General features: G+C 41.1%; 5 protein-coding genes across 7 annotated transcripts; 3 read left to right on the top strand and 2 right to left on the bottom strand.

Moving 5' to 3' along the window:
* Window positions 1-18,693: 18,693 nt before the first annotated feature.
* Window positions 18,694-25,678, bottom strand: ASMT (acetylserotonin O-methyltransferase). Its single transcript, XM_005151414.3, has 8 exons — window positions 25,567-25,678; window positions 24,159-24,333; window positions 22,776-22,905; window positions 21,890-21,958; window positions 21,260-21,378; window positions 20,892-21,032; window positions 19,520-19,642; window positions 18,694-18,905 (listed from the first exon to the last, which is right to left on the bottom strand). The coding sequence occupies exons 1-8, from the start codon at window positions 25,636-25,638 to the stop codon at window positions 18,694-18,696; spliced, it is 1,041 nt and encodes a 346-aa protein (XP_005151471.2). The 5' UTR covers window positions 25,639-25,678.
* A 6,659-nt stretch (window positions 25,679-32,337) lies between these two features.
* Window positions 32,338-40,985, bottom strand: AKAP17A (A-kinase anchoring protein 17A). Its single transcript, XM_005151413.3, has 5 exons — window positions 40,918-40,985; window positions 39,279-40,526; window positions 37,053-37,201; window positions 35,759-35,999; window positions 32,338-34,319 (listed from the first exon to the last, which is right to left on the bottom strand). The coding sequence occupies exons 2-5, from the start codon at window positions 40,038-40,040 to the stop codon at window positions 33,390-33,392; spliced, it is 2,082 nt and encodes a 693-aa protein (XP_005151470.2). The 5' UTR covers window positions 40,041-40,526; window positions 40,918-40,985; the 3' UTR covers window positions 32,338-33,389.
* A 27,759-nt stretch (window positions 40,986-68,744) lies between these two features.
* P2RY8 (P2Y receptor family member 8) lies at window positions 68,745-98,725 on the top strand. Of its 2 annotated transcripts, none has more exons than XR_004549402.1 (3): window positions 68,745-68,802; window positions 72,373-72,458; window positions 93,450-93,505. XR_004549402.1 is itself a non-coding variant. In XM_034059946.1 (3 exons), exon 3 carries the CDS (start codon window positions 97,253-97,255, stop codon window positions 98,324-98,326), a length of 1,074 nt encoding a protein of 357 aa, XP_033915837.1. In that variant the 5' UTR covers window positions 68,745-68,802; window positions 72,373-72,458; window positions 97,185-97,252; the 3' UTR covers window positions 98,327-98,725. The 2 variants fall into 2 exon arrangements, 1 of the variants encoding a protein (XP_033915837.1); XM_034059946.1 differs by lacking the exon at window positions 93,450-93,505 and adding an exon at window positions 97,185-98,725.
* An 11,502-nt stretch (window positions 98,726-110,227) lies between these two features.
* On the top strand, window positions 110,228-135,110 carry ASMTL (acetylserotonin O-methyltransferase like). 2 transcript variants are annotated; one of them, XM_005151409.4, is made up of 13 exons: window positions 110,228-110,373; window positions 112,162-112,293; window positions 114,558-114,605; window positions 115,235-115,299; window positions 116,339-116,400; window positions 118,065-118,173; window positions 122,995-123,421; window positions 126,127-126,289; window positions 128,029-128,213; window positions 129,083-129,212; window positions 129,799-129,942; window positions 130,509-130,631; window positions 134,689-135,110. In XM_005151409.4, exons 1-13 carry the CDS (start codon window positions 110,281-110,283, stop codon window positions 134,901-134,903), a joined length of 1,896 nt encoding a protein of 631 aa, XP_005151466.1. In that variant the 5' UTR covers window positions 110,228-110,280; the 3' UTR covers window positions 134,904-135,110. The 2 variants fall into 2 exon arrangements, with proteins under 2 accessions (XP_005151466.1, XP_012985083.2); XM_013129629.3 differs by lacking the exon at window positions 134,689-135,110 and adding an exon at window positions 131,750-132,332.
* Window positions 135,111-139,612: 4,502 nt separating this feature from the next.
* Window positions 139,613-143,321, top strand: SLC25A6 (solute carrier family 25 member 6). The gene is made up of 4 exons (XM_005151408.2): window positions 139,613-139,796; window positions 140,931-141,417; window positions 142,081-142,221; window positions 142,676-143,321. Exons 1-4 carry the CDS (start codon window positions 139,686-139,688, stop codon window positions 142,831-142,833), a joined length of 897 nt encoding a protein of 298 aa, XP_005151465.1. The 5' UTR covers window positions 139,613-139,685; the 3' UTR covers window positions 142,834-143,321.
* Window positions 143,322-144,179: the final 858 nt, after the last annotated feature.

Genomic DNA, 144,179 nt, shown 5'->3' with positions numbered 1-144,179 from the left:
CACAGCGCAGGGTCCAAATTGGAGTACTGCCATATAGCCACCACTCAAAACTCACAAAAGGTTTCAACACTAGGAGGAGGGGAAAAAACCTACAAAAGCCAATCTGCTTCTCCCATGTCACTGCTCGAGGAAGAACCCAGTCAGATGCCGAGAAAACCAAAATGACACAGAATGAATGGGCACCACTCATCGCTCAAATACACCAGCACATTTCATCAGCTTCATCTGGATAGACTCAGAGGGGCAGAAAAGCCTTTGCTAAAATCACGTGGATTTTTTTTTCCCTCTGAATGTCTAGCCTTTATCACTGCCTATGGAAATGGGACACCCTCACTGATACAAGGCATCCACTAAAGTCTGTCCTGCAGAGGACTTTTCTACACACAGCCAGCTATTTTTGTTCTGCTCTTCAGCTGTCATGGCTGGAAGTTCAACACAGTGAAGATTCACCATGTAGAAAACTAAAGGTCAAAGTTCAATGCTTATTAGCAAAAATGTTTTTAATGAGAATCTTGTAGATTTTAGTATCCAACCATGTGTAAGAGCCTCCCAGATCACATTTCTCAATCGAAGTACTGCTAAAAGTCGCTATGCCGATTACAATTTGCTCAAAGGATGGTTAGATGTTGCTGGGAAGGTTCCAGCATATCTATTGCTGGAATATATGCATGAAAGCATCCAATGACAAGCGAAAATCCTGCTGAAAGACCCCCAGTATAAAAAGGTGTCATCAGAAATCCTTATTGGAGCATGGAAACCATAGAGCAAACAGGGTTTTAATTTGCCTGCATACAGCAAAGCAATTGTTACACAGGAAGATCCCTGCAAAGGCATGTTTTGCCTTGAGATTTTTCTCCAGGGTTAGCAGAAACCTTGCCAAAAGTGGCTGTTCTTCACATAGCACTGTCCTCCTATGCAAAAGAAGCAAATTGGTTCCACTGAGAACATGTGTGTTCCTCATGTGGGGAAGGTCTTCTTTGCAGTGTCTGTCACTTATCAAGAAAATTAGGAAGAAGCTCTGGTGACACTGATGACACCTCTCTGCCTTTGTCTTCAATTCAGAGCAGTCGGGGATTACCCTGTCACTAACCTGGCAAGCACAGCTTGGCTTCAGGCTCCTTCAGATCCTCAATGCTGGAACTCATAGGGGAAAAAAAAAAAAAAAAGATATTTTTGAAGGGGAGGTGGTAAAGTTTTCATTTAAGCTCACCCATCCATGCTGATTCTTATCTTCCTACAGCAAAATTACTAATTCCTAAACAGCAAAATTACTTCAACATCCAAAAGAACAGAAAGGACTCTGAGCTCACCCCATAAAGGTTTTAATGCAGACATTGTAGTGCTAGGTCCATGTCATTGGCCTTTTCCTACTGTAATTCAGGGAAATACTACATTTAGGGAATTAGGTCTGACAAAATAAAATGTCCCATTTTTGCACATACTGAAGACAAGGGCAGATTTACCACTGAGTCAGGAATTCTCTGACTCATCAAGCTTAAACATCTGTTTATATATGCAGCTGTAGCATATTGACTGTGACTAGCCTATCTGCTGAGTCAGGGAACAAAGCAGCAACACGGCCAAATGGCAGTCCATGGACATGTCCTGGTTTTATCTCTTTGTCTGCCTTTAATTCCTTGCCCACCTCCAGGTTCATCTTAGAAAACAAAGGCACCTTGTTTCATTTCTTTGCAAGCCTTCCTATTTCCAGTGTAAGGGTCTTCAGGAGTTAAGACTGTGCCCTTTTGATTGACACCTGCCCAACATATTTGAGGAGCTAAGCCAGGATGCTGTGCCTATGTAGGGAATCACAGGATTTGGGGTGTACTGCATATGCCTTACCCACAAAAACTAGCCACATCCTGAGGCCAGACACTTTATCTTGAGTCACAGCAATCCATGGGCATACAGGGTGCTTTAAAAGTATATGAAGTGACAGCTCCATACCCAGAATATCTGACAGTTTATAGCAGGATTTACACAGCAGGGGTCTCAACAGACAGCTGGAAAGGGTATAAGAGGACAGAAATTACAAGCATGGAAAATACTGAGATGGGCTTGATGTTGTGTGTCCATTGGGGGAGTGTTTGGGAGAACTTGCAGGCAGACATGGACAAGTTGGTTTTTCTTTTTCCCCAGCATATAACATAGCCTGATTTTACAGTGCTCCTCATTCAAAGATAAATTTACATTTTCTTGGTAAAAAAATGTAGAAGGTTCATATTTAGCCACTTTATTCATTCACTTAAAAGGATAATTAATTCAAAGATACCACCACTTCCTTCAGGCTACTTTTTAGCATGAAACTAATATTGATGGTGCAGTCAAATAAGCAAAATAAATTTCTTTAACCATTTTATCTTTAAGGTGGTGGTGGGGAAATTTACAAAGACCTGAGTCTGCCCCACACATCTCTGCTGGCAGTTTGGTCACCCTCATTACTTGTGTTGGTGCCTAGCTGCTGCAGGATGTAACGCCTCACTTTGGAAAGCGAGCAAGCGTTCAGAACACATTACTCACAGGCTGCAGCTCCTGGCAAAGTCACCTTCGTGGCACATAACTTGCACAGTGGCTGCAGCTTAGGAGGGAACTCTCCAAAAGCACTTGCCCAACTCCTGTAATATCCTGTGGATATCGACAGGGCAAGATCCTACTTGAGCATAAGTGGCTCATGAACTGTGCCCTGTTGCTTTTGTTGCTTTGCAGGTGGTTGCTTTTAAAGAAGGACCATTACAGGCTTGTGGTTTGATTTTGTGTCTATCACAGAATGTGACAAATGGCCAACTTTCCCCTGCTTGCTTTAGCTACTTTCTCCCCATGCTCCTCCTGCAATCAAGGGAGAGGGATGCTCCTGTACATGGCTGTAAGTGAAGACTCCTCCTGTACATGTTTCATTCAGTGTTTTCCGATTATAACAAGACCCCAGTGAGATTAGCTCCACAAAGATAACAGCCTTTGCAAAGATTCTTTATGCATATTTTGATGCCTGTTACTGAGCTCAACAACTCATTGAGCTGAATATTCATTTCAGAAAGATATCTGTTCTGGAATTAAAGGCACTATGGAGAAGATCATCTGATGTATCTGTCTCAGCCACTCACCCTCACTTTACTTTCTATTCCCTGAAGGAAAATAGGACATGCAAAATCTTTTGGAAAAAAAAATGATACCCTGAATGATACCCTGAGGTGCCCAGAAACTAAAGGACCACTTCAGAGGTTCAGATGAGATGAGTCTGCCTCAAACATTGCTGACTATACCACTGCTTCTCTGCTTTCATTATCCCTTCAATTTCATTTTCTTTTTTACCTGGTAGAAGAGTTTTCTTGACAGCCAAGAACATCACAAGCAAGTAAAATCTCATCTTCCAGTAAGACAGAAACAGAAACTTATAGTCTGCGTATCTGTGCAGAGATGCTCATAAACATGAAAAACATGTCCTAGACACTCATTAATGTAAAAGCAAGTTTAAAATACCAATACACCTACAAAATAAATCTCATAACTTGCAGGCCTTCCTAATCTCTGAGCACTTAGGGTTGACAACACTGTAAATAACAGCTTCTGGCCCAAGATGAAAGTGGAATTTTATAACTTCAATGCAGAATGACACAAAAGATAAATAAAGACAATCTGAAACCTCTGTCAGAAAATTCATAAACAGGACATTCAGGAGAAAGATATCACATTCAAAATGTCTGCTTACACCATAAAACCGTCATATCAAGACTGCAAGGCACATTAGGAAAGAGTAGTAAGGCATTTCCACTTATCTGCCCTGGTGGAAGGAAAGGCGAATTATAAGACATGGTCAACACATCCAGAATCTATGTGAACCTTGAAGTCTGCACATCAGCTGAAAGGCAAGAATATAACTAAGTCAACAAGTCATTATGTAGACCAGAAACCTCTTGCAGTCAAGTTCTCATTCCCAGTGACAGCCAATTTTCAGCCCCACCTGGAGGTCCAGGCTTGCTTTCTCTCAACCCAAACCCTAATCCAAACCCTAAATGAACCACATAGACTGGCCTCTTTCAAACCGACACTTCCACTCCCTGTCTTTCATTCTTCCATATCTGTGCAGACAGGATGCATTACTTATGTGAAGGAGCTGGGAAAACAAACAGGAGCATATCAGGCTTGGCTCTGTATTTCAGTTGCCCCATGATAGTCACTTATCATATACCTGATATTGGCCTTCTCCCTGGTACTTACACTGTCATCTTCAGCAGATCTTGTGTGCCTCCTTCAGCAGTCTTTTTCCTGTGTGAGCTCACCCTACAAGGATGAAGCTCCAGGTGTATACGAGCAGTTCTAGAATGTCCCCATTATGCATCCAGGTGCTCAAAGAATTAAGTGCCTCAGCCAAGACTTTAAGAAAATGGGACTAGCTTAATATGCACTTACATAAATAGAAATATCTGACCCTGAGAACATAATTAATTAGACTCATCAAAAGTCTTGCTTTACATGAATAAACAGTTTTTTTCTCTTTTATTTAGCATCAGTTTGTCATTCATTAACATGCACTAGACTGTCTTCTCAGGACTTTTCCCTTGAATATGGGAATTAAAAGGTATTTTAAAATTAAGAAAAGTATTCTTAGACACACACATCACTCCTGGAGCCTGAGCTTTAACATGAGATCATATATTCAGAATAAAACTATAGCTTCCCAGTAAGTGCCTTCATCTACTACCCATGACGGTGGATCAGCAATGAAAGAAAGTAAAGAAGGCATTTCCTTCTCACATGCAAAGCACTGATCTTTCAGAAGTTTACTTCAATTTGCAATACCAAACCATGGCCTTGAATGTCAGTGGAATTTTCTTCTAAGTTGCTGCACTGGGTCTGTTTGGGGTGAGTAAATTTTGTTGATGGTAGCCTGTATGGTGCTGTATGTTGGTTTTGTGGCTAAAACAGTGCTGATACACAGCATTTTAGCTGTTTCTGAGCAGAGTTTGCACAGCCTTGAGGCGTTTTCCATTTCCCACTTTGCTTCCCCAGAGTGTATGCTGGATAGTTGACACAGAAACAAAGGGGTATTGCATGACACATAATGTGATGCTTAGCAATAAAAACTGAGGGGTGGGTTGTTTGGGAGAGCTAGTCATTGCTTAGAGACTGGCTGGGAATTGATCTACATGTGGGAGGCAGTGAGCGACTGCATGTGCATCACTCGTTTGTTTTTTAATTCCTCTTACCATAGCTTATTAAACTGTCTTTATGGCAACTCATGTGTTTTCTGACTTTTGCTCTTCATATTCTCTCCCTTATCCCACTGTGGGAGCAAGTGAGAGAGCAGCTGGGTGGTGCTTAGCTGCTGGCCAAGGTCAAACCACCACAGTTGGGATCAGTTTCAGTTGGGGAAAAAACATAGTTCCTTCACAGTCTCCACCCCCAATGATGCTTTTTGCCTTCAGAAGAAATCAGAAATTGTTTAAATGTAAAAAAAATCTTGTTTGTTTCTCTTAACATGCTCCTGTCCAATGCAGGATTGTGACCTCAACCACCATAGGAGACAAAGGCTAACACACAACGCGTGGATGTGTGCAGAACATGAATCCAAAACGACATGAACAAGTGGTGTGTACTGTCTTCTCATCACAGGCAAATGTGGGTATGCACAGTTGAAGAAATACCGGTAAAGGATTACAGCTGTATCACATGGGCTACTTTCTAAACTAAATGGGTTGATGCTAACTCTGATATAACAACATCCATGGAAAAACTGGTTGGCTATCATGGCCATAACATGAAAACAACATGTACTGGTTGAGTCCCTCTAGTGACTTGTGCACTGGAATGGTCTTGGTGGGGGTCAGTTCTACTCCTGGATTCATCCTGGACTTTGTGGAGAATCCAAGCAGATTGCACTACATTTGCAGGACACAGATGCAGATGGTGGACAGGGGTCATAGCCTCCATTGCACACTGTTTTGATGCCTTTACTGAAGTGCCCTGGGCATCAGTAACCCATCTAGGAACAATTCACTCAGAGTATTGTGTGCAGGTCTGGTGTCTTCAACATAAAAAGGACATGGAGCTGTTGGAAAACGTCCAGAGGAGGGCCACGAGGATGATCAGGGGACTGGAGCACCTCCCATATGAAGACAGGCTGGGAAAGTTGGGGCTGTTCAGCCTGGAGAAGTGAAGGCTGCGTGGAGACCTCATAGCAGCCTTCCAGTATCTGAAGGGGGCTATAGGGATGCTGGTGAGGGACTATTCATTAGGGACTATAGTGACAGGACAAGGGTTAATGAGTTAAAACATAAACAGGGGAAGTTTAGATTGGATATAAGGAAGAAGTTCTTTAATGTTAGGGTGGTGAGGCACTGGAATAGGTTGCCCATGGAGGTTGTGAATGCTCCATCCCTGGCAGTGTTCAAGGCCAGGTTGGACAAAGCCTTGGGTGGCATAGTTAAGTGTGAAGTGTCCCTGCCCATGGCAGGGGTGTTGGAACTAGATGATTTTAAGGTCCTTTCCAGCCCTAACTGTTCTGTGGTTCTATATGCATAACATAGCAGAGCTTTCTGTTGTATTCTGTTCAGTTCCATTCCACTCTCTTCTGTTCTATTCCATTTTATTGTGTTCTATTCCTGCACTCACAAGTTGTACAATGAGGAGATCCTTATTTACCTGAAATGCTAAGGGAACTTCAGCACCAAAAACACTTTCAAAGACACAAATCAGAAGGGTTACAGGTGGAAATAGCATTTTATTTATTTCTAAATAAAGTTATTTAATTTAGTTTAGCTTAGTTGATTTTAGTCTGGTTTAGTTTAGACCCTTCAGTTTAGCTGGAAAAAACCCCTCCCTTGCAGCCTGACCAAGGAGATGCGGGGCAGGAGCGGTGCCGAGCTGGTGGGAGAGCAGTGCAAGAAGCAGCCAGCCAGAAAGGGCCAGGGAAGACCTGACAAGGGATGGTGCTCAGTACTCCAGAGGACAGCAGCAAGTCCCGGGGCCACGCTGGGGCCACCCTGGGAGTCCAGAAGGCTGCCTCCCCCCGGATGCGGGGCACGAGGGCCACCTGCGTGGAGCGCGAGCCACTGCCTTTGGGAGACAATGAGCCAAAGGAGCCCCGTGAAGGGGCTGTGCTCGGCTGCAGAGGAAGGCAAAAAACCCCAGGGACGCTTGCTAGTCCAGCCTGGGGGCAAAAAAAGCCCTTCCCCCCAGAGCTGCAGGACACCAGGGGCCACCTTCGTGGAGCACCAGCACCAGGCCATAACACGGCCAGAATGGACCAGAGGAGCCCTGACAAGTGGTCATGCTCAGTGCTCAGAGGAAGGCAAAAAACCCCCGGGGACCGGTGCCAATCTGCCCCGGGGGAAAATTCCTTCCTGACCCCAGGGCTGGCGATCGGCTACTCCCTGAGCACGTCAGCAAGACCTGCTCCTGGTCCATACGCTGGTTATGCCTCTGAGGGGACAAGGGGACACTGGCACTGCCTTTTCTGCTTCCACTCGGAGGGAGCCATCTCAGGGGCTTCCAACAACAGCAAAATGCCATTGGCCTGATGAATCCTCGGAGCAAGAATCCTTCCTGTGCTTGGCAGTGGGAGTTCCAGAGCACAGAGCCACCCATGCATCCTTTTTCTTCTGGCTACTGCCACTCTCTGCCCAGGAGGTGAGGGCGGCGAGCTCCCTGACAACTAAAGCAGGATCCTTCGATGATGCTCTGAGCGTGGCCCCTGCAGGAGCTGGAACTGCAGCAGAGAAGCTCCTGCAGCTTTGCAGCTTCAGCTGTTCCCTCCCTCAGTTCCCCCCTCACCTAATTCCCTGGTACTCAGCAGATGAGGATGGCGAGCTCCCCAACAACTGAAACAGGATTTCCATCCATCCATCCATCCATGCAACAAGCTTTGAGTGTGGCCCCTCTAGGAGCTGGAATTGCAGCACAGAATCTCCCGCAGCTCCAAGTGCTCTCTCCTTCAGCCCACCCAGCAAGCAATTCCCCGGTAGCCAGCAGATGAGGACGGCCAGCTCCCCAACGACTGAAGCAGGATTTCCATTCACTCGATGAGCTCTGAGTGTGGCCCCTCCAGGAGCTGGAAGTGCAGCACAGAACCTCCTGCAGCTTCCTGCAGCTTCAAGTGTTCCCCCCAGCAACCCCCTCCCCCCTCCCAGTAATTGCCCCGCTGCCCCAAGGACTTCCTCTCGCATGCCCTCAGGCTGCCAGCCCTGTCCCGGTGGCAGCGCCGGCCACCCTGGCAGTGGGACACGGGAGGAAGCTGCCTTATACTGCCCCAGAGCATTGTGAGGCTGCGTTGCCGGGTGCCGGCACTAGGACACGGGGGTGACGGGGCCCCTGCAGCCCCGCCCACCGCAGCCCTGCTGCTGCTGCTGCCCCTTCACCCAGCATCCCTTGGAGAAAAGCCTTTGTGCTGCTGGCCCTGAGGCAGTGCCTGTGCCCAGAAGGCCCAGGGGGATGTTTCTGACCACGGCAACCACACACTGGGCACTGATGTGGAGTCTCCCTGTAAATCAATCTGCATGTTCAGACTGTATCCATAAAGGCTTTTATACCATGTACAGTCATTTGTGTGTGGCGATCCCAAAGGTGAAAGGAAGGGGGTTTGGGCTCCGTCTGCATGAACTTCGCAGAAACGTAGAGAGCATACAGGATTTCCTCACCATTCTGTATTTCCGAGCACCTCCCATATGAAGACAGGCTGAGAAAGTTGGGGCTGTTCAGCCTAGAGAAGAGAAGGCTGTGTGGAGACCTCATAGCAGCCTTCCAGTATCTGAAGGGGACCTATGGGGGTACTGGGGAGGGACTCTTCATTAAGGACCATAGTGACAGGACAAGGGGTAACGGCTTCAAACTTAAATAGGGGAAGTTTAGATTGGATCTAAGGAAGAAATTCTGTCCTGTAGGGGTGGTGAGGCACTGGAATGGGTTGCCCAGGGAGGTTCTGAATACTCCATCCCTGGTAGTGTTCAAGGCCAGGTTGGATGAAGCCTTGGGCGGCATGGTTTAGTGTGAGGTGTCCCTGCCCATGGCAGGCGGGTTGGAACTAGATGATCTTAAGGTCCTTTCCAACCCTAACTATTCTATGATTCTATGATTCTAATTATGGCAGATGATGAGACCCTGACTGGAGGTCTTTCTGGCTGAGCAGACCCTGGGAAACTGCCAGTTGCGGATGTGGTCACAGAGTGGCTGGTGAAGGAGACCAGAATCCACGGAGGAGACAGAGTGGCAGGGCCTGGCAAGGCAGCCCCTCAGAGAGGCCACCAGAAGACTGAGCTATTGGGAAATGGCGTTGAGGGGTGCCAGCCCCTGCAGAGAGGAGGAAAAGGCAAGTCCTTCATGGGGGAAACAGAGGCAAGAGCCAAGAGGGCAGCAAGGTCTGCACGTGGGGCACAATCAGGGTCTCATGGGTCACTACAGCCAGGGCTGGGCAGTGACCCACATAGGACAGGTGGTCACCCACATCAGGGCCAGCACCCACAGCCAGGGAGAGCAGTGACTGGGGTCTCTCCATGGCCAGTGTGGGGCACTGGGGAAACAGGCCCAGCACCCTGGGGTCCCCGTGCCTGCTCCCCTCCTGGCAGCGCTGGCAGAGAGGCACCAACCCCATGTTGTAATCTGGGTCTGCATTTTCAAGGATGCTGTTATTCTCCGAGTAACAAGAAGAAATGAAACGTAAGGCCCATGTACTACAATGTCAGTATTCTTGTGGCACCATAAAAGGGCTTTTAAAGCCGAGCTCTGCTGGACTGGCACAACCTTTTATGAAGAAGGGCCCTGCGCTCTGCTTCATGTTAAAGATGGTGAAGAAGATGGGGTTCATGTTGTGGCCTCATGGCCATGAAGATGCAAGGCTTGCTCCTTCCGCACATGGCTCCGGACTGAGCTGTGTGACAAAAATGGGTTTGCATTTAACAAGAGCTGTGCACAGAGACTTCTTAACGACATTCACTTGGACCTCCAACACCTAAGCTGTGTAATTTCATGGCGCTTCAGCTGAGCCGGTAAAGCAGTCTTTTCCTTAACCATGGCTGATGCCATATGAGCAGACAAGCGCAGCAACAGTGGCATCTAGTGGCAAGTGAGATGGTGGCAAGACCAGAGCAGAAACCAATTAGTAAGATATAAACCAGAAATAAATGTACAAGGATAGAAAGCAGCAACAAAAAACTTTTTATATAGTAACTCATATTTAATTTTTTTTCTCATGTTTATCTGCACATATAATATACAGCATATACATCTCAAATATAAGCTAGTCTTAACTCTTTGCTTCACATAGGATCATAGAATCACAGAGCAGTTAGGGTTGGAAAGGACCTTAAGACCATCAAGTTCCAACCCCCCTGCCATGGTCAGGGACACCTCACACTTAACCATGCCACCCAAGGCTTTGTACAGCCTGGCCCTGAACACTGCCAGGGATGGAGCATTCACTACCTCCATGGGCAACTCATTTCAGTACCTCACCACTCTAACAGTAAAGAATTTCTTCCTTATATCCAATCTAAACTTCTCCTGTTTAAGTTTAAACCCATTACCCCTTGTCCTATCACTACAGTCCATAATGAATAGTCCCTCCCCAGCATCCCTGTAGGCCCCCTTCAGATACTGGAAGGCTGCTATGAGGTCTCCACGCAGCCTTCAATTCTCCAGGCTGAAGAGCCCCAACTTTCCCAGCCTCTTTTCATATGGGAGGTGCTCCAGTCCTCTGATCATCCTCGTGGCCCTCCTCTGGACTTGTTTCAACAGTTCCATCTCTTTTTTATGTTGAGGACACCAGAACTGCACACAATACTCCAAGTGAGGTCTCACGAGAGCAGAGTAGAGGGGCAGGATCACCTCCTTCGACTTGCTGGTCACACTCCTTTTGATGCAGCCCAGGATACGGTTGGCTTTCTGGGCTGTGAGTGCACACTGAAGCTGCCTCATGTTCATTTTCTCATTGACCAACACCCCCAAGTTCTTCTCTGCAGGGCTGCTCTGAATCTCTTCTCTGCCCAACCTGTAGCTGTGCCTGGGATTGCTCTGACCCAGGTGCAGGACCTTGCACTTGGCATGGTTAAACTTCATGGGGTTGGCATCAGCCCACCTCACAAGTGTGTCAAGGTCCCTCTGGGTGGCATCCCTTCCCTCTAGCGTATCAACAGAACTACACAGCTTGGTGTCATCAGCAAACTTGCTGAGGGCACACTCAATTCCGTTGTCCATGTCAGCGACGAAGATATTAAACAAGACCGGTCCCAACACCGATCCCTGAGGGACACTACTCGTTACTGGTCTCCAGCTGGACATTGAGCCATTGACCACAACTCTTTGAGTGCGACCATCCAGCCAGTTCTTTATTCACCAAGTGGTCCACCTATCAAATTGATGTCTCTCCAGTTTAGAGACAACGATGTTGTGTGGGACAGTGTCAAACGCTTTGTACAAATCCAGGTAGATGACATCAACTGCTCCACCCCTGTCCATCAGATCTGTAGCCCCGTCATAGAAGGCCACCAAATTGGTCAGGCAGGATTTCCCCCTAGTAAAGCCATGCTGGCTGTCACCAAGCACCTTGTTGTTTTTCATGTGCCATAGCATGCCTTCCAGGAGAATCTGCTCCAAGATTTTGCCAGACACAGAGGTGAGACTGACTGCTCTGTAATTCCCTTGGTCATTAATTTTCCCCTTCTTGAAAATGGGGGTTATATTTCCCTTTTTCCAGTCATCAGGACCTTCACCTGACAGCCCTGATTTTTCAAATACGATGGACAGTGTCTTAACAACTTAATTCGCCAGCTCCTTCAGAACCCACAGATGGATTCCATCAGGTCCCATGGACTTGTGTACATTTAGGTTTTTAAGATGATCTCGAACCAGATCCTATCCTACAGTGGACCCAAGGTCTTCGTTCTCACAGGCCCTGTGTCTGCCTTCCAAGACTTGGGTGGTGCTGTCAGAGCCTTTTCCGGTGAAGACCAAGGCAAAGAAGTCATTAAGAACCTCAGCCTTCTCTAAATCCTGTGTAGCCAGTTCTCCCAATAGCTTCCAGAGGGGGCCTGCATCATCCTTAGTCTGTTTTTTTCAGCTACATACCTATAGAATCCCTTCCTGTTATCCTTAACATCCCTAGCTAAGTTTAATTCTAACTGGGCCTTAGGTTTCCTAACCTGGTCCATAGCTTCCCGGACAACATCCCTGTATTCTTCCGAGGCCGCCTGTCCTTGCTTCCACGTTTTATAGGCCTCTTTTTTCCTCTGAATTTTTCTCAGCAGCTCCTTATCCATCCAGTGGGGTCTCCTGGCCCTCCTGCTGCACTTCCTTCTAGCTGGGATGCAACACTCCTGAGCTTGTAGCAGGTGATCCTCGAATATCAACCAGCATGACTAACACTGTGTTATTACTTCAAACACCAACTGATTTAGTAACAATATGTTTGAGTCCTATTTAGCACTCTTAGATTTAAACATGCAGAAGCATAACTCCAGAATTTCAAGGGTAATTATATTATAGTTTTTTAGCTACTCAGGCTTTAAACATGAGAAATGTTAGATGGATAATAAGATATAGAATCATAGAATAGTTAGGGTTGGAAAGGACCCCAAGATTATCTAGTTCCAACCCCCCTGCCATGGGCAGGGACACCTCACACTAAACCATGGCACCCAAGGCTCCGTCCAGCCTGGCCTTGAACATTGCCAGGGATGGAGCATTCACAACTTCCTTGGGCAACCCATTCCAGTGCCTCACCACTCTTACAGTAAAGAACTTCTTCCTTATATCCAATCTAAACTTCCATGTTTTAGTTTGAACCCATCCCCCTTGTCCTGTCACTACAGTCCATGATGAAGAGTCCCTCCCAGCATCCTTATAGGCCCCCTTCAGATACTGGAAGGCTGCTATGAGGTCTCCATGTCTTGATAGACAGGGTCAACCCATCAGAACCGAGCATACTTTACTTCATACCCTGTTCTAAATATACTCTTTACATTGTGTCCAGAAATACCAAGTGTGATGTTTCTAAGCTAGAACTTGGAAAAAAAAATTAAGGATGGACTTTTCTTCACAAACAGGAGAATGTATCAATGTAAAACTTATGAGGCAGTGTCTGTCATAGATAGATATAGATGAATATGTGCAGTTAGAGACAGACATTCTAACACTTGCCTCCATAGTCAAACAAAATTAACAAGACTGCTGTTATCATACTACCTCCTGGAGGACTTGGATCTCTCTTGATCACCCCAAAATGTGCACTGTAGCAATGTTGCAAGGCTCATCTTCTGGTCTCTATACCTCATTTGCAGCTGCATATGGGCATATCATTCTAAATACAGTATCAGATAATGCACTATTCAACCAGACTTGAATGATGATTGAAATAAGAGCATCTGCATGTTCTATTCTGTCCAAAGACCATGAGCTTAATGGTGGCCAACACTTTGAGAGATGGTTTGAGGAATAGTCTATATAGCCTATATCTGGATAGTGTGATTCAACTATCTTTGCACTTTCAGCAGTTCAGGAGAGATGGGTCTATTTCTCCTGGACTGGAGCCCTAATCTTTCCAGCTTTTCCGGGGCAGTAATAAGGGTTCACAGCTTTACTAAAAAAATTTAGAGCTAAGCACTGGCAAAGGATAACTTTTTTTCAAATTAAGCTCCAGCTTGAACTGAAACAATGCATCAAAACACCCAAATCTCTGAAGGAAAGCTTGATGAATGTTAACATCACAGTGTCAAACACTCAGAAGTGTGGCACAACAAAATTAAGGTAATTTCTTCTTCCAGGACTTGGATACCATGCCTTGACAAGGAAAAAAAAATCCCTACTTCTTATACTAGTTGTATACTTCGTATACTCTGCTAAGAAACTAGACCAGTTCTTGCAGCCTCAGCTAGCATTCAAGCCAGTTGTACAGATACTCATTTCCCACCACCTCCTTCAAATGCTTCCTGCACCAGGCATCTGGGCTATTGTGAGCTGTACTTCACCAGCTGATTTAAAGAACTAGCAGATGGCCAGTGTCTTCCTCTTTCCCCAGTTAGAAAGACAGGAAATGAAAACCAGAGCCACTAAACCAGCTACTGGGAAGCAATGATGGAGCTCACAAGACAGCCTGGAGGCTCCCATGGCTCCTGACAATCTCATCAGCACTGGGACAGCTGTGTGACAGGCTGCAGATTATCTCTCAACCTAATGGCACTGATTGAAAGGGAGGAGGGAGAAAGTCTGGCACCAGAAGATTGTATTAAGCAGGGCATGAAAATTATCAAGCTTTGTATGTTCACAAGGGGATAAGCCACTACTCACACAAATGGGACTGTAGAGAAAAACACTGAGTCTCCTAATGGTCTCACCACTCTCAATTTTCCCTTTTTAACCCCACCAAGACAGTAAAACACTTCCCTTTATTGCTGACAAGATTCTGAGGTATGTCCTGCTTTCCATCACTTTTGTAAGTCAGGAGTGATTTTTCTTTTCAGAGCTTGTAAACAAAGACAGTTCAGAGCCTTGTTAAAGATCTACTGATGCTCAACTCCCAGGTCACAGATCTGCCTGAAAGGGGAAAGGTCAAATGCAGCAAGAACATTTCTACCACACTTTCCCCATTGAGTTTTGGTCAGCCATGAACTTCAGCATTTCTTTTCAGCATTTCACCAGTAGTTTAACTTGGATACTTTAATTTTTCAGTTCTTCTTATACTGAGGAGCACAAAACTGTACACATTACCAGAGGTGAAGCTGCATGAATGCTTAGAATCACTTTTCAGGTTAGGTATACTGTGCTTAACACACCCCATTGATACACTTAGCATTTTGGCTACGAGAGTAAATTGTTGACACATATTGAGGTTACCATCAAACAAAACCAACAGATCCCTTTCTTCATCTTATATCCCACCCTAGAAGAACATGCATGATCACACCACCCCAGGTGCAGAGTCTGGCATTTGTATTTCTTAAATTTCATATAGTTAGTGATTGCTCAGTGCTCTAGGCTATCAAGATCTCTCTGTAAGGCATCTTCACCCTCGAGAGTATCAATAGCTCTTCCTAATTTATTATTGTTGGCAACTGATTTGGTAACAACCTTAAGAGGGAAAACTCCTTTACCTTCAGCAAGAACATGGTTGAGATTACTCCTCAAAAACATGACAGGAATATTAATTTTGAAAGCTCTGTAGATTGTAAATGAGGAAAAATAAAACTGAAATTGAATAGAGGAATTTTATGCAAATGCACATACACATAGGAAAACAGCATCAGCAAACATTAAGGAAATTGCAGCTACTGTCTGTCTGCCTTAATGATGTGCTGTCTGGAAGAGGGTCATTATAACACACTCTGTATTCACAGCCCCTTCCATCTGAAGAGATATAATAGACAAGTGTTATCCAACTCAGTCTGCTGCGTGGTAAATCTGGGGAGGGAAGAAGATTGTTCTTTGAAAAATCTTGTACTTTGCACAGTTTAACAGGGAGGGGAAAAGGCAGTTCAAATCAGTCCTCTGTTTCTCAAACTCCAAAAATTAAACATAGGAAGAAATCCCATCACCAAAGGAACCTTCCACATTTGAGGCAGTCAAACAGCAATTCCTCAGCTATAAATGCCTGTGTCTTAAAACCTTCACTCAAATACAAGGCCTACATATACAAGATTACAAAGGTCAGAGGGGTCTCAGTAAAAGCTAGGTCCATCCTGAAGGGCCATATCTGCATTGAGGTTTTTTTTCCTTTTAGACTTCCATCATGCGTATTCCAAGTTTAAAGTCAGCATAGTGCTAGGATGCTCTATTATTAACTGTTTTCTTCTCAGAGACATTAAACAAGTCCCTTGAGCATATTAGTCTTTGTATCTATCCAAGACTGAGTTATATTTTCAGCTTTGAGACTAAAAATCCACTGCTGTATTGCAGGATTACTTGAGGGTAGTCAAAGGCATCTGTAGAACCCATGTTTCTTCTGGACTTTCACAGGCATGTGAGGCTATACCATGGCCCGGTACCATGGATTTTCTTAACTAAGGACAAAACGGTGCATTAAAATTCAAAAAAGCCTAAGGAGCACAATAACAGACCAAGTACAAAAAATAGAGGAACACTTCCTTTTAACAATAATAAACAATATTTATATGCCCAAGAATATAAGCACTGGAGGGATCCATTCTGTATAAGTTCTGAACAAGTGCAAGCAGTGAGTAGTCTGGGTTTATTGCTGTTGTATATTCTCCTTACAGACATCTCTGCAATGTGATCAAACATGGGCAGCTCTACAATCTGCTATATGAGTCTACAGATTTTCAAAGTCTGCTGTAAAATTGTTTCTACCCACCTTTTTGTCGTGGTTTAAACCAAGTCCCCCAACTCCTGGAGAGTTAGGAAGGAGAATCCAAGGAATGTAGCCCCCACGGATTGAGATAAGAACGGTTTAATAGCTAAGGCATAACACAATAATAATGATACAGCCAATAACAAACGAAAAGAATACAACACCCCACCAGCCACCGACCCATAACTCACTCCACCCTGCCCGGCCGAGCACCGTGTGCTCCCTCCTCCATTTTCCTCTAGAGCTCCCCTCCTCCAGCTCTCTCTCTCCCAATATGCATCCTGGGCATCACGTGCTATGGTATGGAATACCTCATTGGCTAGCCTGGGTCAGGTGTCCTGTCTCTCCTTCCTCCTGGACTCCCCTCCTCCCCGTCAGAACAGGTGCCTTGAACAAAAGGCACTTGAACAAAAACAAAGGCTTTGAACAAAAACACCCTCAAAACATGCTCACCACCAAGCAACTATTCCCAGCCCAGAAGTCAAAACACAGCACTGCACCAGCTACAAGAAGGAGAAAAATGATTGCCACAGCTGAACCCAGGACACTTTTTCAGTTGCATTTATCTGTAGCTGATGACCTGTGATTTCTGTTTATACCCCTGGGTCCTCTGGTATTGCCCTGTTCTTGTACTTCAGGGGCTGTTGACAAAATCAGAGGGGCATGGTTCAGCAGCACTCAGGATGTGATTTCCTGATAACTAACGTTTCATTAGCAAAATAACTCAGGCATTCACCTCTGTTCTACAGCTGTTGAATAGCTTGCACTCCAAAAATAATGGTCCCTTTGCACACAGATGGATGGACAGATGCAGTTAGAGTTTTGTTAACCACTTTTTAACAATATTGATTAATTGGGGCATTATGACTTGTACATCATCAAAATTGCTTTACTGCAGTGGTATGCAGATGGAAGACATCCACAAACCTCACATTTGAGGAGAAAAATTCAGCTGCGCTCCATCCAATGCTGCACAAACATGCGTGCCTAGCATCTGAGTGGATGTAAAATTTACTTGCTACCTATATTCCTTTTCTTATTCTGTCTTTTTAAACTAGCTATTCTATTAAGCCATTTGCTTTGGGCCTTCCAAACAAAGACTGTGTCAGCCGTGTTTCATTATTTGTGTTGGTGCCTAGCTGCTGCAGGATGTAACACCTCGCTTTGTCTGGAAAGCGAGCAAGCGTTCAGAACACATTACTCACAGGCTGCAGCTCCTGGCAAAGTCACCTTCGTGGCACAAAACTTGCACAGTGGCTGCAGCGTAGGAGGGAACTCTCCAAAAACACTTGCCCAACTCCTGCAATATCCTGTGGATATCGACAGGGCAAGATCCTACTCTCACATAAACCCGCTACCTGCACAGTGGCTCATGAACTGTGCTCCTTTGCTTTTAAGGATGAGAAAGGCCACTGCAGCCTTCTGATTTGATTTTGATATCACAAAATTATAACAAAAAAGACAGCTTTCCCCTACTGAGGCTGCTTTCTCCTTATGCTCCTCCTACAATCAAAGGAACAGGAGACTCTTGCAGGTGGGTACTGAAAAGGCTGTCTCAGGCCCTTCTAGCATCCAGCTCAATAGACAAATACAATTTGTATTCAAGCCACAGCTGCAAAGAGTCTTTCTGGTGCCTTTCTGCAAATGTTTCTCACTCCAGTAACCTGTAATTCCGCTTCCCAGAAAACTGGGTGGATTATGGCAGGTTGTGCTTGATCAAATGATTTAAAGAAATAGCAGGAGGAGTGCAATAAGGCCTTCCCCTGTGTATAACTGAATGATTTGGCTTCACCATTCTCCCTCTTAGGTGTCATCTCAGGGCCTGCCCTGTAAAGAGCATCACTGGGCTTCAGCTAGTCAAGCTACAAAATATTTTTCGTAACTTACATCAAAATCTAGGGGAAATAAATCATTTTTCACACCAAACTGCCCAAGGCTCAGACAGGATTTCTCCTGAAAAGACTAATCATATGGAGATGTCGCTTGCTCTGTTTATACTATAACAATTCCCCAGGAATAAAAATTCAGGTAACAGAGCTCAGTACAGGGATCAGTTTTATTTGATTACAAATTCAGCATTGCTTTTGTTAGCTACACTGCTGAAATTGGAAAGAATGAAAAGATCGAAAGCCAACACTGCATATTTTCTTTCTGCGTTTTTTCTTATGGAACAGGCATTGACTTCTTTCTCCCCCTTTCAGATCCAAAAGGAAGCCCTAGTCAGGCTGCAAGACTCATAATCCATGCACACTCAATATCCGTTATTACTGATTCTCCTGACAATGCATCAGGACAAGATACAAGAAAGTAGGCTGCTTTAAATAAAAGCTGAGTTGATGACTCCCCTTTGAGAATATCACATTTCTTGACTTACTCTATCTTGTAAATATATGAAAGAGGTGCTATTATTTCCTTCCTAAAACAGCATCATAAAGTTTTCCCGTCCTCTTGACTTGAATCTCTCCAAAGCCAGCTGCTTCAAGGAGCTTGCTGTACTCTGCTGCTGTTCGCTCTTTTCCTTCTGTCTGGACCAACATATTCATCGAATAGAGTTGAGTTTCTAAAGGCCCACTTTTATCCTCATTCAGCAGTGATTCAACCAGCAGCACTCCACCACCTAGTTGAATAAAGAGAAATAAAACACACACTGAACTCTGAGAAAGCAAGATATTTTTCAGCTGAGTTACAAGGTCAGATCCTAACCTTTAGTTTCAGGAAGAAGCAGCCTCTATATTCAGTCTTATTTCAGCATCACAGAAGACAATGAAAGAGCAAAAGCACTGAAGCATGCCTCTGCTTATATACTTCAGTACTCATGCACCAAGTCTGAAGGGGGTGTTACAGCTGAGATGGAAATTTCCCATTCCCCCAGGTGAAATCCGCAGAAGCTTACTGACTTTGCTGATAACCCAGCTGTGTAGGCAGTTTTCAAAGCTCTGAGGGTTCAGTGTGATGCTTAATGGGGTTTTTACTGTCATCTACACCTATTTAAACAATACCTAAAATCCCCAATCCTTATGCCTAAATACCTTGAAAGAGAAGACCCTGTAGAGGAGACTAAAGCTAGAAGCCCACATTCTATTTGGCTCAGGTGCACGTGGCTGGCCCAGGAAAGCAAAAGATTAAACTAAGGAAACCCCTGCACTGAAACCCAAACTGAGCATAGAGACTGGCATGCTTCTTGTTACTGATATCCCAGAGCCTCTCTGCTTTTCAAGAGCTCACACCTACCAGGCTTGCAAGCTTTGTAGACATTTGCCAGCAGCTGCTTGCATTTGTCATCATCCCAATCATGCAATATCTTGGATAAAATATACAGTTCAGCTTCTGGAATTGGATCATTAAAGAAGTCTCCTGTAAAGCAAGAATACATGTTTTACACAAAACCCCTAAACTACAGAGGGCTGAGTTAAACAAATATTTTCAGTTCTGTCCATTTCTGGAGACTCTGGACTTCCCATGTACATCACTCATATCTGTGGCATTACATATTTTTTCCTTCAGTATCAAGAAGGTCTAAAATGTTTAAAAGCAGCAGCTCTTCTTCAACCTTTGATGCATAGGAAAGCATTTGAGACTAAGTTTTATCCAGTGACAGCATTCAGATTAATAAAGCATTAAGAAGAGGAGATAGTTTCTCTCAGTTTCTATCATGGAGAAAAGGAAAAAAAATCCCCTTTTTTACGCAGATTTTCAAAGACCTTCAGTAACAACAGAAAAACACCATAAATCATTAAGGAAAAAATACACATCTCTCACCTCCTAGCACTACCTTCATCATCACACCTTTTCTTCAGCACCTGGTATATTACATTCAGATTTTTCTCTCTGCACCTTACTTTGTCATTTCTTCTCTCATTTCGTTGTACCACCATCACACATAACATTTCCTGTGATCCTCCAGCTTTGTTTTTATATACTCCCTCCCTTCATCAAGGCTTCTTTCTTCTCTCTGAGCTTTGAGCAGTATTGTCATTATAACACTTTGAAGACTTTTGTAAACATTTAAAGTTAGATCTCCCTACACTCATGTTCGTCATAGATGGTGCAAAAACCATTTCTAAGACAAAGACTATGAACTGGGCAAGTATAATACAGACTAGCTCACTTACATTCAAAGCCTGATATCTTTTAGGACTTTAGAGTAATTAATCATTCCCAGAGAAGGAAAACCCCTTGCTCAGAGCACGCCTGGCATCCCACACATCTGCCAGGAGGTCTGTGCAGGAGAAATGGGAGTGATAAAAAGATTTGTAACATGGTCTGGGAGTTTTTCAAAACTGCAGGACTTTTTTAATCCTAATTTTTGTGTTAAAATACCCTTGTTCTGAAGAAATGAAATAGTTCTGTTCAGGAGTAAAAACTTTCTGGATTGCTGAATAGCAGAGTTGTCTCTGATAGAAGGTAGCTGCAGATGCACAACTGGGACTGCCCTGTGGTAGCAATGAACTGCAAACCTGGGCTGGGGAGGCTGCAATATGGGACACTCTGCCCACATATGGGGCAACTGGAGACCTGAGCCTCCAGTGTGGTACCTCTGAGCAGAGACAAGGGGCTCAGGAGCAACAGCTGTGAACAACACTACACCACTGTCCACACCTACCTTCGTGGAAAGTGATACGATGCTCCTCAGGTGGAACAAATTGCTCTTTGGCCACTTGTATGACTTTTGGCAGGTCATAAATAGTGACAGTGGAATTTGGGTACAAAGAAACATACTCCCGGGCCAAAGCTCCTCCACCACCTTTGGAGAGAAAGCAAAAGAAGGTTGGTGCTGACACGAACCCAACTTGCTCAGCAGCTTCTCCATGAGGTGGTGCAGACAATAGCGCATTCAGTGCATTCAGCCTTATGGAAGCTGGCAAGATATATTTGCTCACCACATGTTGCCCAAAGGGAAGAGGGAGAACAGGAGAGGTCACTATCAGAAGACAGTTCAAAGGCTTTTAAAGACAATCTAACAACGCTCACCTCCCAGGTCATAGATCTGCTTGAAAAGGGAAAGATCAAATGCAACAAGTACATCCCTGCCATATATGCTCCATACTGAGTTCTGGCCAGCCATGAATTTCAGCATTTCTTCTTCTGATCTAGTAATGCAAACAGACGCAGCACAGGTAATTTACAATATCCTTGGAGATTCCTATCATAGAAATGTTATTAGAAGTTTTAGTTAGACACTAATCTCCGATATTTTGACACAAAAAAACCACTCTTTTGCCATATAAACTTACCTAGCAGAAGGGTACAGCTATGTATTCATGCATTTAAATATGGAATTAAGATTAGTGAAGTCCAACAGTATATTACGATGCTAATTCTCAGGCTTCCAAGGGATTTCCCTCCCACCCCCTTCAAATACAATTCTTTCTGTGCAAGAGAACTGTGATAGGTTTTTCAGAATAAGAAATTATATACTTCTAACCAAAATATTAGACAATGTCCCAGCAATGGATATTGTTGAGAAAGGAAAATGCTGTGTGATGAGTTCTGATGAGTGGGATTTTCACATAATCATATTTAATTGTCCTGAGCCATAATTAAAAACATTAATTTTATCTACAATAATAATAATAAAATTTCTATAAAGATACCGATTACCTGTACATTGCTCCAAAAGGGTCTTTAGATGAAATGTGAAAAACTCTTTCATACTGGTTTTTTCCTTCTCTAAAATAGCAACCAAAAAAAGCATATGAATGTAGATTTCTATTTGTTTTATCCCAAATACACACTGGGGCTACAGCTTCAGCTAGTTCATCGCTGTGAAAGGTGCTTAACTTTGTACAGAATATATGCCAGCCTGTTTGTAATGGCTGTAAAGACACCCTCATTTGCCACCCAAAAATATGCTGATGTATTTCTCAGCCTTTCGCATGAGTGACTGGTTCTTTTCAAGGCCAGGCTGGATGGGGCTTTGAGCAACCCGGTCTAGTGAAAGGTGTCTCTGCCCATGGCAGGGGGTTGGAACTGGATGATCCTTAAGGTCCCTTCCAACCCAAACCACTCTACGATTTATGGGAACACATCTCAGATAAAGGTGCAAGACTAGTGCAATCATCACCATGACAGACACCATATTTAATCATCAGTTGCACAGACTTGAACAAGGAGACTCCAGCCCCATATTAAACTACTCCTTTACACCTTTGCAGAAGCAACTTAGCCATTGTTACCCATCATTTAATGTGATTTATTAAGAGACACAGTAAAGTTCAAATGCTTTCCTGAAGGTCAAGCATATAAAATCTGATTCCTGGGTCAACTCTACCATCAGAAAGAAAAAGCAAACAAAAACACACAAATGGAAAACAAGAAACAGAATACGTATTGGCTGGAATACAAGATGAAATGATCTGCTGTTTTTTACTTCTGGGAGCAAACCAGCATCTTCATTGTGCCCTTCCCCAAAAACACACTACTCAGAGCAGCCACACAGATGCCACAAAGCAGTCTGCAACAGACAGTGCACAACATTCCTCCTTACCTCACAGCATCAGCCAGGTAGTGCCAACACAAGTAGACTGTATTGGAGTAATACATCATAATATGATACTGAGACTTGGGACTTGATTTTGTAAGGTAGATGTTGGAAATGTCTGTGTTTCTGTAGAGGGCTGATAGGTGAAATAAATATGTTTACTAACATGTATATACCACCTTGCCAAACCTACTGCACAACATGGTACTTGTCACCAAAAGATGCCCACATGACCAAAGACACAACTACATTGCTTCTACAATCTTTCCTCTACAATGAGCAGTGGTTGAGGGCTGCTGAAATGTATGTTTCCCATTCAATCTGAGTAAGCACTACCTATCTATACTTACTCTAGCACCAAACATTTCTTTCAAGAACAGCAAGAGGAATTCTTTATGAGTGTCATTATTTACTGATAGGCTCCTGCTACCAGCAGAAGCCTTTGGTGTGCTCTATTTAAACTAGAAGCCCTTGCAGACAAGCATCTTTGCCAGTAAACAAGGTCAGCAAGCGGGAGGCAAGTCCCCAAAATAGCATGCTAACTATACCTGCTCCCTTCTCAGTTCACCAGGTCAGGACCTTCTACAGAGAGACTGAATGCCTAAAGGACTCGCAGAAATCTCCCCTGCTTCATCCAACACATCTGCAGTAGCATCACTCACCCATGGGACTGTCACACAAAAGGAATGTAAAAGATCCTGCTCTCCTTAAACTCATTGAGCAACTACTGTAAGTCCTAAAACAGGGCCAGACAACAAATGTCATAGTAAGGGATACAACTTGCAAGACTCTGGCCAGTCCTGACCAGTGGTCTGATGGTCTGAAAGCCCTCCTGACCCCATGGACTCAACATTTCTGTTGCAAAGACAAACTTATATCACCTCTCAGTTCAAATCAGCAACCTAACTAAATACTTCACATGGTGGTAAAACCGCAAAGATAAATAAAATGTGTTTTTAAATAAATAAACATAAATAAAAATAAATAAAATGTGTTTTTAAATCATGCCATTGTCCATCTACCCTGGCATTTTGTTTTAAGGTTCAAAATCATGCCCACACCTCAGAGTTTTCTTGAGACCAACTATCAATTGGTCTAGTTGGTCTTGAGACCAACTAGATTATCTTCTCCAAGGTCCCTGAGGCTCTTCCACAGACATTTAGGGATATAGAGTCCTTCACCTGGGTTCTACTTTACACCTTTATTTAATCATGCTGGCATTTGCTGCTTCTCTTTCAGTTGAAGAGGGGGTGACATTCCCAAGTGATACTCTTCGCCTTCCACCAACTGTCCTAAGATTAGATATCACCTCCCCCAACCTTGCCTCACTTGCCAAACCATCAGAGATTTAACTCTTATAGTTTCTTGCCCTTCTTCTGCTTTTATTACCTCCTTCTTTTGTCAGCTCTACTGCCAAGAGCTTCAACCCCACACAGGCATCCAGCAGTCTTTCCATCCCTGTGGTGCTGGTACCCAAGCGTGCAGCAATGGCATCCATGGACAGAGGTTCCCCTGAGTCCAGCAAAAGATCAAACACCCCCAACTCACAAGCAGTGAACATAACCTGGGGGAAAGGAAAGGTGGAAGTGAGGTGAAAGTACAAAAGCCTACTGCATTTCTAAAGCTTTGTTGGAGAAAATATACACATAATAATATTTTTTCATATAAAAAACATATTTCATATAAACAAGACAAATGGTTAAACTGAAGTTTCTCTGAACACCATCAAGTGCTTGCAGCGCACTTTTTTTCCTGTTTGATTTCATTTTCTTGAAAAGCCAGACAATGGTTTTGGTTCACAGATGTTCACATTGAGAGACATGTTTTAGGTGTGAATGTTCCTGGCTCTTCCTTAGTTTCAGAGCACATATTCCCAAGACTTTCTTGCTTTTTGCCCCAAGAGCACAAGAGGTTTTTTCATGATTCATTTTTCCTCTCTTTACTATCAGCTCTGTCTTTCAGGAGCCATAGGATGCAGCAGTATTTACACAACCTGAAGAGTATTCTTTACCATGTTGGCCAGAGGTGCAGCAAGGGACAATAGGAAATGTAACTAAATAGTCATGAGGAAAAAATGTCCACTGCAGCGGATTTTATAATTATATGTCTGTATGCTCACCCACAGAAAGGCAAATGTCAGTAAACAATAAGGGAAGTAGAACTATTAGTACTACCTTTGTGCCTTAATCAAATGCTGTTTGGAAAAACAGTCATTATACTAGAGTCTATCTTTCACGTGAAAAGAGGCAAAACATAGAAGCTCTCAAGATCAGATGCCTGCATAATATGATGCCTCCATACAGAAAACCAGAGGAGAAGGAAGGAAATTCTTTGAGAAGGTATTTGAAAAATCTTGTTCTTTGCATGGTTAATAGGGAAGGAAAAAGGTAGTTTACATCAGCTCTCTGTTTCTCAAACTCCGGAAATGAAAAATGGGGAAAAAAATCCCACCACCAAAGGAACCTTCTACATCTGAGGCAATCAGACAGCAAGTCCTCAGCTATAAAACCCTGTGCTTTTTTACAGCCTCATGCAGAGAAGGTCTGCTCATCCAAGCCCCCAGAGGTCAGAGAGGTCTCAATAAATGTTATGTCTATCCTGAGGGGTCAGGTCACTTCCCAATCATTTTTCTTTCCAAATTTCCTTCCTGCTAAGAGAAGCAGAGAGGATACTTTCATATGAGCAAGTTCTCAGTTCTCATTCCAAAAACTTACATTCAGCACCTAAAGTAAGAACCTTGAATATTTCTGTCTGCATACTGTTAGACATCTATCAAAGACTGAGTTGTATTTCTTACCTTTGAGACTAAAAATCCACTGCTGTATTGTAAGACGTCTTGAGGATAGTCAAGTTTTTCTGTAGAACCCATCTTCTTTCTGGACTGAGGCACAAATTCTCTCGTCCTCTTAAATAAGCTTCTTTCTACTAGGCAGAGAGAACAGCAGCTGATCCACTTAATCTTCTCACTTCCAAGAAACACACTGGTTACAAAACAGATAGCTAAGTTATTGGTCTTCAGTGGGTCTTTCAACCAGGTCCATCTGTTTCTTTGGCTCTTCCATCATCAAGTACGAGGCTAAAGAATCAGAGTGGCTTAAAGCTTATGTTGTCAGTTCAGCAGTCAGTTAACATGCTGGTACATTAGAAGCATATGAAGGCTTGTAACAAACAAATCAGAAAACACTGCAGAACAGCATCAGGAACCTGAACTCGGTGCAATGCACCAGGAGCTCATCAACCAAAGCAAAGTCTTAACCAGGGTTTTTTAGAAGCAGCTCTACACTATCAGGATGGCTTTTTGATGCTGGAAGACTTCCCAAGAATAGAAATCCTTACATATGTCAATCAGCTTAATGGCATCACCCCAGAAGAAATATAAAAACTTGGCAACAAAATTCTTCACATGAAAAGTGAACATTCCCAGGGGTATAAGAGTGAAGGAATATCAGCTCTTTTCAAAGAAGTCAGGGCATATTCCTGGTCAAACCTGGCATCTCCCACAGCCCTCCTCACTCAAACATGTGGATAGCACTTACCTTCACCATACTGAAACAGAGACCTTTTCTGCCTCTGGTGCCAGGTCATGTACTCAGGGCCTCTGACCTTACCCACTCAAGGAAAACAGCTGGCATAACTACCACATAGCAGGCAATAGGAAACGATTTGAGATCAGAGGCCACACAAGGAGCTGAAGGAGAAGAAAGCATCCCATCAGAGTGTCGCTGCAATAATTTCCACCCATGTGTGGAAAACCTGGGTGTGTTTCCCTGGTCTGGTTTGCAAGCTGTGCCCACAGAATGGTTAAAGGAAACACAAGAGTGTAACCAGAAGGGAACTGAAACTTGCTGTGATGGGCATAGGTCCAGGTGTGCTTAGAGCTGGTGCTACAGTACACCTGTCCCCAAACAGAGAAGCAGCCAGTCTGAAAAGAAGCTGCAAGAGTTTGTTGTGCTTTGTCGCAGTGACTAGTTGTGAATGTCCCATCCCTGGCAGTGTTCAAGGCCAGCTGGACTCAGCCTTGAGCAACCTGGTCTAGTGTGTGAGGCATACCTGTCCATGGCAGGAGGGCTGGAACTATGTGATCTTCAGGTTTTTTCCAACCCTAACTATTCTACGATTCTATGATGATCACTGAGGTGAAGTCTACAAGGAATTAAATCTGCTCTTGTTGTTTTTCCATATTTTGCCAGTCTCTCACATAATGGTTTACAAAGCAGTGCCTGTTTGATAGCAGCACCACCATAGGGGTGTCCTACTTGTGCTTTGCCATGTTTTGCTAGAGCAGGGTGCTGAGGGATGACAAAATGTCCTATATTTTCCAGCTGGTTGTCACATTCTTCTTCCCCTTCTCTGCAAAACTATGCAGAGGCACGCAGAATGTCCTTGGGAAGAAACTATAACATGACTGACAAGTGCCAGATGCAACATGGATTTCAACTTCAAGCAGAATATACCTCATGGGTTTTCATCTGAAAATTTAAACTCTGGATTACTTTCCTGAAACCTCTCTGCCCCACTGTCCATTCCTTTGGCTTGTAAATGCCTGCCATGGTGCCCATCTTGCCTTTTTGGGCTGAAACTGCAACTCTTGGGTGAAAAAGGTGCTCTCCATCAAGTAAAGACTCACGGTTTTTATGCAACACATTTAGCAACCCTTCAACAACATTAAATGAGACATGACTTTAGTAATACACGGGTGGCAGAATGTTACAAACCAGCATTTTTTTTTCAGTGAAAGCTTTCTCCATGCTTCAGTGATTAAGTTAATGGGCAAAGCTTGAAGAATACAGTGATCAACACGCAGCTCAGTGTTTTGTGTACATTAGCTAGGTGTATGTTTGAAGGTGATTTGTTACAATTTTGTCCCAACACGACATTTTAGTATTCCCTTCCTTTCCTAGGAAATAGTGTTGCATTTGTACACTGCTGCTGCAGGTTACTTCTGTGCTTCTCTTCTGAAGCTGCCCCATCTTTGAAGAAACAGGGCAGTATAATGTTTTCCACATGTTCCTTCTGACCATTTTGTGTGTGCAGCGAAACTTTATCAGCTAAAAGCTTTCACTGCATAATCCTTCTGTGAAACAGTATTTTCCATTCAGATCCTTAAATTTTAGCCAGAAATGCAGTCCTGCATTTATTTAGCCAGAAGTGAAATAACTAAGTTAGTTGTTAAAGTCAGCTAAGAGGTTCCCAAAATCCCTCACCAGCTTACAGACCACTTTCCTCAAATGACTTGGCCACACATTAGCAGCCAGATATTACAGTGACATTTAGCACAGCTGCATTAAAGATTCATGAGTACAAAAATGGTCAACCCTTGATTCTTGTAGCTTTGACTAAATAACACAGTTATGTTTACAACTGTAGATTAGAATGTCCTAAGGTGCCATAAATTCACTTAAGGTAAAGCTACAGGGTACAAGAGGCTCTGTTAATAAAATGACCATAGGGTTAATTAAACCCACCTGAAGTACCTTTTCAGTTATGACTCTGCATTACATAGAAGTAATCATCTAATGGGATTACTACTGGTAGTGCAATGTAGGAGAGGGTTGCAGATAATCCACACCAGACTGGTGCAAAGCCACACACACTGTGTTGCTATTCCCAAGTAAATTATTAGTGAGGCTTAAAGTCTAAGCTCTTTTTAATCTACAAATGCATTCATGAAGATAAAATTGCAATGGGTTGCTTTCTCTAAAAACCTCATCAAGCTTTTTTGAGCAATCTTGCACTAAGGTTTCTCTAAAAATTATCATCACAGTGCTTAGACCATGTGCAGGTTAAAGCCGTTAGTTTACCTTCATGGTTCTATTTTGGTGATTAGTTTTTCTTTGCCTAAATGACTCACTACAGACAAATACTATACAAGAAACAATTACGTCATTTTTGTATAACACCTGAAAGCGAGAAATTCTCTATGAACAAAGCAGATTCAGTAAAATTAAAGTGTCTGCCAGTGAGACACTTTTTTCAGATATGCAATCTTCTTCATAAGCAACAAGTACAAACCTCAGGGATGTGACTGTGATAAGGAGTAATGCTAATATGGAAACAACTGTGCCTTGCTATCATTGCTAAGTCTCTAAATATTCCTGGAAGTTCAGTAGGATAATACAGTCTGTGCCACCATTCCCTTCTCTTTTTTAAGAACCCTAAAAAGCTGATATTCTTTATCACACTTTTCTTTGAAATGTAACATCCAGTTCTAAAACAAAAATGTTCATTTTCCTCTTTGTAACTTGTAATTTTTCTCACGTTTTACAACAGATGCCTTACCCTACTAACATGACGTGCTTCTGTCAATTTTTGACACCAATTTTATTTTTTCCCTGTTTACATCACATATGCTACTGACAAACATTTGGAGCAGGCAGGAAATCCTGTATATCCAGGTCAATCTTGAAGCAAGCCCTCCGCTCTCCTCAGTTTTTCTTATCATAAAAAACTGATTGAGAATGCCTTCATCCAAAATCTATCATAAGTAATCCAGCGTAATTCTTGGTTTAACTTCCTGGCCTGCAAGTAATTGCTCAACCAATAATTCAACCAAATATTCATTGAGGTCCCAGCAGAGAAGAGGCATGCACTCCCTGAGGACAGACAAGCTCACTACCTAAGAATGGCAGAGTCCAAAACTCTAGAGAGAAATGTGAAAAGAAAACCAAGATGGACAGCAGCTGAGGCAGGCTCTCATGTCAGAAATTACTTGCATTCTGTCAAGCATCATAAAGGCAGTCAGTGGACATGCAACTGACTTGCACAGACCATTTTACATTTGCTAATCTGATAATACACTCCTCTGTTTCTTCAAAGAGCTTCAAAAACAAGTGTTCTCATGGCTTGGCATGGGCAAGCATCCCTGAAGCCTTTACCTGGTGACTCACCTGAAACATTTTTATGCAGGCTTATGCCGTTTGCAGCTATGGTAGTTTCCACTGAGGTAATTTCCTTCATAGAAGCTGGCACAGGGCTATGTTTTGGATTTGTGCTGGAAACAGTGCTGATATCACAGGGATGTTTTTGTTACTGCTGAGCAGTGCCTACACAGTCCAAACCTCTTCTGCTCCTCACCCCACCAGTGTGTAGGCAGAGGCTGCACAAGGAGCTGGGAGGGGGCAGAGCTGGGACAGCTGATCCCAACTGACCCAAGGGATATTCCATAATATATGGCATTATGCTCAGCATGTACAGCTGGGGAAAGAAAGAAGGGGGGGGGGGAATGTTTGGAGTGATGGCATTTGTTGTCCCAAGTAACAGTTACACGTGATGGAGACCTGCTTTCCTGAGAATGACTGAACACTGACCTGCCCATGAGAAGCAGAATCAATTTCTTATTTTGCTTTGTTTGTGTGCAGCTTTTACTTTACCTGTTAAACTGCCTTTATCTCACTCCATGGGTTTTCCCACTTTTACTCTTCTGGTTCTCTCCCCCATTCCAGTGGGGAGGGAGGGAAACGGAGGCAGGAAATGAGAAGGTGGCTCTGGGGATCCCATTCAAGGCAGGTAGAAGAGCTTACTTTGCAGGTGCCACAGCGCACATGCAACTAGATTAAATATCAAATAGAAAACAATTCTGATCAGCTTTGACTTTTCAAAAGGTTCATAACCTGCTACTATGACAAAGCATTTGTTTGAGCTAATCTATGAGATTTTTTGTGAGGCAGGAGGCGATGTGTTCAGAGGATACAGCATGTGAGGGAGAAACAGACCAGATTTCTTTTCTGTGTTGTGATTGAAGAAAGGATGGTGGTGCGTACCACTTCAAAGAAGCCTCCAGAGCGCATTATAGGCAAAAAAACACCCCCAAAATAAACACCCAAAAAAAAAAAAACCAACAAAAAAACCCAACCCAAACAAAAAACCCCAGAGGTAGACTTCCCTTTAACAATAATAATACATGTGTAGGCATGTAAGACACTAGAGGAATCCATGCTGTACACCCCATTCTGAAGGATCTTCTGCAACTAGACTGCTGCTTTGTACAAACACTAGAGACAATTCTGCAAATTTTTTATGAGGCAGCAAAAGATACATCCTGCCAATACCATGCTCATTGGGCTGACGAAGGGCCAGAGCAACAGAATGCAACATATGCTTAATGAAATGGGATGTTGTATCCAAATTATAACCAAACCTGAAAGTCAGAATACCAGATCAAAACACAGGCAGTACATATATTACCTCTTAATTATAAGAAAATCCCACCCTTAACTTGCATAGCAATAGAAGACATCAGTGGTCAAGTTTGCTCACCCATTTATGACTTAAGGCATCTGCCAAATTAGTTGGCTTAACTGTTGTCTTATATAGACTCTACCAACGTATCTACCTCTGCTATCAAACACAAGCAGTGGTAATAGTCTGTTACACAATCCAATACATGTTTCAGAACTGCCCTAAAACTAACACTGATGTGGTCAGTGATCAAGTCTCACTTGTTTGCAGTTACAGTTTCACAGTCCCTGGTATAGCGCTGTGCTCACTGCAAAAAATCCCATTTTCACTAACAGCTTTCAAGATGATACTTCCAGATAACATCAAATGTTTTTATATGCATACCTAATTATGCATATGCCCTTTTCAACATCAAACAACAGCATCTATTGGATTTTTCTCATACAACTCCAACACTTTTTTGTGAATGCCATTGCTTTAACTGTTTCTACTCTTGGCAATGCCATTGCACTCATAGCTTGATGACTTCCCGAATGTAGCATCATAAAGTAGCATCTCCCCAGTTGCTTACATAATACACCATCAAGACCACCACCAGCCCCACTAATCCCAGTGGAAATCTAAATAGAAATATACTGCAGAAATTCTAGTAAAAATCTAATCAGGAGCTCAAAGATATTGGTGGCAACAGCCATTAGTTTAACTTCTTGTGTAACTGCAGACAGAATGCAGAATACACTTTTTGCTACCATGGGCAGTGTGTCAAAGTGCAGGCTAAGCAGAATTGCATGCATTTACAAACAGGCATCCCACCCACCTTACTTGCAACCAACATGAGACTGGATTTTAGCTAAATCATTACCATCAGGCAGATAGGCCTTATAATAGACATAGAAGAAAAATGAACTCTCTACAGAAAGCAACTACATAGAATTCAAGAAATTTGTTGAGATGATTAAGGTAAGTCAGTCTAGCCCTTGGCCCCCCAAGACATTGGTGGTACTCACAAGAGAAGTCACAAAAACTTGAGAAGTAATAGAATTAATCGGAGATGATTAAAGCCATGAATTACCAGGAAGACAAAATTCTTTCCACAGCTAGTAACAAGCTTTCAGCAGCATGGTCTAGTAAGAAACAACCCCCACATGAATCCACTGAAAGTAATGCAAAATCAGCCAGCCAGTGATCCAGCTGAGCTGCAGCCTCAAAGTGCTTCTCAGGCACTGCAGGAAAGGGATACACTTTGATTTGATGGATGATTGTGATGAAAATGGCATCTGAAGGCTGAAGATAAAGGGTACATATACTGATGAATTAACAGTTGACAGAGCTGCACATCATAGGACCATCGAGAAGTGTTTGAGCTTCATTATTCAAATGTGTTGAGTGATTTTTTTCAGCAAATGGGTTCTCACATGACACTTTTGCAGATTTTAATACACTGACATATGAAACCAGCAACTTCAGTTCACTGGAAACAGTTTCTTTTTAATTTTACCATAAAAAGGCAAAATAAACTCTTTCACTGTAATGTTATAGCTTTTAATATTCCTGAGCTGCATTTTAAGAAGCAGAAGTATTCTTAAATGGATTTAATAAGAGACACTGCAGCCTTACTTTCCAACACAAGTAAAAATAATTTAGCAAGAAGGCCCCTTTATCAAAAGACAATGGCTACCTCTGTATGTACCTGAAAAAATGCTTAAGTGGCCTTATAGCACCTGAAGCAGTACAAAGCCAAATATGTCAACAAAATACCAGAACAACTTTTCAACCATTGCTTCTTATTTCCTACATCAGTGCACCTCTCTTCCATGGAAAGTAGTATTACATCAACAATATTACATGCCAGAATAATTTGGGCACCAAAGCTTGGCACCCTACAGACATATGAAGGAAACACAGCAGTTTAAAAAAGATATCCTGTGTATCTCTATAGTTGGTTTTAAGAACTATGCAAAAGTCTTGCTATGCATCTCAATCAGCAAAAACTCTACTCTTAAAAGTGATTTAATTGAATGCACCACAAAACATTTTAAATCAAATCTGTGTGAAAAGGCTTGTCACATCTGGAGTTCCTCTAACTGGCACCCAGTACTTCTCAAGCCAAAGTAGGTGATAATAAAAACTAAATTGACTAAAATTAAGGTTTAGAAAACTGAAAACCAAGAAAACAGGTTGGCTTTTAGCACTGTAGGAACTTGAGCACAAGCACAGGTGGTTATACCTATACATTGTGGTAGAAACCTAGAAAGAGACAACAAAGCATGAAGGAACGTTAAAAAAAACAGGCATTTATCTTCTTGACTTCAGGGACTAGATGAAATTAACCACTGGCTGAAACAAATGTGTTTTCTACAGCAGTCACACCGATGAGGTCTTGCTTATAAACTTCTGGCCTTTTTGTCCAACCACAGCTTGTCCAAGAAGCCAAGGCCTCCGCTACCCACTCCAAGTACTCCTTTGCTTACTCAGTGATCGCCGGTGCCTTCGTCTCCTGCTCACACTTCTACGACTACGACTTCTTTCTCGTCTGTCTCGTTTACGTTCCCTACTGCGAGTTCTTCTGTAACGTGAACGTCTAGGGCTTACACTTCTTTGACGAGGACTATGGCTTCGTCGAGGACTGTAACTTCTGCTAGAGTGTCTATAATACCTCCTTTCTTTCCTGCGCTTTTCATCCTGGTAACTCTCATCTCTTCTGTGTCTGTTCCTCTCTCGTTTACCCTTACTTTCATCAGTGTTTACACTGCTACATGACCGGCTCTTTCTCCTTCTTGGCTCTGTGCTATGTTTGCGCTGCTCACAGTGCAAGTCCTTCCTGCAAGTATTCTGGTCAGAGCTAGAGAGGCTCTTTTGTTGCTGGTTATTCACAGGAAGACATGAAAGTACCCCTGAACTTCTTTTCTGAGAACACCTCTCAGAGTTTGTGGTATGAAATTTCTGACCTTCTTTGACATGAACTTTGTCATTAATATTGCCATTCAAGTACTTGCATTGAGCGTTTACACTCTCAGAGGTTGCTATGTCACCTTGAGAGCTGGAAGCCAGTTTGCTTGTAACAGCCTGTCCTGAGGTAGAAGTGATGCAGCTGGAAGACACAGTGTGTGGAACACCACTAGGGGTTTTTGGCACATCAGACTGAGATGCTTCAGTTTCTTCTTCACTTTGATTAATTGCATCCATTTTCTTGCTTAGAAGATTGTTCAGTAGTTTTTCCCTCAGTTCCTTCTCTTTTCTCTGCAACCCCAGTGCTCTTTCCTTTTCTTCTTCCACACGTTTCAGTTCAGCCTCCTGGAGCCTTCGTCTCTCCTCTAGCTGCTGAAGACAAATCCTTTCTTCATTCTGTTCTTGCTCCAAAAGCTTTACCGTCTGAAAGATAGTCAAAGGTAAGAGTAAGCAAAAAACATTTTTAAATCTTGTTCATGCTTTCAAGTTATACCATAACATAAAAGCAGCAATTTGGCAAGAAAATAAAATCTAACAAACAGAACCATCCTGCCAAAAACGACTGTTTCCTTCTTAAAGGGAAAGAAAACAGAAACAAAAAAAACACACTAACACAAAACTGCTGTTAGGTGTGACATCAACAGTCTCAAACTACTGATGTCCACAGACTCTTTTGAGTGTTAGTTTCTCCCATCTCTTTGACAAGGCAAAACCAAAGCCTGGTCTTTATGGCTCCTTGATATGATGAGAGTAAGATGTAAGCTAAAACAACAAGTGAAATTTGAAGTATTAAAATATATTTATCAGGGCTAGCACTTGAAGGCTTCAAATTTAAAACATTAATTTCTCTTAGATTATTGCAATCTGTGGTTCCTAGATGACCTCACAATGGGTCCATAAAGACCAAACGGGTCCAAATAATTAAACACATACGTTAAGTAGAAACTGATTCTCATTTTTTCAATCACTTTAGAAACTCATGGTACTAATAAAGAAGGTTCAAACTTTTTTCTTTTATTCTGACCCAGACAGGCTTAGTGTAGACTTCAAAATTCTAGGAGTGAAGGAAACACACTGCTCCATTTGATCAAGTGACCTTTCTGTTTCACAGCTGCTAAGTTACAAAGCCTGCAAGAAGCATTCCTCCCTTTTATTAACATGTAACTGACCACACAGCACTGTATGAAGTAAAAAAAAATCTCCTGAGGTGCATTGGCACCAAGGAAAAATACTATTCTTTGGCACACAGTTTTTTCATTTCTACCAAAAATACCTGACATACATTGCATTACACCCTGACATAACTTCATCCAAGTCTTAGGCAAATGACATCCTGCTTCAGTGAAAAATAAAAAATATTGTTAAATATACAGGGTCTAACATTCAAAACCTTAGCTGACAGCACTTTTCCTACAGAAAAATCATTCTGCACATTCTCAAACATCAATCAATGAAAGCTCATTCTCTGAAACAGCAAAGAACTGCTGAAAGCCAGACAGGAAACAGATTCAAATTAGAATGAGGAGCCCTGCATCTTTACCCTCCATGTTTAGTTAACTTTATCATGCTTATACACTCTTTTACTACACTTAAGAGCAATCATGCCAATTAGTTTACAGATAAGAAATGCTACTTAGGATTTCAGGTTTAAGTTCACTCTTCCATTAACCTATTTGTGTATATTTTACCAAGGGAGAAATACAGTTTCATTGCACTTTTCTGAATTTTTGATCTAAGAAACAGTATCTGAAGAAGTATTAAATCTGTTTAATGAACAGCACTCTCTATTCCCCTCCCAAGTCAGTAAAAGGCTTTATCCTGCTAGATTCTTCATTAGCTTCCCAAATAAATATTGAAGTTACCTTTGCCCTGCTTAGCAGTTCCGCAATTAGTCTAATAGATTGAAGATTTCTCTGAGCTAACAGGAGCTTTCTTTCTTCTAACTTTATCTTCTCTTGAAGTTTTTTCTGTTCTTCAGCTTGAAGCTTTTCAAGTTGCTTTTTGTTTCGTCGAACTTCACGATCTTTCTGTTTCTGTTCCCTCTTGCGCAACTTTTCTTCTCTTTTTCTCTCTCTCTCATATTCTTCAAGCTCTCTCTGCTTCCTAGAAAGGGATTAATATTTTTACCTTATCTAGGGCAGGTACAATTTTAGACTTCTACTCTATGTAAAAGTGTATTTTGTACTTTAAGTAAATTTGTTTCTAAGTAAAGCTTGTTGATTACTGGAAAACAGAAGCAGAAAACAGTGAAAATTTTCATCATGAGCTGTGGTAGCAAACAATCCTCAGCCTGCCAAATTTTAAAACAAGTTAGGATCCAACCATAAAATATGGCTACAACAAAAATATTATTTTTTAAACCAGTTTAACCAGAGGTAATAACACATCAGGCAACTGGGCAATGAATCATCATAGTGAGAAAACTACCAAGCCCATGAATGTGTTCAGGGGTTGGTGGGGTTTTTTTTCAGTCACAGGGAAAAAATGGGAAAGGCTGAGGGCTTCTAGATCAGGTGTCAAATGGCACAATTTTTAGGAAATTGAGTATTTTCACAATCCGTGGCTCCTACTAGATGACCTAGTGAGAATTTATACACATCAAGGCAAATGGACACCACACAACCTCTGAAACAATTTGCTCCTTTTTTGTTTATATTCTGAATAGTAAATGTCTTATGACATTTACACCCCTATATATTTGCTTAAAATGTCACTGTCACGGTTTGCCTGTATCTCATGCCTTTCCTGAAAAACACTGACGGATACAACAAATAAGCTTTATAGTATCAAAGTTTTCTAGTAGTAGAACTAGTGCATTATTTTCTATTCTTCAATTATAATGCACATTTTTCCATCACAGAATGACTACACACCATCTAAATTCCCAGCTCTTGGAATTAGTTAATGGGGAAAAAAAAAACAAAACAGGGTGTAAAACACTTTCTCCAAATATCATAATCCCTGAATCCTATTTCCTCAGAAGGAACACAACATTCTCACTCAGTTTAAAGTGTTTCACTTTAGCTACAGAAGTAGAAGTTGAAAGCCAACTTGTGTATAGTTATTTTCTATTTGCCAATGCTGATACGAAGGAGCAACTACAGTTTTGTTATTGCTCAGTTATATTTTTAACAATCAGGCATAAGTGATAAATACCTTTCTTCCTCTTTTTTTTTTTCTTCAGCTTCTTTCTCTTTACGTTTTTGTTCTTCTCTCTGTTTTTCAAGCTCTTGGAGCTTTTGCCTTTCAAGCTGACGCTTCTTAATTGATGCATCACTGAGGTGTTTTGTTGAGTCAAAAGAAACCTTTACAGGATACAATTGAAAACAGTTTTAGTAAGTAGAGAGGGGGAAAAAAACTAAAATAAATCCCTGACAACCTGCACAATCCCCAACAATTTTAATCTAGCACAAAACTATCCAAAATGCAATGGAAGTAAAATCAGAAATACAAAACCTTTTCCAAAACAAAGGGAACTTCTCTCTGTGCCCAGAGCAAGTACAGAGTACTATAACCAGATAATTGGGAACTAAATGCCTGCACACTTAAACAATCAGGTGCCAGTTTACACCTGTATACATGTCTGACATTAAAAAGTAAACCCTAGTGTGGTTTAGGCCCTGGCTGTCTAATGTTTTCAATCTGTCAGAACAGAAAAATATAGAATTCTTTCAACTCCTGTATGCTGTTAGGAGCTGTAAAGCACTAGGTAAAAATGAGCCTAAATAAAGGCTTCTCTTTCTGTCTAAAACTGTGATGTTTAAATTCAGCAGAAGAAACAGTTCTGCAACATTCAGCATTTGGTTCAAGCAAGTGCCTCCACACTGGTTCTAACACCAACATTCCCAAATTGAAGTACAATAACCTGAAGCAGGAAGTTGGTGACAGAACACAAAAGAAAAGGATGTTACACACATCTGAGACCTGGGAAAATGTTCACCGTATAGGACATATGAGCACACCTTGGCCATGTCTATCTGCATGTTGGAATAGGACACCAGGTCTGGTGTCCCAATCTCCCATTCTAGGCACCACCTGTGTGCAGGAAGGAGGATCTATAATACATTTTCACAGGCCCATGGTCATGAACCACGGTGCAGAGAACAAGTAGCACATACTCCACAGTTTAATTCACCCAGGCTCTACATAAAACAGGCTAAAAGGACAAGCAAGGTATGACCTTGTATGAAAGAGATCTATCCTGATTGCAGGATTGCAAAGGCAGCCCTCTCTCTTTCCTATCAACCCCCAGGACAGCTGCCAGGAAGGCACGCTTCCTTCTACACAGCCAAACTAAATCTGGGAACCCTGATCCCCTGCATGTAAGTGACACTGAATTTCACATCCCCTTGAAAGCCTTGAGGGTCAAGGTACAAACAGCTTCCAACCAACAACCTTTGACAACAAGATAAAAGATTACAGTATTTTACTTATACTGACTAAATATTTGCATGTTCCCACATTACACACAGGAATACTCAAGCTTTTTTCTGAAATCCACTTTCTGATTTGGTGAATGACTACTGAGCATACTGAAACGGATCTGCAAACATTTCACTCAGCCGACACATACATGCACAGACCACCTCCTAACATATTGGAGCAAATTTTCTTCAGGCCATGCTTTCATAGACACTACATCTGAACAGACTGTCTTGTTCTCTCCTGTCATCGCTGTCTTTTCTAAGACAATGAGGTTACAGAAAAAAAAATCTAGAAAACTCAGTAGGTAAATATTATACATGAAGTTTTCACAGCAAACTGTGCTTCAGATTAATGTTATCACTTAAATTTCTGTGGGGCCTTTCTGTATCCGAAGCACACTAATGATTAACTGTGCCTTCTCCAGGCTGTACCAGCTACATACTATTGAAATTTAGTTATGACACTTGTCTGGTAGGCCTCATTATGAGCGCAGGAAGCAAATACAGAGTGAAATTCTCTCCAAATGTTTCTATTTGTAGTGAACACAAGAGAAAACAATGTGCTTTAAAGTCAGCCTTCTGGTGAAGTATGCCTGAACTTGTTCAGAATTAGAATTATAAATGAAATAACAAAATATATAAATACGTATTGCTTTCTAAAAACTATTCAGCAGCTCATGTTTGTATATTTGGTCCTTCCATCAAGCAGTTCTTTCTAGAACTGTCTCATTAAAAAAGAAAAACAACATCACCCTCCCATTTTATTCACAGCTTAACAACACTTCTTTCTTGCATCACTTCCCTTTAAATATGGTATTATAGCTGCTCCATAAAACTATGCTTGTGCTATTAGAGTTATCTGTTGTCAACACTACAGTACATGGATGTAGGTTTTAAGCATTAGGGGCACAACAACTGCACTTGGTCTTTCACCAAAAAAAAGCCTGCAGTTTCTCACCTTTATATTGCATGCCACTGCTTTGCCATCATCACCTTTATACATGAGCTTCATCCCTCGCAGAGCATTCATGGCCTTAATGAAACCTGCATACTCTTGATACTGAACATAAGCTTCAAAATTTAAATGGCCTCCAAAACTGAAGGTGTGAAAATTCCTGCCTGTCATTTCTTCTCTGTAGGGGTCCAGCATGGGTATGTCCACATTACGTATTTCTCCAAAGTTCCTGAACACTTTTATGAGGATTTCTTCACTTGGCTTTTCAGAACCAGAGTCCTTTGCCGCAAACCACTTACAAGGTAAGCCCTCTAAGTGAATAGTATCTGGCCTTTCCCCAGGCAAAGTTTCATTCATATCTTTTGCATCGCGGAAAAACGAGTCCCAGTCATGCCTGGTTGGAAAGTCAATCTTGTATTCTGCGGCACGGACTTTCAAAATGTCAGAGAAGCCACTCAGCTTTATTGTTTTGCCATCAAGGCATGCCAGGAAAGATTTAACCAAACTCTTATTTTCAACCTCTCCTTCAAACCGGATGAAATCCATTGTGCTTTTAGAAATCCGCAGAGTGGAAAACTGATGAGTTTGCACCATCCCTTTCAATCTTTCCATCACTTCCCAGTTCGAAATGGATTTTCCTGGTTGTTTCAGCTGAGGAAGTGCCACACTGATGGTCATTTTTGTAATGGGTTTAAGGTATAACCCACAGGGAGCACAGAGCTCTACAGCTTCTGATGTATCATGAACTATTGTTGCAGCAGCCATAACACAGAAAAAGTATACGATAAAAGAAATAAAAAATGCGAGTTTGAGTCAGAGGCCAACACTAGTCAAATAAAATAGCCCTTATCCATAAATAATTGAATTCTTTGGCCATTTAACCAATCCCAAGTTAAAACAATGTCTCTTAATACAAGAGTCAATTACAGAGTTAAAACTGAGTAGTACAACCATCTTAAATTACTTTATGACTACTAAAGCCTGTAAGGAATAAAACCTCAGTAAGGCCTCCAGAAAAAAAAAAAAAAAACAACAAACAAACAAAAAAAAAAGTCAAGAAGCTGATGACAATCTTAGGGACATATGAAGCTGGTATGTGATGGCTCAGAAAGCAGCTACCCTTTTTCAGGAAGGAAGGGACTGGCAGAGCAATGTCACACCGCTTTGAAGTCTACAAAACAACCAGGAAACCCCAGCAGGCCGGTGCCGAGGCAGAGGCCATCTCCTCCAGCAGGATGACCTGGAAGGTGTCTGCAACGAGAGTAAAACACTCCTTTTACTCAAAGGCCTAAAGCCCCACCGCCCTCCCTCCCAGCAGCCGCAGCAGAAGGAAGCGGAAGAGCGCCGTGAGCCGCACCGGAGCCAGCGACCACCACCGGCTGCGGGGAATGCCGGCAGCCGCCCCTGATGGGAGGAGCCCAGGCGGCGGGGCGAGATCCCGGGAACACGGCGGCGAGAAAACCTCCACCACCATCCTCCCCCCCCCCGCGAGCGGGGCAGGCCGGGCAGCATTACCAGCACCCTTCTCCTTCTCCTCTTTCTCCTTCTCCTCCCGTACACGTCCCCGAACCACCAGAGCCCAGCCCCACGCACGGATCCCACCAGAGCCCAGCCCCACGCAAGAATCCCACCCGCGCCCGACCTCACTGGCAGCCGCAGCACGGGCTCCACCGTCTATGCCTACTCCTCCGCGCTCCGCCAGGCCTCTTCCGCTTCCGCATAGCGGAAGGTTCCCCAGCCGGAACGCTCTCTATGGTAACGATCTCTATGGCAGCGGCGCTCCAGCGCCGCCTGGCGACGGGGCGGGAGCGCGGTGGGGGCTCTCCGAACAGGTTGTCCAGAGAAGCTGTGGTTGCCCCATCCCTGAAAACATCCAGCTCCAGGCTGGATGGGACTTTGAGTGACCTGGTCTAGTGAAAGGTGGCCCTGCCCAATGGCAGTGGGGTTGGAACTGGATGAGCTTTAAGGTCCTTTCCAACCAGGTCCCACCACTTGAGAAACCAAGACTGCAGGAACCTTTGATGACAGGCTGGTGCTAGCCCCTTTGTGGAAATAATGACTATAAAACACCAGTGAAAATGACACAGGAGTTTACAATCAACCAACCCAGCAGCTGCAGCAAGACCACAGCTCTTGTGCAGAGGTGCTATTTCACATCGCAGATGCTGGTAACTGCTGCTTCTGCCCTTCTTTCTTCTATGGTTTATTAAAGTGATTGTGTAAAAGCAGAAACCAGTGCTACTGTACAACAGCATGAAATAGTTCGTGCTTTATAGTCTGAAAGTCCCTGCGTAGTACATCACACTTTCTCCTACAGACTTGCATTTGGGAGTGCACAAAGCAGATCTAGTTACATTCCAGAAATTTTCAATAGCAGCGCAGTGAGACACTGCGTATGGCAGAGATTTATAATCCTGTGCAGTATGATAGCCCCAGACTGTGCCAGAGATTAATATTCTGTATTTTAAAATAAAAGAGTAAATAAATGCTCTCAAAAGTTACAAAATGCCAGAACTGAGGTTACCCATGCCGTGACAGCAGCCACACCTGTGACAGCATTCATAGGCTGTTTTTCTGAGGAAAGAACTGTTTCAAGCATTACATTTAATAATATTGTAAAACACATGGGCAAGAAGAATTAGTGATAATGTACGATACTTTTGAAAGATGTAATTAATCATCAGCACTGCAGTGCAGCAAGGGCAAACAGTGTCTCTGCTCAAATGCATTCTGTGTTGGGCAGATGAGTTATTTTAATTATTATTTTTTCACTCTAGTGAGATACCTAAATGAAATGTCTCCCTTCAGGTTTCAGAGTCTGAAGTGTAAGTCACTAAAGCAGGGGTATCACATCTACTAGGGAGAGTAAGGATGGAGTAAACATCAGTGATGGACTGTATCTATGTGCAACAGCATATGTAAATCTGCTTTTTACTGTAAGACATTGTCTCTTGGTGACTCTAACAAATACATTGCACTGCCAACCTTTATAGCCATCTGGCAAGTCTGAAACTTTGTACTTTTTTTCTGACTTCAACAGATAGACTAATAGAAGGTATCACTTAGAATCATAGAACAGTTAGGGTTGGAAAGGACCTTAAGATCATCTAGTTCCAACCCCTCTGCCATGGGCTTGGACACCTCACCCTAAACCATGTCACCCAAGGCTCTGTCCAGCCTGGCCTTGAACAACTTCCCTGGGCAACCCATTCCAGTGCCTCACCACCCTAACAGTAAAGAATTTCTTCCTTATATCCAATCTAAACTTCCCCTGTTTACGTTTTAACCTGGTATCCCGTGTCCTATCACTAAAGTCCCTAATGAAGAGTCCCTCCCCAGCATCCTTATAGGTCCACTTCTGCCTATAAACTTCCTGATCTGTACTTTCGGTAGGTACAACACTGAATCCCACAAAAGTTCACTAGAGGGAGCGCTTGTTATTTACATATATATATATATATATAATAGATCTATTCATAAACACAATTAAAATAGGCTATAAACAGGAGATACTAGGTTTTGTATTCATGACAGAATGCAGATCACACATCTCTTCTTGGAAGAGGATATAACTCTCCTAACTACACATGGTCTTATCTGTGTGCTTCTCCTGGTCTTCCTGAAATGCCCCATTTTCTTGACCTTAATGGTCACTGTAGCAATGCATGCAAGATGTTATGTGGATGTTTAAATAATATAAAACAGCAGCCCAGTATAATACCTTCTCTTTTCTTTCCTTCCATCTTCCTCACCAAAACACACCAAAGAAGAAAAACTCTTTTTAGTTTAAAACATAGATGTACCTGTTGAAGAGTGATTCATCTCATCTAAATCTTTTCTACTATATGGTATCCAGCAATACTCCTAGCACATGTATTTTTAGAAACAGAGCACATGGCACCCTTTCTTTCCTTTCAATATGATTTCTGTTTGTTGTCACTGAACAGGGGACATCTCTTTATTCTCTTTGAGAGAAAACAAAATGATTCATTGTGCAGTTGAACAGTTTATGAATGGTACTTGGAGGTGGAGAAAGCAGCACAGAAGAATCTCTTGGATGTAGAGATTGTGTGACTGTTGAAGAGCCATTTCAGTGTTGTTTTCAGACTCTAAATAGCCACTCTTCACAAAGCAAAATTAATCACAGAAGTGGGTAGGAACAGAGAAATAAATCTGGAATATATTGTTTTCTTTCCCATAGTAAGAAATGGCTCCACAAATCATTCAATTTCTTTTCATTAGCTCTAATAATTTATTTTTTGTTTTTTAACCTAACTGAGTGCTGTGTGTCTGTGAAGTGTGGGGGTGTAACAGATTGTCTACCTTGGAGAGAATGCATAGCATTATAAGTAATATTGATGTTCTGATGCAGGGCAATTCCAATTAACTGGAATTAACCATTGCTTCCTGTGGCTGGTTCTCCACAGGCCTAATTGTTGTATTCTGTTTAAAGTGGAAGAATATGACAATAGAGATTTTTTTTCTTAGCAATTTATGGAGTGAAATGCAAGAGCTATTGGCCTATCTTTTCACCTATTTCTGAAGCAGAGAAGAGTAATGGGTTAATACCAGTAATCTTCCTCAATAGTATATTTCTCTTTTGACAAAAGGAAAAATTCCACAAGGTTCTGTACTAGTGTAACTGTTGACACACCAAATAATTTTTAAGAGGTGAAGCTGCATTGTTACATTTGTAGAACTATGAATTTCTGAAGACCTTTTAAGCAGACAAGATCCCCTCTGTAGGTTCAGCCTGCCCTCCCCACTTATATTTCACCTGTTCCAGAAAGACCACAGGTATTTTGATAGATCTGGCATAAGTGACTATGGCATCAATTTCCTGTTTCAACAGCTCTGCCTGTAACCCAGCCATGCTTCCCAGCACACACACATCAGGGAGGTCAGGGAAATCAATGACAGATGCTGTGCTGAGTTTTCATTATTATTGCTTTTTGCTCCTGACAATCCTTCCTCATTTTCCAGGGTCTGATTGTGAAACCTGAAAAGCTAAACAAAGAGAGAATGAACAGGTTAGATCACATTTGATTTCCTCATAACACTGCTGCTTTCATACTGACAGATACTGTCAGCATGTCTCACAATGTGCTGTCAACCTTTACATCTCAAACTGTTTAACATTTACATCTTAAAAAATGTCTTAGAGTAATTTGCCTTGACCAGATTTATACTAAAATGCAGATTGAAACAGCTGAAATAATCATCAGGTGGCCCAAATCACTGACAAGTTTGTTCAAAGTTTGTTTCTGTCCCATAAAATGTATATACTTCTATACTTATCTGCATACATCTATCTATATTTGCACCCACATGCGTGTATGTATGCAAACTATAATCAAAATTAAAAATAAAACACATAGCTAACATTTTCTAAAAAATACTGATCCCTGCAACAAATGAAGGCATTTCTGCAAGATTTGTGTGATAGAACATTAGAAATCATCCACTGCATGTCTAAGCAACAATTCTTGCAGCTGCCAATATTATATTGAAGCCTTTCGATCATTTATTTCTAACTATCTTTATCATGAGGTGGAACTATGAAGAAAGATATGAGTGCTGTAAAAACTAAGCTGAGTAAGAAATGGTGTGTTATCAGCAAGTAGCAGAAAATGTGAAAGTAAGGAGAAATAAGGCTAAGAACTCTATTCTAGTGACATCAGCTTCAGGTATAGTGTAGTTTTGTCTTGACCTGCGGGACATGAAAATCTGATACATCATCTCTGTAGAAGTAACTTATTCTGCCAGTGTCTAGATATTTACATAAATCCTGTGAATTTCCAATATTCTGGCTGCAAGCCCCACAGCATCACTGCAGATGAGCTATTTTTCCTGACTGGTGTTCTGCAATGACTGAATGGAATAAACTTTTCCCATTAGTCTTCTAGTTAACCTACATTTTCCTATTCTGTTTGCAGTACATGCAGTACATGTAGTATACGCATGCCAGGAAGAGGTGCCAGGAGGAGAAGAAAGATTACCTTATATTTCATAACTTTGGACAGTAATAATCTTTAATGTAATGACAGTCCCATTTGAAGGATGAAGTGACAGTTTTCTGCAAATGGGGAGATAATAAAATGGTCTGCATCAAATAATTTTAATTATAAACGAATAATGAATCCTAACTTAACAGTGTATTTTCATCTAAATATGCTACAGTCTAACTGTTGTCTCCTAATTTGGTATGAAATAACTACATGAATCAAGCTTTGCACCAAAGTGGCAAAGAATTTATTTAGGTTAGTGCAAGGGTACCTAATTATGAGTCACAGGGTATTATTTAGAAAAGGGAAAATGCAACAATAACAAAATCCTTTGACCTATAAAAAGGAAAGTCATGATAACAACCAGATTGTTTTGTTTATAAAAGATATTGTAGAAAATAAATCTGTCTGGGCCACGCTGCAAAGACTTTTTGTCTGTAATTTCAGTTGCTCACTTTACCTTTCACTGGTAAACATAGGTAGTGTAATAAATTGGTATCTCCACTAGATTTCAGTGATATTTCTCCAGCTTGCTAGCATTCCAGAGCACTGTTACCTCTTTGAGTAAGTCTTTGCTCATTGAGCTAAAGGCTGGACTTTTTTTATGTTTCTTTCCTTCTGATTATATGTTTAGATATTTTACATGTACATGTCTCATTGTATATCGTGGGTTATGGTATAGTAAGAGGAGTAGAAGAATTTAAATTTTACATAAGTGATTATCTGCAACTCTAATCATCCTTCCGTACAGAGCTGGGCTACCCCAATTTTCTTTACAAAGATGGATGTTCCTGTAATCTCAACCAGTTTACCAGGGACTATGACTCTTTTTAAGCAAGTTCTGCTGATCACAAACTTTCAGAAAAGTATAAAGCTTTAAGGTAATGTTTGCAGTTTGCCTTGATCCTCAGTTCAGCATTCCCTTTTTGTGCTCTGCTTGTCTTTCACTGAGATTCTCTTATATTCTTGCTAAAACACCAAGTTTAGAGATATATGCTCATCAGTTTAAAAGCAAAGCAGCATTCTTTTAAGAATAAACTCTTGAGGCCTGCAAAGTCAAAGTGCATGACAGCTGAAAGTAGCTCTCTGCAGTATGCAAAAGAAAGCAATTTGATTGTCGAGATGCTTATCCAAGAGACTGAAACTGAATTTCCCTCCATCAGTGTTTCTGCACAAATCCTTTCCAGATAAAGAATTTAAGCATGGTGATGCTCCAAATGGGCACAACTGCACACAGTGCAGAGAATCAGACATCTTAAGTGAGGTTCTAAAAAGCTAGTTTAAAGGAGCTTAAACTACTCAAAGCTGAAGTTGGGTATGGATTTCACCTCAGCTCTCTGCAGAAGGCAAGTGCTGAAGCTCTCTCTCCCAACGATCAAGTAGTTTACTTTTTATTTAGGATCCTTATGGTGAGAGGATTACGGGACCTTCATCATTCATAGGCTCCTTTAGGTGAGGTGGGAAGCTTAATTTCCTTTCCCATCCCAGCCCGAAAGGAAACAAGCCCATGACCAAAATCATCAGGGCACGTTTTTACAACATAGTTAAACCAGAATATTCTTAACACAAATGTATAAGCTTGTTATGAACCCAAGATGTTTGGTTTCTAGCAAGTTCTTTCAGCCCAGAAATGTGTTTACTACTATTCAAACTGATGAGTTTAAAAGATAACAGAAATTGGGTTTAGCACCTAAATTGCTCTGTACACAAAATCGGTTGTGAATGCTTTTCTCAAAGGTCTGTTGCTCAGATGGCAATAACTGATTGTGAGGCATGATGGTATTCTCAAGGGGATGATATTCCTCTTAAGAGGATGATATTCTACAGCCTGTGCAATACTCAGGTATCCACATGATGGTACTTCTAAGAAGTACTTGGGGAAATTTTAATTTGTATGCACAGAGTTTTTCAATTACTTTTACATTGGCTTAATCTCTTTTTCAGGTATTTTATTTTAGACAAGGTATAGGCATCCCCTACTGAATTCAGTGGTGCTGGTGAAACACAACCATGTCTGCTGATCTGACAGTGAAGCAGTTCCTATAAGAGCTTTCCCATGCAAGAAGGCAAATGCCAGCCACCCAGCTCCAGCCTAGTTAACCCAAATTATTTTATCTATGATAATGGGGAGGTTTGCCCCATGCCTTCTCCTTCCCCCAGCTGCTGGCTGGCTGTGGGCAGATGATAACTAATTCCCCAGCCAGGACCAGGCAGAAGTCACTGCCTCAGTTTAAGATATTATCAGCTGCACCTACCTGTTTGGCTCCTTTAGTGGAGATTAAATACCACAAGCAGAGGCAGGAAAAAATATATCTGTTTACACCTCTGCTGCCCTCTTGCACAGCCCCACTTACTGAACTATGCAGGAGCTGGGGCAAATGCTGTATTTAGTCTGCTGCAGCCCACACTGCAAGAGGTCATTTGTAACTCTTGACAAAAAAAGGGCAATAAAGTATATAAGGAGCAATTGAGGTCAATGCTTATGTATGTCACTTTAGGTTCTGCACTGCTGCCTGACTCAGAATCACTTTAATTAAATTGTGCACTAGTTTAAAGAGAGAAAGGCAAAACTTACCCAGTTCTTTTTCCACCTCCCTCTCACCACTTCTCTGTACACGAAACTGGCTGCAAATTTTGATGTTGCACCAAAGCAAAGAAAAATGCTTGTTTGGAGCAGTGTCTTTTAGGAAGGTTTCTGTACAAAGAGTGTGTTAATCTGTTTATTGACCTTCATTTATACCCTAAAAGACACATGAGTCCAAGCAGTGTGCCCCACAGTAACTAGGTTGTATCTGCGTTCAGATAACAAGTGAAGAACAATGAAATACAGGCAATACAGAAAAAAATCATAGATAGCAATAATATAAAATTTAGCTTATATAGATAATGACCAAGCAAGAAAACAAATATCAATATTCAAATCTGAAGTGTTACCTTGAAGATCACTAACAGGAGAACAGCCTAATAGAGGAAAAATTGAATGTAACTTAGACTGAGAGACTAAACTTCAAAGAGGATCTTGTGGAAGGGGCATCGGCACTGTAGCACAGACTAGCCCAGTGAAAGAGAGGGAGGCATATCTCCAAGCAAAGTGCCTCTTTTACTAAATTAGAATTGTGTTAGGTAGGGCAAGTTATTATTATTATTACCACCACTATTTTTTACCAAGCATTCCTGTTGTAGGGAGTAATATACCTAAAACTAACATGGAGATTTCTATTCTCTATAAAGAACTCTGAGTATCTACTGGTTTTAACCATCACACTTTCTGACTTCTACTGCTTGGAAAGCCCCAACTTCCTTCTCACCTCTGAATCTTCTTACCTCAGATACTTTCTAGTTGTTGTATTTCCTATTAGCATGAGTGAAGCGAAGCTGGACCTATGTAATTGTTTTCATCTTTACTAATGCTGTGAAAGCTGCTATGTATATTGCTACCCCAATCAATTTTGCTGCTATCCTTTACTGCTTAATATATACAGTTCTCTTAGAGGAGCTCCTGTTAAATGATTTATCTGCTAAGGAGCAAATGAATTGCTGGAGTAATAATTTCTTTCAGCATCCCAGCTAGATCTTGAAGGTGACATCCTGTTCCCAATCTCAGACAATTGCACCAGTCAAGAGTAATTCTTACCTGATGTGATTAACATGGGACACTACTGCAGACAAGTTCTCTGGTTTAATAAAAGAGGAAAACAAATGCAAAAGAAGAAGGCTTAGCATAGGAATAGATTTTTACAAGGACAACAGAGATTTGCTAGATGGTGTTGGCGTTACCTAATGTGATATTTGTGTCAGTTGTCTCTAAAGCAGTGTGTGCAACAAAATCCACTGGGGTGCAAGAAGAAAATATTTTACCATTAATAAATAAAATAAAAATATAAGTTTTTTAAATAGTGTTTATTTCGTCTTTGTGTTATGCTTTTCCAATATCAGTTTTCATAGGCTTTATAATATACACAACATATTAGTACAGCAGTACACATGCATAACTTACTTAAGAATAAACATGCATATACTGGGTGGGTGTGCTCAAAAATTTGTTACTGTTAGGGGTTCATGGTCAAATAAGTTTGTAGACCACTGCTCTGTATCATACTGGAATCCCCTTGCACTGGATATCTCTCTGATCAGTTGCACAGCATGAGTCTCAGTACAATTTAGGACATCCTTGTGTGGCCAATCTCAAATAAGTAGCACTATTGAAACAGGTTGCCTATTTTTTCCAGTTAGGAAAGTTAATCTTGTGGGTGAATAACAGAGACAGATCAGGCTGTTAACACGGAGACAAGTATATTGCTTCTCTCATACTTGTGTTCATCTTGTATTTGGATTGCACTTAGAATTTTAAGAAATTCTTTGCAGCTTTTCCTGCCTTAAAGAGAGGTGGATGTACATTATAATGTCAGTGTTCCAAAACCATATGTCCATTCTGGAAAAATACCTCTGATGGTGATGCAAGGTGAGGAAAACAGCCATACAGTGCTTTATGAGTAATGGGTGCATCTTCTAAAAATAGATTTTTGAACCGGGGAAAAAATATGTATCCTTTTAGCAAATATTCTAAAATAGCTTTGTCAGTGATTAAAAGAAAAGAGGAAGTAGGTGTTACAGAATAACACATGTTTTTATTGGCATCCTACAGCAGAAATGCATTCAGTGTGAAAAAACTGAAGGAATTCAACGTGTTTTTAAAATTAAGGTAAGAAAATAATTTATTTATTAAGAATGTACAAAGTCATTAGGAGCAGAAGTAACTCTTTTCTCAGTTTGTTTGACTGACAGAAGTGTTGCATTTGTGGTAGTATTTGTTCAGTCTTTGTAGTTTGAAGAGTCTGAGTTTGTCTAGCCTGGATAACAAGAGTATTTCGAGGGCTTATATAAGAAGGAGCTCATTCTCTGTGTGATTCTGCCACAGAAAAAATATATGAACAAATAAGGCCCCATCCAGCCCTATTTGTTTTGTGAAACCGTGATTGCTCTTTCTTATACTGTGAGTTATGAAAGGCTAAATCCAGGTTTTGGCCTACCTTTACTTTGTCTGTTAGTGAGACAAATTCCAGAAAAGTAAAACCCTCCAGACAAATATTTGATTTATAAATTCCACAAAGTCTCATGGATTATAAGTGATGTGTTTTTATTTTGCCCCATTAATTGTATAACTATGTAAAACTGTGTTGAACTGAGTACTATAGCAAACTATATTTTATTGAAAATGTCTGTATAGAATTCAGACTTTCCTATGGTTAAATAAAGGTGTGAAAAACTTCCCTGTTTAAGGCAACAGCTGTTTTCTGAAAACAGGGTTTCAATGTTACAACTACCGATCTTGTTAATTCATTTAGCTGACTATGTATTTAGCTTTTGCTTAGTTGTGTATTCCCACTTATGTTTTATGATGCCAAGTACTTTACATATATGCATCCACCTCAAGAAAAGGCTGAAGTTTTCTGCACTGCTTACACAGTTTAAGAGCCTAAGTTAGATTTTGCCTTCTAAAATCACTTAGGCTTCAAAAGAAACATTTTACTCAGCATCCCTTTCTAAAGACCTGCTAGTGTGAACTGCAGGCAAGGTGCCCGCAGCAGCAGAAATGAGTAGGATGGAGAACGCATAACAATGAAAACCAAAAGTCAGATAGCTCCTCAGTTTATTTTACTTCTGCTTCATGGATTTGCTGCAGGGAGAGGGACTGTTCTTGTTCCTCTCTGTGCACATGTGTTCAATAAGCTGCTGAGAGGGGAAGTGAAACTGGTGTGGTGAGAGTGAAGGAAGGTGGGTGAGATGTGGATGCTGGACGGACAATAGAGTGGAGGAAGGTGACCTGATGTCAGTGCACTGTGGCCAGCTGAAAAATGTGGGGAGAAAATAGACTCTTCTGTGGAAAGTTTTGACTGTCCTGGATGGACATCTGTGACTTTGGACACTGTGAAGAAGCGCCTGCATATTTGCGCAAAGCTGGTGAACCCGTTTATGAATCAATACTCATTGCATTCAGAGCTTATGAATACTCAGGTTGACAATTTACAGAGCTTTTCAAGTATTTTAGGTAAATCAATAATAGTTAAACAAAGGTTCTTGCTACAGAGAAAGGCTATTACAGAAGTGGGTTTTTTTTGGTGGGTACTTTTCCTGTGGAAAGTTCCCAAGAAAATGGGAGATGTAAAGATGTCCCAGTGGTAGTCACAGCAATTTCTGCCCTGGCAGCATGACTGCATGTTACCCAGCTGGGCAGCAGCGGAGACTGAGCAGGGGAAGCTCACCCTGAGGAGAGGGGTAGGGGCAAGGGTCTTGGAGAAGGGGAGCTCAGCAGCAGAGCTTGTGTGAGTGTTACTGGAAATGCTGTTGTTTTACCTCAGGTGGTTTCCTGGAAACAATTTACATCATCAACAAAGTTGCTGGGTCCCACCTGATGCTCTTAGGGTCCTGCAGTGTGGGGCCATGAGTGTGAAAGAGCTTTAGGCCATGGCCAAGGCCTGAGAAGCCCATGCTGGGAGCAGAGGCTTTAAAGCATTTGTGCAGCAGGCAGTGGGCATATTGAGTAACTCAATATAATGCTCAATAACCTTGAGCATTTGCTGTAGCAGATAAACACGAAACCTTCAGAAGCATCAGCCTCCTGGAACAGGGGCAGCACCCAAGGTGTGTTTCATCTGAGGAAACACCATAATTTCTTGGAATTTTTGGTTTGTGGGGAAAAGAAAAAAAATAAAGTCTATGTGTGTCTAGTTTTGTTCTGACTCAGACTAAACCCGAATCTCGAAAACGCCTGAACTTCCCAGAAACCTCAGCACTCTTTCTGATCATCTCTGGAAGGAGGCTCGCTCTGCCAATCACCATTTTGTTCCTTAGAAGCCAAAAAGCTTGATTTTGCACAAGTCTCTTTCAGGAAGCACATTGTTCTCTTGGCTGTGGCTGAACTTTTCAGAACAGATTTTCACAGTAGAGAAGAGAGTGGAGTCTGCAGCTGCAATGAGGTAGGATAGACTGGAACATGTAAAAGCAAAGTTGAGAACATGCATTTGCTTCATACAGACACAAAGATAATGACTTTTTGTAGTGTGGTATGGACTGACTGCTCTGAGGAGGGGATAAAAGCAGACAGTTTTGAAATACCTCTCTTTCTACAGGCAGTGATTAGACCACAACAGACATGCTAGTTGATAACAATGGGGCTTATTTGTATTTCAATAGGAAGCTTCAATGCTCTACTTGATACTTCAATGCACTAAAAATATTGCTGACAATATTACTCACATGAACATGCAAACGAGCTTCACATCACTTGTTTTAGAAATTAAAGTGCCTTTCCAGGCAGTGATGTAGCTCAAGTTAAACACAGGGTAAAAGGTCTAATCTGAACAATGTACACATTTTCCACTTCTTATAAGAGGAGCTTTTTTCCTTTTTATTTATTTATCACTACCTCGCCATTTACAGGCAAGAGCAGTAACATGTCTTGGACTGAATCTTCTGTGCAGTAAGAACTGCTTGGCAAAACCATCTCAATATAAAACTTGTAATGGAATTGAGGAAATTGTCTGTATAGTCTTGCTGACTCCCTTTAAGTGGTTTATACTTTTGGCAGTTCCACACAGGGAGATGGGTTTATCTTCATCTGGGCACAACAAAGTAAAAATTACCAGTGGTTTCTGGTGAGATCCCACAGGGAGAAAACAGAGCTTTGTTGACAGTGTAAGTGCAGTTTCATTTATGGGTTGAGAATATGAGCCAGCCATGCCACAAAATGAAAGCCAGTACGCTGGGCTTTCTATTGCTTCATGTATGTATGTGCAGCGGAAACTTCTTTTTCTGTAGATGTGGTAGGAAATAAATCCTGCCTTAAATAAACTGATTGAATGATGAGCTTGCCAAATGGTTATAGTCCTTGCTTGAAACAGCTTGAAACCAATCATGTGCCAGTGAAGGTGCTCAGAGATAAATATGGCTTGAAGTTTTTAACTGTTGGATGTTGAACTGACCTGGTAATAAATGAAGGCTCTAGCTGTAATTCACAGACAAGTCATGAGCTAGCTATGGAGGTCAAGGACAGCATTGCTAAAACACAAGGAAAGGAAAAGGAAAGCGATAAATAATTTGCAGTTCAGTGCTTCCTTTTTTCTGCCTTCTCATGCTGGTGATGGATACAAAGTCCATTTTTCAAAATCTGCTTGTGAAACAGCTGAAGAAATGCTCATGGCCCTTACTAGTGAGGAACATGTAATGAAAGGAAAAGTAAACACTGATTTTTGACTTGTTTTGTATTTGTGAGGTTAAAGTTCACCATAAACTCAGCATGAAGGCACAGCATTAATATGAAAAGACTTAGGGCACCTGGCCTGAGTCAGAGCAAAAAAGTCCCTTTCTTCAGGGACATTTCAGGTGCTTTATTACTGTAAAAAGACCAGTAATATGGGAATGAACTTTCAGTTACAACACTCTGTTTGGGGGTCAGAAACTTGCCATTTCAGTCATGCATCAAAGCATGGCATTAAACATGTTCATCCTGCCCTGTCTTGGCAGCAATTCCCTGGAAATGAACAATAGGGGTTTTCAGCAGGTGCCACTGCCTCAGCCTCAGGAATCCAGAAGTGATTCAGCAGCATCTCTCTTGCTATGATCTGCTCAACCTGAGGCAGATCTCCATCTAGCTGAGATGAGGGCACTTGTCTTTCTGTCCTCAAATCTCAGGCACCTGCATCCAAAGATGTCCTCTGACACAAAGCCAAGCCACCTGCCTGAGTCCCAGCCTTGGAGCATGTCCCAGGATCTCTGAGGCAGGTACAGGTGTTTTGCTTACAACATCTCAAAACACTTGTTATCTTTCAGTCAGACATTTTAAGATCCTACATTGGAATGTCTATACTTATGTTATCCCAATGTTTTGCATGAAGACTAGCTCCTTGTAATGTTTGCAAACAAGTCTGGCTCACTTTGAAGTTGTTTATTGGACAGCACTGAATTCTGATGGCTGTATTGTGGGCCATTGCTTCTTGGGCTTTAAGACTTTTTTTATTACTATTTTTTTTACAGCTTTTTGAATTATTCTTCAGGGCTATCTGGATGAAGCTATCAGGACTCAGAAATTTTTTCCTCTCACTTGCCTTGAAAGCACCAAACAACCCAAAGAGCCCCCCCAAAAGCAGGATAGATAGAAGATACATTCTCACCTTCTGTGCACACTGCATTATTTTTCTCCTGCCTCCAAAAGTGCCAGATGTTTTCTGCTGTGGATGAACTCTATCCAGAAGGGGAAGTCAGACACAGCAGATACCTTGGCAGGAGTGAGTCAAATGGAAAAGGGACAAAAGGAAGTAAAATGCTCAGTATAGATGAATAAACTGTCCTCCACAGGGAGTTCAGGCAGGAGATGGAAGTCTAAAAAGATTGTTAAGATTTGTGTGTGGCAAAAGTCATGCTAGTAAAATAGCTGTGAAGACAAGTGGTAGAAAGAGAGAGTATTACTGGGTGTCAGAGCTTACCTTCCACCCTAGGACAGCACATAATTTCCAACCCAAAGTGTGTTGTCAGTGTTGGTATCTGCTGACTAAACCCCAGCACTTTTTCATTGTTGTAACACCACTTTTCCTGCTCATTTCTGATAAGCACAATCTTTTCAACATGGACACATCAACTGAAAATTTTATCTTGGGACTGAATATTTGCTTTTCCACACGGAGGAAAAGTCAATGGAAATAGTGTCCAAAATGTATGAATTATAGCAATAGATTCTTTCTTGTTCTTTCCTTCATGTTTATTTTATATTGCTTCTTGAAAAATAGAATAGAGCTCCAAAGAGTAAGATAGCAACACAGTTGCAAGAATTATCTCCCAGGGTTGATTTCTACTAGAACAGATTACAGAGTCTGGAGGAGCGCAAGATCCTTGCTGGAAGTACCGAGGTAAACCAGCGTGATAACTCTTGTTGTGCTTGCGTGGCACCACCTGGTGGGTAGCTGCCCGTCACTACAGCTTCGACATCTGACATGCATGATGGCAATTCCTGGACAAGTGTTTTGCATTTTGTCTATGGTTGGATTCACACTCAAGCCCAATTGCACACCTTCCCCAACCCCACCCCCAACCGCTCCCCCAGCAAATGCATAAGGGAAGGGGTGAATATGGTTATGTCAAAGAGCAAACTTTCTCACAATGTTTGTACAGAGGGAGAATGATTTTTCATGCTATTATCTCCTGGTTTTCATAAGTTTGACATCCCAAGCTACTTTTAAAAATGTCATTTTCCCTTTAATAAATGCCTGCCTTCCTTTTGGAAACTTCCTTTCCTGTTGATCTGGAAACATTTAGTCAGCAGCTTATATCTCATGCTGCAGCTGCAAAAATATCCTTCAGAGAAGGATTCACCTACATCTCACATCAATAGCATGACTCCTTTTCTGTCGGTGCAGCTGCCTGGGGTTCTTCTACCTGGTCATATTCAAAATGGCTGATGAGGCTGGATTTCTCTCTTTTTTCTCAAGGGAACTTTTTTGTGGATAAATGGAACTGCTTTAGGTTCAACTCCAGATCACCTCAGATCCTTTTTTAATTGCATTCATTTGTTCCTTTCAATTAGCATTTGAACTTTCTTCTCACCCTTTTTTTGCTCTTAAAGTTTATCATCCCCTTGTTGCAGAAAAAAGGTTTTGAAGGTATGAATTTCAGTGAATGACAATCTATAAAGCTAGTATTGAAGAAAAAAAATCTGATTTTTAAAATAACTTCTTTATTTCTCATATTTAGTATTTCTAGACACATGAGACTGGCAGTAGGACATACAGTAAAAGTGCTAAGGAATAAAAATACAGTGTTACTTTCTGGTCCCATGCTCTAGTTCTGCAATATTTAATTTGAAAGGTCTGTAGGCATAGCTAACAATACCCTAGACTTAATCATCTGGAGCATCAGTTGCACAAACTGGTACTAACTCAGATTCATGTTTTTAATTTTTCTAACCTGTACACCCACAGAAATTAAATAGTTATTTCTCTTTCTGAGGAATTGGGGGAAGAGGGGAGATCATTTTTATACTCATTTGTTATCAGGTTTCTTCTAAGCTTCACTCTAAAACAGTTTAGTTTTGTATACTGAGTATACCATGTCCAGTTTTGAGGATCTGCATGCTGAATATATGCTCAGAAATGGCAGCAATGAGTTTAACTTATCAATACACCCATAAGTTAGGACTTGCCTGTCTGGAGTAAGTCACAAAGGGTGGGATTCAGTCTAAAATGTAGGTGTCTGGGTTAATCTTCAACTGGGAAGAAATGGGCACTTCTAGAAAGAGATTTCATTTTATTCCAGGACAGCCATTTCAGAGACAGGGACAGATTGCCCTCTGGACAAAGCTAATGTGATTTTTAGCCACAAAACTGCTGCAGTATCAGTTGATTAGCATTGGACCTTTAAACTAACTCTTACCTGGCCTCATAGGGTAGAGGAAGATGAAAAGGAAATGGTATCTTAGCTGACAAAACAAGGATGAAGGTTGATATAAACTATAGCTGGGCCTAAGAAAACTTCTTCATACAATTTGGAACTAGATGATCTTAGGGTCCTTTCCAACCCTAACTATTCTATAATTCTATGAATCAACCAGGTTGGAAAAGTCCCAACCATTACCCCAGCACTGCCAAGGCCACCACTAAACCATGTCACTGAGGGACTCATCTACACATTTTCTGGACATTTCCAGGGACAGTGATTCCACCGCTGCCCTGGGCAGCCTGTGCCAGTGCCTGACAGCCCCCTCAGTGAAGACATTTTTTCTAACATCAAAACTAAACCTCCCCTGCAGCTTCAAGCTGTTACCTCCTATTCCTTGTTACCTGGGAAAGGAGACCAAACCACCTCCATCCTTTCCATCAGTTGTTTGTACAACTGGCCAAGTCTGAGTTAAGTAAAGTAATGGTGGCAGTGAAGAGGGAACTAAGGGAAGTGTTTGGATTGCAATTGCTCCTGCACATCTGCAGTTCAGTGGTGGCCTGTGTCTTGGCTTTGGTCAAGCGGTGGCAAGTCCCTGAGGGTGGTCAAAGCTCCCTAGCTGCTGCTCTTTGATCTGATAGTCAAAACAGAGGCCCTTGAAGACATATCAGGCTCCCTGAGTAGTTGCAGTCTCTGCTGCAGCATTCTGAAAGTGTATTTTGGGGGACAGAGCCCTGCATTGCATCCAGCTGAAGGGAAAGAAGCTGGGGAGAGGGGGGATAAGGAGCAAAGGCTTTGTGATCAGCAGTTGTTGTTTTCCTGAATGTGACCTGGCATAAGTTACAACAACAGAGGAATCTTGGAAGAGGGTTGGCTATCCCTCCTGCTGCTTCTCTTCCCTTCTCTGGGACAGCAATTGTTTGCTGCTGCCTTGCTCTTGCAGGAGCAGGAGGATGTTTTTGGTGCCAGCTGTTACTGTTAGGGAAGGGACAGGACAGCTCGTATGGAAAAGGTAGAGCCAACAACTTTTGCACTTGCAGCATGTGGGAGCAAGGATTTCATGCTCATGAAGGTGCATACTATCGTATGGGGAAGGAGGGTGGTGTCAGTTGAGGCTTCTACGTGTGTGATGAAGAAAATTGTCTTACTGAGCAATGAAATTTATTTGCATGCAGTGTAACTCAATGAGCTGCGATTACTGACATACTAGCCTAGATTTTTATCCTGTTTCCTGAAATCTTTTCTCCTTGTTAAGTCTGGGTATTCCCTAATGCTTCCTCATTAGGGAATGCAAACTAACTGTGTCATAAATTGCTGATTTAGAAAACACGTTTCATTTTTCCCCATTGTTATGAAAAACAATGGATGAGCTTAAACCTGCAGGAAGTGTCTCTTATCATCCCCAGCCATAGGCTCATTAAACATACAGCCTCTCACATTTGCAGCTATGTTTCTAGAATCAGAAATTACAAACGGGTCACTACATATTAATAAAAGCTGAGGCTCCCCCTCATCTGTGAATGTGGGAGTCAACAAGGAAGATGAATAATATCCCCCATACCCGAGCAGGAGGAATTTTCAGGACAGAAAATCCAATACAAATTAGCTTATGCTGTGGGAACCAGGGAAACACAAAATATTTTGATCTTCTGGAGGCTTACACATGTTCAGCGACTTGAAAATCTGCCTGCCATCTAGCTGCCACTTTAAGTTAAAAAGCATTTCACTTTCCACCAAAGCCTTAAGGTTAAAGATACTTCAACAGTAGATGGGGAAAAAGGAATCAAACCCAGAGAAAAGTTTGCTTCAGGTGGTAGCAGGAGTTTTTTCTTTTCATAAAACCTTAGTGTTAGACTACACAGGAAACAAAGAATTCCTGGCAAATATATATATATATATTTTTCCCTTTTCTCATTTGGCTCCTAGCTCCATTTTAAGAGTTTGTTCAGTGCTGAACTGGTTTGTGGTCACCAAGGAAATGCTGCTGCAGATGATTTTTGGACTCTGTCAACCAAACTGGCTTGCTTCTCTGCCACTGGATCCAGGTTTCCCAAAATATTTCAGGTCATGCAGGAGAAGCAGTGGCTCATACTGGTCCAGCAGGTTGGCCATCTCAACTGGGATAGATATTGCTGCTTTCAGTGTCTCTGTTAGAGCTACACAAATATGTTAGAGCCTTCCTCCAAACGACTTCAGATTCATTTGCTCACTCATGGGTGTATTTTCCTGCAGCTATAGTAAATGCTCCCATACTTGCTGCTGGCCAAGGAGCTGCGAGCTCCACTTGGTGGTCTGCTCCCTTGCCTTCAGGGAAGGGAGCTCAAGCTGTCATTTGGCTGCTGCTGTTAGGCCTGTTATATTTGCATGTAGCAGGATACAGCCTGCAGGAGGATTTTGGTGCCCATCAGACAACTGAGAATGCCTGCGTTCATTGTGTCAGTAGCTCGGCATCGTGGCAGAAGCCACCAGGAGAGACTGTTACCTGTGTCCTGTAGGAACAAGTCCAGAGGAGGGCCACGAGGTTGATAAGGGACAATATGTCTTCCAAAAAAGAAAACAAAACAACAAAAACCAAACAAACAAACAAAAAAACCCAAACCCCAAACAAACACCCCTCCAAAAAAAACCCCAACAAACAAAAAACTCCCCAAAGACCCCCAAACAAACCACAAAAAAAAAAACATAAGTTCAAATCCCATTAAATTTAAGCAACCTAAACATGTAAAGCACCTTCTAATCAGAATCCTGTTAGCAAGAAATTGACTGAATCCAGGGTGACAAGAGAAAATGGGGCTGGAGAAGAGAGAGGAATAATTGAGAGGGGGTAAAACCATACATTAATGGAAACATTTATTTGGTGGAACAAATCCTTTCCTGATGCACTATGTACAAATGCCAAAACTGCTATTAAAACTGGGAGACATACTAAACATTGAGGGAAATTAGTTTCAAAAATAAGTATTTATTTATGGAAGAAAATGCATAGTATTTTCCAAGATAAAACTTTCTTCTGACACGTAAGGGAATTTGCTGCTTAAATACACATAATACACACATTTTAGGAATAAAATGGGTTTGTTCTTTACCTATCTGGCCTTCTTTCCTAAAAGAAGGGTAACCCCAGAACAGATCACCAAATCTATCCTACCATTCTGGCAGCATTAGCTAACTAAACAAGATAGATGTCCCAGAGTGAATGCTGCACACTGCCCTGCCAGCCCTTTTCTTTCTCACTTCCCTGTCAGCCCAGGCTCCTGTCATGTCCCCCATAGCTGCTATATGCCTCAGGCTCCCATGTGAAATTCCCCTTTAACTGACCCGGAGGTCTTTGGTGTGTAGCAGGAGAGCCTGTGTTGCCTGTTGTTTCCAGGAAGGAGCTGGCTCTTCAGCTCCATGCTCTGTCATCCTGCACGTTTGCCTTCTGTAGAAGAAGGTGATGCTCCAGTTCAGGCCACACGAAGCAGCCTTGGGCAATGCCCAGGAACAGTGCCCTCGAAGCTGCAAACATCTGAGATGTCCAGGACTGCTCCTTTGGTGTGAGTCTTCTTCAAGGTTTCACTTCCACTTTGGAAGATAAACAGCACTTTTCAGCACAGGAATGACAGAGAGAAGCTCACTTTCATGTGTTTGTTGCCCTGAGCTCTTTGCCTTAAGAAACACCACTTAGGTTAGAGATTCTGCTTTAGCTCACAGGTCTTTCTGTGCTTTCTCCCCTCTTACTAGCAATGGCATTGCAATTATTCAAAACTTTGTCCTGAAAACTTCTCACTTCCCCTCATACACAATCTGGGGAAACCAAAAAACACACTTTCTAGTTTGTTTTGTGTAAGATTTTTATGATGTGTTATATGTTTGATACAGTGATAACAGTAATCCAGTTAGCCTATATCGCCAAACTGAAGAGTTTGTTTGGGGTTATATAAGCTTTGCTGGCATTAAACAGTCCTCTCTTTGATCTCGTTGTTTGTTATTTTGGTACAAAGAGTTTCAGCAAACGGCACAAATGAAGATCTGCAGATGCATTCCTGAGACATGCAATGGAACTGAAGATATGCCAACAAATTCCTGAGGGAAGAATTGCAGAACTGAAAATACATTTATTCTGGAAAAGATACACAATATAATTTTATTTGGGACCTGAAAAGGCTGCTATTTTAGAGCTCAGATTGCAAAAACCACAGAAGAGTGTATGCTGCTCTCTGACAGAACATGATTGCAAATTCTGAAACACTTCTTGGCACTAAATACAGCTCAGTGTGAATAGCAAGAAAGGAGCAGATCTTCCTTGGCATCAGAATACTCCAGGATATGTATTAGAAATGCAAGGTACACATCAGTGCAGGGGCCCTGCACCCTGCTGGACTACATTTCTTGGGCTTAAAAAAAACTCTTCTAAAGCTTCTTTCCCGTTCTCATTGTTAAAGGAAATGACTGAAGGCAATACAATAAACATTCAGTCATGCAGCAAACAAATATCTTTTCTGAGAGCATAATTCATTGTTGCTTGGGTCAAGGGTAAGTATAGACGAGTTTATAGAGCCTGCAGTTAAAAACAGAATGGCAAAAAGATACACAGATTAGCTTTAATCTGCCTACGTAAATTTGGTTTCCTCTTTGCAGTCACTATTTGCATTGTTGATACATACAGTGTTAACATATTGTAGGTATGTTTTCCAATGGTGTTGACGATTTTGTCAGCCATTTATGGTCACAGCCCAAAACGTTGTGTAGCCCCTAGTATCTGAAGTGTACGGCAAAGCATAGCATAGCAGAAACCCAACCTGGTGCTTTGCACCTCTCCTCTCCCATGAACTGGCCTTACAGCTTCACCTGCTGCCCAAAGTTTGGCTCTAGGTCCATGTCTGCTGCCAGGGAGCACCAGCCACAGGAGTGGCTCCATGGGGCTCAGCTGCACCCTGTGGGAGCTGGGCTCGTGCTGCAACTGGAGTGATGCAGGCATCTAAGGCACCAGGTTTGCATTGAGGCTGCCACTCCTCTGGAAAGCTGCAGCTGAGAGGACACCTGCCATAACAAGTGCCCTGGGCAGGCAGCTTTCCTCTCCAGCTGCCTGGGCTCTCTGACAGAGGCTTCGTGAGCCATTCTGCTTCCTTCTTTGCTTCTTTCCCATCTTACTGCACATCCACAGGTGCTGCCCTCCTTGCATTCCCTCTTAGCTGGCTCCCTGTGCTCCCTGAATATCCCAAGTGCCATGGGTTCTTCCCTGAGTCACCCCAAAGTACCTTCCCTGGCCTGAGTGGGAGCATTTTGCATGCACAGCTTTACAAGCAAAAGCAATGAGGATGTATGGAACAAAGCTGTAGATCCATAAGGTTGTCAGTAAGCATGGAATCATTCCAGGAGCTGCAATGATTTTACTCCCCTTTCAGCAGAACTGGGAATACAATTTGACCCTCACTTTTTTATATCTCGTCATTCCCAGGAATAATTACAAGTTTGAAAGTACTGCCTGGTGTTCGTATCATAAGATTAGGATCCAGGTTTCTGATCTGAGCTGCAATAGAGAGATCTTTGGAAATACTTACCACCTAACTTCTTTCTCTCCCACATGCCACTTCCTTTCTGCAAGAAATAGCACTAATCTTTTTGTATGTATGTTGCTGAAAGAATTTCTTTGCTAATGTGTGGCTGGAAACATCAAAAGCTTTTCTGGATGTAACTGCCATACAATCAATAATTAATGATCAGTAAAAGCATCTGCCTTTTTTTCTTTTTCTCCCCCCTTTTATTAAAAAGAAGAGGGAAAATGGATTTCTGTTGAGACACGGATGACACCTTTAAGCAATGGTGCATGATAAGTTAAGAAACTGGGTGGAGTGCTTCCTTCCTGTAATCCGTTTGTAATCAGTGAGAAGTCAGAGACAAATAAGATGCCTTACATAACGTCTGAAAAACAACCCTTTTACAGTTAAAAGAAAGAGGCTCTCCTGCCTCCCAGGTGGGCCTAGTCCTGAGTCCTCTCGAAGGCCTGAGTCACAGCCTCTCTGTCTTGGCAGGTGGAATCATTGGTGCTGGCCATTTGATAACTCACCTTTTGTTTTCCCCTCTTGTTCAGTAGGCAGTCTTGTCTCTTGCACACCTAGTGGTGGGGGTAGAAGTAAATGTGTCTTCAAGGGGCTTTCAGTGGCAGTCAAGACTTGGCAGCATGTGTTTACCCAAACATGGGTGAACATATTTTTCCAGCAGCTGTGTGATACAAGAAGGGGACAGAGAGGAACCCCCTGCCCCAAACCTACCATCCTCTATGAGATAGCCACAGCCTTCATTTTCAGCACCCACTGTTCTAGAGCTGATGGCTGCTCCATATTCAGTTAGTCACATCTTACATCTGGGCAACAAAAACAGAAAAATCCCATTTTCCAAATAGGTGTAAAGTAAAACAGAAACGCTTCAGTTGTTGAAAACAGAAAGCAAAAACAAACCCAAAGCTTAAAAAGCAATTATTTTTAATCACAAAAAATAATTCTGTAAGATGAGTGCATTGACTTTTACAGGACCTGGCAATTTTCCTGCCTGTTTTGTCCAAAAATTAGAGAACACAGTTACAAGACACTAGGAAGTCAGACAGCCTGAAGAAAGGCTTCCCACTTGCATGTCCTTCATTTGGGGTTGGACAAGACTCTCTTTAAGGTCCCTTCCAACCCAATCCATTCAGTGATAAATCCATGAGCATGGTTAATCAGGGAACAGGAAGACAGGAAACATTGGTTTCCTGCCAGTCTGCTACCAGTCACTCAAGTGTCTGGGTTGGCTGAGGTATGGCAGGAAACAAGCCTTGCTTGTGACTGAGGTAACCAAACAACCTTGATGACCACCAGCAGAAGTTTTGCTGAACTTATATATCCCTAGTAACAGAGGTTTTGACCCTACTGACTTCAGTTGGTCAGTCCCCAGGTGCTTTAAGGCACGCTGCCAGAAACTGAAGCCAAGATTATGTCCATTTCACTTTGAGAAAACTTTAGTTGAAGTGATCTTACTAGCTTCTCCTAGGAACTATGGGGCAATGCTCAATTGCTTCAAACATAAGACTGTAGAGGGACCACCAGACCTTCCGCAGAACCATAGGGATTTGTGTCTTGAGCTAACCCAGTCTTTGAGAAGGCTTCAGAGAAATGGGTGTGTGGCCATGTCGGCAGAGTATATCCTGTCTGTCTAATCTTGGGGCCCCAGCTCAAGCAGGTGCTTGGAGAATGGCAACAAGAGAGTGCATTTTCCTCGAACCCAAGTTATCCAGGCTTCTGACCACTCTCCTTGTCTCTGTACAGGAGAAAGTTCTTTCTGCAAAACACTAAAACAATGGACCAAGGTCTGAATCCTGCCTCCTCAGAACTTTTCTCCCACAGAAATAGAACCTGAGGTGCTTACTCCTGAGTCCAGTCCTTAAGCTGGTTGAAATTTAAACACATCTTTTACAAGACAAATGACAAATATAACTGGATTTCATATGACTGGTGGAAAAATACCCCCAGTAATTACATACAAAGAAAGAAACCCTGAACACTGCTTTATTTCTTTTTTGATCTTTAATGTCCCCTTTACACTGCCCGGGAAAATTATGGGAGACCCACTTATATGGGGATCATACCCTGAAATACACAATAGCAAGGGGAAGTCACTGACTGAGTATCAGGATTATCAAACTGAAATCTGCCTAGTAGTAGATGTTATCAGACCAGCAATCAGCCAGCAAACACAGGGTTTTCTAAAAGATTTCCAAACAAGTTGTTAGTTTTCTTGAAGCTGAGTCAACTCAAGATACATTTCTAGCCACTTTGTGCTGTACAGGTGGTTTTATTCAGAGAAAGCTTGTGTACTGCTGCACTTCACTGCAGTCTGCAATTCAGGCAGTGATCAAACCTGCAATGACAGTGGTCAACACCTTAAAACCCCTGGCATACTGAGGATCATGGATAAAATTATCAAGAATTTTTAATGAATCAAAAATGTTTATGTTATTTTGTGCTGATGAGAATTTAATTTTCAGCCCAAATGCATCTTTTTATTTGGTATTTTTTTCCTAAAAATGTCAGTGCTAGATTCACAGGGGTGCTGTGAAGTGACAGCCACAGACCTGGAAGCAGAGCTCTGGCACTTCACAAAGTGGGATTTAGTTTCAACAGCACGAAACTGAGGCACCTCTTGGTTCTCGATCCAATCATCACCTCTCTCCCAAGAAGAGTCACCAGTCACCAGACTGCAGATTCAATCTGCACAGAGAATAATTCGATATTTTATACAGCATTGAATAGGAAAGACAAATTCTGCATCTGAACTTGCACTTTGATGCATGCCAGAGTGCCAGGTCAAAACCTGTGCTCTCTGCCTACTTCTACCTAAGGCTCTTTTCCCTGCTCCCCTGTTTCTCCCACCCCCTTGCCCACCATAGAGTATTCACTCCCCTCTGCCATCTGTTATCACTCTCCCTCTCTTTATCCCCAGACATTTTTACATCCCTTGCTTGCAGTAATATCTCACTCACCTGTTCCTACTCTGCCTCCACACAGCACAGGAACCCTTGCTCAGGCTGAAAGAAAAACACATGCCATGAGTCTCATTTGGAGAATGCCTCCAGTTTTCATAGAAACCAAGGGGCATGCGTGAGTGTGTTTGGAGCGGGAGGAGATATACACGGTCTCAAAGTTCTGGAGTGTAACCAGGACACATCTCAATGTAAAACGTAAGAAGTTTCCCTGGATGTGATAGAACAGATCTAGTTGGAGAAATCCTGACCCCAAACTATGCTGCAGTGACTGAAATGCTCCCCTGGGCAATGGAAAGTCCATCTCAAGCAAAGTAAAGGCCCTGAGCAAATCAGATCCCAGTCTGTGACTGCTTCCTCTGGGCACCAGGAGCCAGAGCCACATTCAGGTAGCCCTCAAGGTTGATGCAGATTTGCCCTAGAGGAAGATCTCTGCACTAGAGATAAACTGAGGAGCTTTCTAACCTCACTTTAAAAAATAAAAAAGTCTAAAATACTACCAGAGTAGTGTAAAATGTCTCACACAGAAGTCATGTCCCCATTTCCCAGGAGAATACAGGCAAAGTGCAGATTCTTACCAAGAAAGGCAGGAACCCAAATACTCAAAGACTGTTTGAGAGGGCTCTCGGGAGGACTCACAAGATGAACTCATGACCCTGCTAAGCTCAGTAAGAAGCCAACTATGGACTTACAGAGAGCTAGAACTTTACCTAAAAGAAACTGATCTATATTAAAAAACTGCTATATTAAGAAACTGCTTATATTAATTATATTATATAGTACTCCCAGACTGTCAAATTTCATATTTTTTTACCAAAAGTAATGCTGATTTTTCTATTCTGAAAGTCCTTTTCCCAGTTTTAGAGAGAAAAATTTATTTAAAGATGGCAAGGAGTCAAATTTGTAAAGTTTTAAATATCTGTAGTCTTAAGGATCAAACGGTGGAAAAAAGCTGCACTTCTATTTGTACTGAAAAAAAGATTGTTGTTAAAAAAGTAACAACCTAAGAATCAAACCAAATCTCATTAGTTTTTAGGAGATCTGATTCAATATATTTTGCATGCTTTGAGGTTGTGAGACTGAAACTCCTTCCTGTTTACCTGTAGGTTCATGGTGATTAGCAATTCTGGCAGCTGACAAAGACTGACAGTTGATTCATTTTTTGTATGTGAAAGTGAGAGGAGTCAAGGCAAGAAGAACTCGAGTCTTTGTCCTGCAACCACATTTAATGTAAATCTCCCTTATGCTTTTGTATATGAAGCTATTTAATAAATAGCCCTAGCTGGAGGAATCACCCAAATGTTTTGGCCTCCATTACAGAAAAATAACTAAGCACCTGCTTACACTGAGGATCCTGTTGTTTTTGTGGTAGACTGTGAGAGGACGAACACCAAATGAGGATAACACTCCTCAGTATCTTTCAGGAGCATGACATGGGAGTCATTATTACTAGAAATGATCCCTAGGAAGTAAATGGAAGAACTTAACTTCAAGACAATAAGGATTTAATTTGTTGTTTTTATAAAATCTTGATTGCATAAAAGAATTATACAAGCATATAGATATATATAGTGAAAGGAACTCAGCTGTTAAAACTCCCAGATAAAGAACCTTGCAAATGTTTGTTTGTCTTCATTGCCTATATTCAGAAGTACCTTGAATTACTTTGTCTTGTGTAGACATACGTAGAGCAAATGCCCACAGGTAGGTGAGAAAACCTCACCCGTCTCAGATAACCCAAACATGAGGTCTCTCCACATTCTGAGAAGCTCTGGAGGCTGAGGTACAAGATCTGCTGTCATTAGGTGTCTCAGGGGTGTCATCTGGAGGAGGGTGAAGCACCACATGCTGTCTGCCTGCCCAGAGGAGCTTGAACCCTCCCAAACACAGGAGGACGAAGCAGTGATCTCCGCACTGTAGCTGTGCGCAGTTCTGGGGAATGTGGTCCTAGCCACCCATGGTGCAGTAATCCAGAATACTGACACAGGCAGTTGAGACCCTTCAGTCTGATCAGATTCAGGCTCCCCATTCCCACTTTCTGGGATAATGCCTAAGCACAAGGCTGCGAGGTGCATTGTTTGATGAATCTGGACCACTCTGCTGAGTGAAATCCAAGATCTGAGACACCAGGTCTTGTGCATATTAATAAGCTAAGAAGAAAGCTGTTTCTGAAACCCATCATCCATCAAGATCTGGATAATGCTGAACTCTGGTCCTTGTTACTGAAGTCACTTAATGTAGTTCATACAAAGCCTCTCCCATGGAAAAATGTGTGGAGCACAGGCTTGCTGACACATCCTTTGTCAGCTCAGCTTTGCTGAGAAGAATGGACTAGATCCCTACATCTTCTAGCTTCTGTGGACTTTTGATGCGCTTTATACCCAAAACATGGATTTAGGGCCTCTCAAACAGAAAACTAAACCCAAACCATCATAGCTGTGTGCTTGAGCTATGAAATTGTTGTATGAAAGTGCACATTGGTGGCATTTCTATTCTCTCTTCCTCTATCAACATTCCAAATGCAGTTAGTAACACTTCCCTCCCCTAGAAGGTTTTTATAATAAAACACACACATGCCTAGGTGAAGAGACTTCAAGGCTGTGGAAAGGACACATGTACACCTATGTCCAGGGCTTGTTTTCTAAATCATAAAAACAGGAGAAGGGTACAGAACACAGATGTGTCGTCATTGTTACAGTCTGCATTGTTGGAAGTGTTTTATTTCTCATCCTGCTGGCTTGACGGATGGAATCCACTTTGGGGTGTCATTTTCCCCTGCACCTGCATGCAGAGAGCCTGGATGTCACTTTGGGTTCAGTGTGAAGGTGCCTGCTCCCCAAAGGCAGCCTGTGTTCCTGCCTGTACTCTTGCGTGAAACTGTCCTTTACTAGTTTCCAGGCTAATGGTTTTAAATAGTGCTTAGGTTCAGAAATGCCTTTCAGTCAAACAGGTATATTCAGCAAAGGGGAATGGATTTTTTGAGGGTAGAAGGGTCTTTATGCACTGGGGACCTAAATACTGGTGTTTAACCATGCCTTTCTTTCCCCTAGAGACCCCCTATGCATCACTGTATGTACTGCACATCCAGTATCTGTCCAGACTGCAATGGATGCTGCTCCTTTAAGTAAGTTTGTTGTTATTTTTCTTGCTCTGTTGGGCACTGCAACACTGAAGTCATGTTGAGAATATTGTTCTAAGCCTCCTCTAAAAACGAGAGTTAGAAGTCCAAGCCATTACTGAGTCATTTCTACACTTCATCTTGTAAGCTTTACTCAACAGTAAAATGTACTTCATCACAGTTATGCTGAAGACACTGCAAATTCTCTCTTCCATGGAGGTGATTGGAATCACGTCCTCTGGCCACCTGCAGATGAAACAGAAATCGTGTGCAGAGCATGGCATTAGTTACTGAACTGCAGAGGAAGGGTAAGATGAATTTTTTTAGCTGTACTTGAAAAAGAAGTGAGGAAGGAGTTAATCATTGCAAAATACGCGGTCATTTCCTGAGCCCTGTGGTTGGATGAGTACAAACTTTCAACTATTTCTAATTCTTCGCTGTCATTTAAGAGGCTTTCAAGGTGCACTGTCCATCTCAGACCAGGTAAGGAGTACAGTTTTTCACTTCTTGATTGTTTATTCAAAATTGTTTTTCAGTGGAGTCAGACTCAGCCAAGACTGATTTGCCCTCCTTCCTATTACTTGCATCTGAAGGAGGAACAAAGTTCATTGCAATCCAAGAAGTACATGTGTGTCTTTGTTCCAGATGACTGTAAGCTGTAGAAATAAAGAACTGCATGGGTTAATAATTGAGCAATATTAGCGAGAAGTATATTATACAATTAGAATTATTACAGCAAATACTGCCATAAAAAGAAAGAAAACTCTTACTGCCAGACATAAGGAGTTTGCACAAACCAGTGTCAAAATAAAGGGTTCTCAGGTGCACAATTTACTTTAGTAAGGAGAGTAGTAAAAATCATAGTGTGTCTTCAGTGTTATCTTCAACACTGAAATGATATTTTGAAACACTATAAAAATACTATTTTTAAAAGGAAGAAGAATGAGATTCTATATATTTGGGGAGGAGAAAAAAGAAAAGAAAAAAAAAACCCATCTGATAATTTTGGACCAGTTTTATTTGTAAATCTGAACCTGATATCTATCTTTAGCTATCGCAGAGTCACGCATTATAGTCATCCTGAGACTGTTCCCCAGGTTTGCAGCAACCAAACATACACTCAGAAATGACTGTGGAACCGTATCATAGGATGATATAATTTCATCGGGGTCTCTTGATGCATAAAAACTGAACTCAGACAGACAGGCACCAGAAGAAAGTCTCGTAACAGAGCGCACCAGAAGAAAGTCTCATAACACAGTGCACTCTTGCATACTGCATTTGTTGTCTCAATAGACAGAGAGATTATTTGTGTGAAGGTTTCTTTAATAGTTCAGAAACAATCATAAAATAGCCATCTGTATGGCCAGGTACTGTAATAATGTTGCCCTACAGAAAATGAAATTCTATGTGCCGTGAGGATCCCTGTGTGAATTCATATATTGGAGATTCAGGGTTTTGGCATTTGCTTTTTTTTAAGTCTTTGCTTGTAATCAGTTTTGATGTTTGGACATTGGCTCCTTGACTGTGCTCACTGTTTGGTATAAACACTCTCTGGATTTTATACATAGTGGTAGGGAGAATCTAGCTAAGGTTTTCGTAAGCATTCATTTGATTCAGACACATCAGTCTTATCAAGGTTTGGACTTCATTTCGAAGTCACCTCCACCTTATCTCTGAGATTGCTACTACGGTAACACTTGAACCTTTGCAATGAATTTGACCCTTAAAAGACTGTATGAGCCACAGAAGTTTTGTCATTGTCATCTACAGATAATGAACTGGGATGAATCCCAGTTGATGCAAGACTTATGCCCCAGTTTTCACAGCTCCCCAGGGCAGACAATCTGATCAGGAGTCCCAGGTCTTCCCTTGCAAAGAGCTGTGTGTCAGTTTAGATGCAGCCAGAGAGCCTGTCGTCATCCTGCTAAGGAAGAAGCTATGGCATGGGTAGATGTATTTGCATCAGCCTTAGTCTTCTCAGTTTGAGTGTCAAAATAGTCTACTAAATAGTCTGCTGTTCCTTACAGCTCTTTATGGCCGTAGCTGCTAAAACCTTGCAGCCTATGCTACAGCTCCCTGGATGAAAGTTGGCTATGGTGTGTCTACTCATCCTGCAGTCACATTTCCCAGTTACTGCTTAGGTACAACCCAAGGAAGCATACTCATCAGCTTTGTGTGGGAACAGCAAACTGAACCCAGGCCTCCCCTGTCACCAGCCAGCAGCTTATCCACTGCTTCTGCATCCCTTGAAGTACATTTATTGAAACTGTTTTCACCTTCTGACTTTCACAGTGGGTTTGGGTTCAACCTTTTTGGCTCAACTCTGCCTCTGCAGACGATTTTGCTCTCTCTGACAACTGTAAGTGCAGAAAGGGTCAACTTAAGTGATTTCAAGTGTTTGCTCACAGTGCTCTCTTTCAGCATGAATATCATTGTCTGGTGTGGGAATAGGGTGTACTCTTCAGCTCTCCATCAGAGGGAGGCGTATGCTATACATAGCAGTATAAAAGGATGGAAAAGAAACAAACCCTGGAAAAGCCAGCCCTTGTTTAGCAAATGTGGTCTCTCCCAGTAACTGCTGTGTTCTGGTCAAGTGGCTAGAAGGGAGAATCTCAGCAGCCCACAGCCCAGCCTCAAGAAGCTATCCTGTGTTGGGCTCCCTCTGTCCTGCTCAAAAGTGGAGAGACACCAAGGCTGTTTGTCAATGTGTTTAAAAGATGTGGTTGTGCTTTGCACGCATATTGTCACCTAACAACTTCATTTGATATTTGCATAGTTTCCAGATAAAAAGTTGTTTTGAAGCAGAAGTCCAGGGGGGTTCACCACTGACAACTAATGTTTGCAAAACCTCCAAACGGACAGAAGGATGTTTTTAATATATATAATATATAAATATATATATATAAGGCATACTTACTGACAGTGTTCTCATGTTTTTCACAGAGTGCAAAAGGGTATTCTTCTTTGAAAAATGACTTTATAGAAATGGGAATGTTTGACCCTTGACTACTGCCTTAAAGGTTCCTGGATGAAACGAGCTCATTTTATCAGTAAATGTCTTTGTTGTTTGGGCTTGTTTACTCTTACTGCCAGCTCTTGAATGGGAAGGTCAAGTTGGTGTTCCTCCTGGGCTTACTATTTATATGCCAGAAACCTGAGAAGGTCTCTTAGCCTGAGAATTAGGGCTGTTATTTTAAAATAGGGTAATATAATCCAATTTTTCTCTAAATTTACACCCTAATCAATGAGAAATATTGCAGATGGTTCATTTTCTACATCCTTGAAGCTGGTAATGTCAGTTTGATCTGGTCTCTTTTCACAAATTTTTGATTGGAAGCCTTCTGTCCTTACTGAAATTCTCCATTGGTAGTCTTACATTTCAGTGTTGTTGAGTATTTAAATAAAGCTAAATATTCAGACAGAGGAAGAGGGAGGGATATCTGTACGTGCTTCATACAACAGCTCAGGTTTTTAAATGCTGTATTTTAGCTCGTACTGATATCATAACATTGATATCGCACAGACTGATGAGGGCCCAAGAGTCAGTCAGGCTGGGGCAAGGCATCTATAAGCTTGTCCATCAAGAGCTGCACATTTTTGTCACATTTTCACACTACTGCATGAGAAATTCAGGTTCAGCTGCTGATGAACTGAAAAGAAGTTTGCGCTCACATTCTTGCTCTCTGAACTGCTCATTAAGTCTTGAAATAATAACAGAAATTACACACTCGTATGGTCATGATGAAGCAGCTAGGGTTACTTACTATCAGATACACTGTGCCTGATTCAGGTCTGCTAAAGTAAGAAGGGAATATATCAAGACACCAAAAAGTATGTGCCCTTTTCCATTCTCTTCATCTTCAGATGTGGATATTTTGCATCTTCAGCGATCCTGCACAGATACGTTTTACAGCTAGTGAACTGTGTTTTAAAGCCATGAAAGGAAACGTTATCAGTTCTTGTCACTGTTCAGCATTATCTTTAGATGTGCTCCTTTTATTTTGGTAACAACTGACTCTTAAAAGGTTTTTTCTTTGGTCCTTTCTGCAGCTCTACCCATAGAGGAAATCTGATCTATTGCAGCACGGAAACATCAGCGGTGACCACATCGAGACAAATTCCTTAGGGAGCAGCTTGTAAGTCTGATCAACACTTAAGATGAAAAGTTTTGTATTTTCTGTGGCAGGATGTTACACGCAGAGTTTAGCTGTATGAGGGAACTGCTGAGGCAAAAAGGGAATATTCAGGAACACAGGCCTCTGCTATGAGTAGGTGAGTAAGCACACTCATCAGCTACAATGGCTCAGCAGTCTGAGAACAAGTCTTCATTACTCTTGTTACTTCCTCTTGTGACAGTCAAGCAGTGCAGGGATCAAAGGGAAATCTTCCTGGAACACAGGGGGATGGTGGGAAGTAGGATGGGAAACTGTGGATAAGCAGGAACAGAAATGGTGAAGGAAAGAAAAAAAAAATGAGAGAAGAGGAAAACTGATAGTATGAAATTGAGGTAGACGAGGTAGATGAGAGCTGTGTCAGGAGAGCGGTTAGCAGGAGAAAGGCAGACTTTGGTTTTTGCATTCTACAGATGATGTAAGTGGGTTTGTAGAGGACAGCCAGGCATGATCCTTTTGTCTTTTTTCCTCAATTACTCTTGTGAAAAACCTGCAATATCCAGGTCTCTGTAACCTGTAAGTAAATCTTCAAGACTAAGTAAATTTGTCTGCACCCTCTAGTGGTCTAGAAAGAAAATACTATCTTGTCCAACTAATTTTGCACTACATCCACTTGCTGAGACCAGTCACACTTTGGGGTTTTTCTAGCTTATTTGACATAACTGTAATAATAGTTCTAAGCCTCTTAAACATGATGGGTACATCGAAGCTCCTTTTTGGGACAGGCTTTGGTGTATGACAATTCTTAAACTACACAAGATGGTTGTGTGGGGCCCAGGGTTGTTTGAGGGAGCATTAGTTAGTGTAAAATAAAACTGTGCCAGAAATGTAACAGCCCGAGGAATTGAATTTCATGGCCTGAGCCCTGCTTCTGACAGCATTTGATTTACTAATATTGACATACTCTTCATGTAGTAACATTTTCCCTGTGCATGTGGCACAGTCCTCAGTGTCCTAAGGATTAATAGTACAGAAGAATACTTCAACACAAAAAAAACAAACAGCCCATTCAGAGAGATGTCGTTTCCTGTCTCCTTGATCAGCTCTCATCTACTTGCTGCTGGAGAACACATGCTGACTGAGAGGTAGAACTACAGGAAAAGGCAAAGTAGCCTTGTTACTGAGTGATGTCCTGAGAAATGAGATTCTGCCACTGATTCTGCCTGAAAGTCTTGCATGATGCTGAGAAAAGGGCACCTCCATAAGAAAAGGATGCATGAGAAATGCCAGAAATGGAGCTGGCATGGAACTTCAAAGTTTCAGTTTCAACTGGCGACAATTCTCATGCAGCCTCTGACTACTGGAGAATTATGCCCTAGTAATTGCTTGTCATAACACATGATAGCAGTACTTAAGATAGCAGTACTTAAGATACTTAAGGACAAGTATAAGCAGATATCCATTGCAACTACAGAGCAATTGGATTTCGTCAGTTGAGACTGAGAGAGCTGTCCTAGTGCTGGTAAGGAGCATGCTTAAAACACGTCAATAAGACTGTTTTGTCTTTATAAATACAAGTACTTTCTTTCAAAACACAGTCAAAGGGTAGGAAATAGCATAACTCCTCCTCTAGAGTACTTTCTGGGGAGGAAGAGCATGTACATTCAACATTCTCTTTGGAAAGAATTTAAAGCCTTATCCACCTTCTTCCTTGCTAGCCAGATAGTATGTTAGTTACCACAATCTGGGCTGATTTGCACCTGACTAGTTGAAGAGCAAGCAATGATCATTGGACAACAGGAAAGCAGATGCCTGAAATACTGTTCAGTTAGAAGGCAAAAGGCCTCACCTTTAGTCTTCTCTTCAAGGACACTATTTCACATTAAGTAGTCACTGAATAACCCCAAAGTCTAAAGAGTAAATACCAAAGCCATGTCCACTACCTTACAGCTGGTGACTGCCCTGTCAAAGGCTGGAGATTCTCTTGCCCTCCTGCATGATATTTTCATCTTTCCCTGAGTTATTATATGAACAATTTTTTTTAATGCACATCTTTGATGAGAAATACGGGCAGTACCCAGCAGTTTTGTGGTTAAAACAATCTCCTGCAGAGATAATAAGTTCCATGGTCAGACTAGGGAGGCAACTTGAGGCATATATTTCCTGACTTTAACCACTACTACTCAGGGAAGGAAAATGTTTATCTTCTACCAAACATCTTAAAAGATTGTAATAAATTATATTCAGTCCCCAGAAAGAAAAGGCAACAGGAAATTTTCATAAACGGAACCTTCAACAAGAAGAGTTTACAGGTTCAAGTCTCCCAGTAGGTTTCCTGCAAGAAAGAGGATGTTCTGTGTAACTCACTAAGATTTCTTTTCCCCAAGTCTTCATGTTTCCAAGGCTCATCCATAATCTCCTGCAGATGACCTATGTATGTGGCATGTGAAGAGTGCTGGCTGCACACCGTTCCTCATCACTATTTCAGATCCCCTTATGAATCACCTAAGTCCTCATTGATGCCTTAATCTTTCCACCCATGTGACACTCATTTTACAGAGCCTGAAATTCTGTTTCAGATCTGCCTTCAAGGGGTTAAGCTTTGAGAAACAGGCAATAACTTTGAGTTCCTTATTTTCAAATGCTTATTAAAAAACACCTGGGTCTGACTTGCAGAAGTATTGACTACGTACAAATCCAGATATAGTAAATGGAAATGTGGCTTTGAAGCAGTAAAATTTTATGTAATACCATATGCTGTTAGAAATCAGGTCCTAGACAACTCAAGGTCTCCATTCTTCACTTCCTGTTTGTAACATGGAGTTAAATAATCTTCATATTAGAGGAAGGCTGTGAAGAATAAATTTGTGGGTCTTTTTGAAGCACTTTGATGCCACAACACTGAATGCCACAAAAATGCCTACAAACAAATTATTTATTTGGTATTGAGGACAAGACTTTGAACAGTGCTCTGTACGTAGGGCATAGTGCACTTCAGTCATTGAACAATGAAGAGAAAAAAGTCTAGATATTTCTGATGGGGTATTTTGCCTTTGGAAAAATTGCTGGGAGGATATTGGTTTCAACATAGATCAAGGAAATAGCAGGCTTACACTTGTCCATTTTCCAGCCAGCTGACTTGTAAGCTTCTTGGCAGCTTATTGACTTTCAGCTTTTCACTAGTAGGATGATTAAACTGCAAAGCAACCAGGGGAACCTGCTGATGGAATTCTGGTTCACAGGCTCTTCTGCTCTTCATTTCTCCCTGCTGCTAGAGCAGTAACCTTCCTGAGGTACATGAGCAGTGTATTTTGACAAGGAGGGAAAATAAAAGACATTTTTGTAAGGAACATCTTCCCCTCCCCTCAATCCCAGGGCTCTGCAAAGCTGATGATCTGTTATACAGTACTTAAGTAACCAGCAAACTAATCAGAGTTGTTGTGGTCATTAGAAGTGCATAGTTAGTCAAAAGGTTTGCAGCTTATCCATGGCTGCAGATCACAGAAGCTGGCTGCTAGTACAAGAATATGATGCTGAGTTAAGGAGAAGCAAGATCAAGCCCTGAAGTTCAACTTATTGCCTTGTACATTGCATTAATCTCTTTATCAACCCAATTCATGACCTAAATTTGTACATGCTTGTCAAAGAAAATATCTGGAACCCACTTTTTCACTCAAAGATGTGCCTTCAAATTCACACATTTCTCCCATGGGGCATAAAAATATCATTAACACCTCTAAGAGGGTGAAGAATAACGTTTCCTGCTAGGTGTCTGGCTTTCATAATCTCAGTGGTTCTCTGCTGTGCAGAGATGTAAATCTGACCTTGGTGGATAAAATAGTCTCAAATTCATCGCTGAGATGTTTTCACGATGTTAAATGTTTGATTTAAAATAATATATACTTGCAATATACTTTTATTCATTTTTTAAATAAAAAGTTTTCCTTCAACAACACTTCTCAGAGAAACTAACAGGACAAGGAGCAGCTTTACATGTTATACTAGTCTGATAATTTTACTCAACTCACATTACTATTCTTGATCATGTTTGTGGTGTGTCCTACAAGAGTACATTATTAATCCCACATGAGAGAGGCAGAGATCATAACTGATCTGGATATAAATAACAGAGATGGCTTGTCTATCCTCGACTTGAAAATGCTTACACTTGAGGGGGGTGGATTCTCAGCACCTCCCAGTGTTTCCTGCTGCAGTATTGCAAAAACTAACATTGAAGTTTCTTGCATTAGTGTCTGGTGATCACTTTTTATGCAGGGAGAACCAGCATATGGACAGGTTATTCCTATGCCAGTCAGCAGGAGGAAAGCAAAGAGAGGCAAATTGTACTGCAGGAATACTGGCTCCTTTAGTTGTGCCTGCTCTTCTGGCTGCTCTGACTTGTCCCTGGGACTAGTGTAGTCATGAGTGTAGAAGGAAAAATAGGTGGTCAGAAGCATCTTTGCTTACTTCTAAAGAATGTGGGGGAACCTGGGATTTGACTTTTTCATGTTTGAAATAAAAAAACAATTTGATGGTTCAGACCAACATGCTATAGCTGCAAATGCTCCTCTACCCCCACTTGCTTCAGCAAAGAAAAAAGTTCTCACCTTCCGTATAACAGCTTAAACGGTTCCAGTAAATCTGAAAGAAAGAAATTAATAAGTATGGGTTTGTTCACAAAGAATTGACCAAAATATTCATTAGAAAAAAAGTCATGCTTCTGTTTCAAAGATATTTTTGTGTCCAGCTGTGGGCCCAAGAGAGACAAATGCTAAATGTTCTTGCTTCCTGTTGCCTTCAAGGAAAGATGTATTCACTGGGTCTTGGCCCATTCATAAATTGGATCTGTCATGTGCTGAGTCAACTAGGATTTGGTGTAGAATTTGCAAATCAGTTTTTGTAACATCATGAATTATTTTGCCATTTATTCTGAGCTACAATGCGCTTTGATCCCAGGTTGAAAAAGGGACATGTGAGAGGCATTTTGAGCAGTTAGCATGAGACTCAAGGTGAAACTCTTCCAAAAGGAAAGATAACAGCAACAATCTCTTTGTGGGTAGTAGAAAAGTCTAGCCTATTTTCTTCCTACAATTCCATGAGTTACAGTAGATTACTATATAGTGAAGATTGTCATTATTGTCATTACACGTTTACAACCTTCTCTTGAGTTATAATGACCATGACACACAGAAAACTATGTGCAGTTGCAGAAATCAGGGAAATGGACTAAAAAAAATTAGGTGGTAGTATAAATGTCCGAATCTCAAGCTTTCATCTAATAGGAAAATATTTTGATGCACTGCACAGAAACTTATCAAGTATGGCTAGAATTAACCAACACCTCCACATTTATTCAGGGAGAGAGGGGAAATGCAGACATGTGAATACAGACCAAAGATGCTTTTCAAACAAAGCTGAACAGCAACTGGGCTCAATAGTCGGGTTTTGTTTACATTGTTGCTTTTAAATTAATGATAAAGTGAACAAGTGGAAGTGCTTGCTCTGGCTGACAGTCACCCAGGACTCCCACATCCCCTTCTGGATTCTCCCACATCAAGTTCTTCCCCTGCAGATGAGGCCACATGACCACCCACAAAATCCATTTGTCAGGTAAGAAGGTGTACTGAAAACCCAGGGTCTTTCACTTTTAAGTTGAGGTAGCCTACGCTGTTTCTGGTTCATAAAAAGCATTGCCTGGTCCAGCCTCTTGGTGCATGTTATCTCCACAGTGGTCCATAGAGTCTTAGCCCTCACCTTCCATTTCTGTAGCCCAGTGCCATTGTGCTCTTTTACTTTCTTCTGGAAAGAGGGCAAACATCCAAACCTCCCCTGAAATAGGTTCAGTCTGGGCTTTCTGTGTCAACATAATGCCTCAGTGCTCTCCTTCAGAGAGAGAGACATGCTGTAGAGACTATATTGTGGGTGCTTATTTCCTTTTTTGAGATCTGAGTCGAAGCTAGATTCTCTTGATGTGTAGCCATCAAAGGCAGTGAAGATAGATAACTTTCAGAGATGCTGGTAAATAAAAATCTTACAGACTGTTAGGTGCTGTCTTACTGCTTTATGTGCAAGTGTTAAATGGGATTATATAGAAGCCTGCAGAAAATAAAGCCTGCAGCAATTAAACTACTAAATAACACTGAAGCTCAAGATGAAAAGTTTTCAGTTTTATCTATTTATTTTATATTAATTTTATTCACATTTATTTCACTTATGAAATAAATTCTAAACCATCCTCAATCCAAAGTTTTTTCCACAGCCACTCTCATTGATGAAACATGGTGCCAAAACTGGCAATCTGTGTACAGAGAGTTGCATTTAGCCCGAAGTACAGACAGTTGCAAATGACAGAACTTTTTTAAACACCTGCAAGACATCTGCAAGACACAGTGACTTTAGTGTTAGAGCTTCTTTTGATATGTTAGGGCTACAAAGGTTGTACTACTGTTGAATCACTACTTCCAATGATGACAAATGATAAGAGTACTTCCCCAGTGAAGAGACAGCCAAATTCAGCATAATTTCTAAAAGGCCAGCATAGCATTCTTAGATCAGAATTACAGAGTACATAAATGCTCTTTGTAAATCAGACTTAAGTTGTCTTTGTGACACTGACAGTCCAGCTGTCCTTAGTGGCAAGCTCTAAGATAAAATACTTTACTGCACTTGCTCTGTTTTATACACTTTTGATCAAATAGAACTCAAATTAAATAGCTGGGTAGAAAAAAAATGGTGCTGCTCTACACTGGAAGGGTTTGGAAACCAACCTCTCTACTCATTATTAGAAATAGCACCTTCACTTCATGTTTCAGTCAGGGTGGGTGAGAAACCTGTGCTTGTCCTTTGGCTAAATGTGTGCAGAGTTTCCACTTCTGAAGTTCCCATTATAGTTTTCACAGACTGAACACCCCTAGGAAAAAAACTTAAATAAAAAACAAAAAAAAACACAACAAAAAAAAAACCACCTAGTTTGGGGCTCTCCTGTGCTGTTTATGCACTGCTAAAAATGTTATCAAGTCTTTTTTCACTTTGCACGCTTAAAAGCAAATTGTTTCAACCACTACTTCCTTATTTCTCCTCCCTTCCTCTTAACTCTTTAATAGGTAGTCTCTTAGATACTCAGGCTTTTCTTGTTCATTTACGGTCTGTGAATAAGTTGATCTATGCATCTTCCCAGACAACTGGGAGTATGAAAGCCAAGAAAATTTTCAAATAGCTTCTCATCAGGAAAGCAAGATAAGGTTGAAGAGGTGGAAACAGTTTTGTAGGATTAGGGGTCTGTCAGGCTTTTACCGCAGAGAATCTTATGGTCTTCTCATTCATCTTTCTAACACTGTTCTATTTTGACAAGCCAACATCACACATTGTATTAGAAGTATCAGGATTGCTTGCTATCTGCCACCACACAGCACTAAACCGACCTGTTCAACTACTACCTTCCCCAAACCCTGTCCTTCACAGTGATGCATCCACATGCCCACTGATATGAGTTAGTTATACCAGCAGTGACAGGATGTCTCAAGAGACAGCTGATGTCTTGGGCTGGGGCAAGGAGATATCTGTAAACTATTCCATGTATGCCCCATGAGCATTAGTCTCCACTCTGCGGCCAACCTGCCTCATGTTGTAACTTCATGAGCCCAGCTTTCATTTTTACTGAATCCGTTTCTCTGGCCTAAAAGTGGGGAAAACAGCTTCCTAGATATCTCCCTGTCTAATTGCCCCTTTTAGCAGGTAAATGTAGTCAGTGTAAGCATAGGACATCTGTTCTCAAGGAGTTTGTCAGTCATTTGAGAACCAGAAAATCCTATTTTACCTTGCAGTTTGTGGAGATATTTTCACTTTAGGATATTATTGCATTATTATAGTTTGGACAGAAAAAAACACTACCCGTAAAGAAAGAAATTTCTATTTTGATAATTGATTTGGGAAGTTCCATTATTTGGGTATCATAATTTAATGTATAAGGTAGTGGTCAATTTAAAAAAAAATAGCTGAACACAGTTTTGACACATACGGTCCCTTGAATATAGCTTCAACTGGAGAGTCAAAAAGCGCAAAACCTCACTTATTCAAGAGCTTTCTGTCAACTTTTGAATGATTTAATCAAGTTTACTTCATTGTTTCAAGAAGTCATTGAAAGGTTTGCAGAGATTATAGCATAAGAGACCTTGATGCCTTGTCTGGGAAAAACATAAACCATGAGAACAAGTCCACTGACACCAGTAAACTAATGTTAATTCATTAGATGAATACTGTCTACAAAACTGGATACAGAACATATCTAACTTCTTCAGGCATTCTATAAAAGAATGTGAAATCTAAGTAAATGAGTAGTGTAGTACAGCAAGTTTTCATCCTGGAGTAAGCATGCAAATATGTTTTTTCAGACAGCTTCGTCAGTTTGCAGGTTCTGTGTCTGCAATTTCAAAAGCCGCTTGTTGTCCTTGTAACAGTTGGAGCATTTACAAAGTGAAACACTATTATTTCTTAAGCCAGCAGCAGCAGGTAACTGAGCAGTGCAAATTTATTGGTACTGTAAAAAAAAAAAGGAAATTAAATCAGAATAGGAAAGTGAGCTTGTAAAAGTCATTGAGCAAGTGAAGGAGACCACTGGAATTGAAGATGATCTGATCATCATCCTCAAGGATACACCTACAGTCTTGTCAACTCTTAGAAGAGTCCTGCTTCTTAATCATCTACCTCTTGTTATTGCAAGGAGGCTCTTTCTCAAAAAAGATACAGAGCAGTTGATAACTTTTTAATGCCCTTATCATGGCTTTGTGTAGGAATGATAATGAGGAAGCTTGTTGTGGGTGTCATCAGCCCAATTCATCCCAGTACTTTGGAAGCACTCTTTTCATGCCAGAGCCATACTTTTACACAGGCATGTTCAATAAGGTGGACCCTTATGCTAATCTAGGAAGTTACAGTGCTCTAGTTACTGTGCCATTGCAGAGAGGTCACTGACATACTGATTTCCCGGTCAAAAGTATTGTTGCTCCATTGTCATTGGCAGTTCAGGCAGCAGGAGACAACCTTGCTTTTGCTTTTGCAGAAAGGTGCTTGGAAAACAGTCAGGAATGCTACTGCTAAGGACTGATTCCTCAGAAATATTTGGATGCCTAATTACTTTTGAGGATTTAGGCCAAAATGAGCATCTTTACTAAACATTGTTTAATAAATGGTTAAAGAAACAAAACAAAAAAGGCAGTAGCTACAAGACAAACAAAAGACAGACATTTAACAAAATATAAAACAGGTAGTTCACTCTTTGCTTTGGTCAGATTATGCATTTTAGCAGAGCAAGTAAGAACAAAGCAAGGAAGAAGTATGACCCTATTATTCCTGAAGACTTAAAAATTAGTATTTCATCTACAACTAAAAACAAATGGCAGTGGCAAGGAGTTGTCATGCGATGTGACCTAAAAATAGGAGACCAGTATAAACACGTGTTCAGTTTAAACAGTAGTCTTGTGATTACTGTGACAATTTAAAAATATGTCCTGTTGTCATTTTATAACCTTTAAAAAGAAAGGACAGGTTTCAGGTGATAAATTGTTAGGTGCTTTTTCTTTCTACTAGTCTTGGTAAATAAAGGACAGTTTTCTTTTACATTAAAGGAACAGGTAAACAGAACAAAGTAATAAGCCTCATTTTTTTTGTGTAGGGTAGTTTATAACATAACGGAGAAAAATGCTCTAAAAACTATCAGTCTACGCAGTGCAAATACAAGCGACTTTTATGTGTAGTTTATGGTACGTCTTAGAGGTAACATCTATTGAGATGGTGTGGGAGTGGTGGGAGGTCTGAACTGAGGAAACCGCTTTTGAAATTTGTTTTTGTTGTGTGTATAATGTTTTTTAAAGAGTTTCAGAGAATTGAAAGAGGAACCTGCACTGAGCAGCTAGTCCTAACTTGTGCAAAACTTTCCCTACATCATGTGATATCTTTTATCTCTGCACCCTTATCTTTAGCATCTCAGATGCTAGAGCACTATGGCTTTGCTCATATGCATGGCTGGCTGGCTGGTGTTAGAAGGGGGTGTGAGAATTTATTTTGCCTTCTTAGGCTGTTTTATGGTAAGATAATACCCAATCCTTTTCCTAAAGAAAATGGCTTTATTTTAAAGCTTAAAACTCTGTTTTCCTTTTCTTCCTCTCTGTATCTGTGTATAACAGTGTGGCAGAGCAAGAAACAGAGAAACACGCACAGAAAAAGAAAGGACACTAAAGGTGCTCTCCTGGAATTTACATTACCTTTATGTTTTTATTAAATACTTCCTGAGATTTTAAAATAAAAAGGACTTGGGCCTGTTTCCATCAGTTCCCTGAGTGAGTTTCAAAACAGTGTCTTTTTCCATCGTTTCCTTGCCAAACCACACTAGCCCTCCAAGGTCTGTAATGCTAAGTGACTATCAACAGGCATCGGTGGCTCCATCTCAAACATGTTGATGGGCATCTCCACTGATGCCACACTGCAAGGCAGGCTAGCCACCAAGTGCACCTGCATAAACCATGCCCCAGCACCAGTTGATGTGAGTAGGGCTGGGGAGACCATAGACTTGGCAGTTATATGGGAAAACCCTCAGACAGCCTAGAGCCCCTGAACTTCTCATGAGCTAGCATGAGCCATAGGTCCCAAAACAGAGCTGGGAACTAAGTAGTAGCACAGATTAAATGTCCTCTGCTGTTCTCAGAAGGAGAAGTGAGAAAGTAGTTGGTGCTGATCTTCCTCCAAAGCAAGGAAGGGGTGTTACTGTGTTTTCAAAAGCACCGTCCTGTCTCTACTCCTTCGAAGCTGAGGGCATCCTTTGGGTGTCACAAGAGAAGCTGGCTGCTATGGGGGTTGCAATCATGTTTCAGCCACCGCCAATGCATCAGATGGCTGCTACTGAAGGAGTTCCCAGCAGCAATTCTCCTTCAAGATCTATGGCACTACAAGAGAGTGAAAAAGGGAACCAAAACCTTTTGACAGGGAAGACCTCATGAGTGCCCAGGTTTCAAGTTTTCTGATTTTGATCAAGTCTCATTTCTCATCAGATATTTCCATGTATTATGCATTTTTTGGGGGGGCCAACAAATTGCATTTTTACATTAATATATTGCTAATAGGTTAATCAGCTCCAGGGGAGATTTTTGGTCACTGGAACATGCTTCTCTGTGCCATTAGCTCGTAAGAATGCTCCCTGGTGCAGATTTTGTTTGTGCTAGCTGACTTCTCCCCACCAGTTCCCAAGCAGCCAGGACCATGGCAAGAAGGCAAAGCTGTGTGCCATTACCCTGCTAAAGAAGCCAGATAGCATGAGCAGAGGCTGCCTCTGGCCAGCCAATCTCTGCAGCAGAGAACTTCCCCAGACACATGGTTTATAAGTACCAAGCAACACTAGTAGTACCAAAGGTGTTCTCTACCTTCAGTTAGAGCAGCAGCTCTTCTGGAGACAGCAGAAGGTGTTTTAAGAAGAGAAGGGATTCCTCCACCTTGAATGGGTTGCTTACACAAGGAGTCACACTTGTGGTGCCTGAACATGCACATCACTCCATGGCACATTTGTCCAGCTTGTTTAGGGATACTTGAGGAGTTTTGTCTTGAATTGTTTGCTTTCACAGCTATTCTTCTATCCCAAGCACATTGCTGCCATATTTACCATCCTTGTTACGTGATTGATGATACGGTTCTGCAGTTACAGCCTTCAGCCCATGGAAAGTCTGTCTCATTTGTTGATGTAGCTGAATTGTTTACTGGATGTGACACAAAGCTTCCTGTAATGCAATAATACCGATCCTTCAGTGATACGGCCTATTTTGGCAGGGCTGTATCAGTGTGTCCTATGGCCATTCCATTTCCTATAGAAATTTCTCCTTTCTTTCATGAGGCTTCTCAGACGTTTAAATTAGGTCAGATTCCCAGTGAAAACCAGGGCAATCAGCCTTAGCATTTTTACACCTTTTATGTATCTGCAGAGATGCAAATGTCTGGGTTTTCTTTTTTTTTTTTTTTTTCTGGCTGTTTTATGTGATCTGCTTTGTACACTTCACACGTAGAAGCTGTTTGTCCAGTTCCTTCCTGGACCTTATTAATACCTTTTCCTGTCCTTTTTTCCTAAGAATACAGAGGATTTAATAACATTCCCACCCTAAGTATGTGTCATCCTGAACTGTATGTTTTTCTGTGCCAACTGGCTTTCTCTAGTCTTTAGTTTAAAAAGTATAATCTCAACTTTTAGTAACAGAAGCCTTCACCTGTTTTGGTTTAGGCAAAACCATAGTTCCCTGACTAGGTGCCATCTGCAGCAAACATTTCCTTTATTCTTAGTACACTTACATCATTTTTCTATGCAACTGTCTTCAATTTACACACTGAAGCAGCAGGAATGCAGTAATATTTCAGAGCACATCATTTAGAGGTCTCTATAGCTCCTTTCTAGGAGCCTCCAAAGCACTATCTCCTATTGCTCTATTGTTATTAGTGTCTTCTCAGAGCATGATTGTACCAGTCTTCAAAACTACCTTAGAGTTCTATATGTATAAAGCCTATAATCAGCTCACCAGCCAAGGGCTAGAATTTCTGGTTTTTATCAGGTGTTTTAATCTGTGCCACTGAAGGACCATCTGTAGGAGCTTTTTCACCAGCTTGCTGTTCCTTTGTGAGTAAATGAGTAAATGTCCATCCTCCTCAGAAAGGCAGGGACTGTTCACCTGCAGTGGGACTCCTCCTTCATGATGTGTTTGCAAGTTTATTCAGTGTATTTATTTTCTGCCATATTATTTAATTACTTTTTTGTGTTAGTAGGTTTTAGTGGGTTAGGAGGAGTTCAATTTCCTTTTCATTTTAAACTATTTGGGTGAAGGAAATAGGGTTTGTTTTGTCACTTTTAAGTGCCAAAGGGTAAGAATGTTGTGCTTTCTTTTCCCAAACCTGAATTCTCACCACAGTCAAGCTCTCTGTTCTGCAGATTTGTTTTGAGAGGTCATGCCACCCAGGGCTCCTCTTCTTGCTCTTACAAAGCCATATATTTTGCTTGAGGTTAGACCCCAGTCTCAGCTAAACCTCAGATAAACCTCAATAGTTAGATCCACAGCCAGGAAGCAACTAAAAGCAAATAATTAACTGCCATTGTCTCACTGAATTATACCACATCTTATGTATATAGATAGCTACATTTGGAATCACCTACAGCTTGCATTTAAAATATATGGATTTGTTTTATGATAAAACCTGAAAAGTTTTAAGTTCTTCAGTCTAGAGGTCAAGCTAAGTAAATTTCAAACACCTAATGCAGTTTTGTGTGTTTGTCCTTGTTGCTGCACTTCACAGATGTAGCATAATTTTTCAGGTGGCTTAATTTTGGTGTCACCTTAAAAGGAAATTCTTTTTGAATGTTTTGGACCTAGTGAAACTCAGACGTTAAATTTAGTCTGAGCACTTTTTACATGAGGATTTGGAGCTCCTCTGCTGTAGGAGGAGCTTTCCTTTCGTTTAAAAGTTTATCCTACTAGCGCTTCATATGCAAACAGCAGAAAATTTTACTTGCAGTTATGAAAAAAATTTAAAGACAGAAGAATGTTATCAGTTTTAGCTATATCATGAAACAAAAAAAATCAGACATTATTATATATGATCATACAATATCATAAGATACATAATACTGTGCACATATACATATGTACATGCATATATCTATACGATTAATCATTAATTCAGGCTAAAGCATCATCTGATAAAAAAGAGAAATTATAGCACTTGGAATGTCAATTTTGAGGTTTATACACATCTCAGTGTGTTGTACCAGTGAAAAAAATATGTATAGCATACATATATAAATCATGTTTAATATATAATATATAAAATCAGTATCATAAGCCCACAGATGGTAGCCTCGCACCAGTTGTTCCTCAGCCAAGGGGTCTGGTTCCTCAGCCAACCCGCCCCCCCTCACCAGGGGTCTGAAGCTGCAGTTCCTCTTGTACTGAGCAGGATCACTATTGCAACAACACATCATCAGTAGGGTAAAACTAACCTGTCTCACCCATCCCAAATCTTCACTTGCAAAGCCAAGCCATCAGAATCAATGTATTATAATGATAATATCATGCACAATATTCATTATGTAAGTTTTATAAATAAGAATGTTTGTCTTTCCTCCTGACAGCCTCCACCTCTCCTTTACTTTGCTGGTGTACCCTGCCCTGAGCCAATGCCTGCTTCAGAATCATGCTAAGACTGCTTTCACCTCATACCAGCCTATGCTGCTTGCATGTTGTTCCCATTTAAAGTACCTTGGTGGTGTTTATTTACCTTAACCATATGGGCAAGCAGACAACTCATGGCAGTGACAAAGTAGGCCATAAGGTGGTAGTATACTGGCTGTAGTATATAGAATGCCCTATGGAACAGTAATGAATACACTTTCTTACACAGTAACCTGGAGCTGTTTTGAAAAACTTTATCCCAGAGAGGTGACTAACTTCATTTGTCTGAATGAGTGAGGACAAATACATAGAGTGGCTGATGAGATACCTTTGCTTACATAGCAAGAATGTGTTTGCTTGCCCATACGCTTGAAAACAGCAGGCCACACATATAGGTAGTAGAAGAAATTGTGAGATACAGATTTTTTACAAATGAAAAGCCTAGAACTGGCTATAAGTCAGAGATAAATGCCAAGGTCAAAAGTAATAGTTAAGACACTAATTTTTAGTGTGCAGGTCAATAAAAAACACCCTTCAAAGCACAGCATCTCCACTTTCATTTTTTTTCTCAAGACAGCAAGATACCAGTAATGACTTTTAGAGCACCAATGATCCAGATATCTCAGGGTATTTTTCTAACAAGAAAGAGGAAATCAAGTAAAGCCAATAACAAGCTGTTGCAATGTATTGTCAGTTTAAGAGCAGAGGCTGGCTCCCCCAACAAAACCAGCTGTAGAACACATTTGACTTCTGCCTGTGATTATTTGATATGTAACGCTCATAAAATAACGTATTAGCATATATCTTGACTATAATTTGGGAAGTTATATACTTCTCAATGCAGAAAGAGTATTTTAGGCAAAGACAGTATCCAGTTTTTGTCTTATTTAAGATTTAAATGGATGGATTTAAATTACCTAAGTGCAGTGAGGGCTTGGGGTGAAAACCAAAGCCTGAATGTGAGGACACCTGCAGCTTGGTTCATCTGAAGAGCTGAACTTTGCCCTACTGCCTCAACTGCACTCTAGTACTTTCAGAAGAATTAAACAGTAGCAGATGTGGTTTCAGGGTGCTATTCCTGTTGTATTTCTTTGTATTAGTGTGATAGGTCAAGTTGTCAGAAGGAAACTGAACAAGAGGTGAAGCTTTTGTTAGAAATTTTTTTCTTTTTTCCCATTTTATAATCTGAATTTCTGTCTGTTACAGTCATACTTCTAATTAGTATCAAACTGTCAAACTGCAGAGAAGTCAGGAAAACATGCTAAGTAATAATTATGGTGGCTCTTTCTTTTTCCCTTGTGTCCATATATAAAACTGCTTTTAAAAATAGGTCATACAGTATATCTGCTCCTGTAGTTACCTGTTTCTGAGGTTCCTGCTGCGTATGCTCTATGCCTTTGTGTACATCTGCTCAGCACTGTTCAGGCACATGTGAATTTATACTGTGCCCTGTGCCAGACACAAGCAGTGCAGCTGCAGTTATTGATGCTCAACATAAGCTGTGAGTTTTTTCAGCAAAGCCAACTTTCAGTTCCTTCAGCACAAGAATGAAGTGAGTTTGCATGAGCTTGGACAGGGTGAGCTGGCTTCTACCTGCTGAGCAAAGAGCTCTGAGGTGCTGTGCACACAGCACAAATCTGCCTCAGACTTAATTTGGATTTGCATGAATCCTGGACCTGCTGGACTGGTCCTGGGATAAATCAATGCTGTCATGTCATCTGGGGTCTGTAGCAGTACTACATGTGCCCTAAGTTGCTGGGTCATTTTGAGCTTCTTGTCAACCAACACCCCCGAGTCCTTTTGCTCAGGGCTGCTCTCAATCCATTCCCTTCCCAGCCTGTATCTGTGCTTGGGATTGCTCCAACCCAGGTGTAGGACTTGCACTTGGCATTGTTGAACTTCATAAAGCTGGCATCAGCCTACCTCTCAAGCATATCAAGGTCCCTCTGGATGGCATCCCTTCCCTCCAGTGTATCAATCAAACCACACAGCTTGGTGTCATCGGCAAACTTGCTGAGGATGCATTCAGTCCCACTGTCCATGTCACCAACAAAGATGTTGAACAGGATTGGTCCCAACACCAATCTTGTGTTCCTGAGAGGCACCATTTTTTGCTAATCTCCAGCTGGACATTAAGCCATTGACCACAGCTCTTTGCGTGTGGCCATCCAGCCAGTTCTTTATCCACCAAGTGATCCATTCATCAAATTAATGTCTCTCCAATTTAGAAACACGAATGTCATGTGGGACAGTGTAAAACATTTTGCACAAGCCCAGATAGATGACATCGGTTGTTCTTCCCTTATCCACCAACACTGTGGCCCCATCATAGAAGGCCACCAAATTTGTCAGGCATGATTTCCCCTTAGTGAAGCCATGTTGGCTGTGGCCAACCACCTTGTTATTTTCCATGTGCTTTAGTATGGTTTCCAGGAGGTCCATGATGCTGTTGGGCACCAAGGTGAGACTGACCTCTAGTTCCCTTGGTCTTCCTTTTCTACCTTTTCAAGTGAGCGGACACTGTATCAGTCCCAGTCATAAAAAAGAGCTTCCAGTAGCCCATTTTTGCATCAAAGCCTTCCAGTAAGAGGCACAGATTGACAGGAAGCAAGGCTCATTCTTCTGCACATCTAGCCTTTCTTGCCCTTTCAGGAACAGAGAATCAGATACACAAGAAAGCTGCCCAGTGCATGTCAATTTAGCTCCTATAGAGTCCCTAGTCTCATGTATTTTTCAGCCAAGACTATCTATCTTCAGTACGGCTGACGTGAGAATCACTTCTAACTGATGTGTGAGCCAGGAGAATACCCAGTCTGCCAGGACCTCACTGCCAATACATTGCATGAGACTTGTGGAGAGAGAAGAGCAGTTGATCCTATAGCTGGGCGTTCAATAAAGCCTAAATAATATGTGCTGAGCACATACAGCATATGACAAACAGAAGACCCAGTAATTTTTATACTGGGTCCTAGCTGTGGAATCTTTGATACACAAAGTATTTTACAGTCACAGAAAACTTATTGTAGGTTTTGGTGCACAGGTAGAATGAGTACAGGTAAAATTGTGCATTTGGTCCTATTATGCACCAATTCATTTTCACACTGAAGCTGGCCTGGTTGTTCCAAAGTGGCAGCGGTCCAAGTGTGAAAGAGGACAATTATGTTTTAGTGGACTAGTTCAGCTTTTGACAGAATCCAGGCAATTACAGGCTTCCAGGAAATCAGGATCTGAATCAACGGGATGTTTAAAATGGAATGGATTCAGCTTCAAACACCTGCATTACAATGGAAGTGACTACATATGAGCCTGTTACAGTTACTGGAGAACAGCCCAGTTCAGTCAGTGGCATCCACACTTTCCAACTCACCCTAAAATAGACTCTTAGATTTTCATGGATGCTAAATACACACCTGTAGCAAAGAATAGGCAAGAAAGTCTCTAGTTATACCCAAATCCTGCTACCTAATGCTACTGTTTTGGAAAAAAAGGTCGCATACTCATATAGAACTTACTTAACAAAACAAACAATTCAGCTTGTATTTACAAGTCACCAGTTGCTACATATCCAACATGGACTTTTTGGGACAGGTCTACTTATCTTGGAGGTAGTAAAGATATTTTGTACATACTGAGACCAACTAGTGGAACTAGTGGAAGAAGACCTATCTGAAGATGGCCTGCATGTTCAGCCAAGTTCTTTGTTTTACCCCTAACAATATGGTTTACAATTTCTGGCCCCTGTACATTACATGAATGTTAGAATTACTCTACATTCTTTGTTCAAACATTTCCTAAATACCATGTCAAATTATCCCTTCAGCTACACTTGCAAAACTTGTTCGACTGTCCTGTTTGTAGACTCCATCATATGTTAACTCAATCAACAGCTACAGACTGCCATAACCTTTTTTATTTTATAATCTATAAAGGCAATCTTCAAAAATAGGCATGCAGCTTTATCTCAATTCCTTTGTGCCTTTATCAACTGAACAGGAGAGGAAACATTCAAAAAGGGCTTTCACAGAAAAGAGAGATGAAAAGATAGAAAGTACAGATTTTAAATAGAATATATATAGATATATGTGTGCTGTAAAATGCCAACCAGGCCATACAGATTCAACACAAGGCCATCAAGCTTTCTGAATACTGAGGGGATTCTCTGCTGGGAATCTGCCCTATTGTCTACCACAAACACCTTGTGCCAGCATTTGAGGACAGAAGGGAAATGACTGAATACACTCTTTCCTCTGACTTTCACAACAGTTATGTGAGACAATTACTTGTAGAAGTAGATGCAGACCAGAAGCCATTGTCTGTCAATCCTGGATGTAAACAATATCTGAAAGATTTAAAATTATAAAGGAAATCAGTTCATGTGTTATTTAAATTCAGACTTGATCGGGCACTTTTTGCAGTCAAAGTTCTATAAAAACATAAATCTTCACTATCTTCCCATAACTCAAAGGCAAGCTACCTGCAGTAGGGCCCTCTGACACAGGATAACTCCACAGTACCAAGATGTCCACTAGAGTGGTTAAAAGGAGCTTTGCAAGAGCTGGTTCTTTATGGCCATGCACCATCCAACAAAAATTGTAGTCTAATGAAGTCAAGGTTCCCCACCAGGAGTCATCAATATTTCAGTAACTGTTTGCATGCATGTTCTTCTTCCATGATATGTGCAAGTTAGCATTAGCCCACCAAGGGGCAAGTTACCTTGTGATGCTGGGAGATAAGAGCATGCACATGGGCAATAACTGCAAGGTATAAGTTGTACAGAATGAATTCCTGAACTGTTCTGTTGAATTCTTAAAAGGTGTTGCCATAGCTTTGCTAATCCTTTTAAAAATATCAAGTTTGGAAAAATTTAGCTTACTAGGAAAGTCCAACATATATATAGTATTCTAGCCATTACCCCATCAACAGGAACCTCTTTAAATCCACTTGAGGATGTTTGCTCTGCCTGAAATTTAAACCAGCCTAGACAACCTAACTGTGGAACTACACAAGTTGTGTTTCAATTGACCTAAGGTTTTGCTCACAGAATGCTGACTATCTTGCACACCAATAAAGGAAACTGCAAACTGCTTCATTTTGTACTGTAACTAGCACGGAATCGCTCTTCAGATGCAGAGAGCTTTTTATCAATACCAGCCCACAGCCATACTATTTCCATAAACCTGACTGCTGCAGAAATGAACTTTTTAAAGACCACAGTGACTAGTTTCAGTCTGAACGGGGTTATTACACAGATGATAGTGGCTGGTTTTATGCAAACGTTATCTAAATTAGGGTGAACATTACTAACACCAGCACAGAATCCTGGCTTTGCTAATTTATGGGTAGCAAAGATGAAGTTTCAAGTGAACTAAATATCGGCTATCAGCAAAATAGTCCAGGACAGACACAAGAAATGTGAAGAAAGTAATTTACAGTTAGTTTTACTGCTTAGCTACTTCTGAAGAAAGAGTACAGTATTTCCTTGTGATGTTTCTTTGCCTCTCAAGTGTACATTTAGTTTTCATACTCAGTAAGTCTTTCTTGTTGAATCTTGGAAACTGCTCACTTGCAGTCTCAGGCTGGAAAAGAGAAGCACTTTCTAATAAGCAGAAAGGATAGGATTATTTTTCTTCTCTTTTGAACAAAGTTGCTTTCATCTACGTTGATATAGCTAACAAGCTCAACAGGCATGTACTCCTCCACTACACTAAAGATGGTAATGCTTCTACGTTTTTCTTACTGAAAAGAGGTTTTTACCTCTCAATGTGAAATCCTTGTGGAGAGAATACACTCTTGTTTTGCCTTGCCTAACTATTTGAGGTCAGAGCTATAACCACCATAAGGTTTACTTTGACTAGGTGTACTAAGATAGACTGAATTTTGTCTCCACAAGAGTTTTTGATTAATACAGTGATTATAATGTAACTCTTTCATTGTAAAAAATGTGCCATATTTTGCAGTGAAGCATACATATTGTTTTCGATGCTCTTTATCTGAATAATATTTGGTGAAAAATAAGAAATAAAGAACAGTTTTATCTTTCTAAAGTGAAATACCAGAGAATGTCAAGAATACTGCAGCTAGTAAGATGTTTTCAGATTTGTTTTGTTTGCTCCAAGTGCTTGTACATATAAGTGCACAGAGTGTAAAAGTCTCATTTCCCAGATGCATTTATTCTTAAAAGAAGAGAAGCTAAAGCCTAGCATGAAATAACGCCCTTGTAGTAACGTAACTACAGGCTCAGCAACAGTTTCTGATCTTTGCAATATACTCAGAACGAAACAGCAGAAACAGAAAAAAAGAAATTGGCAAAAAGAACATGGAAGGCCAAATACAAAAAGGTTTCTTAGAAGACTTGGGTTCAGATCTTGACTGAGGGAACCAAACACTTGTCTTTTAGAGGTGTAACCCCACAAGCTAAAATTTGCATAAAAGTTATTGCAAGGGTGAGAAAGAACCATCCAGAAAAAACTGCAGCCTCTTTCGGTAAAACCCCTGTTCAGTTTAAGGGTGCAGTTAGAGATGCACTCATTTACATTCTTCAGTTTGGTGAACAATCTGCAGAAGTGTTTCTCTGAATTGTGTCAATGATGATTTAGGAACAATAACTGAAATGGGTTACAGAAGGGCACTTTTTCTTCTTCTCCCTGATATTAAACCCCTTACTCTATCTAGATATCAAAGCTTTTGTCACTTTTCCTACAATTTGAGATGATTGGTTCCTGGCTCCTTTCTTTCCAGGTCCCTTCTTCTCCTCATATTCAGTCGACAATAGAAATTAAGCGTCTGTTGTTTGTTTTTGTCTAATATTCTTTCATCTCACCAGCAGTTCAGACAGTCCTGAAGGAGTTGAATCCCCAGCAGGAGCAATACACACTGAGGGTCACTGAGTCTTCTCCAGTGTTAGCTACATTAAGGTAAACATAAACACCCTCACACTTTCGATTTCTTTACTGCTTTGTAATAGTATCAAAATGAACACGTAGAGAATTTATTAAAAAATAAAAATAAAAAATATATTCTTCAACTACAATTGCATTGATTAAAACCTGCTGATATTATTTCTCTAAGTGCTTACAATAAAATCTGTGCTTTCATTGTGCTTCATTCTCAATCTGCAATTCAGTTGAAATTGCATTTCAGTTTGCAGGGTTTTTTCCTTTAATTTGAAACAAGCCATCCTATATTCTTCAGCTGGAACAGTGAGTTTCCAAAAGTGTAACTATATCAAAGAATTTATGAATTTTTGATTTTTTTTTTCTTCTACACAATAGTGCTTTGACAAGTAGCAACCAAAAACTATGAAGCAGAATGAGTTTTAGATGGCTGCCTGCTGCATGAGAAGTTCTGAGGTTTATTATTCCATCTCAAATCACAAAACAAATTATAAAAATTTTAATAAAATGGTAATTCTGTTTTTCATTAAGCTCACAGGCTTTTCAGTCTTTCTCACATGTGCACTTGACCGACAACAGGAAAAGATGCAAGAGAGGAAACACACCAGTTTAGTTTAGTTGTCCCCTAAAAAGGAAGTAGACACATCTTTATTGCTACTGTTCTATGGCAAAGAAATAATACTCTTCTGATTTTTTACTGCTTGATTTTCCGTATAATCTTTAATGTTTTGTCATTTTTTGTCGATTAGAGAGAAAGGAATTACTGTTTCTGTCAAAAAGGCACCAAGCAGCTGTCACCTTCGCTTACAGTTACAGCTTGGATGAAAACCTGTGTTATTGAATTTCTAAGTAAGTGAGATTTCTGTGCAGAGTGCCATGAGCCAGTGAGAAGACAAGCAAAAAAAATCCTACCTGGATTTAGCAAGTGATACTTCAGAGGCTGTAGTACTAAGATAAAACTAAAATACATCCATCCACTGAATGTTTCAGAAATGAGGCCAGCAGAAAAGCTTAACATTTCTCTTTGTATCTCAGAAGCCTGGGGACTGATGTAAATAGTAGTAAGACAGGATCTTCTCACTTGAAGAATCCTCACTAAGGTTTTTTTTCAGTTTGCCCATATGTCCCTTTGTTGTAGTTTAAATATAGCTTTCTCCAACATAAAAGCAAAAGATATTTATGTAATAAAACTATATTTTTACAGATTATGGATATGAAACCTCAGCTGAGAGTTGATTTTTTACAGTCCATGTTGTTTTAGAATCCATGCAAGCCCCACTGATTTGAATTGAAAATCTGAAATTGAAAGGAAGCAACTCATAAAATGTAAGGAGAATCTAAAACTCAGAAAAATTACTTTCTCATTTGATTTATGACATTTTTAAGTTAAATCACAAGATGCAGACAGAGACTGTGGTTGCAGTGGGGGAAGAACATAAAATTACCCTAAACAAGATGAAAATATAAATACAGTATTAACTAAACCCAAATAGATGCAATAATGGGAGAGGTAAAGTACGCTAATCCTACGTTGTGGTCCCAGCAGCTTTACCTGGGCATTTAAAAAGCAAAGCATCACAAATAACAGTGACTTATAGCAGGGATTTTGCTAGGCCAGTAATCCTGAGCAAGGAATTCAGAATTAGAGCCCCAGAAGGATTTGGCAAAAGGAAAGACAAAGTTGGAATAAGAATTTTCTGCACTACCCATCTCCCCAAGAGGATTCTTGCTCTCAAGAATGACTTGCAACAAGTCTTGTTTACTCTGCATGTTCGGTCTTCCCCTGCAGAAGACACTAGCGAACCATTGCATCATTTTTATTTTGCTCCTTCTGATAGACGTCTTCCTTACTACAGAGATTGAAGACTATGCCAAGGGGACCTGCCCTTTTTGGAGAGCTCTTGTAGGCACTTGAACACAAAGTCTGGTGCCTTTCAAGCCCTGTTCAAAAGGTGCCTAAATTTGAGAGGCGCTTGTATTTTACTGATCACAGTGCTCCACAAAGGCATAAAAAGGCCTTTAGCTAGGCCATGACACAGTTTTCATTACTGCAGCAGCTAGAAAAAGCAAGTTTAGAATCAGCCTTAATCCAAACCTAAACATGAGGTGTTCAATAGTTTTATGATCAGTGTGACAGACTTAATTGAAATTTTCACCTGTTCCTACCTCCCAAGTACATGCAATTTCTATTGGAACAGTATCTAGGGTTGAAATCCCTTATCCTGGGAGAGCAAATATCTTTCACTTACAAAGCCTTATTAATAGTGCTCTGTAGGTACTTTCATATAAATAAAAAATTCTGTTTGTTTTGAGAATTTGTAGGGTTGTTAGGCACAAAGGGGTGCCACTTGAGAAGGATTTTAAGGAAAAAAAGTTCATGAATATGTATTTAATATAGTAAGTCATAGATAAAAGTGTTCTGTCAAACTTCTTGGATTTTTTTCCAAGGGCTTTGTGTCAGTGAGCCATTTTCCAAGTTCCTCTGAAAACTGAAGAGTTAGTTTTATTCTTGATACAGCTGTGCTGACAAGAACAAAATTTCATCTGCAATGGATTTGGCTCAAAGGGCTTTTTGCAGATGTGATCATGTGATGTGCTCATTACTTGCAACATGTTTGCTTTATGTCACATGCATGATATGTTATGAACACATCTCTGATTGTTTTGCAATTCCTCTATTCTTGTGCCTTTACCTGGGCTTCCAACAGCCCAGCTGGAAGCTCTTGGAAGACTGGCAACATTAGTTAACATCCCTTGTTTGATACTGACTCTCCTTCCGAATATTTCTAGCTGACATTTGAAGCATTATGTTAGATTGACCAGATCAAGAAACAACAGAAATAAGCCCCCACTGAGCTTCTTGCTGCTGTAGCTATACTTTTTCTGGGTCTGCACTCCTTTTATTTTTAGGATTGAGTATACCTTTACTGCACAACAGCCTTCAGCAGACTTCACCTTCACCAGGTATCAGGAATCACAAACAGCTATTTTGTGAAAGGTCTAGCAAGTTACTCAGTAAGAGCCTCTGTCAGAAATCACAATTTTTGTCAGAATGGTTACTTCCAGCTAGAGTCAGCCAGCACTAAGAAGAACTTTATGAAAGTAAGCATGCATGCATGCATATGGCACATTGAGGCATGAGTTGTTGCTTGCAGCTGCTAAATGCTGCTATGCTGTATGAAATAAATGAGCTAAACCGTAACTTTTGTGTCTGCCAAGAAAGATCTATATAGGCCAGCCAGGGAAAGAACAGTTTTACTTTGCAGACTGCAAAACTGAATCCAATTTCGCAGAATTACAGGTGATCCCAAAAAGACCACTGCAAACAGAACATTTTTTAACAACTTAAATCTTGCAGAAATTGAAACTCAATAGCTGTTCTTTTTGTTAAAAGAGGGTTTCTTACTTCTGTAGGCCTGGTCCCTTCAGCCTGTAAACCAGTCCAAGCGAATGCAATGGTGGTTTTTATATATTCCTTTTATGTCATGAATATACCAACAATAATTGATTGCATGTTCTCCTTTTCTCATTGGAAATAAAAAAAAACTCATAAAAATATATAATATGTCAAACTACACAGGGTTTTGGTTTTTTTTTAGTTTGATTAATAGAAGTACTTTCTTAATTTCTGTTTTGACATTTCTCTCGTGACATTCGTCCTCTAGGTTTTTAAGCCAAGTGTTCATGATATGATCCAGCGGGCTTATAGGGATCAACAACCCCCTTGTGAATAATGGTTAAAAACGGATCCCACCTGGACAGTGAAACACTGGCAATGCTCCAGAATAAAGCTATCTCCATCACCCTCCCAGCTGTGTATACCCTGGTGGCTTTGATCAGCATCCCTGGCAACTTGTTCTCCCTTTGGGTACTCTGCTGGCACATCAAACCCAAAACACCTTCTGTTATCTTCATGATCAACCTAAGCATCACAGATCTCATGCTTGCCAGCTGCTTTCCCTTCCAGATTTCTTATCACATCCAAAGCAATCACTGGACCTTTGGCAAGACTCTTTGCAGCCTTGTGACTGTGATGTTCTACTCCAACATGTATTCTTCCATACTGACCATGACCTGCATCAGCATCGAGCGGTACATGGGTGTAGTATATCCCATGAAGTTGATTAAGTGGAGAAGAAAAAGATATGCCCTGGCTGCCTGCCTAGGTATGTGGATGTTCTTGCTATTAGCCTTCTACCCACTAGAAAGCACGGATCTGACCTACGAAGTGAAAGAATTGGGGATTATAACTTGTTTTGATGTCCTGAAGTGGGATATGCTGCCCAACTTTGCAGCCTGGGTAGCCTTTCTCCTCACGCTATTTGTAGTGCTCTTCCTCATCCCTTTTGTTTTAACAGTTGGATGCTATATTGGCATAATTCGGAAGCTTATTCAGACATCGAGCAGATATGGTAACAGGCAGAAGACTAGATCCATATACCTGGCAATAATAGTCCTTCTGGTATTTGTCACCTGCTTTGCCCCCAATAACTTTATCCTACTTGCGCATATGATCATCCGCCTGTTTTATGACAGGAGTTTGTACCCTGCCTACAAGCTCACCTTATGCTTCAGTTGCCTCAACAACTGCATAGATCCCTTCATTTATTATTTTGCATGCAAAGAATTTTACCAGAAATTTGTAGAAGTGTTTCGCCCTAAGGTTCTGCTCAGCGACAGTTTGGAAACAAGAAGGGAAAGCTTATTCTCTGGAAGGACCATGTCAGCCAGGTCGATGTCAAGTGGACCTATGGATGGCTTAGAGGGAGTAAAGGTCTATTTGCAAAGGCGAGAGAGTGTTTTTTAGCCTTAGAGATCCCTAGAAGAAAGGCGTGAAATCCCTGAGTAGGCACAGAAAACATTTTTTGAATAGCTACCCTCAAAATACCTTGCTCCAGTGACAGACCTCAAGCCATACTCGTATTGTACTTCAGTATTTTCTGCTAAGAAACTGAGATGTTGGAGGAACTGAGTTTATTCAAGAAGGCACTGAAGCAAATCAAGTATTGATTAATAGGTATTGGCCTGGAATTAGTCCTACTGCATGAAAGCAAGGGATAAGTTTAGAACAAAAAATACTTCCAGGTTGTACGACCTCAGTGTTTAACCAAAGGCTTGTGATTCTCAGTGAATGTGAAATATTACTGTATATGAACTACAGCATACACTGAAATTGGATTTGGGGTGAGTTATCTTTATGAGCAATGTGCTGAGTTTTTTGTTTTTTGGTTTGGTTTTGTGTTGTTTTTTTTTTTGTTTTGCTTTGTTTTTTTTTTTTTTTTTTCTTTTTAATGTACTGCTTACTCTCTTGTATTCCTATAAAAGAATGAGAAAAAATGGCTTGTCATTCTGCCACTAATGCACAATGTGTGCCCACTGTGAATTTACCACAACAGTCACCCAACTGTTTATCAGAACCAAACCATACTAACCCTTGAAAAGGTTAGGTCGAATTATTTATTTCAATTTTAAACAGTAAAATATCTCATACAATGAAAGGAAAGCAAGAGCTAGTAATGTGAGACTACTTCAGCTGCTGAGTGGATATTTTCTTGTGTTGAAGTTATTAATTTCTCAGGAGAGTGGGGAGCAGTTGATTTAAGAAAACAGATTTTTTTTTACATTGACCTACTACAGTGACAATGCTGCTGCTCTTATGCGATTGGCATCAACAAGTCATTTTCACCAATTCCCTACAGGCTATACACAGAAGCACCATCCCCCTTAGCAGAGAATTTAGCTTTATATAGTGTACAGTCAGCAAGTTTACCTTTCTTATGCTGATAGTTTTGATTATTAACCAGATTTTCAGCTGGATATATAAGAATTCAACCACAGACTGGAGTGATTCTGTGTCAGCAGAAACTAGCTAAAGCCCTGTTCCTACAGTCAGATGTCAGAAATGTACTTCTTTCAAGTAGACAGAAATAAAGGAAAAAAAAAAAAAAGAAAGCAAGGCTTGAGGATGGGAGATGGACCAAATACTCTGGAAACAGGTTATGGCAGATTGATGTGCAGTCCTGTGTTTGGGACTCCACTCTGAAATATCCTTCTCCAGCTTGTTTGTATATGCTACGTCATGTTTTAATCATTTTCACAACTCAACAACTGCCTGTGTTCTTGGAAAGACAACTGCTACAGAATATGTGCTGGGGACAGAACAAGGCAAACTTTTTTCCGTAGTATTTACAGCTTTTTACATGCCTTTGGGCCTCACTGGCAGAGAAGAGTAAATAAATACTTGAGAGTAACACATGAGCTTCCCCTCACAAGCAAGAGAAAGCTATACGGTATCCTTTTGTGCACTGCCACTCCATCCAGTGCTGAGTATGAGGCTGTCTTTGACATCATGGGTAGCTGGTTCAGACATCACATGCTAGGTCTGCCTGGAGCAGGCCTGTAGTGATTTCTGAGCTCCTGTGCCTAAGTAAAAGGCAACACTCAAGGCCCTTAAAATCTGACTTTTTTCTTTGTGTATGACATGATTAAGGCACAATTTTCCACCACTAATCACCATGAGTTTCTTCATGATAGAAGCTGGATAACCACAAAATCAATAGTGAAATATTTGTACGTCCTATATTCTGCTAAAGTATGGTCAGTTATTGGAGAAGGATAAATGTGAGTGGACCTAGGACTACCTTTTAAAAGCCATCTGAAGTGCTTTGTGGCATTTCACAGTGTTGGTTTTAATTGATCTGCACTTTTTCTGCCCACAAGACCAACCCTAGTGATATAGAACCTGTTCAAACCTTCCCATCAATTTGTCTGGAAGCTATCCTGCACTATCAGCCTCTGTGCTGTGTGCATATGTGCCGTGAGATGAGCTTGCTACTTTAAATCACCTCACATGTGTTAAAAGGGAGTCCACTGAATATGTTTCTGTATGAGTCCGCCTTGCTGTGCAAGTCCCTTCACCATCCACTTTCACAAAATTCTAGCTTTCTCGCTACCAAAACCGTCTTCAGCATTTTGCTGTGGCAGGAACATTTTTGGAGGTTATACTGAAATCTCTCTCCTTAAAATTTATCTTTTACTTTTTTTTTTAGCATGAAAGTATTTTTACAATGAAAATCATTACTACTTCTAGCTCAAATGCAGATTTTCACCCTGTTTTATCTTGAACCTGATCTTCAAGCACCTAGTGCCTCCTAAAACATGCTGCAATGTGCCTGATCTGCAGATGACACCAAACAGAGCCAAAAGGGCAGAAACTGCACTTTGGACAGCATCTGCTATGTTTTGAAAAAAACTGAATTGCTCCTTTTGCAAAAGAGAAAAGATGCTCACAACTGACTGAAAATGTTCTCTCCAGCCTCACACAGCTCTTCATAGCCTTCATCCCTCTTCAGACATTATCTAAAAGGCAAGAGGAACAATGGCCTATTCAGGTACCTCTTTCTGCCATTTTACCAGCTAGCCTTTAGTCAGCTCGGATTAGGCAAAATTCCTATTTGTGTGAGTGTGATTATTCCTTGAGAAAGGAATATCTAAATGAACCAAACAACCGCAATCTTTCAAGTTTGATGGTGTACACTGTGAAGCTTTGAAGAGGTTTTTTTAGAGATGAGGAGAAGAAATTATTTTTACAAGTGTTCTTTCACACTGGGCCATGTCCTACTGGGGCATCATAAGGTAGCAAGACTTCTACCCTCCTTTGTCAATGAGCTGACATACATGTATATACATATAAACATGTACACATATATGGAGATTGCCATTTTAGAGGTTATTGAGAAGTTCACGAATATATTGCCTTTGGCTTAGGGAATATGGGTCCTGAACAACATGCTTACTTAGTTGCCTCTGTGGTTAATATAATTTTACTGAGAAGACACAAATGTATAGGCTTCTGTTTGAGTTTTAGGCGGTGGTTTTCATGTTTGGTAGGGTTGTTATTTTGTTTTAATTATTGTTTAGCAATATAATCTATAAATGTGCTTGGACATTTCTGTGTACATAATAAAAATAAAAACCCAAACCAAACAAACATAAAAAGATCACAATTTAAGATTTTTTCCTTTGTTTACACCTGTCATGTGAGAAACTTCCAAGCTTATCAGAGGGCAGGGAAACCAAGTTATGAAATAAAATTAATCCATTTCCCACTGCTATTGGCTTTTTAAAAGATTTCTGTATGGATTTAATTCTCTTATTTTTCCTATGCTTTTTGAAGTTTATTATTTTTCTTCTCATATCTTTTATTTTTCTTCTTTTTGTATATCTATATCTTAGAAGCTGGCTTTGGCATACCCCCTTCACATAAATTTTAAAAGCAGCAATACTTGAATGAGATGTTGGCTAACTTGGAATCCTTCTCCTTGCTCAATAGGTGCACCAAATACATATATATTTAAATTTCAGTGCATTTCTGAGGAGGGCTGGTAGCCATGGGCTGTCCCACCCCAGTCAGGATCAGGGCAGCCCCAACCCAGGCACTGGGCACCTCCCTGGGAACAGGGATGGGCCAAGGGCAGGCTGGGACACGGGCTCATGGGTGGGCCTGGTCAGCAGGACCCATGGCTGGGTAGGGCTCTGGGGAGCTGGAGTTTGGCCCTGCTGTGGAGTTGCTGGGGCAGGGGCTGACACCCCTGACACAGGGTCCTGGGCCCTTCGCTGGGCAGGAGGAGCCCTTGGGGGACTGGGCAGGGACAGTCAAAGTTGGTAGTGCCTTGATAAACATTCCTTAGGCTGACTATGCTCTGGTTTGGGTTCAGTGTCCGTTTAGCTACATCTGTGTTGATACATGAGAGGGACAGAAATCATCCTAACATCACTCAAATCTCTTTTTGCCATTTTTTCCAGTTCAAAGTGTTTAAAATAACATGATGTCTATACAGATAACTACTAGAGTAGTGTTTCTCTAAGGAGATAATTAGGGTATATGCTATATACCCACAGGTGTGCATGATAGTATGAATGTTTGAGGGTGAATTTCAATGTCAGTACATGTGAAATTGATGCACATGGGGAAATCCAGTAATAGCTTTGTATACAAAATGGTGTTTCTTAGCAGTGGCCACTCTGAATCATAAAAACATAACCCCTTGTATCAGCTCAGCATTGTGGAAATACATGGTTTGCCCACACCTTGCTTACTTTGTGCACTTCTGGTCTCTTCATCACAGACAGGATCTACAAGAACTGGAAAAGGTAAAGAGAAAGGCATGTGGGATAATCTCGGGTATGAATTTAAAACTTGTGAGTTAAATAGTTTAGGGCTCTTCAGCTCAGAAAAGTGACAATATAAGGTAGGATAGAAAGTAGTCTACAAAATCCTCAGTGGAGTGCAGAAGTTCATCAGGACAAGTTTCACTGCCTTTGCCTAAGCAAGAATTGGGGAATATCAAACTAATGAGATCTAGGCTTAAAACCAAGTTAGTATCTCTTCTCACAACACATAGTGTCATTGGAGAATATCTTGACAATAATATTGTGTTTGCACATAGTACATGGTTCCACAGAGAGACTGGAAAAGCACCTGAAAAAGAAATCCATTAGACATTACCAACAGACTCAGGAAAACGCATAAGGTTAAAATGGTCAGAGGTTGGAGGAATACTAAGGGGAAGTGACATTACACGATTGCCCTGTAATTAAATCCATCTGAAATAAAGAGGAACTTGCTATTGGAATAAATCTTGTACTGTCTTTTCTCATTTATGCGACAGTTCACAGTCTTAAAAGGAGGTATTGAGAGAAAAGTTTCAATCATACTGTTCATCTTGATATATTTGGATTACTTTCATTCTGGATTAAATTTTTGTAAGTGTTCTCTTGTCAAATCTATAAAGTGTACTCATAGAGAGCATAATAAGAATATAATGCTTAGCTGAAATAGCATTTTTAAAGCTTGGGTTTTCATTTGACAAAAAAAAAACAACCCTGCCTGTCTGAAGTCTGAGCTCCTGTTGAGCTCCTGGTCTTTCATGACTTTGTTCAAGTCTTATGGCTGCTAGTATTTTTAAGTCTAAACAGTTGGAATATGTTATCAAATGAGAAGACTTTCAGGCCTTTTAATTATAAAACATGAAGTTCAGAGCTGCCAGACACAATAACTTTGTAGCTTTTAGCATAAATTACCTCTAGCTCCTGCTTGACTGTCCTCACTCATGATAATGTCCTGCAGTCAGTCTTTTTCTTTCCTTCTGCAGAAATCTGCAGCACTAGGACACTGATTGTTCTGTTTCCCACTTTCTGCACCACTGCCCATATGACCTGGCTCTGGCAATGCCACAATTACTCAGATGAAGAAAGCAAAGGGCACATGCTGTCCTGCTAGGAGCTACAAAGGCTAATTGTCATTTGAAGCTTCTTCCAGGTGTTCTACACCCTTAAATGCTGTTGTTGGATCTAGTAATGTACCAGGAAAATGGCATTTTGTTGAGTGCCTTAAATCTGAGGAAACATAATGGTTTGGCTCCTTTGCTGCATACCTGAGCAGCCTTGTCAAAGGAGAAAAGGCAACAGACTTGAAGTATAAAGAGATTCAAGCTAGAGAGGGGAGAAGGGTTGAAGAAGTAATCTCTGTGGCAGCTTGGGGTAGAAATACAGTAAATGAGAATTTGGAAAGGGATCCAGAAAGTTAGTCTCTGCAAGAAGACATCTGCAGCTGGAGAATGTCTGTAAATAGTTTTCTTCATAAACAGCCAGTTTCGTTTTAGAAACGTGGAGCCCTTTCAGCGTGAAAGCTGGAAGCAGCAGCATATCTCCAGGTCTCTGCTCAAGGAAAGGAATGTGATTAACAGACAAATAAACCACTACCTAGATACAGAGCAAACATCTCACAGAGGGACTCATATCTCTGGAAATGTGGGTTTGCCAAGAACAAAAGGTGCAACTTATCTGATCAAAAGTAGATATGAAATACTGCTCTAATTATCTTATTGCTTGGCAGCATTCACACTGACTGCCTCCTCTGTTTCAAAAACCTACATGGCAGCTGCTTTGGCTACTTGTTGCATTCAGACATCCAGATGTTAGTAGACTCTCATGTTATCACGGACCCACAGCACAAAAGCAGTGTTAGTATCCCAAGACTGTTGCCACCTTCTTCTTGATAGATGTCTGGATTTTGCCATCTGCATGCTTGTAACAGCAGTTTGTTCATCTAATGTTAGACTCATGGCCAGGGAAATAATATTCCTGGGGACCTGATCAAACACACGGGCTGTAGGTCTTTCTCACCTTCCCAGGCTCATATGCCTTCAGAAAATAAAGGAAAATAATGATGTTGAATAACCAGAAGCCTCTTCACATCATTTACCTCTACACAGAGTCAGTTCTCCTTCTCAATTAGAAACTCTCTATGGAGGTACAATGGCTGTTTCTCCTTCAAAATTTTCAGTACTGCAGCACTGATGGTTCAGTTTCCCCTGTTCCTTGTTACTGTCAACAAGCTTGCTGACATTCTTCCTTTCCCTATTTCACCATGCATTCCATACTATATGTAGAATTCATCTGTGCCTCACTCCATTCTGATAATGCAAACTACTTTGTACACTTTCACGTAAAATGTCTGTACATTTGAGGCTTCTTTACCAAGACAGGTATTCCCATGTATTGCTGCTAACACTACACCTTTCAAGGATAAAAAATAAGATAAAATACAGAAGATAACTTTTCTTAAAGAGATAAATATGCTCAGATTGAGTAGATAGAAGATACAAAAAAGCTTTTAATCTTACAGTAATTTTTATTTTCATATTCAATATAGGTATTTGGGCCACAGGGTGGAAATATTCTTGTTCTTACAATCATGCCAATTTGCTGGAGGAGCTCTGTTACAAACACATCTTAGCACCTATTACTGTGTTTATGATGTCTCTTTAGAGCCCCAATCTCAATGCACCTCTCTCAAGACACTGCTAGACCTACTGACATTAGCAGTAGCTCTGATTGCCCCCATATGTACAGACATGCATGCATACCTAGTTATATTGAGTAATCCTTTAGTCCTTAGAATTTATAGCTCACTACAGCTACCTGAAAAATTAGTGAGCAAACTCTTAGAAAACTTATGGGATGCACTGCCCTCTTGTGGAGATTTAAATAATGAACATACGAGCTCCACAAACGTTCTTGATCTTGGAGCAATCAGAAGTCGTTTTCTCGAAGAGCTTGGACTAGAGCTGAGGCAATAAACCCTCTCTTCTCTGCATCTTATCCTTATTTTCCCTAACTTTATGCAGTTGTCTTTGCAGTAATCATTATACTGTATAAGTAGGAGGAAGACTTGTTTTTCTTACTTAGGCAAATATATATTTGTATCTCACATTATATATATATGTGTTTTATATAAATACACATACATATAACATGTTCATGTTGTGTATTCATTATGTACATGCACAAATATTTTCTGAAAATATTTATGAACTTTTCCATGTGTTTTTCAAACATAAACAATTCAGAAACAATGGTCTTCTTTACGGACTTCTCCACCTTGCAATACTTTCTCTGTAGCAGAGGCTAAAAGCAGTTACTCTGATTCCCTGACATCCCTTCTTTAGTTATTCTTGGAAGTAAACTCTTTACACCATTTAAATATGTTGGCCAAAGATGCTTCACTGGGGCTTGGATAGTTATTTCTGTTTTGCTAAAAGATGCTTTGTGAATGGCTATGTTCTACTCCAGGGCACTGCTAAGCATATTTGATATAACTTCTCATTGTCCCACAAGGCATGGGGCTGCCTGAAAGATAGGCCAGCATTCCTCCTGTTGTGATGTTCCTGTCAACAGGCTGACATTTCCTCAACAGTTGTGAAGTTTCCTCACAGACAAGATACTACGTTTTTTGATAGCTATGTGGGATAAATATCTTCAAACTAAATACACGTAAAAACATTTACAGGGACATTACATACTATACAGCCCACATATTTAACTTAAAATCTTATTTAATCTGACTTCCTGTGGCTTCCCCAAAACACTCCTATGTGCTTGTAACACCACTCTACTTCAAACAGAAAGGAAACTCTGCGAAGTGATCAAGTAGACACACTAAGCTATTGCAGGCCTGCCAAGTTGTATAGAAGAGGAGGAAGGAGCATTTAGTCCTGAGCTGGAAAAAACTGAATTTATAGGGGTTCTTAAAAATGGACTATGGGAACACAGGGTTAAAGAATCAGACTGGTGAAAGAAATCTGGGGTACCCATTCTGCAAGTGCTCCTCAAGTCTGGAAAAATGACTCTTGAAAATCTTATGATTTTCTAGTAAAACTTCAGCAGCACTCCGCAAGAAACAATGACAAAACATTTTGAGAGCTAACATGTACTTCTGTTTTATACACCTTGAAAGGATCTGAACTTACCAAAAAAATCTAGAACACCACTTCATAACCCGCAAATTTAGTTGGAACATGTAAAGCAATATGAAAAGGAGATAGACTGTTACATGAAGCAGGTAGTTCTTTGCTCAGAAGACTGCTAGCTAAGTATCAGTTGTACATAAAATGATAAAAATAGAACATAGCACAGGTGCTGTTAAATGACACAATAACGTTATTTAAGCAGAGGAGAATTCCAGATGATTAGGCGGTGAAAGAGAACCCATCTGTAAACCACTGTTGTGGGTTAAACACAGTCAGCCACACAGTCTCTCTCTCACACCCCACCACTTTCTTTCCTTCCCTCCTCCCCGGATCCCTGAGGGATGGGGAGGAGAATCGAAAGAATATAACTCCCACAGGTTGAGATAAGAACACTCCAGTAACTAAGGTATAACACAAACCACTACTGCTGACACCAATAATAAGAGAAATAACAAGGGAAGAGAATACCATACTACCCGCCAAAACGAGTCAGGCCCAGAAGAGAGTGTGTCCTTCCAGGTAACTCCCAGTTACCTCCCTGGGCATGACATGCTGTGGTATGGAATACCTCTTTGGCTAGTTTGGGTCAGGTGTCCTGTCTTTGTTTCCTCCCAGCCTCCCCTCCTCCCTGGCAGAGCATGAGGATCAGAAAGTCCTTGGTCAGAGTAAACATTACTTAGCAACAACTAAAAACATCGGTGTTATCAGCTCTGTTCCCAGGCTGAAAGTCAAAACACTGCACTACACCAGTTACTAAGGAGAAAAACTGACTGCTACTGCTAAACCCAGGACAATACCTAATCTTCTTTTCCCTGTAATAATAGAAACAAGAGATATTTCATGAACTGTGTAGACACACTGGACTATGGCAAGTATTTTAATGGCAGAAAGGCAGTCCTTGAAAAACCAAGTCTTATCTCTTGGAATTATTGAGGTTATCATAGAAAAACCAAGCTGCCTTGTAAAAGATTAAATGTTCATCCCCTTCATAGCAACAGTCCCTGAATTCACTAACTTCTTCACAGTGGAATGCATTATTCCTCAAACAAGTTGATCTTGTGGTTGCACAGGTGACTCAGCCAAATAATACACCCCTATTGAAATACATACACTCATCTGGGGTACACATAAAAGTAGGCATAAAGTTTTGATTACCACAGTGTTCTTTACATGCTTAGAAGTATTACTGTAATGGGCTCAGTGTAAATGCAAAGGCAGAAAAGCAGAGAGGTCAGAACAAAAATGTTGAGGAAAGGTCTTTGCAGTTCAGAGCCCTCTCTGCTGTTTTTCTTTTGCTCAAAATACCCCAGATACTTGAAAAAGACAACAGTTTCATAACCAACCTTGGACAAGCTAATCTTTGACTAGTGCAGTCAGCCAAGACAAAAACTTTCCTGATAACTGCCAGTACCATTGATCGTCACCTCGGTCAGCTTGCTGCAGCCTCACACTTGTTCTGCCTGATGCTTGCAAGGCTGCTATGGAGCAGTTAATGATGATTACTCATAAAATCTCTTCCAGCTGTGGTGATGTAGTTTGGCTTTTTCTCATATGGTCCAGAGGATGGCCATGAGGATGATCAGGGGACTGGAGTACCTCCCATATGAAGACAGGCTGAGAAAGTTGGGGCTGCATGGAAACCTCATAGCAGCATTCCAGTATCTGAAGGAGGACTACAAGGATGCCAGAAAGGGACTCTTCATCAGGGACTGTAGTGATAGGACAATGGCTTAAACTTAAGAAGAGGAACTTCAGATTAGATACAAGGAAGAAGTTCTTTATGGTGAGGGTGGTGAGGCACTGGAATGGGCTGCCCAAAGAAGTGGTAAATGCTCCATCCCTGTCAGTGTTCAAGGCCAGGCTGGACGGAGCCTTGGATGATGTGGTGTAGTGTGAGGTGTCCCTGCCCATGGCAGTGGGTTGGAACTGGGTGATCTTAAGGTCCTTTCCAACCCAAACCATTCTATGATTTTATGATTCTGTGACAAGACTCTTCCTACCCCTGTTGCACAAAAACGCATTTTTCCTAGTTGGCTCTCTAGCTATCCCAGAACTATTTTCAGTATTACGGATTTGCAGAAGACAGCTGTCTTCATTCACAGTTGTATTTAATCCAAGCATTTTATTTCCATTTTCAACTCAGTATAATTTCCCTAGGTTCACAGTATTTTTTTAAACGTCTTTAAAGACAAATTTTCAATTCTGCTTTCAAGCCACTGCCACCCATTAAAAATATATATAGTTTCAAAATTTAAATTCTGTTACTTAGGGCGATGTACAACCTGTGAGGTTGTGGTGAATACAGCATGATCCCCATGCACCACGACAGCAGCAGGAGGCTCAAAGGTGGGGGTACCCCAGAAGCCCCACAGGGGCAAAAAAAGCCCCCTGCTCCAGCCCTTCCTGCTCCCACAGGAGCCCTGTCTGAGCTCTGCTACTGGAGGGGTCCACACTGCATATGACAGGGTAGTTAGATATGTATGTGTGTCTGCACGCATGTATTTTTCCACTACCAGACCTTTGTCCTGACCAGCCAGTGAGTGGAACACTGATCTTTTTGATGCCGTTTGTGTCTGAGCGTGCTCTGTGGCTAGCCATGCACACACATATACATGTGTCACAGTCCGAGCACGTGTGCTGGCTGGCACTACTCAGACTCACTGCTGAATGTGTATTTATCTTATTGGGAATAAATCTTTTTATAGTGGACTTTACTTGCTTAAAAGGCCAAATAGAGGTTATCTAAGATTTGCATCAAATCAGGTGATGATCATAGATCCTTCTGACCAAAAAAGAAATGAATGCTATTGCCTCTTCGCTAACGCTAGCAATCACATAATCACAGAATGGTTTGGGTTGGAAGAGACCGTAAGGATCATCCAGTTCCAACCCCCTGCCATGGACAGGGACACATTCCACTAGACCAGGCTGCTCAAAGCCCCATCCAACCTGGCCTTGAACACTGCCAGGGATGGGGCAGCCACAGCTTCTCTGGGCAACCTGTGCCAGTGTCTCACCACCCTCATAGTGAGGAATTTCTCCCTTATATCCAATCTAAATCTATCCTCTTTCAGTTTATTCAAGAACTATTGGAACGCGGACGTGTGGTGCTAAACGTGGCTCCTACGACACGGAATCTGCCCGATGTCTGTCCCTCTTTATTTAAGCCTGCGCTGGTGCTGTACAGCTAATCGCTGGTACAGCTGCGGCTCCCCACGCACTCATCCGCCAGCCCGAGACCGCCAGGACCCGCAGACAGCGGAGTGGGCACCACTTCCTCCCCCCGCACTACGGCAGGCTGCCCCGCCTTCCCTCCTCGCTGTCTCTGCTGCTCGCTGGGACTGTCACAGCCAGACCCCGCCCCGCGGCCCTGCAGTCATATAAGGCCGCTGCCGGCCTCAAGGCCTGTCGGAACGTGCGCGGAGCGGTAGGCCGGGGAGCTACTGCCATGGTGTTGCACCCGGTGCTGGGGAAGCTGGTCAGCAAGAGGGTGGTGCTGGCCAGCGCCTCGCCGCGCCGGCAGGAGATCCTCACCAACGTGGTGAGTGCCCACCGCGCCTCGCCTGGGCAGGGGGAGAAGGCCAGTGGTGCTGCAGCTCGACCCCCGGTCCCAGGCGCTGAGGGTGTGCAGGTGCTCAGCGCCGGGCTGGGCCTGCAGGGTCCCCCGCCCCTCGGGCCGCCGGTCCACCGGCACAGAGCCCGCACAGAGCCGGCACAAGCCCGCGCCTTGCGGGGCAATGCCGGCTGCCCTTCCGCACGCCGCCCCGCCTGCCGGCCTGGGCAGAGGCAGAAAGGCCCAGGGTTGGGCTTCGAACAGCTGCCTCTGAGTGCACGGTAGCTTCCATAGGAATGGTACTGTTTTTTAAATACCAGTATTTCTTGGTCAGGTTTCCTCTGTAAGCAAGTACCGTGTGCATCAGTGTGCGTCAGTTTCACTTATCATCAAGGTTAATGTGAGAATGGATTAAAGTATCCTGCTGACAGGGGGGTGGTGTGATCAGCCAAATGGAAGACTTGCTCAGACTGGAAAATGCCAGCATAATTATCTCTGGCGTCCTCAACATAAAAAAGACACGGAGCTGTTGGAACAAGTCCAGAGGAGGGCCACGAGGATGATCAGGGGCTGGAGCACCTCCTGTATGAAGATAGGCTGAGAAAGTTGGGGCTGTTCAGCCTGGAGAAGAGAAGGCTGCATGGAGACCTCATAGCAGCCTTCCAGTATCTGGAGGGGGCCTACAGGGATGCTGGGGAGGGACTCTTCATTAGGGACTGTAGTGATAGCACAAGGGGTAACGGGTTAAAACTTAAACAGGGGAAGTTTAGATTGGATATAAGGAAGAAATTCTTTACTGTGAGGGTGGTGAGGCACTGGAATGGGTTGCCCAGGGAGGTTGTGAATGCTCCATCCCTTGCAGTGTTCAAGGCCAGGTTGGACAGAGCCTTGGGTGACATGGTTTAGTGGGAGGTGTCCCTGCCCATGGCAGGGGGGTTGGAACTTGATGGTCTTAAGGTCCTTTCCAACCCTAACTATGCTCTGATTCTATATAATAGTAAAATTTGGAAGATCTTACAACAGATTAAATGAATTAAAAGATGTGCTTCCATTACCCCCCCCCCCTTTAGCTATTTAATACCAAAATTTGTGAAAATTTTACTTCAGCTTCTGAAATGTAAATTTCATGGGATTAGTATTACGATGGGGAGAGATGGGAGAATAGGTAACTGTCCCTTATTCATTCTTCAGGGCCCTTTTGGGACAGTAAGGAAGCTGTAATCCATCATTCAGACCATTCAGGCTCCATGGAAGCACATGCTGACCTCACGGACAGGCTGCAGGGAGCTTTTAAATGGCACTTGCGTATTAATACATCAGATTTAGATTGCTTACTACTGTTATTCTTTGTGGGAGAGGTTGAATTTAAATAGGAAGAGGTATATTATTTTCAGAACAGAGACTTGGGCAAGCACCAAGGTTCAAGCATGCACGAAGTTAATAGAAGCACAGTGTGCCTGTTGGATGTGGTAAATTTACAGGTATACCCTGGAGGCAAGACGTGGGGAGGAGCGGAGATTTTGACAAAACCACACAGAAACTGTCCCATGTTTTCTGTATATCACATGTATAATGACACATAAAGTGTGGGTGGCAAATCTCCTGTAAGAGTGTGTACTACTGATAATGCAAGTAAAGTGCAGTGGATGAATTCAGTCAAAAATACCCTGTATCAGAATAGTCTCTGAAATGTGTAAGTTTTATATTGTTAGATTTTTATAGAAGCAACCTTTGATAACAAGATCAAATTGACTGCATTGCATTCCTTTGTTACAGGGCCTGCGGTTTGAGGTTGTTCCATCCTGGTTTAAGGAGACACTCGAAAAGTCGTATTTTGCAGCCCCTTATGAATATGCTGTGGAAACAGCAAAACAGAAAGCTCTTGAAGTAGCAAACAGAATGCACGTAGTAAGTCACCAGCTATTTTGGCAATGAGATTTTCATCTTAATTTGCATGTATTTCTTAGTTGGTGTCTGAGTGCTCTTTCCCCACTGAAGACAAATGCATGTTGTTCTGTCATTTGTAAAAGATAGCTTCATGAAATTAGCTCACCAAAACAAAAGAAGGACTTGTGACTGCAGCTCAGGCTTGCCACAAACAGAAGTGACATTTCTTAGCAACACACCTATGCCTGCTTTGGATACATGCACTCCATAGTTCCTTCCAGCAGTCAGGTGTATGGCTGGGCAGTTGTGCACTCCAAGTATTTGTTGTCTATGGAGGCATACTCTATGGAAAAACTCACTGATGTGAATCCAGGGCTTTGCTGTAGCTTTCATTGAACAGTAGTTAGATTTGAACAGTTGTGACAGGAGTATAACTGTCCTGGTTTCAGCTGGGATAGAGTTAATTTTCTTCCTAGTAGCTGGTGCAGTGCTGTGTTTTTTACTTTAGTCTGAGAACACCACTGATGACACACCAGTGTTTTTGTTGTTGCTGAGTAATGCTTACCCTGATCAAGGACTTTTTGGTCTCCCATGCTCTGCCAGTGACGAGGAGCATGGGAAGCTGTGAGCAAGCAGACACCTGACCCAAGCTAGCCAAAGGGGTATTCCATACCACAGCACGTCATGCCCAGTATATAAACTGGAGGGAGTTACCCAGAGGACCAAATCGCTGCTCAGGTCGGGGTGGGTATCGGTGGGTGGTGAGCGGTTGTATTGCGCATCACTACTGTTCTTGTTGGTTTCTTTTTATCCTTTCCCCTTTTAATTTTATATTCTCTCCCCTTGTTATTTCCTTTATCATTATTATTAGCAATGTATTGTACACTAGTTATTAAACTGTTGTTATCTCAGCCTTTAGGTTTTACATTCCTTTGATTCTCCTCCCTGTCCTGTGGCATGGGGAAAAGGAGGGAGGGGTGAATAAGTGACTTGTGTGGTGCTGAGTTACCATCTGGGTTTAAACCACAACAGGCTCAGAATTTGAGAGTGTAGAGGTGCTGGGGGAAAGCAGAAAAAGAAGACAAATTCAGTTTTAAAGCATTCTGGGCAAAGAAACAGGCAATTTTCTTTTAAGAAAGGAGAAGCTGACATGATTTCAGGTTCTGTAGTCATTGCATCTATTTTGTATCCTCATTATTGTCAAAACCAGTGATACAACTTACACTATAAATGGCATATTTGACTTCTGCCTTGGCTGTGATCACTCTGAGTACATAAGGTTGTTCTCTACCAGAACCTATTTCAAAGTCTAGCTGATTAAGGTCCCACAAAATGTATCATAATACAACTCCGGAAGAGAGGAGTGTGTTTGTTTGAACCTATACTGATGTCAGAAAAGGAATTTTAAACACTTTAAACCAACAGTGCTGCCAGAAGTCACCGATCTTCAGAACAAATATTGCATGATGTCCAGTGTAAATTGTTATCCAGATTTCTGTCAGCTTCTTTTCAGAGAATGGTATAACATTAGGAGAGTGAATTTTAAACCCAGCCTTGCTAACTGGCTTATATTGGCCTTTCATTGCAAAACACTATGCTGTGATAATGCTAATTCAGTGGGTTTCAAAATGGATTTTTTTTTAATGGTGCCTGGAATTAGTTTTATTTAAAGCACTTCAACAGCCTTTCTATAGAAAAATCAGCTCCCTGCAAACTCTTTATAATGATCACAGTTGCAGACAAGTTTCCTGTCTTGCTGTGTTAAATAATAACCATGTATCTCATAACATGCAAGTCAATCAAATCTCAGCTATGACGACAGAACAGGTTTTAAGTTTATACTCCTACCTCTCAATACCCCAAAATGGAGAGTATGTGTTCCCTATTTTAGCAAAACTCGTCTTCGAAGAACAATCCTAGAGGGCTGTATTCCCTGGCTTCCATACACTTAGCACTTTCTTTAAAGGAATTCTGCCTGCCACCTTGAAGACAATGACTTTTGAGAATGCAGGTAGTTCTTTCCTGGATGTATTTGTTCATCAGTAATGTATTTATGCAAAATCATGACCTAGGAATGGTCTGTTCATGCCTCCTGTTTTCCTAACTTTTATGGTGACATAAATTATTACTATTTTGTAAACACTACAAAAGGAGTGTCTTGTTCTCAGGCCAGTGCTGAGTCCTACCTGTAAACTAGCAAACTTTTTTTTCTTACCATAAGTTATAAAAGGTTTTGTTCTTTCTTCCTCTTTTGAGAAATACCTTATTTTTTTATGCCTTTGCAGAAACACCTAAGAACACCTGATGTTGTCATAGGAGCAGACACTATTGTGGTAAGAAGTCTTCTGTGGTTTAGCATTGTTTTAATTTATGACAAGTGTGGAAAATTCTTGTATCTTTAAAGTTTGAAAGCTGACTTCACTGAGAAGTTATACCTGCAATATGATGTATCTCATGGGTTTTCTGGGTGTAGGTTTTAGGGTATTTTTTCCCAACAAGGCAGATTTTGGTATCCTGAGTACTAAAAGCTTTGCTGCTGTTTTTGCAGATACACTAATATTACATTCAGTATTGCCTTGGATCATCTAGTATGTAAGGGAAATTCTGTTCTCAGGCAGCTGTTGACTGTCTAGAAGTCCAGATCATGTGAACTGTTCAGTGCTGTGCCTTGTAGTGGGCATCACTTTTATACCTGTCATCTCCACAGAGACAGTGAAAGGTTAAGGACAGAAGAGGTTGAATTACCCTTTTGTTTGAGAGCTGCAGCCACTGGAGTGTAGAGTGTTGCACTCATTATGTGCTCGGTAATAAATCACCTGTTCTGACAAAATACCTGTGATTCTTGCTCTACTCAGTGACTCGTGTCTGAAGCCCTGGCTGAAATTATTGTCCAAATATAATTTCCGACCTCAGTTTCTGAAAAGTAAGAAAAAGCCTCACACTTTCTCTATCTTTGTTTTAGTCTGTGGATGAACAAATTCTGGAGAAACCAGTTGATAAGCAAGATGCATATAGGATGCTCTCAAGGTCTGTAGTTTTAAGTAAGATTCCAAATGTGCATGTTAAGCTGTTCTAAAAGGAGCTGTACAGATTCATTGGTGTATATGAAGAGCTCCATGGCTGGTTGGTTGGTTGATATTTTTGTTTTCTCTCGTTTTGTTTTGGTTTTTGTTTGGTTGGTTGGTTGTTTTTTGCCTAAGTTCAGTAGGTCAGTTGCTTAATCATGGGTATGAAATGCACTTAAAATTCAGCCCTTTAGTACTCTTAAATTTGTTCTATATGCAAAGAATGAAGTACAGATGCTCACTGTTTCATCTTACAATTAATTAGGTAGAATCCTAGGGGGGATAGTAAGAGTGTGAGATGGTTTACATCAAATAAGCTGGCTAATATTTAGGAGACTATTCCTTAACTACTCTCTTCAAAGATTCAGGTTCTTATGCTGTTTATTACACTCCGATTGCTTACACATTAAATTAAAAACATGAAGCTCTCAAAAGGAATCGGCCACAATGTGGCGCTCTAGAACCACTACCAAAGAGCTCGTGGGAGGGTCTTCCTCTGCACTTTGCATCTGTTCCTCTGGCTTGGCATGGGATTGGCGCTGGGGCCACTCTGGAAGAAATGAGTACATAACCTCTAGTTGCCTATCAGATGTTTGGTCTAAGTTGCATCACCTAGCTATTCATTGCCAGCTTTCAGTGAAGATGCCTGCAAGAGTAGTGTTTATGCTGACTGGCTTTTTCTTATGCATTAGAAATAGTCACTTCCTCCTGTTTACAATAAATAAGCTGATATCATAGACTGCTGGGGACATCAGTACAAGTGAGATTTTGGAGACTTGAAATGTCTGAATCTCTTTACAGTATGTTTTTGTTTTGTCAATGTCTTTTCACCTATATTGGGATAAAAATAATGTGTTTGTTTAGGGTAATACATCAAACATATATATTAATATAATGGTCTGTTTTTCAGGCTGTAGTAACATAATCATGTAGAACATTTTTGCACATGGCAGATTTCTTAAAACTGTTGCTTAAACCATGGGTTTTTTTTCTCCTCACAGGTTGAATGGGAAAGAGCACAGTGTTTTCACAGGAGTGGCTATTATACACTGCAGCAGTAAAGGTACATGTGTAATTTTATTAAAACTCAGTGTTTGCATTAAAAGTTATAAGGATTTGTACAAGTGAAGAAACAGAATGGAAATGTTTTATACATAGTCTGAACTGGCTTCCTGTTCAGATGAGAATTACCTTATCAACATGTAAATTAAAAACTTCTCACAAAAGCCAGCTTTTTCATTGTATTCAATTTTCACACAGGAAGGAGGATGACAAAATACAGTACACTTCAAAAATGCTGTCTCTGAAAGCTATAGGACTAATTAAAAGACTAGTGTAAACTGTGGGAATATTCTAAATGAAATTCAAGTAAGGCACTACAAAATGTGGGGCTGGGCAGATTCGAACTATATTAACTATTCCTGTGTTCTGTTTACACTAGCTGATGTATAAAAGCAGTTGCTTGTTTTTTTCTCTTATAAGTAAATAAGGGAAGCTTTAGGCGATGAGTGAAATAATGGCTTAATGCCTCAGATTGTTAATGAATTGTAGGAAGCAATATGTTTGTGTTCCTTATCAGATAATTTATATAGTAAGCAAGTGGGGTTTATAAGAACATTAATGTAATTTAAGGAGTGTTTGGTTTGAGAGACCTCCTCGATAATTATGCCAACATTCTTTTAATGGAACTTTTGCATGGGTCATTTCTCTGAAATTTTACTGGACATAGTCTTTCTATAGACAAATTATTTACAGCTTTTAATGTTTACTGAAATGATTGCTCCTAATTCTTGTCAGTCATCCAGCACCCCTACTAATATGCTAGTACTGTAGAAAGGGAGCTGCTGCAAAATAAATAAAACATCTTATCAAGGGGTTCCTATGAGCTATACAGCAAGAATAATAATTGTTTAGGAAGAAAGTAAAAATGCACACAACTGTACTACAGGTGCTGTGACAGCACATCTGATTTGAAATATACAGATTTAAGCTATATGATATTCAAATTAATAAAATTACCGTAAGTCTGCATATTTCCCCAAGGGGTTCAATCAACTGAGTTTTGCAGAATACATTTTTAGTTTTAGGTTATAATTAAAATTGTTAAGCACCACATATATGTTACAGATGGGATTTTCATCTCTTTCTAGCAACAGGATCCACACCCAGGTGTACAGTTTATTATTGCACCTCTGGTCTTCTCTTAGCCATTTCTAGATACAGAAATAATCTTATTTCTTGAGAGACAATACAAAAATTACACTGATAGTTACTGATGGGACTGCTGGATGCCTGAGTCTGCATTGTAGATGTGAATCCACATTCAAGCATTTATAACAGCTATATGTTTAACTATGAAGTTTTTTTAAGAGTTCTTTGACAACAGTCATAAAGTTAGAAGGGTGTTTGTAGCCTTCTTTGTTCTCAGTGCTGGATGTGTACGCTAGGAGTCCATAAATAGTTCTGCATAAGCATTGTTAATTTACGAGTGCATCCCACATAGGAAGTGTCCCAAGACAGGGCTGTGGAGGTTGAAAATGCAAGCTTTCACTTTCTTGGGAAAGTTGAGCGCATTGTCCCTAAAGAGCATTATTAGTCATTTCATGCATCTGTGTAATACCTTATTTTTTCCCAAGCAAAAATGTCAGATGACAAAATAAAACTGAGTTGTTTATACAAAATAAAACTACAGTTTCTGTTTTTAATGAGACCTTTTCCCTTCTGTAGATAATCAGCTAGAGATGGAAGTCACTGATTTCTATGAAGAGACTAAAGTAAAATTTTCTGACCTGTCTGAAGATCTTTTGTGGGAGTACATTCATAGTGGGGAGCCAATGTAAGTAAGACCCAGAAGCTATCACACAGTATTTAGAACAGGCCTTTGGGTATGTTACTAGCTACAGGCATAAAACCATTTTGTCCCCTGTTCTGCGAAAGTTTGCTGTGAATATTTGATAAATGATAGCATGGGTGATGCAAGGTAGGTATTCTGTTCTTCTTGTCTAGAGCTGATTGCTGCAGGGAAAGTGAACTACCTTTTTAGTACCCTAAGAAATTCGGAAAGTGAAGGCTGTTGAAATGATCTGGATTAGAGCAAGTACTCATGCAATATACAATTACCTCTCTGTTAACAGAGGCATTCAGGGAGCTTGGATACCTGAGACAATGGATAGTTCTCATTATAAAAAAGGTGAATAGACTACGTATTGGAGAACTTTATTGAAGGAAACTAGAACTTGGTTTAGTTTATTAAAATAGCACTGCTCTGCTGCAAGGAACGACAGCTAAATTTTCACTTATTCTTGTGACCAGCTTATATGTGTTCCTACGCTACAGTTATCTCTTAACTTCCATGTTTCCACTACACTTGTAATATACTAATTACTTACAGACAACATTGATTCCCCAGAATAAATAGGATGAGAACAGAATATCTGACTACTCCTAATATGAAGCTGACTAGATTGTTTTGTTTATTTTGATTTTGTTTTTTGGGTTTTTTTTGTAGAACTTTTTGAAGACAAAAAGGCTTTCCCTTGTGTTAGCTGAAGCTTAGTGAAGGCAAATCAGGCCATAGTTAGCACTATGGATGGCATATCCAGTGATTGGAGGTGAAATTCTGGCTCTGTAACTTCAATTCTGACTGTGTAAGAATATCAATCATGGTGTTTTTTAAATTCATTTGTGCTATAAAACAACACTGTCACTTTTCACTGGGGAAAGAAGAACCACTGTAGATTTAGAATTTATTTTGAGTGCTTATGTGTAAATGGAGCAATTTTTCTGAACATGTAAGGTTCCCAGCTTATTACAGAGACTGAAGCTAAATTGGATTATGCAACAAAGAATGTTTTGGCAAGAACACAGTTTGTAACAGAAATTCCTAGTAGGTTTTTTGAAGGTGATCTTTAGTATGCAGCTGATCAAACTGCAACTTTATGAAGGAGAAATGACCATGGATTTTTAGGAAGAATATAATTTTGAAAAATATTTTGTGATATTCTGATTATTTCCTCTTGAAGAAAATAATGCTTTAGCAGCTCTTTCCTAAAGCAAAAAGGCTCATGAGCAGCACTGGGTAATTCTGTTCATTCTGCTAAGCAGGATGTGTGACAGCAAGGGCTTCTCAGGGACCAGAGTTTCAGAGAATGTATTTCATTACTCTCTGAAGCAGAAGCCAATCAGTCTTCAAGACAATAGGAAGAGTTTGCTCTGGCCTTAGGAAAAAATTACTAAATATATGTTTTTTAAATTTTGCAAAACAGCAAGGTGAAGTCTCTTATGGGTTTTTCCCTTTGTTTGGGCTTTTTCTTCCCCTCCACCGTGGCCATCCATGCATACTACTTACACATTTGTGTGCATACAGGTTTTTCTAAACACTATTGCAGTTCAAATTACCATTTGTTTATTTTTTAATGGCTACTTAAGTTTCTGAAAACATAAAAATCAATGATCACATTAAGAACTAAAAGAAAATTGCCTCTTTTGTGATGCTTGGATTGGGCAGAGTTCTTTTTATAGGAAGGACAAAATTGGCATATAGTATTTCAAAAGTCTGTCACTCATGACTCTGGGACTAATTGTAAAAGTGTATAGCTGACTTAACATATGCATAAGGAGCGAGAAAAGAGCACTGACTCAAGGTAGTCTGTGATGAGGCTATAAAGCCCCTCAGATTTTGGCTTCAGAAAGATGGCCTTTCCCTTGTTTTATTCCTGTTTCTCTTTCCAACCAAGGGTTTTCTGCTGGCTGGCAGATCTTTTCTTGCTCTGTACAAAAAGGCTGGACTGTAGTAATCTGAAGTTTTGGACTTGTGTAATGAATAGACTTCTTTTCTGCGCACCTCTTTGACCCGACTTTGCACTTTGTAATCTTTCCCTTGTGAGCAACTTCCTCCATCTCTGCTAGCAGCCTCCAGTTGAAGATTCTGTGTGGTTTTGGTAACTTTGTTCTGAATGGTGGCAGTGAAATCAAAGCACCCTACTGCACTCTGGGAAAGAGGTGATTACAGAAGCTGGAGCTGTACAATTTCAGACTTAACTATGAAGTAATAAATGTAGAATGTAAATGTCTTTCTTCCGTTGTATGATTTATCACAATAGTTATTTCTTTCAAAGCTATAGCAGACATATAATTTAGATTTTGCAAATAATCAGTCTTGCAGCATAACTAAACTCATGGATAGCTTAGAGGTTATCAGCTCTGAGAGCATAAGCGCAAAAATCTTCCTGGTGTAGGATTACAGAAGTAGAGAGAGCTTTGCTGTTCTTATACTGGAATTGACTTTGAACCTTGTTTTTTTCACGTCATGCTGCTACAGTTGACTTGTCTGTATGAAATAGTTGTTCTACATTTATGGCTATATGGACTAAGACACATATATTGTCAGACATGTGTTCTTGCCTTTGGAAACCTACCTAAAACACAACCAGGCATCTCCCTTTATCTGTAGGAGCCAAAGTGCTTGTTACTACAGAAGTGTTTTATTTCATCGACTCAGTTGAACAATACAAATATTGTATACATGGTTATACGTTCTTGTGGCCTGTTCAAATTCTACAGTTAAAAAAGTAAATGTCCTTTAATGTTACATTTGGAAGAGTTACCTCCATTTTACGTCTGTTAACATTTTTCCTCCCATTGTATGTTGTGGGTTGGTTCGTTTGGGGGTCTGTTAGGTTTTGGGTGCTGTTTGGGTGTTTTAGGAAAAAACAGTGGGTATTGCACACATTCCTGCTGCATTGTGTGAGGGTTTGTTTGTTGGCTGATCATAGGGGTTTTTTGTTGTTGTTGATTTTGTCTTTAAAATTGGTGAAGGTTGCACACATTCCTGCTGAAATCATGTATCTTTACAACAGTTGATAACTGAAAAATGTTTCAGTTGCAGCAGTGATCTTGCTGTTTGTCAGAAGGTCTTTTAAAGTGAGTTGTATTTATTATAATATAAATTAACTGATGCTGTGCATACTGTTACAAATGAAGCCTTGACATTAGTGCTATGCTAATAAAAGTATCCAGTTACAAAACCCAGTCAAATTAGCTAGAGACAATTGAGAGCTGTGTAAATACTGATATAATCTGGATTTTAGCATGGAAGGTGCTTGTTGAAAAAACAGTGGAACTTTTACTAACTACATAGCTTCATGCATTTGGACTAGAGCTGTATTTGTAGTAGAGAATCCTTCTCAGCATCCAGCTCAGAATATGAAGCTCTGTATAAAAATAAACCAGATGTGGGCAATTGTGGTAATGTCCTTCCTGGGAGTATATCACTTTTTTTGATGGTCACAACGTTTTTTGCCTCCCTGTCAGCAAATGCCATAATGACTTCATCCTAGTGGACTGCTACTTCATTTAAAAAATGAAATTACTATTTAGTCATTAGAATATTTCTAATTTAGGTGGTGTAAGTCTTAGGTATGTTATAAAAGAAGGAATAATTTAAACAATGACAAAGCTAGATATTGCTGCTCTGTGCAAGATTAAGAGAAAAGCCCTGTTTCCCAGTTCATAGCAATTCAAAAATATCTTCTGCTGGCATACTGATCCTCTGTTTCATTTAGGAGACTATCAAAAAGGGAATCCAGGAATAAGTTCTAAAAATACAAAGAGCTGGTTCTGACCAAATCTAAGGTGAAAAGTCAGTAATCTTCTTTGTGTAGTAACCTCCTTTCACAAGTAGTTTGTGTAATTCCATACTATTTTAAGTTAATAGATCTGAGACTGACCTTTGGTTTCAAAGCTTGCTGACTTAGGGTTCCAGATTCTGGTGTTATCTTATAGTAAGCACATTCCAAACTGCCTTGTTTCTTAAATGTGGACAATAAAATTGTTGGGTCTATTGCAGCTTACCTGCCTGTATATATTTCCATTCCACATAGTGGAATTTGCATAATTATACCTAAAGACAAATTAGATTTCCAAGGTTACTTTCTGTGAAAATACATTCATGCCCCAAATTACTACTATTACAATGGCATGTAAGAGCACAGTGGTATGAACTACAGCTCTGCTTATATCTGAGGGTTATGCAAGAACTAGACAGTGCTTAATGGGAGAGTACTGAGTTTTGTATTTGGATAGGTTGCTTCTCCCCAGGAAAGGCTTATCTTCCTGATCCTCATTTTAGATATTTCTATGACTAAGATCCACAAGATACATACTACAGTCATTTGAGTTCTAAGATGTCTACTTCGGTGTCAGTTCTTTTTGGAGCTAACATATTCTTAAGGCACTTCAGCCTCTTGTGGAATAGAGTGAGAGTCAATATGCAGCTGCGTGACCCAATAGTAATGTTAAGTTTGTTACCTTCTTGGTAGCCAGGACCTGGAAAATGCTGGGTGACCTATGTCAATGCAGTCTGACTGCGGTCAGCTGATGTACCCTTCTGCTTAGCTTACTATGGCACTGGGACTGTCTGAAGCATAAACACCTTAGGCTGCTCGCCCCTAGTAGAAATACTAGAATACTGATCCTTGTATTTATCTTGTGATTTATAAATTGAAGTGTTGAGTCTACTACATTTAATGTGCCTTTAACTTGAGTACATTTGCCTTTATTCCAGACTCTGCACTATGTCTGGAGTATTTGTGATCTCTGCTACCTTCACTCTTAACTGTAATTAAATATATGTAATTTTTGCTTTCATTTCCCCCAGGGACAAGGCTGGTGGATATGGAATCCAGGCTCTTGGTGGAATGTTAGTTGAGTATGTTCATGGAGACTTCTTGAACGTGATGGGATTTCCTCTGAATCACTTCTGCAAAAAGCTAGCAGAATTGTACTATCCGCCTTCTAAACACAATGTACAACATAAAAAGTATGACTCTATCCCTTCTGTGGACACTTTTGAGAACCTAAGTGATGTAGAAAGTGAATCTTCAAATTTCACAGAGCACAAAGGTGCTAGTAAGTTGGACAGCAGCGGGATGTGTTCATCGGGATCAATTTACAATTCTGAGAACAGTTCTAGTGTCAGAAGTGGGTTTATGGTACCTCTGGAAAATCGGAATGGCATGCCAGAAAATGCAACAAGACTTCCATCTAAAATTCTAGAGCTGATGGATGGATTTAGAGCCTCAAAGGTAAGGGAAAAAACCCAAAACAAACAAAACCCTGCTTACTACATGCTTGGCTGATACAGTTGTTTCATTAGACCTCAATATATAACAGGTAATGTGAAACACTTGAGCTAGTGTAGGACTGTAGTAATAATTAGTAAATGACCACTGAAGTTTTAGAGAGTCCAAATTAGCTGAAGCTTCTGGTGTAGTACAGATGTTGGTTGTTTTTTTTTTTATTATTTGCTTTTATCTGGTCTATTGAATATTAATTACCTATTTGATAAAAAGTTTTGTCTCTTGAGAACAAAAAATTGGGTTTGTTTTTTTGCTGTTTTTGGGGTTTTGTGGTTTTTACTGATCACAAAAGCACATCAAAGAAGAAGTTACCTTTGTATACTCTGCAAAGACAGCATTTAATATGGTTATCTTACCTGAATTAAAACTGTGACAGTAACTGTATATATTGTATTTCCTCTCTAACTTGTAATGCTTAGCACTAGAATTCCGTGGAGGATCTTAGGGTTTTTTTTTTATTCTGTGTTAAGCAGATTTTTATATACCCTGTTCCATGTTTTTATTATTTTTTTTCATATTTCATGATTTTTATTACCCTGTTTTCATCAGGTGTCTTTAGCTGATAATACTCATGCAGTATCTGAAGGAGACATGCAAGTAACTGTTTACAAACAGATCACATGCTCTGTGTGGCAGCCAAGTATGATGAGAAACGAGTGGCTAGACATTTTACATGCTACCAGTTTTTCTACTCAGTTCCAACATAGTGAAGACAATAGTGAAGAATGCAAAGAAGAAATAAACACCAATCATTCTAAATAGGTCACTGATTTCCATCAGTCATGTTTTAGGAAGAGGTGAAAAAAACTGCTAAAGTGGCAGTGAAATGACAAACCTGGAACTAAAGATTTAACAAATTTGAGGGGGATGGAGGGAAACACGCCAGACAGTGAACAATGGTTTTGCTGAAACAGCAGAAAGTTGTACTCAGATCTGAAGGAAAACCATAATGTGGTCAGTGTAGATCTGTAGGCGTGCTGCTTGCAGGCATGCAGAGCAGTACTGAGAGATTTGGAATAAAGCAGCCTTGAGATTGCTGCATTTGAGGCTTTTTTTTTGTCTATAGAGAATGGGTTTTGATGTAGTTGAATGGGTGAGATGATGTTTGGCATTTCTTCAATTTAAGTAAAATATGGAGACTCAAGTTTTTGCACATGATGTACACTGTTTACAGTTATGGGATGTAGAATTTAGTTTTGTGCAGTAAATTTGGGGTAGAGGCTGGAAATAGAAGCAGAAGCTTTCTTTTCTCACTAATACAGTGTAAAGTCATAGTGTGAAGTGCTGAGTTTTATGCTGATCTACTGGGAAATTTTTTTTTCCTCAGGGTTTGGATCTTTGTAAAATTAATTACCAGTCACAGTGAATGCTTCCTGTGATCTGACAAAACACAACATCTCTCCACTTGTAGAATAAGAGCACAAAGGCATTTAGTTTCACAAAAGCTCTCAAGTTCTGTTTCATTTTGGTCCTTCAGTGTTGTTTCAAGGACTTCATAAAGCAGAACAAAACGTCCCCCTGGTGAAGCTGTTGCCACCTGTTTTACTTTGAACAGCTGCTGTTGCAGAACAGGAGGGGATCAGGGTTAAATCCTACTTTCTCAAGATTAGTATGTTCTGAATTTGCATAGTCTGATCCATACTCAGACCTTTGGAGTTTTTCCTTTGATTTCCCCCTACCGCCTTGACCTGAAAATTACAAAATAGTAAAAAGAGTGATTTGAATCCATCAAGTTGTTGACCTCGCTTCTTACTTTCTCCTTCCTGTTCTTACAGTTTCCGAGTGGTATCGGAAAGATTGGTCAGGTCTTGGAAAGCCAAATGATTGTAGACTAGATGCAGTTAGCTCGGTATTGTGAAAGCCTGGATTATAATAAAGCCCATCTTTATGTTCTCATTAGAATAACAGAGGAAACTGTAAAAAGAGGATGACAATGATATGATATATATATATATACACACACAGTAGCAGACCTTCCCTCAAATTTTTCTTGATTTGATTTTTATCAAACAGAATGTAAAATCTTTTCTTCCCTTGACTGCCTTGAGTAAATACATTATAGTTGCCTGCAGTTGCAAAGAAATGCATTCTGTGATTGCAGTGTGAGCTTCCACTCTTGTGCTTTAGCAGGTGTGCATGTAGGACAGTTATGCTCTGAAGTTTTATTTTTCTTTTATTTCCCCTTAATTTTTATTAACCAGACAAGTATTACAGCAACTGAAGCAGTTACACTGCCTTAGTGGAGCTTTCCAGTCCTTATGTTTTGGGTAAATCAAATTTAATTTGATCTTTTGTCATTGGTTCAGATGCTTAAGAATGTTTGGCCTTATGGACAGTCTTACAGATTAGGATATGCTAAATACTGGAATAAAGAGGTGGTCTTCACACAAAATCTGTAGGCTGCATTGCAGAGTATTTTGAGTTCCCTTCTCTCCCAAACACCCCTGGAAAAATTCTGTTACTTGGCTACGATAATGAAACCCTCATAGCAGGAAAGAAACTCTCAGATGATGTAATTATCATAGCAATTTTTAGGAGTTAAACTATGTTGCACTTAAATAGTAGATCTGCAGAGTAGTTCTAGGTAAAAGGTTCCTTGATTTCAGTCTTTTTAAACACAGTATGCCAACAGGGTTTTTTTATACATTTAGGCTCTCTTTGTAGCCTCTAAGCTGAAGATGTTTGATCACCTGAAAAATAAAGGCCCACTGAAGGCTGTGGATATTGCAAATGAAGTTGGAACCTCTGTATGTGGAACAGAAAGACTTCTTGATGCATGTGCTGCTCTTGGATTACTGGAGAAAACACCACAAGGTGACTAATTCCCCCTCCCTGCAACGGCATATAGTACTGAAAGAGATGCAGGACTGGAAGAGCTGCTTTGAAGGTCACAGGTTTTAACTTTATATTGTCAGTAATTTGGATTTGGGGGAAAGGGGAATGGATTGTTATGGAATTTTTTCATCTAGGGGGCAGGCTTTATCTAATGAACACATTCAAGTCTTCGAGGAAACCTTAGATTGCTTTTGCTCTCTGAATATAGCACTGACCAGATTTCTAAGAAAAAGTTGACAGTTCTGTGGGCAGTCTCAAGGAACAGTGTGATAGCTCAGATGTATCATCTGCATTGGGTCACAACAACCCCATGTAATGCTACAGGCCTGGGGAAGAGTGGCTGGAAAGCTCCTTGGTGGAAAATGACCTGGCATGCTGATTGACAGCTGCTGAACATAACCCAGCAGTGTGCTCAGGCAGTCAAGAAGGCCAACAGCATCCTGGCTTGTATCAGCAATAATGTGGCCAACAGGAGTACGGAAGTGATCATTTCCCTGTACTTGGCACTGGTGATGCCACACCTTGAATCCTGTGTTCAGTTCTGGGTCCCTCACTAGGAAATATTGAAGTGCTGGAGTGAGAGAAGGGCAAAGGAGCTGGTGAAGAGCCTGGAGCACAAGGCTGAGGAGGGTTAGTTGAGAGAACTGGTTGTTTAGCCTGGAGAAAAGTAGGCTCAGGGGGGCACCTTACCACTTTCTACAACTACCTGAAAGGAGGTTGTAGCAAGGTCAGTATCCATCTCTTCTCACAAGTAACAAATGATAGGGCAAGAGGAAATGGCCTCAAGTTGCACCAGTGAAAGTTTAGATTAGGTATTAGAAAAAATTTCTTCACGGAAAGGATTGTCAGTTATTGGAACAGGCTGCCCAGGGAAGTGGTGGAAAAACTGTGTAGATGAGGCCCTCAGTGACATGACTTAGTGGTGGTCTTGGCAGTCCTGGAGTGACAGTTGGACTTGATGATCTTGGGGGTCTTTCCAACTTAAATGATCCTATGATTCTGTCCACCACATTCCATTCCCTAATGCAGTAATGCAGAGTCACAGTCCTCAGCAGTGAATCAGGGTTTTTGCAAGGAGTGCTCTGGAATGTGTCCCTTTTCATGGACAACAGCTTAAATTTTAGTGCCCCTAACTGGAACAGTGCATGAAGGTGTATGTAGGTGAGGGAATCAGAATTAACTCTTCCAGTCCACTCTACGTAGTTATAAGTTTACATATGCATCATTTACGTAGTAAGACTTGAAATGATAAAGTGTCAAGAAAAGGAAATAAAGCAGGTTTTCAACTCTGTTAGAGGACAAGACCAAGGAGAAAGCCCTGAAGGCAAAACATTCTGGAGAAAACTTGAACTAAGGGAAGGAGAAGCCGTAATCTAAAGCAAAAGGCAGCCAAGAATGAAGAACTTCTAGTACTCTCCATTAAATATTAGGTGTCTAACTGAGCTACTCTGGTTAAAAATAAAATTAAAAAAAACACACAAAAAAACAGAAAACCTATCTGTATCATCCATTATCTAAATTCTTTTTTTATAAACAAAGTACTTGCTCCTTTAAGAATAAGAAGACTATTAGAATTATTTCATAGAAATATTTGCCCAGTAAAGATAACATCAGGATTTGCTTGCTATTTAACAGCTATGCAGGAAGACATGCCTTCAGATTTTAAGCAACAGTTATACTGAAACAAAGCCTGGTTACAATTGTTTTCTTCCCATAAGGGTACAGTAATACAGATTCAACAAATACGTATCTGACATCAGATGGTGAATACTCACTTCATGGCTACATTATCCACTCTAATGACCACCTTTGGCCTCTCTTCACATACCTGGAGTCTGCTGTCAAAGAAGGCAGCAGGCAGAACCATCGAGCCTTTGGAAAGAAAGCAGAGGATTTATTTAAGGTAATATAAACTCTCATTAGGATCAAAACTAGTTGTGAGGAGCCCAGAACTGATCTAGGGTCAAATGGAGACTGGGCCATCTACAAAAGTTAGTAGTAACTGGTCCCAGACTTCTGTTCTCTTCAACTTTAAAGTCTGGAGCAATCACAGAATATACTGGGAAATTTCAGTGCTGACAAAAAATTCTCGGACTAAAGTGTTGGCCAACCAGCTAACCTACTCTCAGAACAACCTCTGAGCCTGTTTACCTGTTTGTGTCCCTTTTTAACACCAGATAGTAGTACCTTATCACACATTCACTCCTTCCACGTAGAATGCCATTCACTTGATGCTGATGTGCATTCAGTTCAGTCTGTTGACTGCATAATCAGAGCTGTTTTCAAAGTCACTTTGAGTTGATTCAGACTTGTCAATTAGCCACCTGGTGAAGTGGGTTGAGGGCATAAGTATTTGTGCCTGTTTAAGGCAAGTGCTAGTAGAGGGAGCAGAATGTGTCAGAACTTCACCTCTGACAGCAGAGCTGGCTAAAAAGTGTACTTCCCACTACATCCTGAGGTTCTTAATTTGTGCTAATCTTCTAGATCCTGAAGAAGCCAGTCTCCTAGAGATGTCTACAACCCTCATACACACTTGATAAAAGGAAATAAGGGCTTTTGGAAATTAAGGTCCTGTTAGCCTAATGTTAATATCAGTACAGTGAAACAGCAAAGAAGCTGGATAAGCAAGCAGTCAATGGCACTTTTAACTGATCTTTTAATTTTAGAATTCTAATGTTAATGGTGTGTAACTAGTGCTTTGGTTGTACATAGTTTTAATTAAGTCATGAAACTAAACTTCAATTACTGTGGGGTTTTTTTTTCTCTTTTTAGGACTATTATCACAGCCAGGAAGTGAAGCAACGTTTTATGGCTGCCATGCACAGCATTGCCCACCTGACAGCAAGAGACGTGGCTACAGCATTTGATCTGTCACGATTTAAATCTGCTTGTGATTTAGGAGGTATTGCCTGTAATTGAACACTAATACGAATTTAAAGGAAAAGCTTTATTTCAGTTCCATATTTTATTACTTAAAACATACGTGTATTTTTTTTACTAAAACTGCAGTCATACTATCTAATGTTATTTTTCTGGTATGGTAATGTCAGGATAAAAGGGTTAAGTGTAGTTAACTGAAAGCAGAGTTACTTAAATGGGGTTTGGGTAGTTTGAAGTAAGCGAGTGTTTGTCACAATCAGTTACCTACTGACACTGCTCAACACAGAAAACAAGATTTGTGGCTCAGGAGATAGAATATTGGGCTGGGAGCTCTGTTTTCAACTGTGCTGTTGCTGTCCATTAGCATGTCCAAGACTTTCAAAAGTAATGAAGGATTTATTTCTGAATCCTTCTGTATTGGGGTGTCAAAGTTGAAACACTACACTGCTAGAACAAAAAGTTTTGATTTTTTTAAAATTGGTTTGGTTTGTGTGTAGTTTTAATTCTGATTTGATGTCTATTTTAGTGTTATATACAGCCTTATCTGTAAAAATTTCTGCGAATGCTGGGAGAAAAGACTTGATTTGACTTTCTTAAACTTTCAACAGGTTGCACTGGAGCTCTGGCTCATGAATTAGTACAAATATACCCAAATCTCAAAGTCACAGTATTTGACCTTCCAGAAGTCATTGCAAACACCTCTTACTTTCAGCCTTCAGCACAACACACAGCTCCAGTAACATTTGTATCAGGTAAATGTAACACATGATCTGTTGTCTTATTTCTGTTATTCTAGAGCACAGCACAGGCTCTTTTGCTGCAGAAATTGGTCTTCTGCCTTGCTCCAACCCGACTTGTCTTAGTGCAAGGCAATGCATGCTTACACATGCTAAATGGGGACATTGTATTTCTCAAGCCTGTGGGAGTAAAAAAAAACTGGCTATGGCTGGAGAATGTGGATAAATAAGGAAGTATGAATTAGTAATGCTTTTAGTACTACTGTGAGCAGAGGCTACATATCCTTATCTCAGGCTTTTATTTTCTAGGCAAGATCAACATGGTGGCTACAAAAGATTTTGATGTCTCCTTCCTTGCTTTAGGCTTTCTCCTCATTTTTGTGTTATGGAATTCTTACCTGTGTTCTGCTCTTTAACTATGCTTTCCTATCTGCAAATCAGTGCATACCTATACCTGTTCATTCTTGTTGCTTACTTTACCTCTGCTGAAGCTCCTCATTTCTCCGCAGTATTTTAATTTTATTTTGTAGGAATCTTCTCTGTGGTTTCTGCAGGAATGTACTAACTCTGCTTTCCAACAGGTGACTTCTTCAAGGATAATCTCCCAGAAGCAGATCTTTATATCCTTTCACGTGTTCTTCATGACTGGCCTGATGAAAAGGTACATGTGCTTTTAAGCAAGATATCAGCTGTTTGCAAACCAGGTAATTTTTTTTTTTCATTTTGTGGGCTAAAAGGTACATGGTAATGCATAAACATAATGAGTACTCATTAGAAGTTCATATTAAAAAGGTGTATTTTTTCTGTCTGATCATAGTAGTCTTTGCTTGAACATCCATGCTTGCATTATATTAATACCTACTAAGAAAAAATGAAATAAAACTAAACACAGCTTTATTCCATTCCTTGTGTCCTATTGCTGGCCACCAGAGAGAGGTGATCAGTACCACCCCCTCTGCTGCTCCTCTTGAGGAAACTTTAGGCTGTGATGACGTTTCCCCTCAGCCTTTTCTTCTCTAAGCCGAACAAGTCAAGTGACCTCAGCCACTCCTGAGTCTTGCCCTTGAGGCCTTTCACCATTTTGGTCACCCTCTTTTGCACACCCTCTAGTAGTTTGATGTCTTTTCTATACTGAGGTGCCCACAACTGCACATGGTACTTGAGGTGGGGCTGCACAGGTGCACTGTACAATGAAACAACCACCTCCCTTGACTGGTTAGCAATGCTGTGCTTGATGCACCCCAGGATACAGTTAGCTCCTTTGGCTGCCATGGCACACTGATGTTTGAACAGTACTAAAGTTCAAAGATGACAAAAAGTAGAAAAGCCTACACTGCTAAGATTAGCTGCTTCTTTAATCCAACAGGATTAACTAGCTATAAGGTTTGTTTTGTAAGAAGCATTCAAAATTAGATCTAGGCTGTAAAGCATAATCCCATTTGGGGGGGAGGGGGATTAAAAAAACATAATTGTGGGTGACTGTCTTAATCTTATGCAAAGATTGGGGTATGACAGATGCTTACAGGAGCTGCTTAGTACAAATGGAAACACAACTTAGTTTAAGAGCATAGTCAAAAAGTGATCTGAATTTCACTGAAGTGATAACAGTGCTCTAAACTCCCCCTTCCTTTTAACAATTAAATGGTTGCTTCCAGGAAGAGATTACTGAAAGTAAAGTTCTGCAACTGATTGCCACTGAATACCATTAAAACATTAGTGTGAGGGTCCTCTGAAACCATCTCTGAAAGCACTGAAACCATCTCTGAAAACCTGAAGCTAGAAATACTTTACTGAACCGCTTTTGGTTGTTTTGAAAATGCAGGAAGTGCTTTGCTAGTGGCAGAAAGTGTACTCGATGAACAGAAGACATGCCCTCCTACAGCTGTACTACAGTCCCTCAGCATGACTGAAGGCAAGCAAAGAAGTGGCTCAGAATATAAACAGCTGCTGGAGAAACACGGATTCACAAATGTACAAATTAAAATCACAGAAAATTTACTGGATGTTGTTTTGTGCTTCAAGACCCTATCACCATAGTATGCCCAGAAGCAGGCTGGGATGCTGAGTTTTTACAGCACTTGTGCAATGTATCCATCATCAGCCAGCACATACTGTCAGTTTAGGATCATTCTGACCCTTTATCTAAGGAATAGTTGTTACAGGCCTTGAATAAAAGTTGGACTGCAGCTTCTGCAGAAGTGATTTCTATGCATTTAAGAAATGTCTGGCCAAAACTCCTATGTATTAAATACGTTCATGTCCAGTTATCTTGGCTACTTTGCAGACTGTATTAAGCTCAGACTTGCTGTCTAGATGTATTGCATGACAAGTTAAAAGCTTTTATGAGCCACATTACTAGCTTTGTTTTCCTGAACCTTGATATTAAAGAGAATTCTCGTTCTGCAGTATATTTAGTGGTTACTGCTCATTTTTACTAGAAATAATAAAAACCCATCTGTCTGAATTCAGGGATGCTTGTCCTCTTTTTCACTTTTCTGGGGAGCTTCCCTCAAAAACATCTCAAAGGTGCTCTCTTTTTTTAAGCACTTTATCCACAAGCAAAAGTGAAACTAGGACCAAGCTCAAACATATTCCTACAGCACCTATAATGTCACGGAGAAACTTCAGCCATATATGCACCCACGCAGGCTGTAGTAAAACGTGTTCCTGTCAGTTTTGGGATTTTCTAAATATGGTTAAATGGCCATATATGTTTTCTGACTCATTACTTGAGTTTTAGGATTTATGTATAAATTCTGTTATGAAAATTAAAAATAGAAGTTTCTTCATGTTCTTCCAGTCTTTAGTTGGAGAAGTATGTACTATATCCCATCTCTTCAAGTAATTTGTCACTAATGTCACTTTTCCTAACATTTTGTTGGTTGCTTGTTTTCCCTGGTACTTCATTAATTTGATTTTATTTTTTTTTTCTATTTAAAGTGTATTTTGTAGTGGAAGTCTTCCTAGAGATTAAAGTTGCACTTTCAAACTAGCTTTCTTCTCTATCAGTTGTTTCTCACCTGTCACACTTCTACAGCAATAATCCCAATAAGCCAGTGTGAGAGTGGCCATGCCTGTGCTGAATCATGAACCTCAGCCAATTAAGGAGTTGATGAGCAAAGGTCAAGCATCTGCCTGGCATACTCTTGTCTTACATTACTTAATCAAAAGTTAGTTTGCACTTTGAGCACTGAGCAAAGTGAAAGTGCCACAGTGATTCAATTCATCATGAGAAATATGCTTACTGCAGAACATTTCAGTTGTGCAAAATCAGAGAAATGCCAGACTTTACATCACTGGGGATTTATTCTTGGCAGAAGGCTTTTAGGAATGGAAATTCGACTGATCACATCTATACAGACATTTAAAGAGAGAAGGTAAAATATTCAACAGCTGAATTAATTTTAAATGTCTTTTCTATATTGACGTGGAACTTGCTGTTACGCTTAACAGGCTTGTATTTTGAGAGAGACTCATTCCAGCAATCAAATGTTTCTCATGTCATAATTATTCATTTAGTTCGTAATGCTGTTCTTTAAGCTGCTATAAACTGTTTGAGTCAGAAAATTTCAGTTCTAACATTGGCACACCTGTAGCTGTCACAGACTTTAAAACTGTGCCTCTAAGTACTATATATCCGACTGCAAAAGTTTAATAGAATGTGCCTGGCTACCATACAACCTCAACATAGCCTGTGATTAAAGAACAACAGTAATACACATTAAGCATTACTCCTTTGGGCATGGTGTCTGTGGTAATGCATCACAGCTTTGCACTCTCAGGATAATTAAGCATTGGAGTACATTGCCCAGAGAAGTTGTGGAATTTCTGTCCTTGAGACATGAGGTTTAACAGAATGATAGATGAGTAATAAAAACAAGAACTTCAGCACTTGTTCACTGAATGCTGAGGTAAGAATCCTTGAGGAAAACAGAGAAGTTTGTAAGAAAGAAGAGACACAACTTGGTTGGCTGTCCCAGCACAATCATTTTTATATCAGTTTTTGACCTTGTTACAGCGATTAACAGTACTTCTGCCTGGAAAAGGAATGGAACAGAAACAAAGAGTAGTATGTCATCTGAGCTACCCAGCACAAAAGCTTGAGAAGAGTTATTTAATGGCTAAGCCCCTTTGTGTGGACAGTGAGTTCATTTTTGGATGTGTTAGCTGACTGCTGGACAGTGGAAATATTTAATATGGGGTTTGGATTTGTTCTTAAAAACCAGTTTTTAGAGGGCTGGCATTCTCCTCACTCTCTGTCTTTTTGGTGGATATTACATCCCTATGTTAGTCACACCACAAAGGTCTTAGTTCCTACAGAAATAATGCACAATAACACTGACTTTTTCTCTGCTTCTATAATGCTTGCCATCCACCCTATTGTCTGCTTGGCGCCACTTCAATATGAATGGGGAGAAGTAATATATCCCCAAGAGATAGCTACTAATCCTGTCTTATTGTTTTCCATAACCATCATGCCAAGTCTACAAGAAGTTATCCCATACCCTCTTCCCCTAAAAACAGAGAGGTGACTTGACTTGTGAGCATCTCATCCCTCCATAGTGTGGAAGGGAATTTCCTGGGCTTTGTGAGAGGTGTGAATGATACATTTAATGGTGGATTAGTTATAGCAGAGCAAATCCATAGAAATTATAAATGAAATCACCTGCACCTGGTAGTTTGCATCCTTATATATGACAGCAGAAATTCTCTTGCATGATAAGGCATTAGTATTGTTGCATGCCTTTGTTTTTAAATTAGGCTGTGAGATTTTGCTGGCTGAAATGGTACTGGATGATGAGAAGAAGAAGAGGAGCACAGCTCTGCTGCAGTCTTTGAACATGCTTGTGCAGACAGAGGGAAAGGAGAGAAGTGGCTCTGAATATCAAGCCTTACTGCAACAACATGGATTCACAAATGTCAAAATCAGAGTGACAGGAAATTTGTTAGATGTCATTCTCTGCATTAAGACCTAAAAAGAAAGGGGGGATTTAATAGTAAAATCTAGACATTTCTAGGAATGTTTCATGTTTTGTAATTATGCAGATACATTCTCAGTTTCCCATCAATATTGTAAACAAGAAATGTTATGTCAGCTTTATGAAGTTATTTTTAAAAAGGGGAAGGATTGATTGCATTTATTTTAAACTCAAGTATAATAAACCCAGAATATTCTACCCTAAGAAACAAGTCTCCAGCACAAATACAGCCCTACAGCAGTATTCACACTGCTGACAAATCAGAGTTTCTTCATACATGGTGCAATTAGAATAGTCCTCGGTTTAGAGCAGCTTTGCCCATTTCAGGGGGTCAGTGCAGGTATCACTTCAACACTCCATCACCATCCATTTTAATACCATTTTATGTTACGCACTCTATTGTAAATAAAGAAACATTCTCTAACAATGTCTGGAGACTGCTTCTGCAGTGTCATGGGCAAGACTGGAAACAGAAGAACTAGAGTGGTAGCTTCTCAAGAGAGTCAAGGTGGACTCCTCCTTCTATGAGGTTTCTGGAAAAAGGCACTTGTATAAAAGTGCAAGTTTCATCTGTGATTATAATGAGATGAAAAGTAGGAGCACCACATTCGGTTCAAGAACTCCTTCCTCCTCATTTTTAACCCTACTTAATTTGTGAGTACTTACAAGAGTGGGTAGCAGAATACGAGAACAGGTAAAGAAAATAATTAAAAAAAAAAAAGTGCAGAAACAGAAAAGAATTTCCCCCAGTCAGGTGCATTTGAGCTCCAAAGATAGATGGGACAGGACAGCTACTCACTGGGCAGTTTTCTATCAAAAAAAAGCTATGTGCATTTTATCTTCATTTTTCAAATTGGTAACACTTCAGAGTCCCAGAAAATGAAATTCCTTTTTAATCAGTAGAAAGTTGCAGGGGTGGGGAAATCCCAGCCTTGCACTCACTGTGTTGTGGTATGAGAGTTTTAACATTTTGTTATGAGCTTTCTTAAAAACACACAAAGCTGTGTTTGCCTGTCTGAGAACATGCACTACAGCCTTTTATTAACCACATCCAAAACATGGTTCTCTAACACTGTATGTGCCTAACCCTGTGCCAGCCCAGGAAATCACCTTGCTACATCTGTAATACAGAGTATAAAATATTATGCAATTTACTTCGTTGATGTGCAAACTCCCCCCCCCATATAGTGTGACATATGGGACTGGGGAGAATACAGGGATGTTGTCCGGGAAACTAGGGACCAGGGTAGGAAAGATAACACCCAGTTAGAATTAAACTTAGCTAGGGATGTGAATGATAATGGGAAAGGATTCTATAGGTACACTGCAAATAAAAGACAAGATGTGGCCCCTCTCCAAAAGCTATCAGGAGAACTGGCTACCCTGGATTTGGAGAAGGCTGAGGTTCTCAATTACTTCTTTGCCTCAGTCTTCACTGGCAAACGCTCTGACCACACCACCCAAGTCTTGGAAGGCAGACGCAGGGACTGTGAGAATTAAGACCTTGGGCCCAATGTACAAGAGGATCTGGTTCAAGACCATCTTAAGAACCTGAACTTACACAAGTCCATGGGACCTGATGAAATCCATCTGCGGGTTCTGAAGGAGCTGGCGAATGAAGTTCTTAAGACACTGGCCATCATATTTAAAAAAACATGGCAGTCAGGTGAAGTTCCTGATGACTGGAAAAAGGGAAATATAACCCCCATTTTCAAGAAGGGGAAAATGGATGACCTGGGGAATTACAGACCAGTCAGTCTCACTTCTGTGCCTGGCAAAATCTTGGAGCAGATTCTCCTGGAAGGCATGCTAGGGCACATGAAAAACAACAAGGTGCTTGGTGACAGCCAGCATGGCTTCACTAAGGGGAAATCCTGCCTGACCAATTTCGTGGCCTTCTATGACAGGGCTATGGAACTGATGGACAGGGGTAGAGCAGCTGACGTCATCTACCTGGATTTGTGCAAAGCGTTTGACACTGTCCCACACAACATCCTTGTCTCTGAATTGGAGAGACATCAACTTGATGTATGGATCACTCAGTGGATAAAGAACTGGCTGGATGGCTGCATGCAAAGAGTTGTGGTCAATGGCTCAATGTCCAGCTGGAGACCAGTAACAAGTGGTGTCCCTCAGGGACTGGTGTTGGGACTGGTCTTGTTGAACATCTTTGTCGCTGACATGGACAGTGGGATTGAGTGCACCCTCAGCAAGTTTGCTGATGACACCAAGCTGTGTGGTTCTGTTGATATGCTAGAGGGAAGGAATGCCATCCAGAGGGACCTTGACATGTTTGTGAGGTGGGCTGATGCCAACCTTATGAAGTTTAACCATGACAAGTGCAAGGTCCTACACCTGGGTCAGAGCAATCCCAGGCACAGCTACAGGTTGGGCAGAGAAGAGATTCAGAGCAGCCCTGTGGAGAAGGACTTGGGGATGTTGGTTGATGAGAAAATGAACATGAGCCAGCTTCAGTGTGCACTCACAGCCCAGAAAGCCAACCGTATCCTGGGCTACATCGAAAGGAGCGTGACCAGCAGGTCCAAGGAGGTGATCCTGACCCTCTACTCTGCTCTCATGAGACCTCACTTGGAGTATTGTGTGCAGTTCTGGTGTCCTCAACATAAAAAGGACATGGAGCTGTTGGAACAAGTCCAGAGGAGGGCCACGAGGATGATCAGGGGCTGGAGCACCTCCCGTATGAGTTGGGGCTGTTCAGCTTGGAGAAATGAAGGCTGCGTGGAGACCTCACTGCAACCTTCCAGTATCTGAAAGGGGCTATAAGGGTGCTAGGGATGGAGTACTCATTAGGGACTGTAGTGACAGGACAAGGGGTAACGGGTTAAACAGAGGAAGTTGAGATTGGATATAAGGAAGAAATTCTTTTCTGTTAGGGTGGTGAGGTACTGGAATGGGTTGCCCAGGGAGGTTGTGAATGCTCCATCCCTGGCAGTGTTCGAGGCCAGGTTGGACAGAGCCTTGGGTGACATAGTTTAGTGTGAGGTGTCCTTGCCCATGGTAGGGGGGTTGGAACTAGGTGATCTTAAGGCACACTCTATTCTCACAACATGTCCTCTGAGAGAGATGCTCTCATTTTGAAATCCTGTAAATTATCCCCATGATGTGGTTTCGGACACCTCAGCTTCTGCTCCTTTGTCGTTTCAACAGTCATGTATTTAGAAAAAAATAAGTAAAAGAAAAAAAAAAGCTTTATTTCTTTTTGTAGGAAATATCCATTAAAAGTGAAAGGAATAACAAAAGGTGTGCATTATCTAATGCCCTCCAGCTAGAACAACTTCAAGACTTACTTTCTGAAATAATAGGTAGGATTTCAGACATAAGTTGGGCCATTAGTTGTAAAATTTCACTTTAGGCACACAATAAAATTAGCAGGAATTGGCAGAAATTACTGATGGGAGACTAGGCCTGCTTCAGCAGGGACAGAGGCCCTGCTGTGTGTGCCTCTGTGGATAGTCTGCAGAGGATATTTCGACAGCATCTAATGTGACTGATGAAACAAGAAGACAGGACAAGGAGCACCTCTGAAGAAGACCAAGATGCTGGGGTTGTTCAGACTGTAGAAGAGGAGGCTCCAGGGAGACCTTAGAGCAGTTTCCAGTACATAAAGGCAGCCTACAAGAAATCTGGAGAGAGACAAGGGTATGTATGGACAGGACAAGCACAAATGGCTTTAAACTGAAAAAGGGGAGATTTAGATATTAGGAAGAAATTCTTCACTGCGAGGATGGTGAAGCCCTGGCACAGGCTGCCCAGAGAAGCTGTGCCTGCACCATCCCTGGCAGTGTTCAAGGGCGGATTAGACGGGGCTTTGAGTAACCTGATCTAGGGGAAAGTACCCTTGCCTGTGGCAGAAGGGTTGGAAACGGAAGCTCTTTAATGTCCTTTCCAACCCAAACTGTCCTGTCATTCTACAACCACTCTTCCTCATCATCCCTCCTGGGAACTGGAGTTTTGTTGGCAGTGATGGACAGATAAGCCCATGGCTGTGACTCTTGTTGAGGAGAGTTGACATTACTTCCTCCATGTTGAGGAAGAGGAGGTGGGAGCAGAACCTGGAAACAAGCAGATGCCTTTGAGAATTACCGAGGGTGGTGAGCACAGAGCAAAACCTGCTGGCACCCAGACAACACCCCAAATTCACTCTCCTCCACCTAACAGCCAGTGCTGCCACTCATGACCCCAAACAGAAAGCAGAGCTTCCATCCTACACTGGCTTCCGTAGTTGCCACTGGACAGGCCTCATAGCTGTCCTGTCTGTCCCAGGCTCACCGATCGTACCCCAGATCCGGTGCTCCACCACCTCGCCCTCTGCCTGAGCGGGATACACCGTTTCTGCGAGATACGAGCTGCTGAATTGTGCTCTTTCAAGAAGGGCACAAAGCGGTCGCAGAAAACGCTTCGGAGAGCCACTCTTATGAGAAAAGATGGTGCAGAAAACAGCGATCTTGACCGTGCGCTGCTGGGCCAGGCGGCGGCGCGGGGAGGCCTCTCACCCTCAATTAGAGGCGGCGCCCGCAGAACAAGGCTCCGCCGGCCCGCTCTGACGCGGCGCTGCGCCACAGGCGCCGCAGGGGCGGGAGCCGCCCAGCCCCTCCCGCTCCGGCGCCGAGTCCCCGCCCCCGGAGCGGTGTGACCAATGGGAGGCCGGGAGGCGGGGCCGACGGGACCCGGCATTTAGACCATGCGCGCGGGCGGTCCCGCCCTTTCGGCTTGAGCGGCAGCGGTGTTTCATTCCGGAGGCTCTGGCTCGGCGCGAACATGGCGGACCAGGCCATCTCCTTCCTCAAGGACTTTCTGGCGGGCGGCGTTGCTGCCGCCATCAGCAAGACTGCGGTGGCGCCCATCGAACGGGTCAAGCTCTTGCTCCAGGTCAGCGGCGCGGCCGAGCCCGGCGGGAGCGGGGAGCCATGGGCAGCCCTTCGGTTTTCTCCGCACCCCCCCTCCAAGGCCCAGGCGTGCGGGCCGGGGCAGAGGGAACGGTGTAGGCCTGGAAAGGCCGATCATGAGGAACAAAAGGCTTGCACGGGATCGGGGCCCGGTGGCGGGAGGTCACGTGTGCTGCGGGTACCGGCGGCAGCGGCAGGGAAGCCGGTTCCGCTGTGAGGGGCGCGGCGTTGCGGCGGGGTGGGGAGGGGACAGGCGGGCAGGGGGCGGCTCCCGGTGTCACTTCCTGCCGTGCCGCGCCTGGCGCCAAGGGCGGCAGCGCGACGCCATCTTGGTGACCTTGACGTGACGGCGCGGCCGGCAGCTCATTGGTCCGGCGGCGCGGCGGGGCCTCTCGTGCCCCCGTTGGGCGGGGCGCGGCCTAGTGCCCCAAGGTGACTCCCGCGACCTTCGCCGCGGTCGCCGGCAGGACTGGCCCTGGGCAGGTACGGGACAAGGGCACACGGCATTGCCGTTCGGTCCGTCCGTCCCCTTCCCACGTGCTCTGCAAGTCATCTCGGTGCAGTACGGGTCTCTGAGGCGCCCCCGAGGCCCGGCCACGTCAGTGAGGGTTGCTGTCTTTAGGTAATGCCGGCCTTCACCCACCCGCACTGTGCTTGCCTTTGCTCCTCATGGCCTGTTCTTGGAAAGTCCTGAGTTCTGGAGAAGCTGGGAAGCAATTTTATGGCTTTTCCTCTTAGAATTATGGGTCCTCTGTACCCATGGTTCCTCATGGAACAATATCTTCATGTACATTTTCTGTGTCCATACATTTGTGTGTGTAAACCTGGGCTTTTAATTCCTGGGAATTAAGCTACTTGCTGAGTTCTTTGCCTTTCACAAAATATGAATAAATGACGGTTTATGTTGGTTTTAAGGTTCAGGCTGACCCATGAGCTTTTGCTTGGAGGTTTGCTGTCACAGCTGGTTTATTGTGGATAACAGAGGCTTAATCTGTGCACAACTGCTGTCAGGCATTCAAGTTTAACATCAGTTCATTTATAGTAGAAGCAGACTTACGTATAGCTGTAGTGCATGCCTGTCAAGGCATATAGTCAAAATATCTATTTTCATTTGCAGGTGCAACATGCAAGTAAACAGATTGCTGCTGATAAGCAGTACAAGGGTATCATCGATTGTGTAGTGCGAATTCCAAAGGAGCAAGGAGTGCTGTCTTTCTGGCGGGGAAACCTGGCCAATGTCATCAGATACTTCCCAACTCAAGCTCTCAACTTTGCCTTTAAGGATAAGTATAAGCAGGTGTTCTTGGGAGGTGTAGACAAGCACACTCAATTCTGGAGATATTTTGCTGGTAACCTGGCTTCTGGTGGTGCAGCTGGAGCCACTTCCCTCTGCTTTGTCTACCCCTTGGATTTTGCAAGAACCCGTTTGGCTGCTGATGTTGGAAAAGCTGGTGCAGACAGAGAATTCTCTGGTCTAGGGGACTGTCTAGTCAAAATTACCAAGTCTGATGGTGTGCGTGGCTTGTACCAAGGGTTCAATGTGTCTGTTCAAGGCATCATCATCTATAGAGCTGCCTACTTTGGGATCTATGATACAGCAAAAGGTAATGTTTCAGAGGGGATCAGATAAACCTGTTTTCAGAATTGTAGTGTCTGTTGCTGGATGTTACCCTGTGTCTGTACTAGCTGTGTGGAGGTGGAGGGGGGATATTGGTGCCAACTGCAGTGACACTGCAGTGTTGAAGGCAAAATTTCAGTATGTGGCAATAGCAGCCTACTAAGTTTTTGGGTTTTTTTTTTTGTTTATTTTTTTGTTCAGTGCATTATTTTTCTCGTATTGGACAGGTTCATGTGCATTTAGCTGAATGGGTTTGAAGAGATACTTTTGCAAAGTGTTTCTTGTTAAGCTTTGTCATTGGGGCATGAAGGTCATTGATATACTAGCTTATAGTTTAATGTAATACATAGGGACAGTGACTTAGTGACATTTCTTTCTAAAAAGAGTAGGGAATAGTTAATTATTTACGTCAATCTGAAAAGAATTCTGGTGCTGATTTATTGCCTACTTTGATTACTGAGAAGAAAATCCTCTGAATTTTCTTAAATGTGTTTTATATTGCTTCAGTGTGTGTAAAGTTTAGTGTTTTGTGATGTCGGAGTATGGCTTTACAATGTTTCATAAAAGTTTGTGTTGTAGCTGTCATGCAGTGAGTGAACCAGAGGAGAATGTACAAGACAAAAAGTAAATTCCTTGGGTTTTATTGCAGGCATGCTCCCAGATCCCAGAAATACACATATTGTTATCAGTTGGATGATTGCCCAGACGGTGACTGCTGTGGCTGGTGTGGTCTCCTATCCTTTCGATACGGTGCGGCGTAGGATGATGATGCAGTCAGGGCGCAAAGGAGGTAGGCTGTTAATTTATGCAGTTCTTTAAACAGCATTGACAAGATGAAGTTCTTTTTCCGAATAGTCATCCCTCAGCACTTACAGTTCCATGTCCCATAAACCTGATTTAAGTTATATTACATTTAAATGATCTGAGAAAATTCAATGGAGCTCAACTTGTGGCATTTGTCAGGAATTAGGTTGAGGACTTTTCATTATAGAAGATGAAATGGGCCAATGTTTGCAATGACAGATTAAGGCAGTCAGGGCATAGTATAATTGCTGAAAAGAAGGCTTAGAATAACTAGGCAAGCAGATAGGAAGCTTTTCTATTGCCTGAACTAAGTACTGTGTTACAGTCTTAATGTTCTTTGGGACACAGCAGAGTTGCTAGAGAAGTGAAACAGGGCAGTTGTATCTAATGTGTTTTTAACAATTTTGGGAGTTAAAAATTACTCTGCTCTTTTTCTACAGCTGATATCATGTACTCTGGAACAATTGACTGCTGGAGGAAGATTGCAAGGGATGAGGGAGGAAAGGCGTTCTTCAAGGGTGCATGGTCCAATGTTCTCAGAGGCATGGGGGGTGCTTTTGTGCTTGTGCTGTATGATGAATTCAAGAAAGTCATTTAAATAGCCTAACTAGAATTGGAAATTAAGTTGAGCAGATAATGTAGAACAACTACCATTATGGACCATTGACCTTCAAAAAATTCCTGTGAGTCTTATTTATCGGAGCCAGATGATATTTGTAGATGGGGCTAGAAACTGACATAGAGGACTGATCCATTTTTCAGTAAGATGCATGAAGACACTGAATCTGTCAATTCAGTGTGGTGATCTTTTTTTTTTTCAGGAATTAGTAGTGTTGGTTCTGGGTCCAGTTTAGGCAGAAGAAATTGTTTGCCTGTGGACCAGTCTCCGGTTTCAAGTCCCATCTTCTAGGACCATAAAATTGTATTTGAAAGTTCTTGCTAACAAATCTTGTTCTTTTCCACTTGTACTGAAGCACTATGTACCATTTTGCACAGCTGAACATCTAGCAATTTTGTTCTTAAATTGGGGCATTCTGCTTTAAAACAATAAACATACTCTGTCTGTGTTGAAATTACTACATAAAAGCTTTGGGAAGGCGTCTTTTCTTCGGAAACTTGTTTCAGATAATGGTTCCTCTGGTACACTTACACTGCACTCTGTAACAGCACATTTTAAAAATATTTGAATGTGAGAATTTTGGGGGAGGGGAAGCATGGGTTGTACTAATAGAAAACAGTCCCATTCTTTGTGCCTGATAGTGTGTGATGGGCTGCTGCAAGTGGCTTTTTGCATGATTCTTAAAAAATGGATTTGCAACTCTTCATATGATTTAAAATGGGGCTTCCGTTGTACTGCTGGGAGAACCCAAATCCTCAAGGATAGTCAATAAGTAGTACTCTTGCCCTTGGTAAAACAGCTTAACTGATTTGATAATTTTTTTTTAAATCAATGTAGAAAGCAGCATGCTATTCATGCAAAAATCCAGGAACTTAGTAAATGCCTTTGACTCCTGAGTAACTTGTGTATTGTATTGTTGCTGCTGTTTGGAAATGCTGATTGTGTCATTTGAGATACTGTTTGGCCTTACCTGTAGCAGTGGTCAGTACCTCTGTGGAAGGTGAATTTAATCTGAAATGAAGCTCATTCCAAGAGGTGATGGAGTATATGCAGGGGAACACGTGTGCTTCTGTGTAGCTGTAATAGATAAAGGTAAGTCAGCCTTCAATACTGATTGGTGTCTAATTCTGGAGATTGTCAGAAGACCAGGATTGGACTGAATGGTTATACTGCTATTTGAGAGAATGTAATACCTATGTGCCATTCTTCATACATATATAATCTTACTTTTGTACTTTGTAATCTGCAAAGACATGGTAGGAGGACAAGTAAAAGAAAACAAAGATGTTAATCTTCCAGTCATGTTTTGAAGAACTCCCTATAGC

Source organism: Melopsittacus undulatus, chromosome 2 (genome assembly GCF_012275295.1).
Source record: "Melopsittacus undulatus isolate bMelUnd1 chromosome 2, bMelUnd1.mat.Z, whole genome shotgun sequence".
Taxonomy (NCBI): Eukaryota; Metazoa; Chordata; class Aves; order Psittaciformes; family Psittaculidae; genus Melopsittacus; species Melopsittacus undulatus.
Note: the sequence above shows the minus strand (reverse complement) of the source record. Positions and strands in the feature narration are given on the sequence as shown.

Coding starts and splice junctions, on each gene's coding strand:
- ASMT (XM_005151414.3), bottom strand. CDS start 25,638: ATGGGTTCTACAGAAAAACTTGACTATCCTCAAGACGTCTTACAATAC. Junction 21,033..21,259: donor GCAGATCTATGACCTGGGAG/GTGAGCGTTGTT, acceptor TTCTCTCCAAAG/GTGGTGGAGGAGCTTTGGCC. Junction 19,643..20,891: donor TCGTATCACTTTCCACGAAG/GTAGGTGTGGAC, acceptor CTTGCTTTACAG/GAGACTTCTTTAATGATCCA.
- AKAP17A (XM_005151413.3), bottom strand. CDS start 40,040: ATGGCTGCTGCAACAATAGTTCATGATACATCAGAAGCTGTAGAGCTC. Junction 36,000..37,052: donor AAAAAAAAAGAGGAAGAAAG/GTATTTATCACT, acceptor ATCCCTTTCTAG/GAAGCAGAGAGAGCTTGAAG. Junction 34,320..35,758: donor AACTGCTAAGCAGGGCAAAG/GTAACTTCAATA, acceptor ACTATCTTTCAG/ACGGTAAAGCTTTTGGAGCA.
- P2RY8 (XM_034059946.1), top strand. CDS start 97,253: ATGGTTAAAAACGGATCCCACCTGGACAGTGAAACACTGGCAATGCTC.
- ASMTL (XM_005151409.4), top strand. CDS start 110,281: ATGGTGTTGCACCCGGTGCTGGGGAAGCTGGTCAGCAAGAGGGTGGTG. Junction 129,943..130,508: donor TCCAGTAACATTTGTATCAG/GTAAATGTAACA, acceptor GCTTTCCAACAG/GTGACTTCTTCAAGGATAAT. Junction 130,632..134,688: donor ATCAGCTGTTTGCAAACCAG/GTAATTTTTTTT, acceptor TTTTTAAATTAG/GCTGTGAGATTTTGCTGGCT.
- SLC25A6 (XM_005151408.2), top strand. CDS start 139,686: ATGGCGGACCAGGCCATCTCCTTCCTCAAGGACTTTCTGGCGGGCGGC. Junction 141,418..142,080: donor GATCTATGATACAGCAAAAG/GTAATGTTTCAG, acceptor GTTTTATTGCAG/GCATGCTCCCAGATCCCAGA. Junction 142,222..142,675: donor GCAGTCAGGGCGCAAAGGAG/GTAGGCTGTTAA, acceptor CTTTTTCTACAG/CTGATATCATGTACTCTGGA.